The sequence below is a fragment of the Rhipicephalus microplus genome, chromosome 10 (genome assembly GCF_043290135.1).
Source record: "Rhipicephalus microplus isolate Deutch F79 chromosome 10, USDA_Rmic, whole genome shotgun sequence".
Taxonomy (NCBI): Eukaryota; Metazoa; Arthropoda; class Arachnida; order Ixodida; family Ixodidae; genus Rhipicephalus; species Rhipicephalus microplus.
In genome coordinates, this window is record NC_134709.1 from 49797212 (window position 1) to 49941390 (window position 144179).

General features: G+C 43.9%; 1 protein-coding gene across 2 annotated transcripts; it reads right to left on the minus strand.

Moving 5' to 3' along the window:
- Positions 1-3361: 3361 nt before the first annotated feature.
- LOC119181701 (allatostatin-A receptor-like) lies at positions 3362-90920 on the minus strand. Of its 2 annotated transcripts, XM_075875623.1 has the most exons (7): positions 90603-90920; positions 89285-89524; positions 11969-13295; positions 10029-10152; positions 9195-9415; positions 7319-7454; positions 3362-6577 (listed from the first exon to the last, which is right to left on the minus strand). In XM_075875623.1, the coding sequence occupies exons 3-7, from the start codon at positions 12499-12501 to the stop codon at positions 6176-6178; spliced, it is 1416 nt and encodes a 471-aa protein (XP_075731738.1). In that variant the 5' UTR covers positions 12502-13295; positions 89285-89524; positions 90603-90920; the 3' UTR covers positions 3362-6175. The 2 variants fall into 2 exon arrangements, with proteins under 2 accessions (XP_075731738.1, XP_075731739.1); XM_075875624.1 differs by lacking the exons at positions 89285-89524; positions 90603-90920 and adding an exon at positions 27891-28075.
- Between the last annotated feature and the right edge of the window lie 53259 nt (positions 90921-144179).

Genomic DNA, 144179 nt, shown 5'->3' on the forward strand with positions numbered 1-144179 from the left:
ACGAAAACTAAAAACTAAATATGTTTTTTTTTTCTTCAAATAGTCGTAGCTTTATATTTGTCAAAGTTTACTTTAAACTTACTTTACGGTGTATCTAACATTTGGCTAAATATTTGACTGTTCCAATTTTTCGTCGAGTGGCATAATTTGGGAGAGGTGGGGGCGTATACTGGCAATATGCTATCAGAGTTTTTGTTTAGTTCGGCGTGTTCTTTGATTTGACGCACTGCCAGGTCAAAGAGACGGTGCTCATTTTCACGTGGTGATTTCGTGCGTACCTTAAGTAGTTTACCTATTTTATATGTGCTGTTTACTGGTGTGACATTTCAGAGCTAGACTAGCTCACAGAATGTATAGATAGCCGCTCCTGTGACTGCCGACTTCTCTCGCTTGCGCACGGCCAGCGTGCCCTTGCCTTTGGTGATGGTGAACGCGACACGCTAAGCAACGATATGGCGTACTCCACGGCTGCCAAAGCGATATTTTAAAACTACTGTCTTGCTGCAGTGGTTGTCGACCATTGAGCAACGTGAGTTTTCAAACTATTTGGCTATTGCGTTCGTGAACAGTTGCCTCACAGTTACCTCTGCGAAGTTCCTGGTGCATATTGTAGGTATACGTCATTTGGCTAAAAAAACAACTTTGCTTCCTCGATCTTTGTTTTTTTTTGTTCCTTTTGTCTCCCGCAAGCAATTAGCGAATCAAAAGGTGCATTAGCTTTGTGTATTATTAGCAGCACGCAAAAGGTCAGCAATTAAGAAAATTTCGATTTAGTGCCAAGTATACGACAAATGCGCGTTGTAGCTACCACTTCCGGTTGTGACGTCATAATTTATTTTTATTTTTTGTTTTATGTTACCGGTCTCCTCCTCACGTAGATGGCGGCTGCGGCAATGAGCTGCTGAATACCTGCTCAATGGCCTTCCATAGAAGTTACGCTAGCAGTTTACATATACTTTTGATATTTGTCTTTACCCTTTAGTGTTCCCAATGGAATATTGTTTCTGCAGTCGTAAAATATTCCTGTGCATGAGCGTCTAGAAAGATGCGCAACGTCAAGCGCACCTTTGGAGACATTGACTTGTCGGCTATACAAAAACGTGCAGTGCTGAAACCCTGTGGCGTCAACACAACTGAGCACTCATGTTCTCTCCTGGACGCATCAATCGGGTGTGCGCCTTTTCTGTCCTTCCGGCACATCACTGTTCGGAAAATTCTTTGCGTATACAAGAGAACCAGGCAAGGTGTATACAAAAAGCCTACACAAAAATTCGCCTATACAAAAAGTCGTGAAACCTCGGGCGAATACTAATTTAGAAGCTATTGTCAGAGGCCCCAGCATGGGAAGTTATGGGTGTTCCGACTGAAGCATGGTTACGCTTAGAGGGAACGGATACGAATAGTGGGAAACTAAGTTTTATTCGAAGGCGAAGCAATCGTTTTTATTTCTAAATATACGTTTGTTTCCAAACAATACAATTTGGGTGGAATCAGGAATGAATATACGACAGTGTTTATTATTATGTAAGATCTTCTTCGTATACCGCCCTCTGCGCACGCCATCATTACTATGTACAGCCCTTGCACTACATTGAACGATGTGGTCGTAAAATTCGTCTGTGGTGACAAGCCCCCTGGCGTTTTTTTCTTTTTTTTTAGTATTCCGCACTTGCTTGCGCTTTCTCTATTCCTGTGGTGAAAGTTGAAGTTGTGCTGTGCGCAAAGTTGTGAGGTGCCTGTCATAATTGGTGAACGCCTTGAGCGCACTATTCAAGCAAGCAAGACAATACGGGTAAACTTTTGCGCCGACTGTTGACCCACGCACCATACCTGCAGAAGCGATGTGCTGCGCAAGGATGCCGTAACAACACACGCATTCCTGGAAAACCATGCCCTTTAGATGAGGAACAAGGGCAACGGTTTGGACTACTGTGCTTGCCGGACTTTGATGCAGCAGTGTTGTTATGGCCCGGTTTCTTTTTGACCACGCAGTTCCTACTATAATTCGTGTTATCGGTGAGTAGATCACATCGTTATCTATTGCGATAAAATTCCCAAGCCTGCACTCGCTTAAGCAACGGTAATTTATTACATCTTAAGACAAAATACGCCGAATGTGGCGTCCCCACATTTGCCATGCTTATTTTTCCACTTGAAGATCATTGTGCGCAGTCCAAAAAAAAATTGAGTTGTTTTAACAATCGAATCAGACTGAAATTTCATAGCTTTAACGTGACTATGTCACTTTTTCTTAAAACTGAAAAACACAAGTTGCGTGTTGGCTTCGCAAATACGCAAAGTTGCAAATGTGAAATATACACTGCTGCTTCTGCAGAAGATGCCACGAATCGAGTTTCGTAAACAAGTTTTCATGCTGAGCCGAGGCGAGTAGACTGGTACCACACTTAAACATCACAATCTGGTCATGAGGTCCCGCCGCGGTGGTCTAGTGGCTAAGGTACTCGGCTGCTGACTGGCAGGGCGCGGATTCGAATCCCGGCTGCGGTGGCTGCATTTCCGATGGAAGCGGAAATGTTGTAGGCCCGTGTGCTCAGATTTGGGTGCACGTTAAAGAACCCCAGGTGGTCTAAATTTCCGGAGCCCACCACTACGGCGTCTCTCATAATCATATAGTGGTTTTGGGACGTTAAACCCCACTTATAAATCAAATCAACAATCTGGTCATGAGTCGATATTAGCTTCGCTGGCGTTGACTAAAGCGTAATCGTAGATGACACGCCGGCGATTGCCTTAGCGCGAGCCCTTATAGCGATCAGGGGCCTTCGAAAACTAATATAGGATCAAATTTTGTGTTTGTACCAACAAACCGACGTAATTTATTTGCCAGCTATTGCGTCACACGAGATTTACTTTTTTTTTGTTCGGCCGCAAGTGTTCCCTCCTCAGACAAATATTGCTAAGCCTCATGAACAGCCCACGAGATGCCATTTTCTAAACGTATGGGGTTCTATGAATGCTTCACTACCAGTTACGTTTACCTTGTACCGGTGTGAACTGCACATGAATTAATGTATTCCCTTCTAAATTTTTGTCCGCGTGAAGTTCAAAAGGACACCACGAGAACGTCCAGAAATAGGCGGCCAGATGTAAGGTGAAATGAATAAAGTGTTTTGGTTTGCTGAGAACTGCTTCGCATTTAAAAATAAACAAGTACACGTGCACTTGTTCATAATAGGGGTACTCTGAGTTTTTCATAAAGAGTGAAGGATGACATCAGAGAAGCTTGAAAACGAACGCAATTGCTGAGCCTGCGCGTGACTATTGCGCACATGTGCATACCAAGTGCACGTGCACTAAGTTTGTGAAGTTGGAGGATGAAATTGAACATAGGCATGGAAAGTACTTTGCGGTGCTCTTTTATTGACGCCCATGAAGCTCAGAGAAAAGGAGAGAGTAGAAGAGTTTACAAGTATGTAACAACATAAAACACATGACATGCCGGAAATGGCACATGGCTACCATACAACCATGTGTGTGGTCCAATATGTATAACATTGCTTGAAAGGGCCCCTGAACAAATTCTGAGAATGCAAAAAAAAACGACAGCATTATTCCGTCCTTTTGTTTCCCCATATTTGGACAGCGCAAGACTACGAGTAGTTACGATGTAACTACAGAAAAAGAGACAAAAACAGAAAGAGCTCTTCCCGCCTTTTCGACTCGATCTGTGACAGCAGCTCTCTTTTCACGTTACGCGATAAGAAAATAAGCTAATTATTATTGTTCCATGAACAAAAAATATCAGTCGTGAATTGTCTGCTACCCTGCTTTTCCATGCAAACAAACGCCCATTTTGCCTTGTCGTTGTATGCCATCGAGTGTGATCAATGAATTTCAGTTCGTTCTTCGGTGTTTTTGAATCTGCAAATGGAGATACCAAGGTTTGGTCGAAGAGCGTGAAATCCCAACAGGCTGAAAGTTTTCTTGTTCATAATGCCCACGTGTTTTATGAATAAATAGACGGCAAGGGTGATGTAGCACCTTTTGAATGGGCACTGAAGACGAGGGAAGAAAAGCCCTCTCTTGTATGTGCATTTAGAGCGGTTCAGAAGCCCTTTGACAGTCTTTTCACCCGTTCTTTCAGAGTACAAAAATTATTTCAAAGTCACTTTGAGATATATCCTTCTAAATGGGGCTTAGGTGTAAAAAAAAATGTTATTCACACTGCGCCTGCTAACAATCTCATTTTTCGTTTTATTAATGCGTCGCTTGCGTCAAATTTCACACATAATGACAACATTTCATTAACAAATTTACGCTACAACAAGGGGCACCGAGAATACAAGCACCAGTGAAAACAGGACGTACATTGCACCGCCTGGCATCGCTTTAGAAAGCTATGCACGAAGAACCAGCACTGCGAGAGTGAGCGGGGCACGTGGTATAAAAACTTCTAAATGGCCTCAAAAAGTGCCCCGTTTATAGTCATGAATGCGACAACGTCACGGGAACTCTCGAAAGCACAACCGGTTGACGCGAATAAGAATTCTTTGACACAAAGGTTTCAAAGCAAAAAAAAAGTTTTTTTCTTCGAGTCTTAGAAAAAAAAACGTATATTGAACCCAACGCTATCATCACATAAAAACACAGACCTTATAATCAAGGCATGTCACCTGTTTTCTAGAGGCTTTAATCATAAGTAAGCGACGAAGAACGCATCTGAAGGTGAATAAGTCTTTGGTGGAAACAAAATATGGCCCTTAAACTCACTGAGTGAAAAAGAATGCTGACATCGACAATTGTGAACGACGTGAGAACATGACGCTAGAGGGTATAGAGCAATATAACAAGAACTTTCCTGAATCAACATCTTTATATATGCTAAAGCATCTCAATTATTTCACTGGGAATGGTGACTCACATTTACTCAAGGGCCACTAATATCTTTCACACGGTACAATTGACGACGAAATGACCATAAGAGAATTGGCACGTTTAGACAAACATTTTAAGTCGCAAAACTGGGATCTATGAGATTCATCCTCAACCGTGGTCATCTCCGTTCATTTTTCAAGAGAAGTAACAGCCTTGAGAAGGCACCCGCACTATCGAATACATACCAACGTCCAGTAGCTTGCCTTAAGAGGGGCGGAATATGAAATCATAAGCCGCAAACATGTTTACTTTCACAGTCGACGTACATTAGTTATTTGTTTTTTTTTTAATTTTAGTTGGAGCAATTGAAGATGATTTATCTATGTACATCTTCTTCAATGAATGCAGAGAAAATATTCAATTAACATTTGAGGTTCCCTAATGAGCGTCATATGCACAAACTATAGACATTGTGATTGAGCAATAAGTTAGTGTTTATTGCCCACTGGAGCCGCAGTACACTCGAAATATAACTTTTGGAGGCCTTCAGAAATGTAAGCCCGCCACGGAGAGAAAGACTGCTTGTCCCATGCAAGTGTTTCTGGAATATTACGACGTAGATACACGGTATGAATAGATGCTGCAGCTGCGTCCACGTAACGAATAAACTATGGTTTGGACAAGCATAAGCTTGAGAACAAACAAATCTGATAGCGTCACGACCAACGACCGTCAGTGAAAATTTAAAAAAAAAGAAAGTTCGCTGCTTCGTCAGCCCTACGAGACGACACGCACAACAGAAGTACGGTTAAAAAACTACAGGAGGAGTGCTCCGAACTCAACCTGGGTGGCACTGCGAAACATATTTTCTCATGTTTGCATGAACTTGTCCCTGAAGGATGGCTTTTTCTGCACATCATTTCCTGAATAATGTCCCTTGCCACACATACAATATATCCCGAACGCACGTCAAACATTAACTGGCCTTGTCAGTGTGTAACAACACTGTGCAAATGAGGGTCGAGTCTTGTTGAAGAGTATCCGGCCGGTGTCCTTGGACTGTTCATCTTAAGTTGAGACGTATGGTCTGGCACGATCACACTTGCGATTCAATGTCCAGCGCTTCTCAGTGGTCATGGAAAGCTTACTCACGCATCTACAACGTTCACAAGTGCATTACATTTCCGCGCAAACGCAAGAGGTCCTTGCGTGCTCACAAAAAGTCCTCAATGGTTGTGTCCCTGCAGCGATTGTGCTGCTTGGCACTCCTCTTTTTGGCTCCCTTGACGGCGTGCAGCTGCGTAGCGCCGCGCTGGTGCAGCGGCGGGCACGGCGACTGTCACAAGGCGAGCGAGTCGCCCGGTAGCTGCGTCATCGAGTGCGGTATGGCCACCGTCGATGTGGCGTACGACGTGAAGGTGTACGTGGAACCGAGCCGCGTCGTGCCGTTGCGGGACGAGCAGCGGTTGTTCGTGGTGGTGGACTTGACGCGGCAGCGTGGCTCGAAGCAGGTGCGGTGACAGCACCGCACCATGCGACGACGGAACTTGCTGGACATGAAGCAGTACACGATGGGGTTCAGGCAGCTGTGCACGAACGGCAGCAAGTAGAAGAGTACGCGCACGGCGTACACGCCGTGGTTGAACACGTTGAGGCAGCACTTGATGACGATCTCCATGACGAGCCGGGGACCCCAGCAGAGCAGGAAGAGGATCACCACAAGTATCAGCATCTTGATGACCTGCAGGCAAAGGAGGGAATACGTGAAGTGAAGGGCGTTTGCACTAGCGTGATGAAGAGAAGAGAAAACGTGCGTAAGAATGGAAGTGTGGGGACGTTGGGGACGTTAACTGGTCTTGCATAACCTATGGTCTCTCTTGGACAAGTGGAAGGGATGACGAGATTGAAGGCTCGAAAGCTGGGAGAGAAAACAAACTCAGAGGGAGGGGCAAGCCGGTACACATACACATGTGCGTACGCACGTATGAACACGCAACGCCACCATCAGCCAGTCATGTGCGGTATATGGCGTTACTGTTAGTCTTTACCGCGAACACTACCAGTTTACAGGTGCTCCTGTAAGTCTGCTGTTTTTAAATAATTGTAACAATGCCCTCACAGTCTTGTATTTGTGACCAGTTCTGATAAGGTCGTCGAGAAAATAAGATTTCTAATAAGGCTGTTCTTGGCTCGTAAAATGAGAAAAGATTTTTAGTGTTTACAGTTTGGCAACAAGGAGAGGTCAACTCATGAGATAACTTTGATTTCAACGTTAATTTCAACGTTACATCAACTTAGGATTAGATTTACTGTCTGCAGGATGTGCATAATTGCCAATAGCTGTCATTAGTTCGTTCATCCATATAACGTGATGTAACTTTCCCTATAAATGGACACGAAAACACAATATTGTCTTTGAATAAAAGTGGCAGCGTAAGTAAAATGAATCAAGACGGCGTATTTTTTTTTTCTAGGCGTGTACCTGTTGGCGCGCTCTCTTGACGTCCCTTATATCAGAGTTGGCGTGACCCCGAAGAATGAGTCTGCAGTTTGGCTGCTGTGGTCCTGGACTAGGGAGGGAGCCCAGTCTGGGCGTTGTGGGTGCCTGGCATTGGTAGCTGCAACGTGTCAAGTCACTAGCATTAGTGATGGTGTAGCACAGTTTTGAAAAAAAAAATGGTCCTTTCTAATTCTTCACAATATGCAAAATGAACATTTAATGGAAGCGTGCTTAAGCTGCAAAAGATAAGACCACTGAAGGCAACAACGAAATGTGTCAACGTGTATGTCATTACGACACGCAATACCACACCAGATGCCGATAAATAATGATTAAAGAGAGAGCCACCTCGTTACGATTATTAGAACACTGATGAAGAAGGCTGAAAACGACGCGGCTTCTATGAAAATCAGCTGCAAAAGAAGATTGATACGACTCCTTGCAATTTTTGTCGGTTGATATAGCCTACAGAAGCGCAGCCAATAGAAACTAGTACTGAGTATTCTGCAGTCTGCTTTCATTATTACGAAACAGGTCTTAGGTATTATAAAGTTTTCTTACCAGCCATACTAAAACACCGAAGTACTGCCTACACTGATTTTGTACGACGTGAAGTATACGTATGAGTGCCATGAATTTCCGTTTCAAGTCTCACTTTAAATACTTTCCCTTGAACCAGTTTTACAAATTCTTTTATACGCACCGAGCACTTAAAAAACTATCTTTTCCTTCCCGTAGACTATGTATCACTGTGGTTCCCTAATGCCGCACGAACACTTGACATTTATATTACTAATTTTTTTTGCCACAAACAAGCAGTGACTCACACCCACTTTTAGCCACGGTCACTGCACTCGAAGAATCTGGCACCTTCAAAATTGAAGTGATTACTATATTGTTGTTAACTACAACTGTCTGTAACGCCCTAGGGCCCTGAAAGTATAAAAATAAATTAAAACAAAATTTAAAATATACTACATTACCTACTTCATCTTTATATTAACAAAAGCTGTCAAATATATTAGCACCACAGAAAATCTCACTCGTAACTTAGTTCAACATGTTTTCTTTTCTGACACGAAACCCCAGTGATACTCTTCTTTCTTTTGAAACGCTTCCAGTTGAGAATTTTGGGGTTTTCCGAATATTCAGAATTTTTTCTGTGAAAAAAAGAACAGGTCTAAAATCGGTGGTTCTTGATCAAGTTTACAGTTATGTTGGATACGTATGAGACCGGGCATTGATTTACTGATAATATTAGTCAATGAACAGTTAGTAGAATTTATTGAAATAAATGAATTGGTTTGCTAGAAGTGCGTATAGTTTACTTGTGAGCAGCTGAGATTGTTGAGGCGGCACCTGACGGAGCAGATCTCAACTACGCGCTTCTTTCTAAATGGCTTCTGTGATGTACTTCAGCAGTGCCACGAAAAGCATACTTAGCCAAGGAATACACGAGGTCACGCGAACGCCCACGTGCAAGTGCCACTACCAGTTCCGGAAGTGTTCTGTTGGGGTCGTCTCCAGCATTTCGTCTAGCGTCTAGCTTACAACATTATTACAACGTAGCCTTTCCTTTCAACTTTGTTTTCCAGCCCTCTTCTCTTCACCACGTTTAGAGTAGCTAACATGATGTGTGCGGGAGCCTAGCTGACAATTTTTTCACTGTTCCACTTATGACGATGTATAGGACTATTCGTTGCATTGGCGAACACAACACAGTAGGCTGAGTCCACTGTGGTGGATAGATGGCAACGGTGCTCGGCTTCTGACCGGAAGGCCCATGCTATAAATGTCAGCGTAAATACAACGAGTCTAAACCTAGTATCATTTTTACGTAACGATATCAGATGTATACCTGAACTTTGCGGACTGCGTGAGCTGGTCCATGGTCTTGGTGCTGACCCAAAGTTCCAGGATGACCCATGAATAGCACACGATCATGACGACCGAGGGGAGAGCGAACAGCGTGACTAGGCGGTACCAGGACACCGACTGACCCTGCCAGTCGTGTTCGTCCTTGCAACTGTAGATTGTGACGTTCACCCGCAGGTTCGTGAAAGTTGTCTGGATCACGTTCTGCGAAAACGTCGTTGGTACATTTCACATATTGTGTGTTTGTTTAATTACTTTATTGTCATAATGACATCATAGGCAGTTAATACGGACATTCTTGAGCTCAATGTAGTCACATGGCTAACGTGAGCACTCAAGAATGTCTGAAGTATGCAGAACCGAAAAATACTTCATTGTCTAATCTGTGGCTTTCTCCGACGAAAGTGCTGCAATCGATCTCTGACTGATCACAGCATATACTGCCGCCAAACATAAGAGTGCAAACAGTCAGAGTGCAGAGCTCAGACTTGTACCATAGAGCAACCGAAACATGAATGGCGAAAACATCTGCATTGTGGCTGTTTCGTATTGTACGGAGGTTTGACTAGTCGCTTCTCTGTAGCCGGTGTCCACACACCCTAAACTTTAAGAGGGATAAAACGGTAAGCCATATTTTGAGAAAACTTGATATGGCTAGAAACAAAAACCTGTTTTAAAATTGTTGCCGTGTCTGAATATACATTTGCAGTGCCCAGTCAAAGAGTGATTGTTTAGGCACCTACACTAAAGCAAAAGTATTAGTGATTGCATGTACTAACGTACGCGCATTTGTTTATCTGCAATATCTACATCTCACCTTCACGAAGAGCATCGGCAGGGCAACGACAAGGGATACGAGCCAGACGCCCCACATCAGCCTCTTGCAGTTGCTCATGGTGCACACCGTGCGAGAGTGGATGGGGAACACAATCACCACGAACCTGGCATCACGAAAAGTGTAATACACAATGATCACAATCAGATGCCTTTCTTTCACTGGTTCGACATTTATTTGAATCATCGCATGTGTGGCTAATCGACATACCAGAACGGCACAATTAATAAGCATTTGTTGTGCTAGTTGTTGGTTTATTTTGAACTTTGTAACGGACTGCGTGACACAATGACCTTCTTTTTGCCCTTCATCTCGTTGATTCTTTCAGGGTCTTTTTCAAGCTGATTGCTTACACAAAGGCAGGATTAAGCGCACAGGTGGAAAACACATCACGTTGTATAACCCTAACTAAGCATAAACCACATATGAATATTGTAAGAATATATATATATATATATATATATATATATATATATATATATATATATATATATATATATATATATATATATATATATATATATATATATATATGTATGTATGTATGTATGTATGTATCGTCGCGTTGCATCGAACGCGTTGTTCGAAGGTCGCAGGTCTCGGTCTTGCCGGTGGTAAGTTTTCTTTTCAAGCACTTTCTTTCTCCTCATTTATATTAAATTACTTCTAACATCCCCTATACTTTTTCTGGCAATATTTTCTGCTTGTTCTCATGGAAGTTGTGACTAAAAAAGAAAAACGGGCCCTTTATTTTACAACTTCCTACATTTAATAAAGTGATAGAGTCGAGATAGTGTAACAATATTACCAAGGAGGGTGAACGGCGGAATTGGACGAGGGTGGCCAAATAACGTGCGCTTCCCGTTCATAAGTCCTCCACTTAGCTTCCACTTATTTATAGCCACGTTTAGTCAATGATGGGGTTACATATTTAAAAATAGCCTTGAGTATCTATTGGTATATCAGAATATCTATACAGTTTCTACATGGTATAGAGCAATCCCCATTATCAGGGAATTGTTAGTCAGGCACAATATCTTTGAGCCTCCTATGTAATAGTTTGCTTGGACAAAACTGGCCGTTCAAATTACAATACAGCGCATAAAAAAATCTAGCAAGCTCCGCTTCGCCAGAACTGAAGAAGCAGGAAATCTAATGTCCGTACTTCATCAGGCTACCGTGCTTCTATGTTTTGCAAATGTTTTTGTTGGCGCCTGATTTCCACCTCTTTTGAGCGAACATCGCTATTGTCTGGTGATGACACGCCAGTTGCCGCGTCAGCGCTCGCCGACGGTCACGTCGGGCATCTTCTTGCTCGGGATCCGTCTCGGCCATTAACGAAAGGGATAATTCGCAAGGAACCAAAACACTCTTTCACCTACTTCTCTTACGACAGCTAGATTCTTCCGCTTAGCCTCACTCTCGGCCATCTTGACGCTTACCTCACTGGTTCACTCTTTCTGCAAGATTTCACTCTTTTCTTTCCTAGCAAGCGTCTCAGGTTCACCCGCCCAATTCTGCCTATCCATACTCGACTCGATGCACTTTCCCTTCTTACGGACCTTCAATATCTCCACATTGTGTTGACTCATGAACAGTGCTACGTCATCTGATGGTGGGAACATCGCCTACGAAAAGCTTCACTGTTCAATATTCAGCCGGTTACTCAAGCTCTTAACCGTCGCTCAATGAAGCTTCAAGCATGATAGTTTATGGAGGGATAGGCTAAGCTTAGTCTCGTTTCAAACGCCGTCCTTCTCATTTAGCCTCATCATTATCAGCATCATATCATTTTATTGATAACTGGTGCCATGATATGGGTGACAATTATACCGTGACGAACACAAGGACCAAGAGTAAACTAAAGCTACTGTGACCTCTAAAAATATATAGAACACTTATGCTGGGACAGATTCGCATACCTTTCGAGTGTGACTGCGACCATGTTGAGCACTGAAGCGAAAGCAGACACCGTCTCAGCGTAAGCAGCCAGTTTACACACCGTGCCGCTCGCGTCCCACCGGACTACGAAGTAGTGAGCAACGTCCAGTGGTGCACAGATAGTCAGTAGGAGCAGATCTGACACAGCCAGGCTGACAAGGAAGACACTGGTGACGTTCCTCGAAGACTTGTCGCCAGCCATCACCGAAATCACCACCAAGTTGCCACTCACGCCTATGGCGAAAGTCACCAAGTACGTAACCACGATGAAGAAGAAGTACTCGTTCATCACCCACGGCACCAGCATCTCTTCGGGGTATTCGAAGTACACGTGATCGGGAGGCAACTGCAGTGGCGTCTGGTTCCAGTATGGTGCCCCTTCTGGAGAAGGCGTGCGCCAACTGGCATTCGCTCCCAGGCCATCGCAGTCGGTGACTATGGCCGTGTCGTTTAGCGTAAAGCAGTCATCGGTCGCGGGGGACTCCATGGTGGATGGTGGCCACGGAACGAACATTCAAAAATGTTTGCCGGGTGTGCGCGTCCGACCGATGAGTTAGCACTAGGCTAGTTGGTAACCTTGGCGGCCAGACTTCTTGCTAATCAACATGCGAACCGACCAGGATCAGACACGCTTTCAAGTGTCCACGCTTTTATTCGACCCCACAGTACGCTTCCAAGCTGTTCAGCATAGGCGAGCGGCAAGAATCACTGCAATTAACTTCCTACATACACCAATGAGAAAACTCTATACGCTTACATTCACTAGTTTTACATCTTGTTTTGGAAATTACGCAAGTCGTGAGTAGAAGTTCATGACAGTAGCAGTGCGGGGTTCAGTTCTTCGCCTAAGTTTTACGCAGCTCTTCACTAATGCGGTAGATTCTTTCAGCTATTTTCTCTATCTACTAACTTGAGATAGCTCAGGACAATCTTCACGTTCTTGTCTTGACTTGAGATCGTTGTTATTCATCTCAGCGCTGGTCTTATGATTGCGCTTAGTGCGTAAAGCTAGCAGGGCCTTTCTCACCTCGCTACGTTTATCTGCGCTGGCGTTATTCAGACCGTGCACCATAAACGCTGAAATATCTTGTCCGCGTTCTTACACTTACGAAAAACATTTGTCGTGCTGGTCCGGAAGTAATGATTGCTTGAACACCTGCATTGGCAACTTAGAACGAGGCAAACTCGCTTTTTTGCCTTGAACTTCAAAAGGCCTGCCGTTAATGTAGAACAGTCATACAGGTGAATGAGTTGCAACGAAATCAATGGCGCACAAAGTCTGGTCCCCACTTAGTCTCTGTGTAGCACCTGCAAAACAAAAACAGCAAAAAAAGCACAATGAGGATTCAGAAGTTTGTATCTTCTATTGTCTTAACTGGGCTGTAGGTATTGTCATCGCAAACATCCATAAACATGCTCTCTGTATACAGGAAACATTCATTGTTCGCGTCGTGCGTCAGTTCATGCAGCATGAAGGCTTGTTTGATATGGCATAAGGAACTAAGCTTTACTGTAACTGGTCCCCAATCAGGAGGGGGTTCGAACGTACACAATCATTAAAGGCGCAGGGCACTTTACTGCATACATGATGATGTTTGCTTCTTTTTTTATCAGTGTGCTTAAGTAAAGTTTATTACTAGTGAGCCATCGGCTACTAATCTTAAACTAAATTTTGAGTTTCTTCGCTATACATTGAAGAAAAAAAAGGTAGCACTTGATAAGCGAAAGCGTGGGCAGATGTTTCAGCGCTAGAGATTACAAAGGTTTGCATAAAATGAACTTTTTCAATGGAGAAACATTCATACAGCAAAAACACGGAATTTGAAAATGAAAACTTCTCTAAATGCCACAATATACTAAACGTCATGCACTCCGAGGCAAAAGAACGAAAACTCGTAAAAAATAAAAGCAATCGATTATTCACTTCTCATTGTCAAATACACAATATGGCCGTGGTTGTTCATTTAGATGTATTTGGAATTTTCTCGTAAACACGGCTAGTAAACACACCAAATGCACGAACATTATAGCCACAAAGTGCCAACTTGGCAACATTCAACGGCCTGTTTTGTTTATGGAATACTAGGCATTGGACACCTAATTAGTTTTCTTCCTCAATTCTGACTTTCAGGTGTGACAAAGCATTTATTTTTTGGAAGATCAGTTTAGATAATACCAGAGAAACTTTGTGTTGGTACTGATTTTGCTGCTGCGTCGCGAAGTTCTCTACCAATCTATTCACTTCTAGCTGAAGTGCAACTTGAGAAATGGTCTCCTAATAATTATTAATATAACCTTTTATTGTTTAATACGATGTGTTATCATGATTCAAGTTGTAGGCACTTACATATATGAGAAGTAGCGTCAATGATGCATTTCCGTAGCATGCTCATATCCATGTTCTCTAAATTTCTATCCAGCCACATCGGCATGCTCTTAGACTTTCATATTTCGCTAGGTACTGCTGTAACGCGCATAAATGACCAAGGGAAGTCTATTTGTGGTTATGTAGTAACACAGTAGTCACATAGGCTACATAGCACATAGGCTTCACAGGAGTAAACACATGGTAACTTGCGATTCCGAGAATTCGGTTGCTATGGAGACCCCAGCTTGCCCATAGTATGTCAGTTATTCATTATTGCACCCCAGAAACGGCTTTCGGACCTGTCAGGCAAGCTTGGCGTTACAGTGTGTCTCTGTTCTGGCTAACATTCTAGCCTTTATTAGACACATTCCGGCTTCGAGCCATGTCAATGGCTATATAGCAGTCACAGGTTGGTGCTAATGCCGTCCACATTCTCGGTGATACATACATACATACATACATACATACATACATACATACATACATACATACATACATACATACATACATACATACATACATACATACATACACACATACACACACACATACATACATACATACACACATACATACACACACACATACATACATACATACATACATACACACACATACATACATACATACATACATACATACATACATACATACATACATACATACATACATACATACATACATACATACATACATACATACATACATACATACATACATACATACATACATACATACATATACGTGTGTGTTTGTGTGATCGCGTGTGGAACGATGAAGACTATGCGAACTATGCGGGAGTGTAGCATTGTGACAGCAGATTCTATAAGTAGGATATAGATATACCAGGAACAAAGGAAGTGAAGAATAGCGTGATATTCTTGTTTTGTTTTGTTTTTCTTGCACCGCACAGCAACGTCCATGGAATGTTACTGTAGCTCTCTGAAGACACCCAGTAGGAAACAGACCCGTACTTCCGCATTTTTTTTTGTTGTTGTTGTTGGTGATGGACACTTCTGTGAAGTGTAGTGAGAAATCACCTAACGTTAACGAAACCTAACAACCAAATAAGCTGTGCGGTCTGTGGCAAGGTCAAAAGGAGTCCTCGACATTAATTTCTTTCGCTCCGCGTTCATTCACTCTTTTTCCCATGTCCCCTATGCATTTCACCTGTGCAGGATGGCGTACCGGTTGCGCAAACTGCAAGTAACATTCTTGCTTTTCCTCTCTGTCTCTCTCTCTCTCTCTCTCACACACACACACACACACACACACACACAAACTTTTGTTCCTTTCCTGCTTGGCCACTATGTATTAGCCTGACACATTCAACAAAAGAACCACGACAAAAATGAAAAGACGTGAAAGCGTTCATGTGTGACAGGGTCCTATTTTTGCATGTTCATCATCATCATCAGCCTGACTACGTACACTGCAGGACAAACGCCTCTCCCATGTTTCACCAGTCAACTCTGTCCTGTGTTTGCTGCTGCCATTTTATACCCACAAACTTCTTAATCTCATCTGCTCATCTAACTTTTTCTCTCCCCCTAACCTGATTTCGTTCTCTGGAAATCCAGTTAGATACCCTTAATGACCAGCAGATATCCTGTCTATGCGCTACATGCCCTGCCCATGTCCATTTCATCTTCTTGCATGTCACAGGCTAACACATGCTGTAATATGAAACACCAGCTCGCCCTAACTGCAACCCTTTCGAAGTTTCGGACGGCATAAGCATTCGCTCAGAATTTAGCTGTCGTAAAGTTGTTGTTGAGTTCAATACACAGTATTCTATCAACAGTATAAACGAAGCATGCTTTAAGTTTACCCCAATTTAGTTTAGCTACATACTGCATACGCAATTTAGTGGCACTGCATCCACAGTGATGGGAACAAAGAACATGTGCGATTACCGAAGAGTAATCTGCAATACGTATGACATGATAATGGACCGCTATTTTCACTCGCTAGAAGCAACCTGTTGAAGTAACCTTCTGTAGCGTAAAAGTTGTGACGTGACAATGTTAAAATGTAGCCAAAGCGGGAGTTGGCCAAATTGGAAGATGCGTCAACGTTCGCATTATGAAACACGAATTCTCATTGAGTCAAAACCGTACTCCCTTGCCACTCATTTTCACGAATGCGGTTGCGTACCTTTCTTCAACGACACAATGTTACGGTCGCATCAGGAAAATCAGCGAGAAAATTGATTGGAGCCTTCCCGACCCGAAGGAAAAAAGATAAGTGTGTCGGCATGCCATCCATTCCGCTGTGCGATGCACAATTGAGCTATCTTTCTAGCACTTGCAGAAGATGATATCACTGTATATATCCCCCCCCCCCTTGTTTTTCCCTTGATTTCAGCGTTCTAAATGCATTGCTGTTTTTTTTGCATTTTTCGTTGAGTGTAAGTTCACATATATATATATATATATATATATATATATATATATATATATATATATATATATATATATATATATATATCAGCTGTTCTTTCCCAAATAAGTTTTAGTTGCTTCTAAGCACCTGACTGTGTTCTTTTACTTCATCGTCATCTCGTGTGCGCTGTTAACCAAGTTGAACGCGCACCAACTCGTTCAAGCTTCCATTGTTATTCATTAAAATGTAGGATGAAAACAGGCAAGCACGTTCAAAAACTAATACATTAATCGTTCTGCTATCTGAAGATAAAACGTGTGTATTATGTTTATTAGCATCAAATACTTGAAAATTTAGCATCTAGATTTGGCGTGGTCTCTAAGGTTTATACAGGAGAACATCGCAGTGCAAGAGGGGGTGGGTTACGACAGTCTGACCTGTGTACCATGGATGCAGAAATATTAACTCGAGAGAGAGTTGAACATGCAGTGTACAACTGCACCACGGAAAACTTAGTGGCTATGGCGCGGCTTCGGTATTGATAATAGACCTTTCTCAGTACCCAGCTACTTAACGGCAGCGTTCGAATGAGAAGAAAAGCACAAACTCTCTTCAGGTCTTGCCTATCTGCATGTTCACTGAATGGCAAAGCTTTTCGAATGAAACTGAACTTGCTTACCAAAGCTTGCTTTATATTTACATCGTAGTTAAAATGCAAGAAGCTCGGCATTGTACTTGATTCATTACTGCTACGCTCAGCTATAAGCAAAACAGATTCATAGGCAGTAAAAAATGGTGCAATGCGTTAGAACTTGCTGCCAGATTATTACGTTTCTTAACATATCTTTCATTTTCACTTGAGTGAGTATTCTAATTGTTGTAGCACAATGACGGGTTTCCTATGCTAATGCGCCAAGCCCTTTTGAATTCCAAACACGCGGCTGTTATATTCGTTTATTCAATGTCTGTGAGCTTGGAATGAGCACGAAAACAAGAAAGTTTTACAAGACGGCATAGCTAGCATCAAAAAAGTCTTCGTGGTGTTCGACAACGGTGTAGCTTGTGAACATCGAATCATTCGGTACTGAAGTACAAAACATGTATTGGTGAAAGTTGCATGTCATTTGATGGTAAACGTAATCAATTTTCCCCGACTTGTGGTTTTACATACCGAAGAAACGTAAAATATACTACAGCTGTTTACTGTTGTTGATTTACTATAAGAGGAAACATATTTCCTCTTATAAGAGCCAACTTAAAGATTTATAATAAAACTTCGTTGAACACATACTGAATATTCCCACGCTGTTTCGTGCAGCTGTCAAACATTTAGCTTCAGTAATTGCATTTTCATCAGAAGTTTTATAGAAAATTACGACCTCCAAATTAGGATCACGCTTACATCGTAGGTGACTACTCGTACATGCCGGAGTCTCTATTAAAATGAACCAGTTTTTCATTTGGTCGACTCAGGAGGCACCATACAAAAAGGAAACCACTATAGTAATAGGTAATAATGACATCACGTTCGGAGACATAATTTGTTGGACTGTGCTGACACTGGATAAAAGTAAATAAGCAGTATGAGAAAGGGCCCACCTGCTTCAGCAAAGTTACTTGTCCATATAAATAATTGTTTGTTATTCAAGTGTGCCGAAACGCGTAAGTTAGGGTGCCTACGTAAAAGTGCACGACGAAGCAGAGTCAACGTTTCTGCACTTCATAGCGCTTCTGTCATTGTGCTTATGCAGTTAATATATGAGTGTTACAAGCTGCCACTCTAGCGTCGCCAGCGCGAAGTCGGCGACGGAAATGACAGCAGGTTGGTTCGTTCCATACGCAAGCAGAGACAGTGAAGAGATCAGAGACGTGAGAAAACAAAACAACTTTACTCTAGTGATATTGCAGCACACGGGATCTGATACAACACTTCAATACAACTAACAAAATACATGAACACTTGATACAACTAAAAAATACATAAACAAAACAATAAATCAGCTTACGAGCAAGAACTATTACAAACTACACAAACTAACAATTATAGACTACGGAGGAGAAAGTTCGAAGATATAAACAGGTGAAGGCATACGTGTGATGACCGGCAGCGTTGTGTCCCCGACGATCGGATGCGAGAAGTCGAAGAGAGTTCTGGCACGACTGCGATGTCGGCGGTGTTGCAACGCTGGTGGCTCCGGGAGGCTAGTGCTTGCAGGTGACCCCGGGCAGGTTGAGCTAACTCGAGGCGAAGTCCCGATGTCTACGTTGCAGACGTTAATATCGCGTCACAACTAGACGAACGGCTAGGTTTAGGTGGCCAGCCGATACAGAGCCACACTAAAAACTTCTAGAAGAGATGCTTGTTGATCTGTTTCTACACCATGTTGGTCAGCGACTAGTCTGCCTTGCAGGGCAAAATCCTGCGCTTAAATCCCCCTCGTGTCTCCTCGCTCTCTTCCTTGGGGACAAGAGACCTCTACCTGGGTCCAATCATGCGCGTTTAATGGATGCGAAACTCCGCCCCAAAAATATTTTGACCCCACCCCTTTTTAATTGGAAGAGGGCCCTCAACTAGTGAGAGTGACAACCTGTTGGGTTGTTGTCATACGGCTTGGCCACCAGAGCGTTTCCCACGCTTTTCCCCGTGGGAACGGTCAAACGTTTGGCTCTCAGCCGGGGCGTCTTGTAGTCTAATCCTTGTTCGGGGTATACCACGGCCTTCTACGACCTTGCAGACGTCGCCACAGTTACAAAAGGATTAACTGTCGGCGGCGACGTTCTAAGAAGAGCACCCCATTTTGCACTTCTCGGCTCCCTTTCATGCGCCGCCGTTTCTCACGGTCAGTCGGGGAGTACGGCGCCCGTTAATTGCCGTGACGCGGTGTCGCCAAAAATAGCCGTCCGTGACAATGAGTAAATAACGCAGTTCATGTAACTTAGCGTGTTTTTGATCCTTAATGTTATGTTTTGCTGATGATTTTGCGCAATAATGATTTAGTTTCCTAGAAATTCCTAGTTCTTATCTGTTCACCAAGCACTGTAGTCTAACATTGCTGTCACTATGACAGCTAGGCGGCAGTGTTCAAAGAAATCTCTATATTATAGGCATTTGTGACAAAACACAACAAAATGCAGCTTTCGGTCTTTTAATTTCTCAGCAATAATATCATCGTCGAATAATTGTAATGTTACAAAATGAAAGTGTGTTTCTCAAACAAGAAATCAGTGTTTCGAGTGCCTGGCCATCTCGCTTCGAGTGTTCTTATTCGACTTCCCATAAATACTGTCAACAGCGGCGAGTGAAATCAGAACTTTCATTTTCTATCTAACGCATTATTGTCTCCTTTTGAGCACTTGTACACGTTTATAATAGGCATACACGCTCATACAACGATCAACTCACACAATTTTTCATATCATGTATGCGAGAAAGGTACAGGTCTTCTAAGTTCACTACAAAGCATCACCGTGGTCTCTTTGCCCACGAACTCTCTAACAGTTTCTTGTTTTAATCTCACCGCAACCCTACCACTTGTTCATATTGTTGTTGACGAATTGTGAGGCTACAGAAACCTTACGTTCTTTTGTTATCGATAGTCCTTCACCCCCCCCCCCTCACTTACCATCCCAAAATTATTTAAACATAGAGACACAGAATAAAAAAATCATAGCATATCCATTAAGTGAATAATGGCAAGTGGGTGAAGCTCCGGGGAATCATTAACCCCCATACATTGGCCACTCGATCATGGAAACACGTGGCAACACGTTTGTACAGTATCTACAGAGCTGTTATTCACATTATTCGCAATGCGGCAAGGGGGTATGATATGGCTGGTGTTTTTCTTTCAATATGACCGTCTTATGATCGGTTAAATGCAAAGCTAAGGGTTCTTGAATGGAATCGAACCAGAAATTTGAGAAGACAGCGTTCCCGTGTCCCTGCAGCTTTGCGAGCCCTCAGCTGCGGGTCGGCTTACTGGCGCTGCCGTTTAACTGAAGCTTCGCGAGTCTGCAAGTGTGCACTGCCGTGCTGCATGCAGCCGCTCTGCGAGTCTGAAACTCTGGACTTCGTTCCGCGCTGCAAGCTGTAGTGTCTTCATTCATAACGAAGTGCACTCCACCATAAGAGAGAGAGATCCGGCAGTGGGCGCGTTTTATATCTCTTGGGGCGCCGCATCGAAAGAAACAGCGTGCCACGAGGGAACCGGCGATCAACGGTCTCCTCTTATACCTATGATCGGTGCGCTCCCAGCACGTGTAAGCCAGGAAATGGGACATCAGAGGCGCAAGCCAAGACCCCGAGGTTCTTCCCCTCAAAAGGACAGGCACAGAGACAGTCCTAGAGAGACTATATTGAAGGACACAATACATAAAAGAGTGAGCTTCCCCCACAATTCACGGTTTACTTAACGCGACCTTTATTACATCCCAACGAGACGGGGAGGCAACCACTTCCGAAGCACTGATAATAGTCAGAATCAGTCCCCAAAGTCAATGACGAAGAACTCTCAATGATGACGAACGTGTATGGAGATCGAAGAAGGCATCCTTAATAAGCGGTCACGTAGAAAGAGATAAAATATTCTTCAGCAGGTGATATCGATGTAGCCAACTTATCGACAGTTAGTACTGTCTCTTTCAGGGCAGCAACATTGAAGAGAAGAAACCGAGGTCGCTGTTTTTAAGATGACGACCAAACTGATTTCAGCTAACCCCCCCCCCCCCTCCCCTACCCAACTTTTTCGTTGAAGAGTTCTTTGTCTGTTCAAGGCTCCATCTATTGCTGAAATATTTCGACAAAGGGACACATGTCTTCAGGGCAGCAACCCTGATGAAATAAGATGACACCACTTCCTTGAAGGAGGCAAGTCGACTTGTCGTAACGTTAGCTTTAGTATCGCCCACGTTCACGGCATCTTCTTCTTCTACAGCCCTCCATCGTCTCCTTAACTTCAGCCCTTTTAATTTATAAACAGAAGATTTCACTGATTTCTTTCGTGCCAAGTTTTCAGTGGTTCCGTAATCGTGTTTCATACTCCTTGTGGATGCACTTTACTTGTCCCCCAACTTTCTTGTTGAAACAGCGGGGGCTCGTGTTACAGAGTTTGGATAAGAAGCGTAGGCGCAAGCTCTGAAGAAACCGGACCCACGGAGCGAGGCAGGGGCTTAGTGGCGCTAGGGTAGAAGATTTAGTCAAGGCGATAAGTTAGTTGTTTCTTCTCTTGCAGTTTTTTTTTGCCACTTCTTCTTTCTGCATTCCAGAAGTTTTAACTGCACTTGATATTTGGATCTTCAACGTGTGGTTCTCAGCAAAGCGTGCATGCAAGAAATCTCCGCTTTGCTTTAGGTCTGTCCACGGGTCATCTTTACGCCTGTGCGCTTGAAAACAGAGCAGTGCCACCACCACATCTGGCCCCTAATCCGGTGCCGCTAATCCAACTTTGATGGGAAAACGCACGTTTTATTTATCCTTATGGGTGGCCGTTTCCGGTTGTGAAGGAATAGTGCTGAACTGGTTCTACTTCCATAAAAGAGACAGGAGAAGAAAATACCGTACTTTTTCTTTCGTTTTCTAGCACGCCGGAATGGCTTGCTGCGAGGGTTTATTTGTAGAGCCGTCATGAGAGAAAAAAAAAAAAAACATTCTTTCCAGGCGTAAGCATAAGAAGTGTGATAGAACTGCAAGCACGTTTTTGCCAACGCTTGCGAAAGGAATCAGTCAGAGAGAAGAGTTTGCGCTGAGCGCTATTAAAGCCACCCAGACAGCTTTCCCTGTTCAATGTGAACACCCCCCCCCCTCCCCTTATCTTGACATTTTGAAGAATTCGCTCAGTCATACAGAAGTGGTTTTCTTATGAACGCTAAAGAAGGCTCCTTAAAAGGGAAAGAGTTGAGATCCACTCGCCGGCCAGCTTGCCAGGGTTTTAATTTTTTTAACATGTTTTTGAGAATATGCCGTTAATGGTGGCGTTCTTTTTTGTTTGTTTTTGGCCGCTGCGTTACGTTAGATAAAAAGCTGGACGTGTTGATGCAAGTGATTCAAGAACTTCTAAAGCGTTACCAGAGTATCCAAAAGTCAATTCACAATTAGCGAAGGTTACACTAAGCATAAGGGCAACATGTGCAATGTTTTTCATTAAATGTTTATCGAAGTCGAAGGAAAAGATTAGGAACACACCATTGTTACTTCTTTTATTGAATTCAGCGATCGTAGAGGCGAACATTATTCACGTGCGGAATCTAACTGAATGTTATCGTGATGGCCGTGTAGACTACATTAGTGTTAGTTGACGTTTACACTCTAAAAATCATGTTGTAGTCTAGCAGCATCGGTTAAGTTCACAAGATCAAACCCCCATTACGGCGCTCAGGCTCTTCAACAAACTCGAAACACCCTTGAGTCTTGTTTCAAGGACAGGCATCAGAAGAGGAAACGAACGAAACAAACAAGTGTTATACCTTCATATTCAGTTTCCCACTAACACACGCGTTACTATGTAATGGCACTCAAGTATACTTCCGATCTATTCTTATGATACGAACCAATTCGTTTAATAAGGCATGCTATGCAAAATGTATCGGGAAGCGCAAGCTTCACAGAAGTGCCGTTTAAAAAATTTTCTATCTATCTATCTATCTATCTATCTATCTATCTATCTATCTATCTATCTATCTATCTATCTATCTATCTATCTATCTATCTATCTATCTACACGCTTGGTCACTGCCTACGAAACTCACGTTCTGCGTGTCAGTTTTATCCCCCATGTGTTTCATTTTTCTGATTATTTCTTTCCTCCATGTATTGCAGACTACGTGCTATAGAGTTACCTTAAACATTCATGACCAAAATCCATACTTATGGAGCGTGCCTTTTTGCTTCCACTACCTCCTGAGTACCCGGCTTGAATTGCTAGACCTGTGGAGGCGGCCACCACTCAGTAGAAAGTTCAAAGTAATCATACTTTCCCAGCGCTTTTAAGCCAACTTCGCAGACGTATAGCACTAACGCGCTAACTCTGAAGCCGAGAAGGGGCTGAGTGCTTGCACTACACTTCAGCAAACCACGACCGAACGTGTCGACACTGTCACAAGAAAAGCACATGCACTGCTCTGCCGCTCACCGAAATATAACTTTAATCGTTTGTTTTTATTCATATATTAAAAACTGTAGGAATGAAGCATATACGTTGGAGCCCACTATGTTATTCGCATTATTATATTCTTGAAGAATTGTAGGGGAGAACAAATACAAAAAGAAGAAAAATAATGTTGAGAAGCACTACGTACATGCACGGTCTCTGGCGTGTTAAAGCTATGCAGCTTACAAACAGGGCACAATAATCTTCTCGCTGGTCGACGCCGAAAATCAAACATACCAAAAAAGAAAGAAGTAATTTCATTTTACTGTGAAATTTAAGAGTGCATGTATTCATTTGTCGATTCAGCACGATTAGTGAAGTTTAAGAAGGCAAGGACACGGTGGGCAGGCACTGCGAATTGAAAATTGCGCAAAGTTTTCGAAATTATTAGGAAGTTTCACTTAGTCTGATACCGAGGCATTTCTTGTTGCGCGCGCTGCTGTCATGGTTAAAAGTGATGACATATTGATGTTCTTGTTTAATCATATAGTATACTTATCCACTTCTTTCCCTTGGTAAGTTTCGATCGGATGAAACACACCATTGTTCTTTTCTACACACCTGAAGGGTTTGTTTCTGGTACTGCGTGCCTCATGCGTTGATTTTTTTTTTACTAAAACACTCCTATGTCATACGTTGGGACGCCCTACAAATTTTCTATATACACGTCGCCTCAATGTGTTAACCAACTTATGGTTTTGTTAACTATTCGTTGTAGTATATTTAAGCCCTCACAAAATACTCAGGCTTGAACGTTCAGCTCGTCTAAGAAAATGACCGTTGCCTCACTTTTATGTAGTATATAATTTGTGAATCAGCCTTGTTCAAAATACCCCTGAGATTATTATTTTATACATAAAAATCGTTTTTGGAGACATTACGATTCAACTCTAAATAAATCCACGTGTTGGTCTGCATAAGATGTCGCACCTAAAATGAGTTTAAACACGCTGGCTGTCGGTAATCTAAACCCTAGCCTGAACAATGACAACGATAAACGTTAAATTGGTTGAAAAGGTGCCGCTGATCTATAGAGTTCAATCCATCACTTTTTTTTCTAGGTCGAGGCTGCTTTGCAAAATGGCTGTCACTTTGAGTGCAGGCAGCAGGTTTCATCACGTACTGCACGAGACTGCACATTAAATTGGTTCCAGTGGTCATAGTTATTCAAACTCTCTCGATTTCAGCACTAACTGTAATGCCAAATAATCACAATGCTTAAACTTTTTTGTTTCTTTATTAGGCAGGTACAACACGTGAGGAGAAACAATTAAGGCGCACTAAAGCGACCGCTCGAAGCTGTCATTGAACGCTTTTTTTTTTTCTGAAGAGGTGAAACATTCAAGAAGTATAGCATAATTGATTACAAAATATATTTTGCATTCAACACAGATGGGCCAAGGTCTGTTTATCCCGCTTTTGCATGCTCATTCAAACCAACCAACTCACTAACAGCACAGGTTCGCATTACTTTTTTTTTAAGAACAGAGGCAATGAAAGCTCTCGGCTGCTGACCCGCAGGTCGCGGGTTCAAATCCCGGCTGCGGCGGCTACATTTCCGATGGAGGCGGAAATGTTGTAGGCCTGTGTGCTCAGATTTGGTTGCACGTTAAAGAACCACAGGTGGTCGAAATTTCCGGAGCCTTCCACTACGGCGTCTCTCATAATCATATGGTGGTTTTGGGACGTTAAACCCCACATATCAATCAATCAATCAGGCAATGAAAGCTCCTTCTGAGACAAGGGGGGGGAGGGTAAACAACAAGAGGGAAGGCAGGGAGGTTAACCAGGCACATGTGCGGTTTGCTACCCTACGCTGGGGGAATAGGATGGGGCATAAAGATGAGAGAGAGAGAGAAAAAAAAAGGAAAAAAAAGGAGGATTGTCAGTCAATCGGCTGGTGCGTATGCAGTGGTGGCACTACACAAAAGTTAAAGGTGGTCACATAGGCCTGTAGTCCTCAGAAAGCTCAAGACAGCTTTGACTGCTTTTTGAGTCGACAAAAGGCGATGACGGTGTTCCAGTAGCATCTGCACAGAGAGTGGCCGATCGTCCGATTGTCGCATTGCGTCCGAAAGCTTCTGTCTTTCAGAGGCAAATCGAGGGCAATGGCATATCAGATGGTCGCTGTCTTCTTTGGTGCAGCAGACGTCGCATTCCGCATTGTCGGTCAATCCGATGAGGGTTCTATATGCTTTTGTGAAGGCAACCCCCAACCGAAGGCGACAAAGAAGTGAAGCTTCACGCCGACGAAGTCCGGATGGAGGTCGAAGTTCGAGCCGAGGGTTTATTTGGTATAGTCTCGTATGTCTTATGCTTGGGGTGTTCCACTCCTGCAGACTCAGACTACGTGCCAGGTGACGAAGTTGCTGTGCAGCGTCAGTCCTTGACAAAGGAATCGGAAGGGTGTGTTCTTCTTGGTGCGATGTGCGAGCTGCGTTGTCTGCGGAATCATTGCCACTGATCCCACAATGGCCAGGAAGCCACAGAAACTTGACCTCGTGGCCTGTTTCTGTGACAAAAACCTACAACCTTTTAGGGGCTACATAGATAACGGTCTGTAATTAGTCACCTACGCAAGAAACCGTGTGTGCGAAATCCCATAATAAAAAAATGAATCGAGGGTTCTTTAGTATTGAAGTCCTTTGAAATACAATCAACAGGCATGACTTCCTTTATCGTTAACACACGGTGAAAAGAAGTATACCTTTTGTGAGTTTGTGTCTACTCTTTGAAATAAAGATAATGTATCTGGTTCATTGCTTCTTTTTTTCAAGCTTGTGAAATAGAGCACATTTTTATGGGTGTGTTATGAGAGCCATGTCTTTCAAGGCTTATGGTGCTTTTGTATGCCATTCACTAGCTGAAAAATGGCATTACCTCATCATGAATCATGAACTGTTGAAGACAAAGCAATCTTATCGAACCATGCTTTTTAAGGGTTTACCTTGTTGTGATGGCGCTCTTATTCTGTGCAAGGAGTTGCTGAATACATTCAGATACGCAGGTGAGAACTATGACAGCGTTTTTCGTCATTCGATGGAAGGCAGCAGCATAAATGTCGAGCTTGCGTGAAAGCAGCTGCGCGAGCCATAGTCAGCCACAATACTTTTCGAGCTATTTTGACATACCCATCCTTAGTGCAGGGTAGCAACCTCCCTGCCTTTCCTTGCATCTTCATCTCTCTCTCTCTCTCTTTCTCTTTCTTGACATACACGACCACAGTATTTGAATGAAGACATTACCATACTTGTGCGTGATGCCCAACTACATGTACGCTGAAACCTATACAAACAGCTCTCACGCCATGCATGGTTTTGTTGGACAGATTCATTTTGCGGGCTAAAATTCACCTCGAATGTAAAAAAGAGACCAGCTACAGTGCACGGATGACGACCGTGAGCTCTGTGCATGAGGAAATGAAACAACAAGTTTCAAATGCACAGACTAGAGTCAGCTTGGTCGGGAAATAATCCCTTTTATTCATCCATCCATCTTTTTCTTAAGATGCTAACGAATTGGAGTTAGTATTGGTTCGTGTACACTTTATTTACACAACGAACGAGAAAGTACTACGACTTCAAAAAAAGGCATATATTAGAGTTTTTTTCTGAACCGGAAGTAAAACAATATTGCAAATAGTATTGCTTCCTAAAAGCTTACAGATGAAAAACTTCATTGCACGCCCCCTTAACTGTACGCCATGGGAAGCGAGAAGCAATTAACAAAGAAAGTTCGTATATATCTTTGAAGTCTGTACGCCATTTAGTGCTACTTCTCCGTTCGTTAGTCTGTGTGATATTTAATAAAAGCGTACGAGAACGCCTAACTCTTTCCACTTGGATATACTCACAAAGATTCCGTGTGGTATATGTCCAGTCTTACCGTGACACACCTGACGATGACATTCGTTCAATTGAAGCCTTTCACACTTTAGTCGCAAGAACACGGCTTTGCGTTTTCTATGACGAGATCACGACTTTTTCGACTCTCTATGGTACTTACTTTGTTTTGTTTCATAGCTGAGGTATGCGGTTCCGGTTCGCCGCGGAGGTCACCGACTCCACAGGTGCACGAGCACGTCGAGCGCTAAGGCGTAGATTTCTTCGCATCGCCTAATACGTTTTCTCGACGTGGCGCGAAGCTCGGGCGTTTATTCCCTCGGACGTCAGGACACACGGCAAACATGGCACGACGCCTCGCGGTGTCGGAACAACAAAAACCAGGAGAGCTGCAATTGAGAGTGCGCAACGGTCTGTACATACGCCCTCCGGGGAGATTAGATTGCCGCGGATCTCGAGAGGCGTTGCGAGTTGTCGAACTTGTGAGTGACGGTAGGCGGGAGAACATAATAGGGGAGGCAAGGGGTGCGTGTCTTGGGTGAACAGGAAGGCAACCCCACGCGACGCATGCCCAAGATGGGCAGAGGGGTGTGCGGGTGTGTTAGAGTAGTTGCAGTATACTCTAATATTAGGCGCTTGTGCGCAAAAAACGCGCTGGCTAAAACAAACGCCTGACAGCTATCCAAACGGATAAACGTCCTGATTGCTTGCCACCACGGCCCCTCCCCATCTCTTCCCGCGGCATCTATCGAAAGTTCACAGTCAGCGTAAGGGTATACAGTCGTGGGAGTTCGAGCGCCTTTCACGAAAGTAAGACCCCCACGAAGTCAACCTCCCGTACCTTTCGCGAAGTACAATATGCAGATGCCGAGTCTGCACGCTTGGTGGCTCTTCGACACCGATGTTTTTCTTTACTGAAGGGTTGGGTGTTCTGCCGTAGATCAACGCTTGGGGCCTCATGCGGCATTATATGACTTCTCAAGAGTCTGAACTGCCGCGAATGAAAGGTTTTTCTTTCAGTGGTGCTCATTAGGTTAAAGTAAGAAATAAATTGTTGGTACCCCGTATTGATCTAATTAGATGAACACGGGACACATTAGCACAACTGGTGAACCGAGTTCATCAGATGAATGCTTGTCACTATAGTTGCATTACTCCCGTTTATGTTGCCAATACGTTACTTCTAATAAACAGCTGCCTCTTTATGATGCCATTTATAGTGATAATGAAATTCCTATTGCTTTCTTTCACTTCGAATAATGACGCTTGAGATAGCAAAAATCCGCTCATAACCTTTTTAGGCTCTCTGTACTAGACAGCGTGTTGACTGAAGATTGGTTTGCCAAACAATACACCTATACGTGTGAGTTCAAGTAGGCACGCACCCCCCCCCCCCAAAAAAAATATAAATAATTATTGTTAAACGCGCAAAACGTGAATGTTTTTCAATGGCGAACTAATTTACAACAGTCGTCTGAAACATGGTAAGCTAATAAACATCCTTCCCGTAGCGACTTCATGTCCACTATGGTAATCGAATTAGTCTGAAAAAGGTACTTTTTTATGTTTCGCATATTGAACCCGCTTAGCCTTCGTTCGCCTTACTGCAAGTTATCCCTCCCTGCCAACATTTGCATTTCCGTCTGGCTGAAAAAGCTATAAGGACAAAAGCTCATGCGGAGAAGAGAAAATTCATTAAGGCCAGTGGTTCGTGTCCAATCTAGCCCCATGATGAAACGACTGTTCGCGGGCTAGGGCACACCTCGTGATTATTTATCAAATTACGCTACAGCTGACTGTGCGAATTTCGTGCAGTATACAGTAAAACGTAGCTCCAGAATACGCAAAAGTGTGTCGCGTAATGTAATTCACATATTTGTCATACGTTGCAAACTGAAAGGGACCAGTAATAAGCGCGTCATATGTACGTAGGTTTCTTTTATGCAACTTGAATTGAAGTTTATTTGTCCTAAAATTCTTACAGGATCGGGAGCAGAGGCTAAAGGCTTAATAGCCTGGCATGGGGCCTCTGCTCCTAAATACAGCTTGGCACGCAGGCCGCTCAATCTGTCGCATATGTTTTCAGAAATAAATATATAACACAAGCAATAACACACAGAAATAAATAAATAACACAATAAATAAACCATAACACAACAAAATTTACCATGGTCTTGTCACACTATTTCAGGGAAAACATTAGAAAAATCACTTTCGAACTTCGAATGACGACACTCAAATAAAGATCACGAGTAAGCTGTCTTTCATCCGAATGTTTTAAATTTCATGCTTGGCCACTACTGCACCTAAATGGCTACACAAAGTGCGTCTGCTAATGTGTGCAGGCTGACTTCAGGTGAATAACTCGTGCGCACAGCGGGCTTTTCGTGCTTTACTTTTTGTTTTTGTGTAATGTTTCGTAACATTTCTTCGATGAGAAACAAAATATATGAGATCTAAACAGACACGAATATCAGATCAGACTCGTCATTACATGCGCACGACTTGGGTAATGTTTCAACGTTCAACCTGCTTTGAACCTGGTATCAATGTTTACCGATATGTGACGAACGAGCCCGTACTCAAGCTGAGGCGATCTCAGTGAATACTTCAAAATGAAAGCCTTTAATGCCTAAATAAACAAAAAAATGACGATCGGTGCTTGCGGCGTAGGAGTCAACATGAAGGATGCAAATCTACGCGTGCGGATGAGGGGCTCCCGTGGGAGGGCGACTGCTTCTCTCATAATCTATACAGTGAAACCCTGGTTACTCAAATGGACTATTCAGGTGACATTTCAATGCGCAGAGTTTCGCGTACATGTGTTCTTAGCCCGTAACCGCTACATAAAACCATCGATGTTGCATTCAGAAACGTGTTTAAAACTTCCCACACTTGCCCCGGAACGCCACGGCCATAGCATTCCTTTATGAGAAGCATGTCATCACTTGATTTTTTTAGGGGCAAAGCTCCTCTTAGCCTAACCTTGTCATGCGTTACGCGTAACCGAGAGAAGAAGGGACCAGACATAAAAGAAGGCAGTATCTCCCAAACAGTATAATAAACGGCGCTGCCTCATAGAGGTACACACTAACTGCAGTTGAATGAGGATATTCAAAATGGCGCTGTACCGCTACTCTCCGATTGACTGCTTTGTGGGCTGTGCCTGGGTACGTGGAGAACGAATGCCTCTCTCAGTCTCCTGGATAGTCGCCACACGTGGTGAATCGTTGGTGGGGCATGGACGAAGCAGAGTGGTGGGCGCGTTGAAAATGCTTGCGCTCGGCTTCCTTGGCTCCCGTCTCGTCGGTGTTACACGTGCACCGTCTGCATTCACAAACGCGATTAGACGCATGGACGCATGCACGGACGCACGGACGCTTCGCCTAACTCATTATCATTCACTCTGTTAATATGCCGTGATTTTATTGCTAAAGTTGCGAAGTTCAATTTTTTGCTGACTTGGGCAGGACATGCAGGGTAGCGAAGCGCTGCAATGCAACTTGAGTCGTCTTTCTCCGCCTCTAATGGAGAACACTGCCAGTGCCTATGGGCACAGTATTTTTATGACGACATCATCTGGTACAAACCAGTATTCACCAGAGCAAGTTGGTTCACAGCTAACATTGGTTCCAGCAGCGGAATCAATAACAACGAAAGAAAAAAACTCGGACAAGTACGTCGCTGCGGTTGTCTTTGCCTACCTTCACACTGCCTCATTTTCCCAGTTCCACTGCCACCCAGTGTTAGTCATGGATGACTTTATCGTGACTTCACAGACTCCACATGCTCACGTCGTCAGATGACATTGTCACGGGGTCGAAGATTGCCCTTTCCAGGAGGCGAGGCTGAAGCATAAGAAGTACAAAACTTCATTTTGAAGGTGGGTATTCAAAATTAAGAGCGGTCCTCAGGAGCACGTTTGTTGGGCCACAAGTCCAGGGCTCCACTGGTTTGCACCACTCCCTTAACTTGACTTAAAAGCGCTAATTGCATCTTTGGTTCCAGCTGGAAATTTGTGCCTTCTACTATTGCCAACTTTCGACAATAGTGTAGCTTGAACCAGAGTTCAAATTTTCTGCCTTTCGGTCGCACTCCCAAGAGATTTGATATAGAGTGGGCTAACCTCTGCACCATACAACAGCACCACGGTAAAACGTAGGACATATTTTGCTGAGCAACGCACAAGTGTGCAAAATTTTAGATAAGAGAGGATGGGGCTGGGGGATTATTATTATTCACGAAAAATAAAACGAAGATGAAGAATATTGCCTTCGCTTTTTGGTCATCATAACGCTTTGGTGGCATCCCGCTTATTTAACTTGACTCTGACCTTACTTCCTTGTGATAATATATCATATTGGTCAATCGAGGCGAAAGATCACTCTCTTTTTGCTCAGCTTCTTTACGAGAACAAACTTTTTACCACTGCCTAAAAAAACTGTGTCTGAAGCTCCAGGCTTAGCATGACTACCCGTAAAACACGCATTTATGTAGAAAAAGACCCGAACAAAGTAAAAATAATTATTCAGCAGTCTATGTTATTAGTTGGCGCCTAATGGAGCCCTCCTTGAGAGACGGTGCGTCAGCATCTTGTGCGTCGGTGAGATGGTGGAAGGGCATGGACAATTAACTCGGGTAATGACAAAGGTCGGCCGACTTCTTGACGAGCAATATGCTGAGTTCACGCTTTCCTTGTGTTCTGTATTAAATGTCTGTGATGAATAACGATATTACGGCAAATGTGATGACGTAAGGTTCCCATTTCCGCAAACTGAGTTTCGAAAACTTATCCGAGAGTTATCGTGATTCTGTTCTCTTTTTTTTCTAATCTAATTGTATTACGACGGGACGATGTTGAGGTTTGTATCGTCCCAGCTGTTCTATTTCTTGCCATCCAAAAACAAAAAAATATTACCGAGTAAAAAATATGAACGAGTTAGCAAAGACGAATAGCAAGGTGAAACAAATAATAAATAACATGCCAGCGGACGACTCGAATGCTTTATTTCACTTCGTAATGAGTCGTTAACTCACAAAGAACATTCCTAGAGCATTATGGGTTTATGCGTCCTTGCAATAAACATAACGTCCAGTGGATATCAAAGTGCGACAGAGAAAAATTAGTGGTGGAATGGTGCCCGATATTTTAGATTCTGATTTCTGGTGGCACAAAGCGTTGCGAATATCGGTGGTCAGTACATTGATTAGGCCTTAAACAAAGAACTCCACTGTGTAGCTACACATTCAAAAAACAAAAAAGCGCTTCAAAAGTGCAAAAACCTTTTTGAGGCTATAAAGTTACCATATATACATATATTTTTTTCATCGCTATTTTGATTATTACTGAGAGTTTCTTTTTGTGAACATATCAGTGCCCACATTGTCGCGTAACAAAATGACAAAAAAGGCTCATGCCAACAAGCTTGCTCTTCTCGTTATTACTTTTTAGCTCGTGAGATACCAAGGTATACCTAAAGCATTGTACATGTCTTCGTGGTATTTTGATAATCATCAATGAACCAGCCAGTTATTTAACGAGATTGAACACAAATATAAAGCATTAGTGATGGTGCACGCCACAAACTAAAGCAATAAAAATGAAGAATAGAAAAATGCAACATTGAGACGATAATAAAAACAAAAAGTACAATAGCGCACAGACAAAGTAATTAACACAGTAGGGATGTGTACACTAGCACAACACAAGAAGTAAGGAAGAATAATGAAGGGTAATTAACCGCAGGATCGCGCACATACCACCTTACGCATGGCATGCTGAACGACGAAATGAATGAATATTTTGTACACGGGGTGAAGCGTCATGAGCCTATAAATCGGGATAGCTCAATGCTCTCCCATAGCGGAGTTCAAGGTACTCACAATCGTAAAACACTCTTTCTAAACACAGAGTGCGTTAAAACAGACCAAAGAACCTACAGAGACAATGACTCTGGAGTGTTAGATATCTCAGGATAAACTAGTTGAGCTTTACAGAGATTATCTTCTGTGCACGACAGTGTTGCAATTAAGAAGCAGGTGGGTAATATGAAACGGCGCACTCTCTCAGATAACCCAATGTGGTAGAAGTACAGGAAATGATATAATACCGTGAGCTAGCTTGAAAGTAAATAAAAAAAACATTTCGAAAAATAGTCCAGTTAGGAAGTAGAGAGCAAGATATGATGCCACGAATGCGCGTGCAAAGGAATAAAATGATCTTCTGGGCAGAGAGGTGATGGCAATAACAGTGCAGCCTTTTTACAGCGATCCTGTTGGACTCACATCCAGAATCATTTCAATTTACGCAAGGATGATATATCCTTAGGACTTTTTCCTGGACTCGTACAGATTTGTTACTGCTTGAATGAGCGAAGATACCTCTAATTACAGACGTATAATAAAGTTGAAGAAGACACATCCAGCTGTGCGATATAAAAATATAATAATAATAATAATAATAATAATAATAATAATAAAACGTCGCTGATACCTCCTTCTAGATATCGGTATAAAACGAAAGTGAAAATTGCCTTCACAAAGGTAGTTGAGCGTAATACTGCGTAGTTCCGGCGCCTACGAGGACGAATGAATTCTACAGCAACAAATTTCGAAGCCACGTGAAGAACGTCAAGCAGCTCAAAACAGCTGTCATAGGTCGACACTTAAAGCACGCTGCTCAAGCAGAAAGAGAGACGCACGAACGAACGAACAAATATATACAAGACAGGCACGAGGAAGCACCACTATTCGGACTTCTTCGTGTGTTTGCAGCGTTCTCCTTTACGAAAAGAGAACGCCGCGTTTACGTTTTCGTTGACGCGGCTGAGGCAGCGAGCGAAGTGACCTTTGTGCTCTCGCGAAAGAAGGGAGTCGCTCCTGCGATAAAGGCGATTCGAACCCGGATCTCCTGCGTGCCAGTTATGAACGGAAGCTCGGCGTACAGAAAAAATGGCCCCAGCACCATTCTCCGTTCAAAGTTTCTCGTATGAATCAAGTAATGTCACTGTCGCGTATTTAGCCATTTTTTACGTGAACTTTTGAATTACTATTTCAGATTCATCGTGACCGGCTTTTTTTCTTTTCTTTTTTTTTACAATTTGATGCACTAATTCGTTCGCGAAAGCTGTGAGGTTTCCTTGCTACTGAATCTCTTATGTATTGTAAGAGAGCTGCCTTCAGGTTTTGATACTGATCTTTCTTCCGCGAGGGAACAAAAATGCCGAAACTTGCACTAGGCTTTTCAAGCAATGAAACAGGTAAATCGGGCCATTCTATATAGTAATCTCGTTGCTTCTAGCTTTTTTTAGGGTCTTAGCTATAGTTAAAGCAGGTTTCAGATTCTTTCTAGGTCATTGCTTTGCTTTAGCGAGATGATGCCAGGTTGCATCTGCGTTAATTCTGAGCGCAGGGTGGTTCGAACTAATCCACAGAGGGTCACAGACATGACGCCACTGTTCAAACTCCTGAGACGGGAACTGCCTCTGAAACCAAGCGCTGACATCTCATGGATCTTCCGGCACGCCGTCATTTGCGTACGCCTTCTCGCACCCGCCATTGACTCTCATATATATTCTCTCATTGCAAGTGTTCGGGCTCTTCGATTCGCCAAAGTCACTTGGCAGCCATTCGTTGTCCTAACTGTTGCCGTTTTTTTTTTTGAGGATCAATGGCGAGTAGTTAGATTGAGCTAACTTCTGTGGCACATACCCGCTTATGGTGATTACGGTTTTCCAGGTGAACTCACGCGGAACATCTTACCTGACAGCTGGGCCGTTCAGATAAAATACGTGAAATACGTGGAGTATAACACGATGGTAGTACACGCAAAGCTGATGACCCTCGTACGTGTGAAAGCAGTGAGATAAACAATGCGCAGTACAGGCAGAAACGTTGTGGTCTGGATAGGCGGTGTAGTCTGTCCGCAAGGTTTATTCGTGCATAGCGTATTTTGTATCATTTAATAACTTCACAATGATGTACCAATTGGCCAGACAATCATTACTAACCCTTCAGATTTTCGTACGCAGACGCACCACTGACACACCCTCCTCCCCATCACAATTTCCTTCCCTAAGAAAAAACATAAAGATGCCTCAAGAATCTCACTTGGTTAAAGGTGCTGCGCCGCTTCGCACTCGCAATTGTCTGAGCTAAGTAACGGCGGTTATCGAAGTGTTGTCGGGTGACTGGTTTGCCACATCTGCGAAAGCAATAGGAAGATGTCAGTATGGCTATCACGTACGTGTTTGAAGCTACTGTGATCACCTGAGTCGTTTGGGATCAAAATAGAAGCACAACCACACTTCTATTAGCGTTCGTGGCAGGTAAGAAATAGCTGCTAAATCCTTTCATTCACTTACACTGTTGCTTGCAAGCGTACATACAAAGCTTTGCTAAACATTTCCTTTGCATTATATTGAATGCTAGCGCCCCGCAATTCACACTTGGACGTCGACAGAGGGGGGGGGGGGGGAGAAGGCGTTGCAAAGGGGGTCGTTACTCCTGCTCCAAACAACTCCAGCACTTCCCCCTACCCAAACAACAGCGCTCGACCTCCCACTACGCTACCCCAAGACAACACTGGCACATTTCAAGACAAATGTCTGCCGCCATTCATGTCTCCACATGCATAACTTTAGAACATTGAGTGAGCATTGATCGTCTACGCTCCTCATGTATGTTACGAAATATGTGAAGATGGTCAACATGAGTTTCTAAGTCGTCTTTAAAAAGCAGTTTGTTATTATATAGGTGAAAAATATGTGTGCATTTTTTTTTCTCTCGTAGGAGAAAGGTTTAAAGCAAGTAGGTTATGATTTTATGCAGGCAACATGCCGCTCTCATACAACTGCACGAAAAACCCTAATGTCCAATGCAGTTGTGACCATCTGGATTTAAAAAAAAACTATATAATAAGAATGAGCGGATTATCACAAAAAATGAAATTTGTTTTTCGGCTATTCAATCTGTATGTTCTGTTTTTCTTTTTCAGCTGGCTTGCGTAAAGAGATTCTGGTTTCTGTCACTTCGGCTATTCAGTTTATGTAAGTTTGAGAGCGTAAGAACAAACATTCCCAAAAAACGAACAAAATTGAACCAGTATAAAGAAGTTCAGCCAACTGTTGCAGGTAAAGAAACGAAAATCATAAGAGAGAGTTTCTGGAATTGGTAAAGAAAACGGAAATGTTAGACTTACTCAATCAATGTTGCTAATGTGGTACAGATTGCTGACTCGAACACTGCAGACAAAGTAAAAAATACTGGCAAAGTAAACTTGCTGATGAGTCAAACCTGTAAGCGATGACACGCAGTTAACACAATCGCTAACCCCAGAACAGGGCGTCAATTTTTTCTGCCCCCGTCTCCCCCCCCCCCCCCTTTTTTTTTGCTTTCAAAGGAGCCGTCGTTCATGACAATGGGTCGTCGGTGCTCCTATTTCCGGCGTTCACGGAGCTCCGAAAAACATGTCTCTTGATCGTGTTCTGCTGGGAAGCCACACGGGGCAATATAATCGGCCTGCTAAAGCGATGACAGCCCATCGATCAGTTAGAAAAAAAGAGCAAATACATGCTACATCGGCGTTTGAAAACAAAATGCAATACTTTGTGGCTTTTCTACTGACGCTGAATATACGTTTAGTTTTTTTGTGGATATAATTTTTATCAATAAATACATATTGGTTTCGTTTTTATATACCATTATTAATGGAACGTAGTAATATAGGATATCAAGGCTGACAGCACGTCACAAAGACAAAGTGACAGCGAGTAAGATAGAAAGGGCGAAGTTGAAGGGGATGAGGGAGTCAGCTGAGAAATGGTATAGGTCATTTCAGCCACGGGATTACTTGCAGGGAGAACGTCTCCGCTGCTGACACGTCTCGATGGAGGAGAGGTGGCAACTGGCGCTGAAGTTTTCTTTAGATATTCGATTTCTCCCCAGGATTTCGAAGGTCTTCATGCGGAAGTGTGATTACTTCTCTTCTGACGACGTTGCAAGGTTGGGTATCATTTGTTTCTTGGTGCAACCAATTGCCCCTAGGTGGCGCTTCAGCATTCTTGGCAAGCTTTTTGAATTTTTTTTAGGATTAAGGCGCTAAAAATATGCCGCAAATGTAGAGTATACGTGATATATTTTTTATTCTCTAACTTAACTCTTACTCTCTAACGTTTACTCTCTAACTTTTACTCTCTAACTTTACTCTCTAACTTTTCTAGACAGAATCAACACTTAACTTTAGGAGAACGAAATCTACCCAGATTCCATGTTGGGGTTCCGCACACGGCTCTCCACGCAAGACGCCATGCTGCAAATTAAGCAGCAGATTCTAGACAACAAAACAAGAGCTACCCGGGTGATCTTAGGGTTAGACCTCAAAAAAGCCTTCGACAAAGCATCGCATACGGCTATCTTACATCAGATCTGCCAATTAAGCTTAGGATCAAGAACGTATAACTATGTCAAGGACTTCCTAACAGACAGAACGGCATCTATCGTAATGGGAGAACTGAGATCTGAGGAAAGGGTAATGGGCAGTGCTGGTACCCCGCAGGGTTCGGTCATATCGCCAATGCTGTTTAATCTCATAATGATAGGACTCCCGGCGCGGCTGAACTCAATATACGGAATACATTATTCTATATATGCAGATGATATCACCATATGGGCGTGTGAAGGTAGTGACGGAGAGATAGAGCAGAGACTACAGGAGGCCGTCACCACTATTGAGGAGTATCTTGATGGTACTGGCCTCGAGTGCTCGCCAGATAAATCCGACTCCTCCTCTATCGCCCCACGCTTAAAGGCAGACCACCCAAGGGATACAACCGGGACCGTGCTTACGAAGAGATCCAAATTCACACCAAAAACGGCAGGGCTATTCCTAAAGTGCAACAAATCAGAGTCCTTGGACTCATCATCGAGTCTAAGGGTACAAACGGTGAAACCGTCAAGAGGTTAGTAACCAAAGTCACCAACGCAATACGGCTAATCAAGAGAGTCACCAACAAACACCAAGGCATGAAAGAGGCTAACGTCATTAGGCTTATTTATTCATTCGCCATAAGTCACTTATATACGTAGCGGCATATCTAAACTGGTATACAGTCGAAAAACTCAAAATCAACGCACTCATACGAAAGGCGTACAAACAAGCTTTGGGCCTTCCAGATAGCACCAGCAACGAAAAACTGTTTCAACTGGGCTTACATAACACTTTAGAGGAGCTGATAGAAGCGCAACAGATTGCCCAGTTGGAGAGGCTAGCCAGCACGCTCACAGGACGCAGTATCCTTGACAAGTTGGGGATAAATTACCATAGCCAACAAGGAAGTAAAGTGTCGGTTTTAAAGGTGATCAGGGAAAAGATCCAGGTCCCCAATCTGCCCAAAAACATGCACCCCGAATTCAATCAGGGCAGAAGAGAAAGCCGCGCTAGAACTCTGCTTAAGGCCTACGGCAGACAAAGAAGCGTTGTTCGTAGACGCAGCGGAGTACCCTAGTCACAAATCCTACGTTGCGGCAGTAATAAACACCAACCGCAAATGCGTAAACGCGAGCTCCATACGCTCGGATAATTCATAAATCGCGGAAGAGGTGGCTATTGCGTCGGCCATAATTTCCCCAAAGTGTATGTATGTCATCAGCGACTCGCAGTCAGCAATCCGTAACTATGCACGAGGAAGAATGTCTCCCGAGGCAGCCAACATACTCCTCCGCAAGGCAAATCTCATATCATCCGAGGAATTCGAAGAAAGGTATATTATATGGTTCCCAGCCCACACCCCGTGCGCGTCGCTCATTCCCAACCTCAACGAGGAGGCTCACCGCGTAGCGCGAGGTCTCACTTACCGCACTTGCAATGGAGCTTCACATGAGGTACTGGGAGGAGATGAGTGGTGGGAGAGAAACAGAATGTTTAGGTTCTGCGACATTATCCAATTCTACCAAAAGTCGAGGCACAGATTTCCACCACCTAGCTCCACATTAGACAGATCTCAGGAGGTTGACTGGAGGCGACTTCAAACTAGAACATTTCCCAACCCGAAGCATCTAAATCGCATCTACCCCGAACTATACCCAGATGACTCGTGTAAACTATGTAGCATGAGACGCGCCTTCCTAGAGCATATGTTATGGGAATGCACACAGATACAGGACGCCAATGCAGTCTCCCCAGAACAGCTTGGGGCACGGTGGAGAGCCGCGCTGATCAGCTCAGATCGGACAGATCAAATATGGGCCATCCAGCGAGCACGGGAGGCGGCTGAGAGACAGGGTCTCTCCACCACCCCTGGTGCGGCATAGGCCCACGCCTCAATCCGCTGGTTAAATCAAGTTTGCTCACTCACTCACTCTAACTTAATCTGGTGATGTAGCTCAAGTTGGTTCTGAATAACCACCAAGGATGCCTTACCTTTGACATAATGTTTCCTAACGTGCTTTGCAGTGAATCGCGCAGCTACGCTGCTAATTATTTTCAGATCAAGAATTTTCATGAGCTGGTTGATATTGCGACCCCGTAGAGCAAATATACAACCATCGTGAGCTTATTCGCTCTTTACGTTGTCTGTTTTTTTTTCGTTTTAGGGGCGAAACTCTTGAGGGAGTGGGTCTGTACATCCCATGGGGTTCGTTGTTGGTGATGCACGCAGTGACTTGTGGCACATACCCACTCTAGAGCGGTTATGTGCCACCGATGGCGTTACTTGTATGTGAAACTAGATGGCGGTACTTAGAGTTGATAACGCTCGTATATGATAAAATATAAACAAAATACAAGAATGCACTATTCATACTCGTTGGTGATTTCAACGTTGATATCGCCGACACGACTATTAATTGGCTTATCGAACATGTGGCTTCTAAAGATGCACTAAGATGTATATCGTATGAACGAATGAAAGCCACCCCGATCCGAGGTACGTGCATTGCCTAGTATTTGCAAATTTTTCACTGCAACTCATACAAGAACCGCTCACCCTTCATTTCGCAGATCATAAAGCTGTCATAATGAAGAGATATCGCAAGCCATCCATCCTCTCTAAGAACAAATAAAAGTTGATTTCTATATAAACACATCCAGTCTTTATGATGATGTCTTTAGATCATGATCGACTGGGCGAATTACACATGGAAGATTCATGGTTTTACCGATGATTCTTTCTGGAGCTTCGCCCATTTGTCATCATTCACCCCGTGGATATGCTGGGATTTTTTTAACTGAATTCACTTAACCAGATTTGTATTGGTAGGTGAACAATTCATCAAATCATTTATTCAGTCAATATGTAAACTCAAAATGCAGCCAAGTGAACAGCTAGCATGCGTAAGTACTCTTGTACGCTGTATTTATGCATATGCACGTATAAATGACAAGACAGAAGTCATAATCGCGCATAGTCATATAATGAAATGGCTGTAAGAGACAGGTTTTTCATTCACTTAATTAATCGAGCTCATGCTACGAAGTTCAGTTTGTTTATTTTATTTCCTTGTTTGAATTTCAGATTCATGGTGGAAAACGTAATTTTGTTTTATCGGTGACATCGAACATTTTATCTGACTTTGCCTGCGTTTTGAGGGGGAAAGAGCAGCAATGGTACGCAGGCTTGCAAGAAGGTTGTCACAGGCACGGGGGGATCGACAGTCGAAGATGTCATTGTTCCTGAAAAAACCACGGGCGCAAGGTGAAGTGTGAGACGTATTTTGATGCCTTTTCTGCTAGAATCTGCACTGTGTGACATTTGGCGACGAACCGCTGTTATTCAGAAGATGCTCAGGCAGATCGATTACCAGCCACTTAGGCTAGACTAACCACGCCTGTGGCAACCCCACCACCACCACCACCGCCTTAGTGCAGTTTTGTTGTATCTCAAATATCTTGAGCCGTAAATCTGAATGTGCAAAGAATGGAAATGAATACACAGCCATCCTCCTTTACTCTCTTTAGCATGATATATTTCTGGAGATACAATCTTATCCGTGACAGCTAGGTTTGAACCGTGTCAACGTGTATGAAGATACATGCGACTACATGTTTTGAAATGAAAAGCACGGGACAAGGCTGTGTTTCTTATTTGAGCTGCAGAAAAGAAAACGAGACAGGGAGAGATGGGGAAAAAATGACCGAGGCTTGGCAGCAGAATTCTATAAACTATAGGATAGTTTTTTTATGAAAGGGTGTGCAAAACGTCGCGCAGAGGATAACGTGCTCGGCATATGTTGTCGTGGACCGACAGGTAACGGTTTCAACGCCCGCTGACAGAACTTTTTTCTTTCTGATCACGTGTATTTTTGTGACGTCATTTCCGTGACGGAAAATGTGTCAGTGATATCTTCGTGGAATGCGGCATAAAACAGTTTCGTGTGGAAAGGAAACATAAAGTAAACGCACGGAGGTTAACAAGTGTTGGCTGCCCTGTACTTGGGTAGGCGAAGAGGGGGGAGTAAAAATCAAACAGAACTAGCGTCTGTGATGACCTAGCTAAATCATTACTATGGGATCGACCAAGTAAGACACACTAATGTTATCTGTGAACAGTCAAAACTTATTAGTCCATACAGCATCTCAAAGGGATAACAACGACGCTCTCAGAGCGGCTCACTTTGAAGACTGCGTAATCAAGTACCGTAGAGTTTTGTTTTTTTAGGTGATGTTGGAGGGAAGGGGAGGTTGTCTAACTAGTATCGTACGTGGCTGATGGGGCCGTCTTTACGGAATTAAAGTGGATGCGCACACTTATAAGCGATATGGCGAGAAATAGACTAATACACGCGTATTTACAAACAACCATCGTTGCGTTTACTTACAGCGCACAGCAGCGAAAGAATGACGCTGTGTGTCCGATAACCAATCGACGACTCGTCGTGTTTCGTTCAATCAGAAAACACAATGCGGCACCCACCACGATATTGCCATTTCGTTGAAGCACAGTTCAAACACGCCAAGCCCACGCTCACTGAAGCAATTCTCGCGAAGATGTGTGCGTTAGCACTTCGTCGTCCCGGGCGTACGTGGTTTGTAGTTGTAATCTTCGTTTTCAAGTACGAGGGTCGTAGTAGGTGCGGTGTGGATTTAATTACCATTGCCTCGAAGCAATAGGCAATCTCGGGCTGTGCTCACACTAAGGGTAATGGATTTTTCAATCTTGTATGCTGTCACGGCTCCCACTCGTCTCCTTTCCTTTAGTTCTTGGACAATTGAGTTGACATATTTCCTGGAACTGCCCTCATGGTTCACATAGCGACGTGTGGGCACCAATTCGCTTCTGCTTGAGTACTTGACGCGAGCACGATTCTCAATCTTTATTCAACTTTTCCGCGCACCAAAATAAAGCAATTACAGGTCGTGCGAAATACATAGCTGAATAGAAAATTAATATCTCCAGTCAGCACTAGCTTTTAGGAAAATTGGTACACTGTTGGCTAGACCCTTTTAGCATATTGTTATTAGTCTAGTGAAACCTGTTTGTGTTCATCATTATAATAAAATTCAGAAAGCTCGCTGGTCCAAGTTTGAGGTACCGATGACGCAAGACTTCGCATTTTTGTTGGATAAAGGATAAAACTAAATTGCATGAATGAAGGGTGTGAAACATAAATATGATATCTCACAGCGTTCAATTTTTTCATGGTTATACGAAGATGTCGAATTTCGGAGCTATACAATGCAATCGACTACTAATATCAAGTTTAAACAGTTCTTCGTGCGTGCATACTCTTGATCATCTGCTTTACATAGCAGCATTCACAGGTGTTGTCTATTTTCGCATAGACGCTCTAGATGGCGGGACGAAAGCAGAGTTTGTGCAGTCTGTTTGTGCGAAAATTTCTATGATGTGCACAGTCACGATTGACATGATTCATATGTGCGGTTTAACGTCTCAAAACTGCCATATGATTGCCAGAGACGCCGTAGTGGAGGGCTCCGGAGATTTCGACCACCTGAGGTTCTTTAACGTGCACCCAAATCTGAGCACACGGGCCTACAACATTTCCGCCTCCATCAGAAATGCAGCCGGCGCAGCCGCGATTCGATTCCGCGAGCTGCGGGTCAGCAGCCGAGTACCTTAGCCACTACACCACCGCGGTGGGGCTGTCAACTCCATGTGAACTGCAACACACTGTCGGTACTGAAAATCGCGCAAACACTTCAAAATGGTACCACCACTGAAAAATTGGGCGACTTAAGTTCTCCTAATTAGTGGCACTTTCTTGTCCGATTTATTGTTTGCTGGGGTCATTTTTCAAGTGTGTGGTATCAATTAAACCAGAGCCAGCACGTTCCTACTCATAGTGAGCGCGACTGTACGCGTCCTTCAAGTTAAGCCATTGCAAGCACTCGCGACAAGTCCACTAAAAGTAATAAGTCGTCGACGCGCACAAACGCGTGTTCCTTTGAAACCGAAAAAAATTCTACTAATCTCACAACAGCTGGCGCGGATACATCCAGGAGACATTGGAAATGAGTAGGCGTGGCAGTGTAGCTTTGAGCTGGCCTTCAAATGCTTTTTCGTACAAGGACATTGTTCACTATTATATGTCTGGTCAAGTAATGTACGCGTTATGCGGTGGTTTTGCTACAAACGAACTGGTGGGCTAGCTGGTATGTCATTAGGGCATATGACAGCGCATACCAAGTTAGACAAAAAACACGTACACAAACAATTGCCATCAGCGCTTGTGTCGCCCCTTTGTGCGTGTGTTTCTTGTGTAACCTGGTACGTGCTGCATTACGCCCTGCTGATGCTGAAGTATTGCTTATAATATCGTTTATGTGTTCCTTCTGTTCTTTTGTTTTCGACTACGCACCTACTACGTCGTTTTCATGAACAAACCTTCATTGTAAGCCAGCGATGTTGTTTGTGCTCTCTTTTCTGAGTGGTTTCGTTCTTCACGCCATTCGCTTTCCTACTATTCCCTACCGGTCCTAAATATAAGGACGGGAAGACTTGGGAGCAAAAGCGGTTGGCGACGTCTGGAGAGGCGTAACCGCTAAAGGAAAAATACCTTGATGAACAGTAGAGACTTTTCTAGATATAGACGCTGTATTAGCACATTTCAGCTTTTCTGGTATTTCTGTGGCCATGGTTTTGACTGCCGATCTGACACAGGTCTAGATAAGCATGATCACTCGTCCAGAAAAAGCAGAACTGACACAGAAACTTGAGTCTTTGAAGAACAACTTATTACTGGCTTATTCGACAGTGCTAAAGATAACCACAATACACACATGAATTTCTGAGGGTGATTAGCAAAACAAAAAGCAAGAAAGCATCAAAATAACATAGTCTTGTCACCAGTTTCTCTAGCAAAATCTGGTTTATGTTTGGACGTTACTTGCGGATAAGGCACCATAGCAATACTGTAATCGCATTGTTACAAACAAATCACAGCGAAAATTACCTCGCAGTTTTAGTTTGTCCGTATGGGCTGCATGTCCGGTTTCCGGGACCTAGTCTGTTCATGTATATTGCACTTACTTTTATCTCGAACTTTTTATTCTCGTGTCACTGCTGTCGCTGCCCTTTCACGTAAACAAGGTTCAAGAATGCAGATGCGCGGAAGCATTTGTGTTGTTCTTAGCGGAACGGGTAAATTTATTTCCGATCCTTTAGTCTCTGTACTCGACCTTCTGCTAGCCAGCCAGTATTCTGTATGCTAACGCTAATTGTCTTGCGCTACGTCGCGCAGCTGTTGCACCCAATCTATTTTTTGTTGTTCTTCACTCACGTTTCGTCTTAGAAGTTTATGCCTCGCTGATTTCCACTAACAATGGCATCAGTGTGTCAGTCCGATTTATCTTGAAACGCATCGTCACCTCCAGTCCTTCTTCACTGCAGTCCCATTAGCGTAAAACACACACGTGTGTGTGTCAGTGTGTGTTTGCGCGTGTGTTTTTTGTGTTCATGTGCACGTATATATGTCGGTTGGTGTTGGTGTAAATGTACGTGTGTGTGTAAAGTGCGTGCATGCGTGCGTGTGTTTGTGTGATACCCCTTACCCACGTTTTCAAGTCCTGCCCTTCCTCGGTAGCCATGGCAACAAGGGGGCACCATTGTGACACACATCTTATAAACAGTGCGAACGAGAAAAACGCGAAGTGTGAAGGACACACAGAACGGCATAAAGAGCTTTCAATTGTGCCCCCATTTCCGCTCCCCGTATGTCCATCCTATATTTTATACAGCTCGCCCATAAAGATTATCCCTCACAGGCGCGCCACCTCTTTTACGGATTTATTTTCGTGGCCTGCCCTATGTGATGCGGAAGAAGCGTATAGCTGAGGAAAACAAAACAACGTGGATGCATTACTTGAAAAGAGCGATACGGGAAAGTAGTGTTGTGGGAAAGTGCGGTCAGAATCTTAAAGGATATTCAGTGGCTGTTTTGGAAAGATCTGTGTCCTAGTTTGTACCAGTGTGCATTCAACGCACGTTCTTAGATGCCGCTATATTAGGGAGGTGGAAAGGAGAACGCGGAAACGGGAATCATGACAAGAAAACGGAGCGCCGCAATCTAAGGATTTACTGGCCCGGAGAACCGGTCACATATATATAGGAGAGCAAAGGGCAAAAAAAGCATGTCTTCTCTGTATATGCTCAGAAACAAACTATCCGATACATTCTGTTGATGTTAACGCCACAGTGAAATTCGTTAACGGCAATGCTGGAGCCGGCGCTGCGAGTTTCATTGAAATGGGCTTGTGGGATTGCAAGAACGAAAATGTATACAGTTTGCAGGAGTTCTGCCGTTCTCTTGGATGCCACCCGTGGTGAATGGGAGATGTATGTTTTTTGACGGGACTTTCCGTGCGTGGACGTTATAGCGATGCACTACTGGCGCGAACGTCGCAGAATGGTGTTAAAAAAGAAATAACGTGAAAAGATGACACTCTTCTGTCGGCCTTCTTTCGTGCATAGCGTCGCATTTTCAGAGCAGCCACAGAAACACTAAGGTCTCGTATATATGTATCTTTTAGTGAAGGAACACACTACTTTTTGCTTGCGTATTGAGGTTGAGTCTCATATACGCGTAATACTTGCTTTTTGGTCGACTATGTTCACACGTCAGAACCCATCTACCAGTTCAAGATGGCTGGGCGTTCAGCAAGGGCTTTGAATTTGGCTGGGAGGCTGAATAGCTTTGCGTGACACACACACACACAAACACACACACACACAAACACACACACACACACGCACACGCACACGCACACGCACACTCGCACACGCACACGCACACACACACAGTAGATTGTACCAGCGCGCACGCGCGAATTATACATGGTGGTTTTAAAGACGATAGGCTTTCTTGCCGTACTTCTACACAAAAAGTTTCGTCAGACTGACTGACTGACTGTCTGTCAGTACGTCTGTCTGTCTGTACGTTTGTCTGTTTGTCCACCATAACAATACTTCAAACGGCATTAAGTGATACCCGAAAGGGCCAACCCTATTTGGCCCCTAGTGCGCCTTTCAACCACTAAGTGCATACTTATTAATGAGTTTTGTTACACACTTACACACACACACACAGACCAAAATGTCTGTGTTCTAGTATCCCGATAAATGCTGTCGTATGAAATTAGAACTTTAACTAAGTTGAACAAAGCTTGAATCTTGATGCTGGTTTATCATCAGCTTGTGCCGCAGAGCGAAACGATGGAAACACTCGCCTTTACGTGCAAGCGTTGCATGGTCAGAGCAGCGTGCTAAACGTTACGGTCCTAATAATTACTTATGTGTGCCTTTTCTAGTAAAAGAAGCACATAGAGAATATATACGTGTTTATATGATGTCTCATATATGCGCAATAATTGCTTTTCAATTGACAATTGCACAAAAACGAACGCTGAAGCTTGAGCAACATTGGTGGGCACTGCGAATGAGGTCGGCCGTTAAGGCTATCGTCTGGTGCCGTTCAGAGTACCCGGTACTGTTAAGAGTGAAAAAACAGACAAATGTGCAGACCGACAGACAGACACACTAAAATGTTTGCGGCGAAGGTCCCCAAGAAAGACTTCAGTGCTTGAAATCGGTGACTGCTGTTATGACGGCTCGGTGGCGGCTCGGATATATTTAGCACAGGTGGCGCGCGGCTTTGTAGGTTGATATGGCAACGGAGCAGCAGCAGTTTCCTGTTAACGCACGTTTTACTGACAGCTTTAACAGTGTCGCTATTAAAAAGATTCATTAAAACAGCAATGGGTGTCAGGCTGAGAAAAATGGAGATTATCGTAACCCTTGCCGTCTGTCGTGATTCGGAAGAAGGAACTGCCTCTTTTTAGACCGTTTCCGATCTCTAGCCCGAAAGCTCTTCTCTGTTTTGATTGCGGTGGTATTGATTGTCGGTATAGGCAATGAAGAACCCAAACGTTACGACACGGGACATGCAATTGAGGTTAAAATAAAAACAGGCTTAGAATAAACTGTATAAAACAAGAAAGAACTGCGAATGTAAGCAAAACCATAAACAATAGGCTGCATTATGAAAACGCATTCTGCTACGTTATTCCTTAGAAACTTGAGTGCCATGCAAATATCGCCTGTGCTGTAACGCTGCGGTTTGTTTGGTATTCGTTCTAAAGTATCGCCACATATAAAGTATGCAACATTTTCGCAGTTACTGACACAAGCGTAATAAGTTTAGCAAATCAATCTTATTCGTACCCAAACTAAACTTCATACTATACTTTGTCCGAAATGTCGCTTCCCGCAATACAGGAAGGTTATTACACCTCACCACGCACCACGGTAGCTCAACTCGAACACACGCGTCAACTCCAAGCACAACGTAATCAGAAGTGATCAAGAGCTTCGCTGCCCCACATGCTTCATAAGTATAGTTGTTATACCGCGTCAAACTGCAAAATCGTGTTAATTAATCGTTTTTTTTTCGAAAACAGCATTAACAGAATACGAACTTTGTTCGATGCTTCCCTTGTTTACCAAGCCGCAGCTCGAAAAGCGTAGTACATAAGTTACTAATGCGAGAAAACTCATAAGCTCTTTGTGCGGGTGCGAGCTTAACAAAATCAGTGTAAAAATCGGCTCACTGTTTTGTCATGTCCTGCAAATATAGAAAAAAATGGGTGATTTTTATCTGTGTGCCGACAACGTGACCATACCTGTGCTTGTGGGTCTTTTTCCCTGCTGCCGTTAATAAGGGTATGGTTTCGTTCGATTATAATGAGCCGGCTCAGCCAGAAACCAGTATTGTGGCAGTTTCATATAGCCGCTGCTTTAGAGACACTGGCATTGTGGGTATTCCAATTTCTTTTTCTTCCTGTGTGTTGCACCGAAATTTCGAAGCTCGCTTCTTGAAAATAATAAGAGATAAGCTCGATTACATGTTTCAGCATGTTGCCGAAAAAAAAAACTAGATTCGAAAAGATTGAAACTTTGGTAAGCCATCGCAGGCCCCTGGTGTTCATTACACGCCCAGACCACTACTTTTATTAAACTTTATATCCACCAAACTAATGGGCTCCGCTTACATGTAGGCATGTCTCATGCGCCAATTAAAAAAGCTTATGCGTAATTTGATGAAGCGTGTAGCATTGAAGACACCAGTATGAAAATTAACCAAAAATAATATAAAGAAGAGTAGGCACATAGCGTCAACATTGTAGCTAACGTTAGTAAGGCAAGAGCAAACGGTGTTTACACTATTAAACTGTGTCGATTTTCATCATTGACACGAAAACCAAAGCTTAGTCGGATCACTGCATACCTAAAAGTTGTAGAAACAAAAATGGGTTTCGCTTTAAATTCTATAAACATCGTTATAATATTCTATAAATGCAGGAATAGCATTCAGGTTTAGTTTTGCAAAGACTGAGCACGCAATATTTTGTTGAATGTGAAGCATATCTGAGTGAGCCAAAGTAGCTTTGACTGTTTTATTTTATTTAGACAGATCAATAATCTATCTATCTATCTATCTATCTATCTATCTATCTATCTATCTATCTATCTATCTATCTATCTATCTATCTATCTATCTATCTATCTATCTATCTATCTATCTATCTATCTATCTATCTATCTATCTATCTATCGATACAGAGATAAACTTGCTGGCTGCTCTTAATGAAAATGACTCTCACATTGAATGAGGTCTGCTTGATTTTTTTAAAAAGCCCATCTGGTTCTGGCGGTTGTTCTTGATGCTCAATGGTGGCGGTGGCTGATAGAGGTTTGATCTCAGCCTATACACTTCTGCGCTTGGTAAGCCTTTATTTAACGCACATATTTCGCATCCCTCTGCTTCATTTCAATTCATCTTTTATTCCATTTTTCTTGACATACACGCAGCCTGTGGTCTAGTTACATCTAATGAGTGACTGAAATCAGCATGTCGCCTGTGCAGCAACGAACGCACAGATGGCGCAGCCGGTGCGCTTCCCATGGCGAATCTTAGGAATCAGTCTCAGGCGAATCAACTGTTAAGCCTTTGCCTTATCACGCGGTACCGCCGCGGTGAGCCTCTGAGTGAGTGCAGCTGCAGTGCCTTTAACAGCGAATCGCGTGGCGTGACGTCACGCTTGCCACATTTGATCTTCGCTGGCCCACACTCTAGAGGCTCAAGATCATGGTGGCCCGATGAATGACCTTCGTAGGCATGACGCAATTTAGCTTTAGCCGAAAGGTGATTTTGATTGGGTTATGGCTTAGTTCCGTATCATTAAAAATGGAATGGCCTGACGAGATTGAAAGCCTCACTCTAACACGACAAAACTGTGGACAGGGCTACTCTTTCATTTTTGTCAGTGAGTGCGAATGGTTTTTCTTCTTCGTAAAAGTATACAGACTATTCTTGGAAAGTTTGTTCATGATAACAGCAATAAAAACATTGTAAGTGGTCTTTGAGAAGTGCGAGAAGATGGGGGCGAATATTTTAGTGCTCTCACTATTTTTCAATGGATTCAACTCGCCGAGCAACTCTCTAGGCCCGATTCAAAATAGGTCATGCATGCATTCTGGCTAGGAGTTCAGAAGCAGTTATGCTCGAGAAGACATGAACTGCCACTCAGAAGAACGGTTTTTTTTTTCGCACCCAAACCTTGTCCCGTACAGGACGTCTTCTAGCGGACAAAAGAAGACACGGCAGCTTCACGGTTCCGAATGAGAAATGCATCGCACATGTGCGACAGACCTAGAAAGTGCATTTTTATTAGATGTTGCGTTTTCGCGCTTTCACTGCTGATGTGTGCCGTGTTGGAGAACTTCTACTTTTTTTTTCACCACTTCATGGGTGGCGTCAGAATCTTCACTTTTAGCTTTAAAGATCTGCACTCTGTGCGCAGAAATGTGGTGTGGGAACTTATCTGGCCGTAAAGGCAAACTATGGATGTTCAATGGAGAACTTTTTCACGGGAGAAGAGATAAAATTGATGTTAGTAGGTTTTCCCAGCATGTACACCCGTCACTTCTGAAATAAAAGTACTGATGTATAGGTTTGAGCCATTTTTTTCTTCCGGTACGAACGTCAGCAAACTGTGCTGCTGTTTTCCATAGTTGAGACCTCTTTGCATAGGCGTTTGCTGTTCGACTTTGAATAATCATTGACGTGCATCCTCACGGCTTTCTATAGGTGTCACGCACTATCATTACAGTATAGTAGAGTATTTCTGACGACTATCGTGCAAATAAAACTTGAAATCCAGTTATAGTACACTAAGAAGATATATATATATAAACAGAGCAGTATTTCAACTATCGCGAGGACGGAAGCTGGCGGCCGTGACTGCAGACTTTTCGGCAGTGGCTTGGTTTTTTTTTTTTTCGTGCCCATTCGCACATGTGTGCACGATGTCATTCGTCCACTTCACGATCTTCTTCCGAATTAAACACCTCCATTTCATAACGAGTCGAGAGCGCAACTGCTAACATCAATAGCCTGATCTCTACGTCACTTAGAAGTGTGGCAGCTTGGGCTAGTTGGTATGGCATGACGATAGTTATGGCGCAAGAACAAAACGACGACACAGAGACAAGAAGGACACAAAACGTCACGACACAAAGAGGCACTTCGAACGTGGGAAGCGCCACAGCCCAACTATTGCGACACTTGGTGAAAAAAGGGATTGGTAGAGGTGAGGGGTACATGCGCTGAGGAAGCAAGAACCGCCAAAAATTGCACTGCGCCTCATATTGTCCGTGGACGCAATGCGCTAGAACCAAGCCGCATTCAGCTTTGCTGAAAAAACAATTCATTGGACGAGTAAAATGCAGACGCTGTAGGTTTTAGTCAACACTTGATAAACCTCGCTTAAGTGGCTTACTTGTTTTCTAAACAATGAAAGGCTCCGAAAATGATAAATAATGCGGTGAGTGACTCTGGCGGTGGTACCTGGCATGATGCCACGACAGTGTCGCTCACCACATTGTTTATCATCATCGTTAGTATTTTTATTTATCACTTCATGATAAATATTACCCTACCAACCTTCAGTTTACCCCATCTTCTGTGAGCTCGTTTCTTTCCGTGCCAGCAAACATGTTAATCGAGGAGGCCCTTCAGCTTCCCTAGATCTTATTTTCTCAGGACTCAAAGTTCCTCTCATATCAGGTGACGTTTGTTTCATCATCTAACACAATTTGCTGCTATTTTGGGCTATGTTTTCCGTCTTTTGGTACTCATTCTTTTGTTATAACTAACTATCCCTCAACAGCGGCTGCTTGTCCTTGACGTCAAGTGCACTACCCAGGTCTATATTTCTTTTTTGCTTATTGTCCGCTAAAACATAGGCTATCCTTCCTTGTTCTCTGACCTTTTCTGCTATTTTCCAATCTCTTAACATGAGGCTTACCTTTTTATAACTTCCAAAGCACACTGCCTGGTCTTTCACTGTATTCTCGAATTTCTTGGTCATGCTGCTAGACAGTAGCCAGTGTATTTAGATCCCTGTGACGACAGTTTGTACTGAACTTGATAGCAAACATGGAGCAAACATAGCAAACATAGTAGAAACTTCACGCGCAGCTTGTGCCTCATGTGTCATACCAGCAACGAAAGCTAAATTCTGCCCTCTTACGAAAAAAGTGTGCTTATCAGAAGTACTGCAGCATCTGTTGGACCAAGTAGTCTGGCACTTCTGTGAAGCCGTCTTGCGCAAAATTATATATGTGAAACAAGGCTATGATACGGCAATGATGCTATACCTTTTGAATCACAACTAAAAGTACCATATATAATATAAAATATTTTCAGTGCTATCGCAATTTGAATGCCCGTAATCCGAAATTTTACGCCTGGTGTAGTCAGTATAACCAATTGCATGATCTGAAGAGAGTTCGTTACGTTTACTTTGTCTCCATATGTAACCCATGCCCTGTCGGCGTATATAGTAACCCTGCTGTGCGATACCCCTTGAATAAAGATAGCTACGAGTCATTGCGGACGTTTTACGATCGAGTGGCGAAAGGTTTACTGATTTTCGAATGCACATGTTGAACAGGGCCTCATTTAGTTGATCTAAAATAAAAATTTATATGAACAGCTTTTGACGTCACATTTGCTGGCACCACCCACACCTTGTGAGCATAGGCTTTGGAGAAGCTAACAAAGCTCTGAAGTGGTCCAGACAGGAAAAAAAGACCTTTAATTTCAACTGATAGCGATTTTGATTGGTGCCACCCTTTGCGACGAGATGTTCTTAAACTATCAGCCGTTCATAGTAAGCGCATTTTATTACATTGACAAAAAAAATGTTCTTTATGGTGTAGTTCGAGTGAATCGACAATAGATAGAATGTCGCACGTTTGCCTAATACTACAATTTATTGAAGTCAAAACGTTGCTTCAGCGGAAACGAATAATATAACCAATTTATGCGTGCACCTGAAATAAAGAAACTTGCAGAAAATGGTACAAGACTTAAAAAAAACAACCTCTGCAGGAGATCATTCTGTATACAATTGGCAGCAAGTATAATACATTGTAAGTGAATGGGAAGCAGGGGGCAAACACTTCTGGAAAATAATGAATTCCGTACGGATAGGTTGGAGACAAGTCTTTACTTTCGATGATCTCGCACTGCTGAAACAACATCAATTACAAAACTGTCACCTTGTTCGATGTCCCCATGCGGGAAGGAGTACAAGAAATTGGAATCGGCTCGTCCTCCACGTCAACAGATGCTGTCTTCTGCGGCATTCTTCGAGCGCGGCGCTGTACTTCGATGGTGAAGCTGAAATAGGATCCTGTCTGTTCGCTCCGACAGTACGTTGACAGCTGAACACACTATAGTGTCGGAGAGATCCCGTTTGCGCTTTCGGACAAGTTGTCACTCACGGGGATGGTTCGTTGGTTGTGATACACCACACTTATTTTACAGCGAATAGTTATATAGCTATAGGTTCTGGTGGATTTAGTCTGTGGACAAAACGACGCCTGGAATAACAATTTTTGCAAGGAGCCTTGAATGATCACCACATTACGAGACAGTTGAGTATTATATTTGGTGGTAAGCGACCCCTCTTAGTATCACTACACCGGCGAAGGACTCCGTGATGTCTATGGATTGAGATGCTCAGGCTCTTTGGACTTCGACACCCCTGTTGGGTCTTTCACAAGTGTTGTAATGCGCAGCAGCACTTGCCCCATCCCACCCTCTGTACCACCAATGCTCCCTTAATCAGTGTAATTATACTCGGTAGCGGCCCCCTTCATTGATCGCTATACGCATTAGCCTCGTGACGTCGATATCCCGCTGGCGCTTTTATAAGCACGTGACTTTTAGACTCGCTATAGAGCGAATGCGCGTTTTTCGCTTGAAGGAAGAAGAGTGAAAATTCAAAACGCATCAACGCGCAGAGATGCGTTAGTGGGCACAAAAATTCCTTGAAGTCGCCACCACGAAACGTGCAGCCACAATCTCTGCCTTCACTGGCTTCTATCTTTGCAGTAGTGGAAAGGCATTCGATATTTGGACCCAACCAACTTCTTGCAGAACTCACTCAACGTATGTTTATCCCTAGCCTCCCTTATGAGTGACTTCGGAGTTTGAGTCCTCCTCCTGCGCTCAAGGTTGCGCGTTTCAAGCTTGAAAAAGGATGACTGCATGGCGTATAAGCACTTGAGTTTAAAACTGCCCCACGACATTGTTTCGAGTGCACGTTGAATGATTTCAACAGGACGAATAAATTGAATTTATACGCCTTATGAAATATACACAGTGATAAAATGGTGGCGCAGCCCCGAAATGGTGCGGCAGGAGGTGGCGCAGCCCCGAAATAGACATTCACGTTCTTTTTTTTTTCTTTTTTTTTCGTGTTCCCATTTTGACTGAAGACATACATATTTGAAGGACAACGAAGGAAATTCTGAAACTTGTCATTGCTTTCCATACGAATTAACTCACTTCTCGGGGATTTTTATTAAATATAGGTTTCTCGCAGTGTCATGCCGTTTACCGCATGGGAGATGTTTCGTGTAATTCATGATATAACCATTACTATTTAAACACTTGTGCATCCGGATACAACGTAAAAAAAGATGTCGAGGCTTTGCGCGTATATTTTCAGATATGAGAATACATTTTCAAGCTATGTACAGTTATACACACGAATAAAAGTCTTGCCATTACTTATACATGCTGCTAGTCTAACCTCAATTGTTCGAGCGAGAAATAGGCAGAATTTAACCCCTTTAGCCACATCTGTTTTAAATATTAAAAAAAAACATTCCTGTTATTCATTCTTACTTGGCTTTTTCTTCATGGGCTCGGGCACAGTCCTCATTTTTATCAAGTTTTCCTATTTAAAAAGGAAAACAGAGCTCACTGAGATGAGTGCTTTATTTGAGCGGACCTTTACCAAGCGGACATTATCTTCACTGCAGTACAATATCTTCACGACAATATCTGCACGACAATATCTTCATACTGCGGATTCCTCGATTTAGATCATAGCGTTGGTTATCATTGAAAATATTTGAGTACCAACTTGTCCTAATTGGGTCCGAAAGTTTCGAGCTCAATAAATGGCTCGTGTTGTTCACGCCTAAAGAAATTGGTGGAAACTTAAGTTCGCGGCTCATACAGGGTCTTCAAACCTTCCCAGAGTTATGCTCACTAATAGGCGTAATTGAATTCAGGAAGAGGAGATTCCTGATCGGCTTAGCGTGCAGCCTGTCGTATCAGGAAACACGGTCATCCCTGGAATTGGTAAACTCTTCGGAAAGACTTCGGCGTAACACCAGCATGCACGCTAATCCATGTAAGGCCGCAGTGGAGACTGCGTGTGCCCGCATCAAAGGAGGTGTTTGTGTAGTTTAAATATTCGGTGTGATTTAAGGTGTTTGCCCAACCTAATTGTATATATCGGGATTATGTTCTTACTAGGTTAGCACAGCACGGTGCGATCGCTTCTATCTCTTTATGTAGAATCCAGGCTAGAGCGAATATCTTCGCAACAGTCAATCATCCGTGTTAATTATGATCATTAACCACTAATACATGCTACAATGTAAAAAAAAACTTCTCACGTACAAGGACGTTCATTATTCGCAGAGAACGGGGAACTATATGAACAGTACAGTAGATAAAGATTACTAACTTCCCAATTATGATGATGATAAAAAAGTCTAGCTTTCAAGATAACTTTCATTTTTTCAATACGTGGGGTTTAACATCCCAAAACTACCATTTGATTATGAGAGACACCGTAGTGGAGGGCTTTGGAAATTTCGACCACCTGGCGTTCTTTAGCGTAAAGCACACATGCCTACAGCATTCCCGCTTCCATCGAAAGTGTAGCCGCCGCAGCCAGGATACAATCCGGCGACCTGCGGGTCAGAAGCTGAGTACCTTAGCCACTAGAGCACCGCGGCGGAACGTTCAGTACTTTTTGTGTTGTACTTTTTCCTTTTCTAGCTTTATTATTGAGGCACTGCTATATCACGTAATATTATGACTAAACGTTATTGGAAGTACATCGGCAATAATGTGTGTTGTAAATGGATGCCGCTTTTAGGATATCCTACTCTTGTATGTTAGCGTAAGTGGACATGCCTTATAAGTTTAATACCAATACATATTTTAGTTATTGGAAACGTCAATTCGATTACATAGTCTCAAAACTTTGTGTGGGCTTGCAAATATTGCCTCGTTTGAATAACTGAATATTCATTCTAAAATTGGTTTCTCAGATTTTTATGTGCGCATTGCATGGTGCATTATGTGTGATAACTGATCAGACAATAGTCACGTGAATAATGCTTACAGAAATAGGATGTGCCGCTTTAATGGCTGCACTATGAGGTTCGAATAATGGAAAGCAGGTAAGCCACACTTTACGCACATTAGCAACTGATTATGGCGCAATGCACAAGAGTTGTACTGGGGACAAAAGACGAAAAATTTGCTTAGCCAGCTTAGATCTGCAGAAAGTTAAACTGGCTTGCAAGATTGTATCATACAATAAAAATATAAGAATCACACATAAGAAAATGAGAAGTGATATTGGGACGACATGACAATCGTTTTATCATTTCACTGATCATGTATTGGGGCGTTGTACGCCGAAGTTCTGCAATAACATATCCCATTACCGTACATACTACATTCGTGAACGAGAGAAGCATTTCAGGGCCCCTATGTAACTGCAAGCTGCATGGTAATATTTCAGTTACACAATAATGATTTTTTTAGATTAGTCTTTGTTTCTACTGTGTTTTAATCTAATCACGCACATCTTGAACTTTGACTAGGCTTTGCAAAACAGTAAATTGTGCCTCTTAAAACTACACGTCTTCTTGAGGTGCTTATGGCGGTGGGTGCGATGACATATCCGCGTTGTAGTAAAGCCAACAGCCTGAGAGTTTGATTTGAATATATAGGTACTTTTCTGCTATATACACTAAGAATTCAACTTCCTGTATATCAAAGAAGGCTATACACAGTGCACTACGCTACCACTTGACGAATAAACACTCTTGACGCTCTTAACGTGAGGAAAATACAAGAAAAGACTAAAATGAGTAAATAACAGCACATGCTGTTTTCCCCTCTTGGTATTCTTTTCGCTTTCAGTTTACATTTAGGATGCAGCCTCGTTAACTAATCAACACTGACCAGTTCTGGCAGCGTTTTCTTTCACTTTGCGTTTTATTGCGATATCAGTTAAATGGACATTCTCGGCTGAATATTGCCACCGGCGTCGGCATCGCAGTCACTCACCGTATCTGTATACATATCTATATATATGAAAACGCAAAAAGAAAACTAACTCGGAAAAAGACTCCGCCGCACGGAATCGAACTTGCGACCTTTGAATTGTGAGCACGAGGCGTTGACTACTGAGCCTCGAAGGAGCACCTGTTTCAACGTTCAAACGGCAAGCTATTTCTATTTACCACTTAGCGCTGGTGACGGGCATCTTGGGGGCGCCATCGTGTTTTTAGCGTTACCAGCAAGACAGCGCAATGAGCGCGTGTCACCACATTGTCACGAAGCTGTAAGGCGCGCTCTCATCTCCCACGCGTATTTTGCCCCGCGGAAAGAGAGCAGGGTGGACGCTAAAGTGCGGGCTTATCTCGCGGTGGGGACAATCGTACTTCTTGACTCGCCTTGGCCTTTCACTGGAATGATTCTGTTGCAGTTACCGGGAGCACAAAGGACACTACTACTATTGTTTCACAGTCTCCGTTTGCGAAAAGGGCGCGCTTTTTAGACACGTTGGAGGAACAACTGAGACGCTTATTCGCGTTGATCGGTACCTGTAAATACATTTCATGCGTCATTAGTGCGTTAGATACGTGGGGCACGTTTCGATCTGCTTGCCATTCTGGGCCTGACCTTCCAATTTGTTGCTATCGCGTTCATTGCTCAACCTTCACGGCAAAGCTGTGACATTTAATTACGCTACCACCAGGCTTCATGCAATACCAAACAGACTATCCATACAATGTGCGGACATAACAGGCGATGGCACCACCTGTTCTTGTAACGTTTTTGGAGCAGCGTCAGAAAACACTGGGCGCGTACGTGGCAGCATCCTGCGCAACTCTCCCTACCGCAGGATGCTCCCACATGGCTGTGAGCGCCCACATGGACACATTGATAGTATGGCTGCGGGTTTGAAGAGAGCAAAAGAAAAGGAATCGATCAAGGTCATAACACGCGTTGACGAACGGTCGTAGCTTCTTGCCCTCTTGTCATTTACCTTCCTGCATAGCTTTGTCTTTGGTGATTGATCTTCGTGCATAGCTTCGCCTCTTGTCCCTCAACTTCCTGCATAACTTTGCCTCCCTTCATTCACCTTCCTGCGAAGCTTTGCCTCTTGCCATTCACGTTGCTGCAAAATTTTGCCTCTTGTCGCTGAAATTTCCGCATAGCTTAGCCTCTCGTGAATCACCTTCCTGCACAGCTTTGCCTCTTGTAATTCATCTTCCTCCATAGCTTTTCATCTTGTCATTCACCTTCTTGCACAGCATGCCTCTTGTCATTACTCTTCCTGCTTAACTTCGCCTCCCTTCGTTCACCTTCCGGCATACCTTTGCCTTTTGTCATTCACCTGCCTGCATACTTTTGCCTCTTGTCATTCAACGTCTTTCATAGCTTTGCCTCTTGTCAATCACCATCCTGCATAGCTTTGTTTCAGGGTGCTCATAGTGGTACGAAAGGAGAAAGAATGCGCATCAAGCTTGCGGAAAATCACTGTAGTTTCCGAAGAACTGTTTAGTGGCTCTCAGAGGCCCAATACATGACCGTACATACCCCGTACAATATTATCAGTGTCACCGTCCGTAAAAGTGAACCAATATCGCCGACACCTTTCAACGCACACTACACGCCACAATCAACATTGCACACTTTCGAAGACGTTGCCACTGTTCCACGCACTGGCTGCGACGTGTGTTCACTTCTGGGAGATAAACAGACAGCCAGCGTGAGAACTATTAGATCACGCAGTTAAAAACACACCTATACATGTTTTTTGACACATACCACAGCATATGCTGCCATTGTAAGATGAAGTTTAAGCTTTGAAGAAAAAAAAAACTTGCCCCGAATACCGCGTAAAGGTACCCCAACTCAGCTAGCAGCGGGTGTGTTTTGCCAACCACCACCTTTTGCGTGCGCCGGCGAGGTCATGCTGTGACGTACCCCTAGTAGAGTGTCATTCATGACGCAGCTGTCCGATTCTGTGACGACAGGATGTAACATCTCTCGATTGGTCGATATACGACACACACCCGTTTTGAATTTTTCCCTAATCTGTTTTGCAATGCAGCCACACACCGTGTCTCGCATGACTATTGTGCAAGGGGAGATGACAGCGTGTGGTCAAAAAGCACCAAATATATCTTTACCTGAGTGGCTCTACGCCTTAGTGCTCACATTCCTCGTGCTTTGTAAAGAAATAAGTGGCCACGATATGATAGCGCTTGTGAGAGGGATAATAAAGGCGAGAAAAAGAACTACTGTCTTGCCCTTAAGCTCGGTTTGCTATAAGGGCCTTTTAAACTCATGAGTCAGCGCCTGTGCCTTCGTCATGCGTGTCTTTCTTTGGAATCGTCCTTAAGCTCTGAAAAAACGTCTATACCTGTAACTTCACTCATACTCAACGTGTTCTAAAATTTTTCGCAGCCCCGAATAAACTAATTTAACGAAGCATTTTAATGATAACTTGGACAAGTATTGCACAACCTCTTCAAGCTCCATAAAAAAAAATTGTAGGAACTAACTTAAGCAAAGCGATAACGATCAATTGTGGCCTGAGCCACGAGGAGTGGGCCCGAAGTTATGCTTCCCTAATTTTTCACAGAAACCATATTATTATACACACACATTCAAGAAATGTTTCCGCTCCATTGACCGATTGGTATGAAGTGCTTGCGCGAAAAAAAAAAGAAACGTACGTGGCCTGTAAAGGCGGATACCAACAAAAGCGATAATCATCGCCTTGGGAGCAACATACGTCCCTTCGACACACAAATAGAGGAGCTAGAATGTGCCCCACTCTCGCTGTATGGGCACTTCAACGAGGTGTGCGCTTGTTCTCAAACGCAAAACCACTCACGATAGTCGCTTTCCGTGATTAATTGCACCAATTATCACCGCAACCGCGTCGGAAATGGCTCGCCAAATGCTCGCTGGGCAATTTTCATCAGGTATGTCATAAACATACCCGAAACAGAGTTTTTGTAAAGGTGCTTTTCTGGCGGAGAGGGGGGGGGGCGATAGATATTGCAATGCAGTTCCTTCGCTCGACCATTAAGCGCGTATATCTCGGAGGTTCCACGCGTAGCTGCCGGCACTTCTCGACTGTCGAACGTACCAGTCTCCGATTAAGGATGCGCATGTTTACTGAATATGACGCAAGTAGGTGTGTTCTGCAGTGCAATATTCTTTATTCCATTTTTTTACCCGCTAGCTATTATTGAAAAATCCCACAGTCCTGGAAAGTCTTCGTGCGGGTCATTCTGCTTTTTTCTCTTCTATGTGCTACCACCCTTTCAACAAGAATTCACCTGTTAGAACGTTTTTGTATTTTCTACACTGTTCTTACTCTGTGTTGAGTTTGAGCACACATGCTCAACTGGAGGCAGGGCATGAGCGCGCGTAGCTGCCGGCACTTCCCATGTGGAAGTTCGCTACCACACTCATGCAAAGCCCCAACAACAAAGCAAGTGAACAGTTGTTGCCGCATTGCCGCAGCAAAATTTCCATATAATAAGAGTTCTAGGTAGCAAAAAGACACCAAACGAGAGGCATAATGCTCAAACTAGTGGAGCAAAGTAGCCGTACATTGTTTTCGGGAGGTAAACACGACCATTTGCTCCTCACGCAAACTGAGCACCGTGGAGTGTAAGGGGCCATCACGACCGCATATGCTGCTCGGCGGCTCTGAAAAGTGCTCTGATGCATCGTGGCAACGATTGGGTGCAATGGTGCTCGAACATAACTGAAAAAAAAATAAAGCTGAGAGTGGGCCAAAGACATTCGGAAAAGCGGTGAGACATAGGTTTGGTGGTTTTATTTTACTACAGCAATGCGCTAGCGAAGATGTTGGGGCACCTAAGAGGCTAAAGCACAGAAACTATACGCACACAAATCAGAGAAACTAAGATTTTTTGTCTTGTCTCATTTATTGTTTGTAGTTTGTATACCCTCCCGCGTTGTGCTGGTGTTCAAGTCCGGCAGCCCCACATGATGATGCAGACGTCTTTCTTTGGGAAAATAGCGAGACAGAAACAATGCTTGGAAAGTCCCGTTTATCAAAACATTCTTTCTTCGGCAAACAACTCAGGACTGTGTGTTGGGGTTCGCATTAGCCTTCAAAAAAAGCTCCGTGTGCAGAGAAGAAGAAAAAATGATTTGTAACGAACTAAACCTGAGCTTTTTTTTCTAAAAAACAAAAATTGAGGGTGAAAGCATTCATTCGTGCGATATAGTTTATCACTGGAAGATAACTGCGAAACTATAGCAAAACAATCATATATCTGAAGCCTAATGTTAGATTTTTAAAGCAGGTGTTTCAATCGCTGTTATCATAAAATGGATTGACAGTGCTCAACTTTATTTCATTGATTAGTGGATACATGGGATTTAACATACCAAAACCACCATATGATTATGAGAGATGCCATAGTGGAGGGCTCCGGAAATTTCGACCACCTGGTGCTCTTTAACGCGCCCCCAAAGCTGAGTACACTAGCCTACAGCATTTCCGCCTCCATCGAAAATCTTATTTCAAGCCATCCACTTCGGTGGCACGTCACATTTATTCTATGCTCGGTAGAGAAGTTCATAAACTATCTTTAATGAATGAGTCACGCCTGCAGAGCATGATTCGAGTATCGCTTGCAAAATACATATAAGATTCTCTGTAATTCTGGGGAGCTCAGTCTTCTTGTAACAATTGTTTTGACCACTCTAGAACGCAAACTGATTTGAAAAACGTGGCTCATTCCTCTTTTTGGGAATCGCGATAGCACGAAAGTGAAACGTTTTTTCACAGACATAGTTGAGCGTTTTTTTTTTGCATTATTTTCCGAATAAATGATAAGTGCAGCGAATAATTCCAATGTCTGGCGAAAAACGGCGACCTGCTTGAAACTTGCAGGACGCACCTCAAGCACAAAGAACGCATAAAACGAGCATACACAGCACTAGCGCCAACAATCTTCACAATTTTTACGTCTTCGTTTGTGAGCAGCGTGCTCCCGTCGTTAACGCGGCTGCGAGCGAAGTGACATTTGCACTCTCTTTAGGCGCTGCAACTGCAAAGCAAGCTTGTGGTGGAAGCACAAGAGTCCGAACCCTGAAATAAGCGCATGCACGGGTAAGCGAACACGCCATTGGCCACTTCACCTGGGGGCGCTCGCGCAAGTGCGTAGCCAGAATTTTTTTTACGAAGGGAGGGAGTACCTCTTTGCTAAGACGACACGGTGGTGGCACCTACCCATCGCTTTGTGTTCTACACCTTATCACTTCTCAGACGGGCGCGCACGCCCATCTCATAGGTGCACGCTTCGTTTTTGAAGAAAACCGCCAGATGGCGCTCGTGTATCACGTGTGGCGTGACTTGATGCGCTCGTTTGCCTCCGCTGCACGCTCAAGGCACTCTAACACAGCGCCTCCAGAATACAATTCACCAATTTTCTTGCGCAGAAGATCAAAGAAATGTTTTCTTCACTCTCTCCACACGCAACACTATCGTCTTTCGATGACATTTGCAGATTAACATGCAGATACGGGGCCAACTTTTTTGTTCCCTGTATCATGGTAGGAAAAAATTTGGGAGGGGGGAGGCACTGGCCGGGTGTGCCACTGTCTGACCACGACCCGGCGTGCGCGCATGTAAGAGTTCGTGGTGTGACGCGAGGCGACGACCATAATAGCGCGAAGCACGTGCTTCTCACGTCATCTCGCTACCGATGACAATAATCGGCTGAAGTTGCTGAGCTATACGGGTCGCCAATGGCACATGGCGTATATAAATTGCTTGGGGTTAACAAGCTGGCCAACGTATGCTTTATAGCCTAGTAGTTTGCGTGGTGCGCTGCGGAGCGAGTGGTCGCTAGTTCGACGCTCCGCTACAAAACTTTCAAGGACGATAGTCCTTGGAATAAATAAGCGCACAAATGTTGATCTGTCTATCTATTGATGCTTTCACTCGGCGGAAGCTGGACCCCCTTACTGATGACCATCCTTCTTTTTATGGGTGACTGCGTTCATAATTGTGAGCATTGTCGAATAGAAACAAGTATTACGTATATCAGAGGTGCAACCTCAACACGTGAGCATGAGATAGTGGGTTCCTTCATTTAGAAAATACACAGGTACGTAATTTTAAAGACCGCAGTGCTGGCAATACACTGCACTGACAATTCGGTGCTATGAACAAAAAGAGAGTGGTGCCTACACTTCGCTAAAACGAAAAGTTACTGCCACCTGCAGAGTCCTGAAGCACTTTCGTCTCTTCTTTGTCATGCGATAGTACGTATTTCACAACGTCATGCACATGACAAAAATACGTCATCGGAGCCGTAGGGGACCCCCCTACAAAAAACTTTTGTGTTGAACACTTTGAGGAAACCGGAGCTGCGCCTTCAAGAGTAGAACATGATAGCGTAATTCTAACTCATGCACAACGTCTTCTTAACCAGAAGCCTCTCTTCTGTGCTCGGTGCATACCTCGAACTCTCTGGAAAATAAAGCGCCGCATATAGTTCTTTTTAGTAAGTTATGCCTCGTATTTTTCCACGTTCCTTCGATATGTCACTGCGACCTCCAATAAGGGTCACAACTAACACGTCTAAATCATACCTTCTTTCAAGTTACTTCCATTTCACCGGCTGGTGCTATACCCGTCACTTTGTCAGTGGTGCGCACTTTTTGAGAGGCGGGGCGTGTAATACATCTAGGTGATTCAAACCAGCACCAGAGGTGGATGCGCTTCCTAATAAGACATTTAGGCATCTTGCACATTGATATGGAGACTGGAACTGCTTCCCTAGGCATAAATCGAATGGTCAGCGGCGCTTTCGACCCCCACCTACTAGGACGCTGCCTACAGCTTCTGCTTTTGCTTTTCCGAGGCTTCACCATCAAGATTGCTTCGTCTTTCAGAACCGAGAAGCTGAGCCAGCAACTGCATAGAAAGTGGCGCGGAAGGTTTGTGTCCCTGATCGAGTGCCAAAGATGCTGAGGCCAGAAAGAGGCGTGGGCTGGCAGTTTACTCATGGCCGAGATCGTTCCGCTTTCGAGACTCGGTCTGTCTGTATATAGCTGTGCAGTTGGCTATGCCTCTTCTCTAGCCTCGGGAAATGAGACGGCCCAAGCGTAAGGTCGGTACCCCCCCCCCCCCCCTCGCTGGCATTCGTAGCAGTGTGATAGCGCCTCCTCCTTTTCCGAACAGACGAAGAAATACACACTGAGGTGAATCGAGCACCCCTTTCGGATTTGAGGCCCGCTAATTAGCTTTCTGTTCGTGCTGCCCAGTAGACGTGATGACCGAGTGGGCCTTATTTGTTTTCGCTCCATTTTAAGCCATCTTAGGCACACCTATAAGCAAACTCTTCACGTGGAGGTAATAACTGGCAAACGGCGAGCGCTCTGAGACCTTTACGAAGGCACGATGATGTGCGTAATGTACGCAATTAATTAGTTATCTCAAGGAGAATTTGCTATCTATTCACGCGAGTTGTTTCAGTCATTTTGCAGAAATCAGATCCGCTGAGCAGCGCAACACTAACCGTAGCATACGTGGCTATACAGCGCCAAGATCTAGTCTCGAATATTGGCTCTGGCATAAGCGTCACGCGTGGATTGCTTCCAGAGCCCGCTGCGGCAGCCATATCCAAGAGAGCCGCCATGCCCTTGTATGCGTCGCTCATCGCTATTGCATAGAATCAGGCCGTGAAGAAACTGTGTTTTCAGAGACGAGATGAATGTTTGATAACGCTTGGTAAACGTTATCCTGACGTTTACCAAGCGTACTCACTCGTCTTAAGCTAACATGGAGGACGTCAGTATAGTGAGGAAGTGGGCACAATATGGCTTTTTGGCACACTGTGATGCAGTCCTCAGGCAAACGTATATCGCTCATTAAAAACCAAAAACAGGGAGAAATCTGGGGCTGACAGCGCTTAGTCACGTTTAGCGTCGGAGCTGTTTTTGTCTCTTGTGGACATTTACCAACTAGCACAGATAAGTCTTTCAGTTCTTACACGGGACCCTACCCCGGGTGAAAAAAGCCTAAACAGCGTACGTACAGCAAACGTGTTTCAATACTAGGTGAGCAGGTAGATATTTGTCACTAATGCAGTGCAGAACGTACAAAACACGAGGTATAAGCGCACACGGCAACTTGCGGGTGGCTCGAAAGGTGGTGACCAAAAGATTGTTTATAGACTATTTAGTCCCAGTTAAAGTCCCAGTAAAGAAAACTATTTAGTCCCAGTAAGGAAAACATTAGAATTAAATCAACCAAAGGAACAAGCAGGATTTCGAACAGGCTACTCAACAATTGACCACATTCATACTATCAATCAGGTAATAGATAAATGCTCAGAGTATAACCAACTACTATACATAGCCTTTAGATTACGAGAAGGCGTTTGATTCAGTAGAAATATCAGCCGTCATACAGACACTGCGGAATCAGGGCGTAGATGAAGTATATATAAACATCCTGGAAGAAATCTACAGGGGATCAACTGCTACCATAGTGCTTCATAAAGACAGCAACAGAATACCAATCAAGAAGAGTGTAAGGCAGAGGGACACAATCTCCCCAATGCTATTTACCGCGTGCTTACAGGAGGTTTTCAGAAGCCTAGGATGGGAACAGCTAGGGATTAGAGTTAATGGAGAGTACCTTAGTAACCTGCGCTTCCCCGATGACATTGCATTGCTTAGTAACTCAGGGGACGAATTGCAACTCATGATTACGGAGTTAGACAAGGAGAGCAGAAAGATGGGTCTTAAAATGAATCTGCAGAAAACGAAAGTAATATACAACAACCTCGGAAAAGAGCAGCGCTTCGAGATAGGTAATAGTGCACTTCAAGTTGTAAAAGACTGTCTACTTAGGGCAGGTCATAACCGCGGAGCCGAACCACGAGATTGAAGTAACTAGAAGAATAAGAATGGGGTGGAGCACATTTGGCAAGCACTCTCAAATTATGACAGGTGAATTGCCACAATCCCTCCAGAGAAAGGTATATAACAGCTGTATCTTGCCGGTACTTAGCTACGGAGCAGAAACCTGGAGTCTTACAAAAAGGGTTCTGCTTAAATTGAGGACGACGCAGCGAGCAATGGGAAGAAAAGTGGTAGGTGTAAACTTAAGAGACAAGAAGAGAGCAGAGTGGATTAGGAAACAAACGGGGGTTAAGGATATCATAGCTGAACTCAACAAGAAGAAATGGACATGGGCTGGGCATGTAGCGCGTAGACAGGATAACCGCTGGTCGTTAAGGGTAACTAACTGAATTCCCAGAGAAGGCAAGTGGGTTAGGGGGAGACAGAAGGTTAGGTGGGCAGATGAGATTAAGAAGTTTGCTGGTATAAATTGGAAGCAGCAAGCACAGGACCGGGTTGACTGGCAGAGCATGGAGAGGCCTTTGTCCTGCAGTGGAGGTAGTCAGGCTGATGATGATGATGATGATGACACGGCCGATGAGGCCTCGGAAAAGAATTTGTTTCCATTTCCCTCCAGATTGTATAGCATGTTTCCTTGTGAGGTCTGTATGTGGGGTCGCATATGTTTTTGCGGCTCTCTCTGTAATAGGCTGTAATTTCATTATGCGTGGTGATCCCTTCTTTTGAGTAGTTCACCAACCCTAGAACCATCGACAAGCCGAAATCAATGACCTTGTTGTTTCGTTAATTGAGGTATTTGATCTTTGCACAGAACAGTCGTCCAACTATGACGCGTTTTATTTTTCTCTCTCGTCGTTTTTCATTCAGGGCGAAACAACTGCACCATCCATCTCATTCTACTGGCGAGCGGTTCACAGCGGTGATTCATTTGTAAGAGCAAAGCTGTTTAAGGAGGCGTTAAATGCTTTGACGCGTAGAATATATATAAAACTATCTTTATTATGAAAATTCACGTCCTATCTTCATTGCAGTTACAGTGAAGTTGTTTAAGCTATTGGTAAGTTGCGATCCACTTTTCAGAACTTCTCAGGTGGATATGCGCCACGGGAATTCGGTAATTTCAACTACCGAGTACAAGCTGGTTCTAACTTTAAACAATATCTTTGCTCGGCGAAATGCGTCACGTGAAGCACGCTAAACAGAGAAAAAAAAATGAAGAGGTAAAAAGGAAAAAAGCGAAAAACAAAATACGAGTGGCTTAGCTTCACTGTGTCAGGATATGAAGCTAAATAGAAGGACGGACGAATGGAGCGACGAATGAATTAACCGTTGCCAGATGAACGAACCAGTGAACCACGTATGAAAAAACCACAAACGAATGGACGAACTATCGATGGACGGACAAATCACGGACAGATGGATGGACGGATGAACCATAGACGAATGGATGGACAAGTGGACTAGCGAGCAAGCGATCTCACGCGAGTGAAGTGCCAGTCCACAGTGACCAGTCACTGCAGGAGTTTGTACGCCTTCTCTAGCGCGCATGCTGTGCGCCGTGTGGCTGGCGTCGCACAGCTTGCGACGCCACATGGCATCGTCATAACTACTCACCGTAAGCCACGCGAACTGCTCAACCTCAGTCAGTGGAGAGTTTTAGCAGAGCGGGCCAGCGGCCAGCGAAACGGAGCGGACCAGCGGAAACGCCACTGCGCATGCGCCAGTACGCTGAGGCGGCGAGTGGCTTTACGGCGCTGCGCGCTCGCCCGCTCGTTTCGTCATCCCAGCGCAGCGCGCAGCGGCGGCCGGGCGAGCGAGCGTAGTTATTCAAGCTGTGGTGGTTCAAGGCCGAAGTACTTCGATACCTGGGCACCATACAAGCAAGTGTGACAGTTTGCGAGGAGTGCGCTCGCTTTGTATATGCGTGGAAGGTTCTGAAGGTAGAGTTTCTGGTTTTTTTTTTTTTTGAAGTCCACGAAGGCAAACAGTCCGAAAATTTTTCCAAAACCCCACTCCACAGCCTGCCTCACACTACTCATGGCTTTGTTGAAAGCTAATTGTTCAGGAGTCAGGAGAGCTCCGCCATAGGGCTTGAGCAGAAGGGGCCGCAACGGGTAGGCAGGGTCCCCGTAGATGCAGTAGTCGTGACCTTGAACGAGGTTTTGTAGCTTCGTATACGCGGCGCTGTTTCCTAAGTTACCTGAAAGAATAAATTACGATTAGCTGGAGCTGCGCCCGTTCCTAGCAGGGAAGGAGGAGGCGAGTGACGTTCAGCAGCGGTTTGATCCACCAGCTGTGCTTGTCATTTACTCGCCTGAATCGTGTTTGCTGCCGGGGTATGATGCGTCCAACTGGCAGATTATGCCATTTGGGCACATTATAGCTTGGTACTTCAGGGCGTGGACTCTCTTGTGGCCGCTGAAGTACACTTTCTGGTTCCTTCTTGGTCGGCATATTGGCCGCGCCGTGCCATCGATGAAGGCCCAGCAATTTGTCAGCGGGGCACCTTTCGCGTGAACGGCCTGAAAAAATAACGAACGAATATGTCAGAAAGTTGTAATTGCAAATGTACAACTCTAATTATTCTCGCTTGCCTGTAAGAACTCTTCCAGGGTGTCCAGGTTCAGCCACGTGTGGTTATTAACGTCGTCCAGAAGGTGGAAGAAGTCGTCCTCGATGTGCCTGAGCACTTCGTTCGTCAATGACGATATGGTCGAGCTGGGTCGGGCGAAAAGGTGTTCCAGATCGCGCAGCCGGTTTGGGTAGGCTAGTCTTCTTAGCGTGATGCAAAGGGCCTCGTCGCCGGGAACTGACACCCTCTGCGGAGTTGTTACCTTGTCAGGTATGCACAAGGCTCTCTGTAGCCTGGGTACATCGTCCTTTTCAAACCAAAAGTACGTTCTGAACACGCCACTGTCGATCGCATCAATGTCCAAAAGACCTCGCATGGAGAGTGGGTCACGCCGTGTCTCGCCCAGAACTTCTAAGCGCAAGACGTCGACTATTTCGGACCATTTCAACCGAGTCAGGAGCAGGGGGTCCTGCAGTATGCTCTGGGGCATTGTTCAAAGCAGTTATCAGCGGCAATTTGCAGCGGCAAGCCACACACTGTCTGTTAAAAAGCGCGGCAACAAACAGCTGGCTTGGAGCTTCGACTTCAGTTGGCGTTGGTGACGTACTTTCCTCAGTTTAACGACTTCGCTAAAAGATACAAATCACCGTTAAAGTAAAAGAATATGTACTGAAACATGAAATTCGGGTTTGTATTGTGGTTTTAGCATCTAAAAATAAACTTTTACTTTTTTTTTCTTTCAGGGTAGTTCAAATTTGAATGGACAGATGGCGCAGTACAACGCTTCGCTGGGGGCAGCAGCCGATCGGTCAGCTAAAACTCTTTTTTTCGCGCGTCGTTCCGCTGGCGCTGCGCTCGTCCGCTCCGGTTCGCTGGCCGCTGGCCCGCTCTGCTAAAACTCTTTATTGTAGCTTACGCTACAAAATAGTGAGGCGTGCATCAAGTGGCGCAAGGCTTGAAACAGAGAATCAGAGCGAGTAGGAAGCCTAACGTAACAGTCAATAGCTTGTAAATAATCTAACATCACTTAGCTAAACCAAGGAACAGCCTTAAAGCAGACTAGAAACAACCTGCTACCATCTCCTTAAATACTAGGAAACGTATGCAAGTAATCAAGAAACAGTCCAGCATCATTTGGCTAAAGCCATCAAGAACCTGGAAGCTACCTCAACACAGGAGCATCAGCTACAGCTAAAGCCTAGTAGCAATCTGAAAGTAACGAGGTTAGACTTCGGGATAGTTCAGCTTCGATGTTTGAAACCTCGCGCGACTCAGTGGAAGTTTCGCAGTTCTTTTATGGTCTTGTTTCTTATTTCCGTGCGTATTTATATGAACAGCACCTTGCAGGAGATATTTGCTCAGCTGTGCCAAGATGGCACAAAAAGAAATACTTGCCTGACAATGAATAGCAAGAGATACACCGGCGTGTTTACGAAGCACACGAACGGGACAGAGTTTCGCTCGTGAACGTGGACAGCCGGAAGAAGGAGGACATGTAGCGATAGTGTGCACCCGCGTCTGAAGCAGCTCACGCATAAAACCCCGGCACAACAATGAAAGTTCCCTCAGCACTGCGGCCAAGGCAGGGCTGGCGGCAGAGTGGGGTATAGCACAGTATACATACATATATGCACATGCCGGAAATGCTTGGGTCCAATGATACGTGACCGTTGTACGTCGAGCAACACTCGCCATTTCCTACGCGTGTACTCCAAGGACGAAGCATGGTTTCATTTGTTTGTTGGTTACTTCTTTTACGTTGATGTCTCACATACTTGTCGAAAAGGAAACGACATTCTACCGAGGAAGCGAGTTCTGCCATTCCTAAGGCATTTTCGAGCTCTCTCTCTCTCTCTCTCTCTCTCTCTCTCTCTCTCTCTCTCTCTCTCTCTCTCTCTCTCTCCCTCTCTGGCTGCTTCATCTGTCTGCGTGTTTGATGTAGGCACACGTTCTGGTTCGCTAGTCTGTCGTGTGTTTAAGGACAAGCAGTCTCTCCGCTCAAGTTTACCGCTATGTTTTGCTCTTCTTCGCCGTGGAGTTTGCGCGCCTACACATTTTGTCCGCTGTAGGAAGTCCCACTGGTGATTTGGCTTGACATACAGAGTAAAAGTTTCTCGGTCGAGTGAGTATTCGAGCTCATGTCTTCGCCACTCGTGGCATTTATGACGTCCCAAAGTCCGACGCGCAAGCTCGTCTACAAAGGGCCAACAGCGGAAGAAAGTAGGAAACAAGTAACCGCAATGCGTAAACTGCGAATATGTCGTATAGCCTTGTTGCCTATAAACTACAAGATATTGCTGCATCAAAGAGGATGATGGGAGTGGCAGGAACTAAAAGAAAAGAAAGACACTTGACGTTTCCTGAGTGTCCTTTGTTGTGATGAGGCGGCTATTTTTAATACCTACACACACAAACAATTGACACTGAGGGACTCAAAGTTCATCATTATTTCTCTGTCTCTCCAGATATGTTCAGTGCACCGAATTCTTGATGCAGCGGGTACTATTTATTAGGAAATGCGGTCTTATTGTACTTAAGTGCACAATATTTGATGATGGCCTGTTTCCGGGAGCATGTGCTGCTTGCTCTGACCAGGGTAATCGAGGCCCGCTAACTTTTATCTATATACAAAACCAATTAGGCCTTCTATTTATTTATAATTTTTCTATATCGCTACTTAATATTAGAAATAATAATAATAATAATAATAATAATAATAATAATAATAATAATAAGAAGAAGAAGAAGAAGAAGAAGAAGAAGAAAGAGAAGAGTGAAATGTTTCTGTGCTGATCGACTACATGAAGTAAATCTTTATCACTCTATATCCCTGGCGAGTTGCTCATTATTGTCATTTTTTATTTTATTTTCTTGGGCTTAATAGCTGCTGTGCATGCGTGCTTAAGTTAACCTGCTTCCGAACACAAGATGGGATCTTTGAAATGCCATCACGACCAGTTTGAAGCACTACAATTACTTGAATATACCTTATGTCAGCCTGAACTGAAGTTTTCTTGTTCATACAGAGAATTCCGACGCCGTTGCTCATTAGTCAGTGAAAACCGATAAAGCGAAGAGGTATTGTTCCCTAAATCACACAAGCTGCAGTGAGTAGCACGAGTCACGATATTTCAAGAATAACAGTTTCCGCTTGCAGTAGTTAATGTTGTGCTCGAATAGTACAAAGTATTACGGTGATTATTTATTGAGATCTGTCATCAAACAGCTGCTTCGCCAAACGTGGCGTAACATGAGTTATTTGCCCCACAGCACGCTATGTAACATGATTTACACCAAGGTGGCAGTTTATACAAGCTGCAAACGAGGAAATACCGAAGCGTGCCGGTTCCTTACCTTCCATCTTTGCGGAAAATGGATGTTCACGAACTCTTACTGAACGTCAAGATTCACTGCTTCGCGTGCCGAAATGACATTACGATTCTGCGCCAAGATGTAACAGCAGACTACATATGGACTTTAATCATGCGGGGTTTCTTGTACGCATGTGCCCAAAATAAAGCAGAAGGGCGTTGTTCTTTCCTTACCTTTTTTTCCTCCATTTGACCCATGACCGTAATGGCTGTTAAAATAACACACACCCTCAAGCTGAACAGCGTTATTGTTTAACAGCTAAACTGTTGCCACACTTGACAGTATGTGTCGATAAGCTTACTTTTATTAGATTCGAACCTGACCCGTTCGAAGATTCGAGCAAGAAGACCAGTTTTTTTTTTTTTAAACGTCCGTCCGCATCAAATGATCCGTATTCTTTAATGTGTCGTAGAAATAACCGGTACATTTTGTGGCATAAGTAAGTACTGGAGTCTAAAATGCTGCATCTCTGCCGTTATTCGTGATCTTGAGGTCACAATGACTCACAGTTCTCGTAAGAACGTCGTCGAATGTCATCAGTGGTCCAAGTTTCTCAGCTCCAACCTCACAGGATTTTGATTGATTGATATGTGGGGTTTAACGTCCCAAAACCTCCATATGATTATGAGAGACGCCGGAGTTGAGGGATCCGGAAATTTAGACCACCTCGGGTTTTTTAACGTGCACTCAAGTCTGAACACACGGGTCTACAACATTTTCGCCTCCATCGGAAATACAGTCGCCGAATCTGGGATTCGATGCCACGACGTGCGGGTCAGCAGCCGAGTGAGTACCTTAGCCACTAGACCACCGCGGCGGGGCAACCTCACAGGAGGCAAGCTGTTCTTTTCTCAATTTCCATTATCGTTCTTCTGATGATTACCATAATTGAACGTAACCTGCAAAACGAGCTTTCCTCCTCTCTCCATTATTTGTTGATTTCACATATTTGCATCTGACAAAAATGCATGGGTCCATGGTTTGGGAGGAGATACATCCCCTAATTTTTTTTTATTAGCAGCTGTTCAGTCATGGCTTGCTTTCAAGACAGGCTCTGGTTATCATGTTCAGATCCCATTGTACAATCTATGCACGTATTTCTGGTGCCACGATGTGATCTGTGTTCAGCGTTGCTTAGGTAGCCTGGTCGTGTTTCGGTTTTGGCGGAAAATAGATTGTTGTTCCTGGTGGTCCTCTTTATACGTGCCTTCTTTGAGACTTTTCTCGTGGCCATATCGAGTATGCGCTGCAACCACAGTGTTACGATAATTTAGGTGATGGCACTCCGCCCCCTGGCGCATCTAAATACTGTTCGGTGCTTCCGGCCTCTCTAGACCCCTACGTCGCAGCGCCTCCCAAGCAACTGCGGCCGGAGCTTGTACGATAGACGACGAGGCATAGAGCACAGGTAAGAAACCTGCTTGCCAGAAATCTCGTATAGGCTATGGACGAAGGCTCCTACCCGCTACACGAAGTCGTGGTGGATCCTTCAATGTCGTGTCGTGTATTGCGTGCATCCGTTCCTTCACTAAAGGTAGCACGCATCTTTCGGTGGGACGACGCACTTCAAAAAAAAAAAAAAAAGATGTTTCTGAACCAATGTCACAACAACGTATACGTTGTCCGAGGCAACTGTGGCGTTCACCGGACATCGCGTTCTTCGTTCGCGCTTGAAAATTCCCATTTTCTACGTACCACTTCTTGACACGGCAACGTTTTTTTTTCGTTTTTGAATTGCCAGGTATTCGCCACTAAGCACGTTTTTTCACACTAGATTATCTACTGTCATCATCTGAGCAACGGGCGCGCACTGTTGTTGCTTTATCTGGTCGATCACGTCTCACAGGAGTCCTCATCTAAAGTGTTTGTATAGAAAACGGCGTAAGAAAACAAACATTTTTTTCTTACACCATGGTGGAGTACAAGGCGCCTCCGGCGCCGACCTGAACCTGTCCACAAGGTGCGCATAAAGTCGGGACTTTACGAGTGACTATCGCTTGTAGGACGTGATACTGTACAAGACGGACCCGAGTTTATAATCGTTGTAACACTTTTTCAGAGTGAGGCTCATGCCTCGATCGCTCTGTGCAGGCAACGAAGATGATGCACGCTTTCACGGTCTGCGTGGAACAAGAAGTCTTAGAAAAAGAATACGTGGGTATTTCTTTTTTTTTTTTTGCTGATGGTAATGTGTAAAGTAGACCAGTCGCTCTTGTGCTAAACATTCCTGCTTTTTGTGGCAAATCTGTGTACTACTAGTCATTCCTATGGTGGCTGAGCGGTCGCGGCACCAGAGTCTTCTCTAGTTAATATTAGGAAACTCTCTACCTGTAGGCCTTTGTAGGCCTTCACATCCCAGAACGCCCCTCGCAACTGTGGACGACGGATGTATTATATCTGCGAAATATATGGACGCGCTGTTCGCCATGGTCATCAGCGAGTGTGAACACCTAATTTCAGGGGAGAAGCTCCTTAAGGTGTGGGTAGTTGGGCTTCTATATGTAGTATCCACCTCTAGTTTTAGTCGTTGAAATGTCCGCTCGATGGCGGTACTTGTATATGATGGATATATGACGAAAAGATGCGAGGCGGTGGTACTTGGAGTGTTCGCTAGATGGACGTATAGACAGAAAGACATGACATACAGACAGGCACAGATGGGCGGATGGACCCATGAACAGACAGACAGACACAGACAGAGAAACAGACAGGCGGACGAATAGACGGATGGATGGACAGATGAATGAATGGATGAACGGATGGACAAATGGATGAACGGACGTGGCCAGCAGATGATTTACGGTTTGCCGATGAAACGCTTGGAAGCCTCGACCCCCTGACCATCATTCACTCAGTGGATATGCTGTGACTTTTTTTATACCATGGCTGCAACTAGGTGCTCGTCTGGCTGTGAACGAATTTTGCTCAGCCTCATGGACCTTACAATTGGCGTGTTTTTGAATTTTAGTTTAGGACACAAAACGCAAATGTACGAATTATAATTCAAAAGTGTTTGTAATGCCCGTATGATGTGCCCAAGTTTTCTAATGTAGCGATCAAGAATACGGTGAATATATTTACAGTTACAACCATGTTTACCGCGTGTAAACGAGGTAAGAAACGACGCTTTTAACGTAGCTGTCAACGTAATTGTCAGTGCATTTGTATTCACTCGTACTTGGTGTATTTGCAATTGACACACTGAAAAAAGATGCGTGCTTTGGCCGTCTCTTTTGACTCACCGTATAACATCTCACTTTGTCACTCACTTATTGAAAAAAAAAACTTTCTTTTTTTACGGTTTGCGCTGATGCGCTCTCTCTCTTTGTCACGTTTGGGTAATAAAAAACCATTGGGGAGCAACTATTCACCAGGTGTGTCATCATGGCGGTTCACCCACAGAGATCACTGCAACGCTTCCATGTCCCAAGAAAACGTTCGGTGGATCCAGATTTCCTTTCAGAAACGATCAAAAAAAAAAAAACGCTTTTCTGCGTCCTATCAGTATGTCTCCTTTTTACTTGCGCGGAACAAACAACTACCCCCTTGAGCAAGCAGCTGCCAAAAAAGACATTTTCCCGGTTAAATCGTTGTCGTTGGCCCCGCAGCAAACATGTTTACTCCAACGAAGCAATAGGAACCAGATCAAATCGATTGCCTCAAACTGCAAAATCTCGACGTTCTCGTTTTTTTTTTGGTATCTCATAGAGAGCGAACGCCTATAGTGTAAATAAGTACAAACACGTGGTGTTCGACTTGATATACTATACGAGAAAACACTCTACGGCTTTCTTCAACGTTGCTCGCCCTGGACTTTATTTAATGCTCTTTGATGCACTCCAGAAAAAAGGGAGCGCTGACGTATTCGTCATGCTCAAGGCAACACTTAATGCTGGACGCTTTTTTGTTGTTGTTGTATTTGCATGTGCTTTGATTAGCACGCCGTTCTATTTAAAGGCACCACGCGTTGTAAATATGTTTGCTGTCTCGAAGTGCCATGACCGGCATCTAAACATAGCCAGACCGAGAACGGAAGTCCCATACTCCTCATTGGGAGGCAAACGGGACAGGCTATAAAAAGAAAGCAATGGAAAAAAGTGTCAGCGATTCATTCGTCAGCTTCATTCGCGAAGAGACGTCCACGACAATGTGTCGCTAGGCTCTGCATACAAACCTCATGTTATTTTCATGCTCTCTACTCTGGATCTTGAATAAAAGAAAAGCGGGCCGACGCATTTTTTAAAGCAGTTCTTCTCTAAAAGCACTGGCGACGCTTCTTCCTATCCGATTACGCAATTCGGAGAAACAGCGTTTGCGAGCGCCCACGCATCTTTGCCGCTTGAGTTAAGTTTATGTTGATAGTTAAAGAAAGCACGAAATTTACAACATTGCATAGAAATGATCAGGACGACGCACGACTACCAACTGAATATTTATTTGAAAGCTCAGAAGCATATCACTATATGGTGCAATATAAATACAGGAATAAAGGCTCGCGCAAATTCAGAATTTGGAGATCTTAGCGAAAAAGCCAAAACGTCTTAAGCCGTCGGTTAAGTGACATGAAGGCAATCCACCTCCGTGCTGGATATAGCGCTACTGAAGCATAGCTGATGCATGCACAAAACGCCCATCTTCGTGATGTGATCGTCCTGTGTGCATACAGTTCTGTGGTTTTGAGTAAAAATCGATTTCCTAGCGTGTCTTCCTGTCGCCTTTGTACCTCTGGGTCATTGATATTTCACGCCTTTTTCCAGCTATTCACGAGCAGTGGTGCAGTGTACTCCCACAGTATAGTGAAAACAATTTGATTCAAATTTACCTTACATGCCAAAACCATGAAAGTACTCTAGAGGGTCACCGCAGAGGGGTCACATCGAATATTTTTTGGGCATGCCGAGTTTTTTTTAATGTTGGATTCACTTTAAGCTCACTTCCATTATTGCATTTCACCTCTGGGTCTAAGTATCTACCTTGCCCTAGAATCTGACTCACACGCTAAAGCTTAGAGGCATGGCACCAAGCTACCTGAAGCACTACTGAAGATTCATGATGTACTGGAATCATCTCATAAGTGACTTTTGAAGAATCAATCGCTATACCAGCCCTCTTTAAAGGTACACAAAGCTACAGTAGCATGACGTAGTTTGCTGGTGAAATTCAAAAGCCCTAACCGTATGTTTAGCTTTAAGCTTAGTGGTCATCGTATATACATGGCATCTCGGTAGAAACGCCGTGGTATAAGCGTGATTCATTGAAATCATGCATTATTTTTTTTTCGCTGGAGAGTTACCACTTTATAGCAGCCCTCTTCGCCCAACATACATTCACGTTGCATTTATTTTATTGATGTTTTATTACGCAATTGCATCTTAAGCAGAAGGAGTGATTTTATATTGGCAAATGAGAGTGCAGAGGCGTGTTGCAGAATAATAATGATCAAGGGCATATCCAAAAATTTTTTTTAGGGGGGTTGGGAGCAGATAATTCAAACATACTTCAGATATATGATCGTGGTTGCGTTTGTATGTGGTCGTGCATACATATGCGAGAAAAATAAAAAAAAATCGGGGAAGGTGGAACCCCCACTTCTTGGCTGCTCCACTGTTCACGACATCTGTCAGTACTGTAGATGATGAGAAAGCTCAAACGCAACATATCAGACATGTGTATGAAATGACGCTAACCGACTAAATGATCGGTCAAGCATCCGTGACTTCGGGCGTGTGCCCCATGTAGTCCGTGCCACGTATACAATTCCGTAAAGAAGTAAATGAGCCGGAATAATGTTCCTTTCCGAAACGCAGTGTGTTTCACCGAAAACCTAGGTCTAATGAACTAACTTCTTTTTCGTTTTCAGTTGACTGCGATCACCATAGTTTTGTTTATTGCTTGTTTTCCTTTTTACTGAATGTCGAAGAAGCCAATGGCGGTACAAATAGAGGGCCAGGATTTTTTTTAAAGCTCTATCGCGTGCGCCTAACTGTGAGCGAGATCGTACGGCTCAATTCACACAGAAACAATTAAAAGTTCCATTTCTGTTTTTTTTTATCCCACCTCACGCTCCATATCACTCTCGAAACACTTTTGTTCATTTTTTCGCAACCGTGGGAATAAAATGAATCTTTAGCTGAAACTGAAAAGCAATTTCACGACACCAATGGTTCTCTCTGGAAGCGCGTCTAGCGGACCGTCTGCAGCAAGTGAGGAGGAGATTTGTTTCGCGGGGACAGATTCATGTCTTCATCCATCTGTACTCACTCACCCAAACGAAATGGCCTCTCGTCGCCTCTCGTATATACGCGGGTCGCGCTATAGATCTTTGAGCCGTAAGCGTCCTCAAACTTATTTTCTTCGCAGCATCTGTTTTGAACGTCCGCTACCAAAAAGCGTATCTTGCGGGCAGGTATTGTGCATTGTATTTTTAGTTCGACGAGCAATGGTGGAAAATTAATTTTCGCCCAGTGAGTTAGAAAATTGATCGGGAGAGGAGTAGCGTCGTATGCGGCTTCGGTGAAGTTGCGCCAGAGTACGATCGTTGGCGTTAAGAGGAACTGCTAGTGCACGGCGAAAGAAAGGGAGGATTGGAAATGTTAGCAGGTGGAAACGCAAGGTGAAGTTCATCGCGAGTTGTTATCCAAGGTCCTAAGCGGTAGGCGCTAGCGCTGAAGCTGGCCAAGCCGCGTAGCTTCGGCAAACTGTGTTTAAGCTCTCCAATAACGTGTATAATGATAGAAGAAAAAATGTTAAAATAAAAGGCGCATGCTACGAACGGGTAGGAGTGACGAAGTATTATGTATAGAAATTGTTAACTAACGTTGTTGCCTTCTTATGAAAGTATATGACCTTGCCTTGGCAAAAACTATTATTGTGACTTCGCCTCTGTCAACGTGCAGGGGCATGCTACCAGCCTTCACGGTCGAAAGGTTCAACTACAATCAGGGAATAACAAGACTGACACATATGTCATTTACAGAAGAACCGTGGATATAGCCGGCCAGTATTGAAGTGAGAGCCGGGAAGGGGAATTGGAAGGTGGTGTCACATTGGGAAGCAATGCCCCACAAATTGATTGAGAGCACAGTTCTGGAAAAAATAGTTAATGATTGTTTCCAGGAGGATTTGAAAATGCGTTCAAAAACACTAAAAGCCTCTCATAAAGTAACCTGTCGGGAGCAGCATGCATTCTTTATTATCAATGTTTTAAATTATTACAAAAGAGAGTTATTTTCACCAAATAGGTGTAGCAAAGGAGATAGGAATCTGTATTGGAGCTTGGTATGGGAACGCAAACCTTAAAGTGTGCTCCACGAAACGTTAGGCGAAATTGCGCACTGGCTATCCTTAGTATTATTAGGAAAAGTTACTATGCACATTCATTTAAGAAACTAATTAAAGAAATACCCCTTGTTTTGAGAAATTTTGATCACTGCAACTATTTCATACTACAGCCTTGGAATTGACTTCTGAAAATCAGATTCAACCGACAAACTTTTTCAAAGTTGACGTGCCTCGAAACCTCACCCGCTCCGTTTTGCCGGGCAAAGCGTGTGCCGGAAAGTAAAATCAATTAATCGATTAATTCAAGAAGCTGGTGAATCCCCTACAAGGGCACTAGATTACAGTTTTCATTGGTGTCGTTTGACGGATGAAGCGTGTGTCGGAAAGTAAAATAAATTGAAAGTTTAATTCAAGTAGATAGTGAATCCCCAACAAGGGCACTAGATTACAGCTTTCATAGATGTCCGACGCGTGGGTTATTCTTGAATTTAATACTTTTTACTTTCCTGAAACCTACTTCTTAAGTATTACTTCACCTCGTCCTTGAAACATTTTGTATAATGATGCCACAGTATCAAGAAGAGAGAGAGAGAAATAAATAAAAGGAATATCAAGAAAAAAGCTATTTCACCTACTCCTTGAAAAAAATATCGCGTTTATGCGCTCACATTATTCTGTGAGAGGCTCTATCAGGTCCCTGAATAAAATCGGGGCAGATAAACTCACAAATTCTTGTATTTTAACTACTACTACACAGAGTAAAATAATAGCTGTAGTGCCTGTGTTTGAAGAAAAATATTTTTTTTAACTTTCGTACTAACAATAGCTAAACACCTATTATAAAATCACTAATGTTTCAGCTAGCGGTCATGCATAACAAAGCAGAATGGACGAGAAACGCCGTGAGTTTTAAAATTATTCGAACATAGAGCAGAGTTTATTTGTCGGCGACCTAGGCCTGCTTTCAATAAAAGCTGTCGCTGTACTCTCCTCAAAAAGTACCATCTCAAAAGACACCCATCTCATGACCCCAGGCATTTAGTTTGGTGATAAGGATCAGCTCCTCACTTTCCACGGCATATCGGATCACTACAAAAAACAAAGGGAGATACATCTACAACCCCACCCTAAACTAGATAGGTCCCAAGAAGTAGACTGGAGACGCTTACAAACAAGAACATATCAAAACCCAGTGCACCACAACCGCATATACCTCAGGCAATTCCGCCACGCTGGCTGTATCCTATGTAAACACGATGGCGCAGACATGGAGCACAATCTTCGGAAATGCCCACACATTACACGGCTCTTCGAATACCAAAACCAGGACCTCCTTGAGACGCGTTGGCTCGACGCTCTGGCTAGCTCATTCGAAGACGAAATCTCGGCCATCCAGCAGGCCCGGGAAGCGGCGGAAAGGCCATACTTTACCGCGACCACCCGGGTGTCCTAGGTCCGGTAGCTAATCTGCCAGTTTTAAATAAAGTTTTGTCCATTTCATTCCATTGAGGGCATTGCGAGGTGAAGTCACGCGAGATTCAGATCAGAATAAGATTGTAGCATCTGAAGGGTTATCGCCTGGGGCGTCTTCAACTTTTTGTGTGGTAGAAGAAGTACTTTTTTTTCTAGATAGAAGTGCTTTGTGAATTCACCATTATAGAAACACTTGATCACTGAGAATGTTCCTTCATGACTATGAATCTACCCTCTAAACTCAGTTTTTGTTTCAGGAAGCGCGTTTTTTTTTAATCGTAAGCTCTCATGGCATAACTCAACCTTTATTTACTTCTCTAAGCCAGCTTTCATGATGTTTACGCCCTACCTTGATTCTCTTGCATCTACTTTACGCTAATTTTATAATTTTTCATTATTGTGACTCACAAAATTTTACATTTTCTCGCTTAACTACCCGGGGTCAGTACCTCCGAAGGTATATTCAACACCGGTATATCGCCCGTGACGTACCGTGTTCTTTTTTATTTTTTGTTCATCTACACAGTAAAGTATGGAAATTTTATTTTTATTTATTTATTTTGTTTATTTAGTTATTTCATACTACCAGCCACCCTTTTGCAGCCAGAGCAGGAATGGTGCAGTGCAGAGTTTGAATGCAAAGTTTACACGCGACCAGTAACACGGTCCACAGTGCAAAGGGAAGCAGTAATGCAGTAAGGTTTCAGATTGTCACGACACACACACAAGCGCGTTTACGTTTATTTTTATTTCTTTGTCGTTCACAGGGCGCCTAGCTCTCTTTGGGTGGCTGTCGTCAAATGAACAGCGCGCTAATTGACTCGCTTGTGCAACACCTCCCCCCCCCCCCCCTCCTTCATTATCATGTCAGCCTCCTACTTCTTCTCACTACGAGAAACGGCCGTATTTCCTGACTGAACAAGCTCGCAGATGAAGCAGTACAAGACCTCCATCTGTATTCTCGATGTCTTCATCGGAGTCGACAAGGGAGCACGTAAGTCCCACAAGCGCTGGCACTGTGCCTAAGCACACTGAAGCCGAACGACATCTTTTCATTCAAATTATAAAATTTCGCTTTTTAGTTTCAATTGCTCTGCGGTATTATGAGGCCTGACCGCAGTTAGGCGTCACTGCAGAATGTCTTTATCACAAGCTGAGCTCAATTGATTGCCTTGTGCATACATTTCTTCTTTATTTTTTATAAGAACTAACAGACAACGCCAAGAAAGTATAAGGAACGTTATTAGTGAAGTAAACGTAAAGAAGAAATATTGGACGGGAAGATCGCGGGCAGGAACCAAATTTGCGACCCTCAAATGATGCGTCTGGTGTACAGAGCATCGGACGCATTATTTCAAAGTCACAGGTTGAGTCCCTGCGGCGGCATGTTGTCTTTTCATGCAATGTCGTATCTTCACATTTACAGTCTATTTACTATTATTAACATGCCCTATACTTCCCTTGAGCTTATTATCTACCAGTTATTATTATTATTTTGTCTAACAAAGAAAAAGGAGTCCTTAAATCTTCCATTTCTTTCCTTCCTTTGTTAGGATCCCTTGTATTTTTTTCTTATTCAGTTCATTTCATTTTTTTTCGGATCATATTATTTTTCAAAGTAGCCGCTGAGTGTAGTGACGGTAAGTACTGGTAAATAAAAAATAAGATGTATAAGGTATCTCCGTTGTTCATTATAATCGGGTTTCAGTAGAGATATTGATGTCTGAGATTTTACGAACCAAGTATACAGTATGTTAATAAGGAAGGTCCCAGTGGAGGGCTCCGGAAATTTCGACTACCTGTTATTCTCTAATGTACCCTAGTGTCGCACTATACACGGGCCTATCCAATCAAAAGCGACCGCCGGATCGGTATCGAACCGGTGAATTTCGGGTCAGCAAGGCCTTGAAGTAAATTCATTCGAATGTGATGCGTTTGTTAGCAGTCTGCTGTACGTCGTGGTATACAATAGACTGTAGGTGAACATCGTTCATCAACATAAAACTTGTCCGCTAGTTATCCACTCCATAGGAACAGTGAGAAAATAGATGCGTTTGACAATTTAAGCTTCCTTAAACGATTCGAAAATGCTCTCGTGAAGACAGAGTGTTATAAACTCGGTAATTTATTCTCTATACCTCAACATGTAGAAAACTGCACATAGACACTTTCTATTTAGTGGTACTCGTTTCATGTAATATACGGAAATCACTGCGGATGTAGGTTTTTATTTTATTCTGTGACCGATTAAGTGCATTGTTGCATCATGGTCACAAGACTTCTTTTTCATTTGTAAGGTTATTCGAGGATTTACGACTGACAGCCAAAATACGGAGATTTGAATGTAGTTTATCCAATGTTAAATACGGTGAAAAAAACAAAAACTGTGTGGGTGAAAAGTCGGGTCGTAAAATCTCAGCTATGCGGCCTAGATTGGTGTAAATAATTGTAATTTGTCAAGGTTGCTATCACAGCACCTTTCTCATGAACCAGCACGATGTACAAGTGGCCTTTTGCAACGCCGAGTGATTGTGAACTCCCAGGGAAAAAAAATGAGCGCTTTATACATTCTTGCAGAAACTCCCGCTGTTTGAAGTAAAAAAAAATTGTACTATCACTGAGAGCTGAATTTAGGGTCTTACTAAAGCGAAGTGCTCAAGTATAATCGTTTTTTTGTTGTTCAATGCTTAGTTTATGTGTTTACTAAAAACAGTATGTACTTGTATTTAACGCAATTACTGTTAAGTTGTCTGTACAGCCTTGAAGGTGCGTTGAAGGAGTGAAAGTGTGGGCGCATTATTAGTAGAAACGCGAACACGCGAGTGTTAAATTTCAATTTCACTTCTTCAATAGGAGAGCAAAAGGTTTACAAAATCAGTGAAGGTGATTTTTTCGATTGCGGGAGGCGAAGATGGTTCGTCGGCCGAGAGCCTCTGGTCAGGCCGGCTCGTAAGGGTGATGGACTTTTTCATGGTTCGCAAGTGCACCACCTCTCTGCACTGCATATTCGAACAAGTAATGGCGGCACCTGTAGTGCTTCAAGCAAAGACGTGGTCCTAGTCGAACGTGCCTAGTCGAACATTTTCCTCGTCTGTTAGTGAGCAAAGCACGTTTGAAGAGGCTATTCGCACTAAGCGACAAGCTGCCATTACCTGTTGCAACTTCATAGCAGAAAAGCTAACTTTACAATTTCAAAAAGGGTCTATTTGTGAGCCTTCTAGACTACCAGTGGTACGTAAACAATGATGAGAAAGAGGTCGGTGAGGGGGGCTCAGCACAGCCTGCACCGGGGCATGAATCTAGTGAGATTGATTCGAGAGTATAGAATTGGTATTGGACGACACGAGCTTCCACAGTAAGAGTAGAGATTCCTGCCCGGAAGGGTAATGATGTGTGTGCAATCTCTAATGTTGCTTAAATTCGTGATACGTCACCATACGATCATGTGTCGACCACATGATTTCCTGTTATTCATTCTGCGTTCCAAACTAGGTGGAGCTGTGGGCTCGGGAGGCAAAATTTCGAGCCTGATGGTGGGTGGCCTCGTTACCAGTGAATCAAGACGGGGTTAGTGCCCAAATAAATTGAACAGTGGAAGGTTTTGGGCTCTTATACGGAATTTCATTAGCTATTGAGGTAATGCTCCCTTGGGTATTAAAGGGAATAGTGGTTTTAGAACCACTAAATTTTTTTTAATAAATGCATATAAGGAGAGGTTGGTGTCAAGGAGTGGCTCCCGCTACTCCTATTTTCTTGTACAACAGCGAACATCGCATATTAGATAACAAACTCAGGGCTATAGATAGGTACATAGCATAACAGTTTCGCACAGAGTCCAAGTTTTTTAGTACAGAAATCTGTCTACACCACACTGTGTATGTTGTGGTAGTGTTGGCTATGGCTAAGGCGATGGTCACCTCCTTGGTCTCCTCTGAATTTGTTATTGTGACTGAAGCTGTCGATACGTGTCGTCGTGCATATTTTACCACGGTGGCTGAAAAATCAATACGTCTCTGCATCTCCGCCATGCGCTGTTTTTTGGGGTAGTTTTAAAGCCGGTGTGCAAGTCCTTGGACCATGGTGATACGTGGGGTTGATATTCCGATGAATTTTAAGATGTGCTTATTGAATGGAGGGTAAATTGGTTCAGGGAAGTAAGAAAGCGCTCTAACTAAGTATAGCGACCAGTCGTAGTGTGTGATAGTTAGGCATAGTCATAGCCATATACAATCTCAAGTAACCTTCGTCATGCGGTGTAGATGGAGTCAATACTAAGGTGCTAAAGAATACAGTAAAGGTCTCAACCAAAATTCCACTCTATATTTTCCAGCAGTCTCTAGAAACTAGCATAATACCGTCTGACTGGAAGTTGGCAAAAGCAATACCAATATTCAAAAGTGGAAATAAAACCTCGTGTGAAAATAGCCATCCTATTTCGCTTACATGCATTTGTTGTAAAATGCTGGAAAACATCATTGCTTCGCATATTTACAGATATCAGGAATCCAATTATTTATTTTTCAAAAATCAACACGGTTTCCGAAAGGGTTTTTTGTGTCAGACTCAGCTGTTCGAACTAATAACAGATCTTCACGCTAATATGGACAATAATTATCAAACTGACTGCATGTTCCTGGACTATTCGAAGGATTTTGACTGGCTTGCACACTGTCGTCTGATATCGGAACTATTCACCTTGAAGTTAGACTCCCGTACACTATCATGGCTTCGCAATTTCCAATCTAATCGGCAGCAGCACACAACAGTCAACAATTTTTCTTCTCTATCTGATGTTTCTTCAGGTGTACCACAAGGCAGCGTTCTCGCACCATTACTTTTCCTCATATTCATAAATGATCTTCCGCAACATGTCTCTTCTTGCATCTGGGTATTCGCCGATGACTGCATTATTTGCTATCCGATCAATAACTTTAATGATCACCGGTCGCTTTAAAATGACCTCGATGTAATAAATGGTTGGTGTAGTACATGGCTCATGACTCTAAATGTCTTAGAATGCAAAGTAATGTAATTCACACGTAAATCTAGCAGATCCGAATTTTCATACAGCATTAATTAGTTCATTATATCAATTGTAACGCAATATCGGTACTTGGGCATTATACTTACAACTACTCTATTGTGGTTCGACCACATTAAAGCAATCTCTGCCAACGCTTCCAGGTCACTTTGTTTCTTAAGACGTAATTTGAAAGCTGCACCTTCAAGCATTCGCAAATTATCATACTTAATCCTGGTTCGCCCTCAACTAGAATATGCCAGTTCGATCTGGTCTCCCCATCGAAAATACTTAATGGACACATTGGAAAAAATTCAGAATAGGGCAAGCCACTTCATCGCCCATAACTACAGTCCCCAATCCAGTATATCGTATATAAAACGACAACTTTCACTTCCACTCTTGAACATCCGTCGTGACATTGCCTTGATTTCATTCTTTCATAAAATCAGCCGCTCCTCCCTAATCACCATTACTGGTATGCACAAACCACATCTCACCTCACGTAGATTACACTATCATCTCAGCTATTCCCGTATATATGGCTCTACAAACGCGTCCAACAAGTCGGCACTCCCACGTGCCATTATTCTCTGGAATAGTTTGCCTGATTACATTGCTGCCGAGACAAATAATGAAACATTCCGCCATATCTTATCGATCCGCCTCACAAACTTCACCGAGTAGATGCATTTTCGCAGCGCAAGGACGAATTTTGGGAACTTTTTCACCCTACACCATCATCAAAGCAAATCTCTCGTATGCTACGTCAGATGAGGTATTTCTTACTGGCAGTTATCCCGCCTATCGCCTTTTTTTTTCTTCCCGCAGTAAATTCACACCGCTGTATTGCTTCTATAAAATGTATCGTTTTTTTATCTTCATCGCGCATGGTATTAGTTTTTATTTCGTAAAACATGAACTCGTTTTAAGATTGTTGCAGTTGTGACGTCTAACCGCTCCCTTCTTGTGCTCAAGAAGCGCACACTTTCGCTAACTGTTTGCGTGCGTGAGTCATCTTTACATGTAAATACTTATCTGTAATGCTTTCCGTTTATTACATTGCAATTGCATCTTTTCTCACGTATTTTGCCAACTCTATATGCATATGTACATGTATCTAGTGTATCGCCCGCCTTACTCAATGCCCCAGCCTGGGGCCTGTAAGGTACCTTGAAACAAATAACCTCTCGTAGTGCGCGAAAAGGTGGGCTGCCACCATCGGCTCTAACGTATGATATATATATATATATATATATATATATATATATATATATATATATATATATATATATATATATATATATATATATATATATATATATATATATATATATATTGACCTTGAGTTCGCAGATAGAAAACTTCATAGTGCTAGTGTGCGAGATAAGCCTGGTGCACGTGAAAGCTTCTTTACAAGTACAGGTTATATTTTTCCCAGTTGACAAAAAATTTTGAAGTTCAATTTGAAAAAAAAGTTGTGTGAGAACAGGAAGTTGCCATAAATTCTGTAGTGAAGATTTTCGAACAATTTCAAGACTGAACAATTTCATGTGCTCGGCAGTGAATACGAATTAAATGTTTTCGCGCATTGTGTCAAAAGCTCAATTCACACCCAACACACGCTCACGGTAATGTGCCATTCTTATGTTTGTGTTCACATTACTCGAAACACTTTGTTTCATTTCAAAGACAAACATTAGTGTTTTGCAATAAGTTCTCAGGATATATGCGATTGCTCAAAAAAAGATTTACAAAACCAATTTTTCCGGCTGCTCATATTCTACTTTGTGATGTTGTTGAATTCTTGCTTCCCGGTACTGTGCCTTTTAAGAACACCTCAGATACAGTCAGTACTTCATGTGCTATATTAATTGCGCAGGAATATGCTCGCGCGAAAGGCAATAAGTTTGGCGAGATATTTACGTAATTGGCCTCTCCTAAATGATATCATTCATTGTAGTAAAAGCTATGCGATAATATCTACATTAAGTTCTTTGAGTATCTGGGGCCCCTATATTTTCTATTGCGGCTACGCCGAAAATTTACTGAGTCATTATGGTAGCATCACTTGCTTTTCAAAAGAGACCGGTTCTTAGGCATGTCGAAAAAATACAGCAAATAATTTACCATTGCCATTAGGCATAAAGCGGATATTATAAATCACAATAATGAAGTGTGATCAGCAGAGTTTTCGCCTTTTGAAAAAAACAAAAAAGCAATGTTGCACCCTAAATGTCTTCGCATTTGTTGATCCTATGCAGGTTGCAACCGTTTATAAAGCGTTACTCGTTGACATTTTCTCAGCGGTTCAATGCAGACGCAGTCTATAATTTAAGAATTCTCGGAGCAGTGTGTGCCGCACCAAACTGTCATCTCGTCGCTGTTCAAAGCTTCTGTCAAGTGCGTTTCTCTTGTATATCTTGTTTCTCTTGCATGTCTTGTTTCTCTTGCACATTTCACAGTATATCTCGATAACTTTGAGTGTGTTAAGGAGGCAAATTCATGTTATACAAACTTTTTACTTATAAAAAAACGTCTTGCGCTAAGAATTCTTTTAACAAAATATATCAGTCAAGATGCAGAAGCTATCATTAGAGAAGCCACCTGACCGACGGGAAAACAAACGAACGACAAGTTCGATGCATTCTGTCCCGAATTTTAATAATTATAGTGCTCTAAAGAAATTTCGAACACCAACATTATTTTAGAGGTAGTCACTGAGCTCTTAAAAACTGTTTACAAACAAAACACAATCCTCAAATCCACTTACCGAGAAAGTCCCTTGCTCGTTGAGTGGGCGGTCTTCGGAATACCGTGTTCTCTTGGGCACTCTTTACGGTCCTACTGACCTTGATCCAAAATGTTCTTCGCACGCGCTCGCTTCTTGATATATTTGTTTTTTTTTCTTTCACTGAATCACCACTGTTTCTGAACGTCTGCTGTTCGTCACTTGAGCAGCCACACACTGCCAATGCGTCTATTGTTCACCGTGGCGGTATGGCGTAATTTTCTGCAAAAAATAAAAGAAAGAAAAAAAGTCACCACCTATACTAGAAAAAAAAAACAAGCTTACAGTGCGAAAACCCTGCACTCGCACTCGGACAGAAAATAGCAGGGTCAGTCATCACGAAAGAATGAAAAACAGGTGAACATCCCGAAATTTAAGGGCAAGATATTGCAATGAGTACGTGGTAGGTGTCCTGCACTACTGTATCAGCGATCAAACAGTTACCCTAATTTATTGGACTGAATTTTCGTACCTCGAGATCGCTAAGCATTTTTCTTTCTTTTTGTGCTGAGCGATTTCTTGCTTCCTGCAAAATACGCAGCATTGTTTCATCTCTAAATGTTTCACACTTGAAACAATTTATTCTTGATATTAGTGCCACTTAGATATATTGTGGTTGAATTGTACATTTTTTGGCTATCCTGCGTGGACCAGATTAATCCATTATGACTTTTAGTTGGACACTACCTTGTCCCGCAGTTACAGCTAAAAAAATATTCTGAAACGAATAAAAAATAAACAGGTGCACCGCAAACATCCCAGCCCTAAACTAGCTTTCGTGTTTCTCTCTCGGATGGGAGAAGCAAGAATCAAGCCAATTATGTTGTGAAACGAATCGAAAGATATCCGGGGCATCAAAACAGCGACAGATTTTTTTTTACTGCACGTGATCTAATTCATCCACGGGCTCGGCAATACGAACTCCTCGCTTAATCTGTAAAACAAGATTCTCCATTTATTACCATTTTATTTTTGCTGCTAGCAACAGGGTTAAGTCGAAGTTTCGCATCTCAAAGATTAGCACCAAGGGTAAAAAAAAAAAACTAGCATAAGAATATAAGAGGCGGTTTCTATTACAAGTACATAACTAATGAATTGTCTGGCAACACTTGCTTTCTTTTGCATATTGTATCACCCAGAGAAAATTAAGGCGATGCCTTAATCTGCCAGTGACAACCATTTCAAGTGATCTCTAACCAATTTGCAATAATCTCTTTCCGATACCAGCCGAGATCCCAGGTTCAAAATACCGAACAAAATTGTATCACGTTAATGAAATCACGCAGGAATATCTACTTACGTCTTGTTACTCCACAAATCCTTCTTTCCCTCCACAAAACGCCGAGTGGGCGCAAAACTTTCAGATTCGCGCCAACTTTCTTCGTTCGGGCCAGAGAGTCAAAAACAGTAAGTCAATAAGAGTTTGAAACAAGTTGACCGACAATCCCGTGCATCCAAACAGCGGCAGATCTTTTCGACTGCAGACAAATCCACTTTTTCCACCGAAAAAAAAAATGCTTCGTCGTTAACCGCAGGGTTGAGGTGGGGCACCGACTCTGACAACGACGGGACGCTCTGTTTCCAGCGAGCAATCAGCGCATCCGTCCGACGCGGGGTTCGCGCTCCAACTCCCGCCACGGGATGCCGACGCACTCAGGGTTCGAGATGCGAGCGGCGCGCTCTTCTGCGGCGCGCGCATGCGCCGTTGCATTCCTGAACTCGAAGGAGGATGAGGAGGAGACGAGGGGACGGGGAGGGTGTTGTAGCGGTGGGTGATGTCTGCAACAGCTTTTTCTGTTTTGTCAATACGTAGCGAAAAGGGACAGTGTCTCCCGACCAAAAGGGTACAGAGCACTCTCTCGTGCATAGTTTCGAGGACCGCTGCTTTTGATATTGCCGGGAGCATGAGAAAATAAAAAAAAAAAACAAGTTTAGGAAAGTGTCCGCCGAGAAATTTACATTTCCTATAAGTGGTCGACCCGTCCCGTCTTTACAAGCCCATCTTTTGTTCTCTTTTTTTTTTTTTGACGAGAACGAACAAAACTCTCCCAGCGAAGCGTTATGTTACAATAGAAAGAAGGCGATGGTGACGGTCAGTGGCATACCGTAAAAGATCGTTCGCTGGTTTGAGCTCTTGATCGATTCGGCGCTTTTTTTTTTTTGGTGAGAAATGCGGCGGAATGTTTCTGCGGGAGTCAGGAGAAAGTGTCGAACAAAAGAGCGTCACGGGTGAGTCTGTGTCGATTCACTTCCGGCGAAGAAGCAGCACCAAAAAAAAGAAAAGACCAATTAGGATCTGGTCGAGCATGCAACGCGCAGCGAAACCGAGCCTGTATAAAGGTAAAAAATAACACAAATTGGGAAATGAAGCAAAATAAAACTGCAAGGGAAATCCAAGGCCTGCACTACATAAAAAATGGCTTTGGAAACTTATACTCGGTGTATCGTCCTTGAAAGCTAATGCAAATTAGGGGTGGGGTCTTGAGGAGGGTGGAACTTTTTTATAGAGGCGAGAGCGTTTCGTTTCTCTCTAAGCTGTCTTTGAAAAAAAAAAAACATCTCAGTTGAATTAAGCGGCGCAAAAAGCAACATGATCAATGCCATCGATTACTTTGCATTATGACGCCATCTTGATACACGCCATTTGAAGTGATAACTACGTATCAGTGAGTCTCAATGCGCAGATCGTAACGGCTTCTCAGCCGCGCATGCTGGTTTTAGAATTCCTCGTGCACCCAAAGGCGATGTAAAAGTGCGGCATAGGGATGGGAAAGACGTCCTGTTGTAGCTCCAAGGAAGGACCAAGGTCATGTAGATGACAGGTTTGATCATTTTGAGACGAACGAGACCTGAATGTAAGGTTCCGACCCAGCAAATGCAGTTCTTTTTGCGGCATCAGTCTTAGAACAGTAATTGGAAGCATGGAACTTGTTGCGTGGTGGCCTAATTGCCAGTAATACAGGTATGTCATGGTAGTGACTCGTATATTGTAACTTGTTCTTTTGCCTTTTTTCGCTCGTTCTTGGAGTTGATAATATCTCCTTTGATGCACCAATGGCTCGTGTGTACCGTTCCGCAGGGCCATTGCAATTTTGCAGTGCTGCGTTCGACTAACAGCATATGACCCATTCGTGTGGTCGCTCTTGCACAATGTTTTGAAGGACTCTCATATAAGTGGAGAGTAGTATAGACCGGAGGTGTCTCTAGTTGCCCTACTGGAAGTTTTATCCCTGTTTTCCTGGCGCTGCTCCTCCACATCATCATAACCTAAAAAAAAATCGTTAATACGCTACATTGGCGTGGATACGCTCATGCTAGACCATGGTGATGACGTTCATAGCATTACCGAAGGCGGCTAGCGAATGACAAGTATAAATATTGCAAACGAACAGCTACGCGAGTTCTATTCTTCAGCCGTAGTCTGAATATGCCATTATGTCTTCCAAATGATCACGTTCAGTTGTTTGCTTTGGTGACGTTCTTCAGTAGGCAAGATATTTTATTGGTACGAGGCATACTTTTTTTTTCGCAGTCATTGTGCAATCTTTCAACGTTATTCGTGGGTCTACAAGGGAGTTGACAATTGTTGCCTGCCTAAAAGTTCTCTAGAATACTGTCACTCTAACTTACCTTCAAACCCACACGCTTGTCTTCAGCGTATGTGATGCGCGGCTTGGTGCGTTAAAATATTTTCTATCGTTATTCATTTGTCTTCAAAACGATGTGAATTGCCCTCGCAAGTTTCATAACATTGTTTCCGGTATATTACAGCTATTCAACCTTGAGTTACCCTTATCAGTCGTTTAATAATATTGTCTGTCAATAATGATTTGGTCAAAACAATCGTCTGTGACATAATCGACAACGCATATTATTCACGACTTGACATTAAGTAAAGAATTGCTCGGTATATTTATATGAGAAGTATTCTGTTCGCCAGGCAGTTTGTTTCACATATTGAATAAAACTATTCGTTAAGGAATTTTTTAGGTGAATATGCAGATCTTTATAAAATACAGAACTGATTGATTGATTGATTTATTTATTGATTGATTGATTGATATGTGAGGTTTAACGTCCCAAAACCACCATATGATTATGAGAGACGCTAAGGGACAGAACTTGTCTCAGAGTGGGGAATATATTTTGCCGAAACTTCTAACGGACCTTAAGGTAACTCAAGATCACCTTTCATATGTAATTACGAATACGAAGTTGAACACTTCGAACATTTACGTGCACTCGCTTCATATATATATATATATATATATATATATATATATATATATATATATATATATATATATATATATATATATTGTTTGTCGTACCACAAACAGCATGGATAGAAATGGAAATCGTAATGTTGTTCAACAAGTTTGAGAATCTAATCCAATTTTTTTTCAGTTCGTGAACAACATATTTCAACGTTTCGGATGACAATTATTCAATATCTAACCGGTAGCAATTAAATCTCCCTAAGGCTGCCAATAATTAACTTGCAAGCTGTGCACTCTCGTCAGCAACTTTCGTTTTGTAACGCTGATAAGCTGTGGCAGATTAGGATATAATTTAGCCGGGTAATACGAATCGGGGATTGAAATCTTGTGCTTCGTATACTTCTTGGTGATATATTTTTGACCTAATACTGAGTTAATATATTACTTTCAAGCACGAGTAGAAATAACGGGGGGGGGGGGGCAATAGCAAATTACTCATTTTAACACAGAAACTTGAGATTCAAAAAACTTTGCCATGGGTTACTGCCACGAGTGGTATTGAGCACACGACTAATTGAAACGAGTACATGCACATAATTCGTTCGAATATTATAAAGTTCATAATTATTGACAACATTGGATTATTTCTCTAAGTTTTCTTGTTTTTTTTTCCTCGTGACACACTCTTGACTTCTCTATTCTATCATTTTTGCTCTACAACAGCAATATTTTCGTCCCCAGTTGTGTGCAAGCAGACATTCCTTTCGAAAAGTTTGAGACTTACTACCATCGCATTTCCTAAAACCTACTTTGCTCACTAAAATAAAGAGAAATTCAAAGATAAAAGACTGCAGTAGTAGTAGTTCTAAAATACGGGCTATAATAAAGCTTTTTGTTGAATAACTTGGTGCAGGCTTACTACAATACAAGTAGGCGCGGGCCATCAAGGAAAAAAAAAAGAAGGAGAGAACAGAACGGGCGTCCTTCCTGTTCTGTCGTTACTTTTTTTACTTCATGTTACCCGTGCTTTTGTAGTAAATGCGGGCTATCCAAGGCATGCTTCCTGCCCACACATCAGAAATAACAGTAGCGTCCCATTCCGGCGTAAATAAACATCGCGCAACAACTCAGGCGAGCAATCGACGAAAAAAAAAATGGTAGCATATCCACTGAATGAATGATGGAGAATGGGGTGAAGCATCCGTCCGTCCATTCGTTCTTGCTTCCGTCCGTCCATGCGTCCGTCTGTATGACCATCCGTGCGTCCATTCGTCCATCTGTGCGTGCGTCCGTTCGTGCGTCCGCACGTCCATCTGTGCGCCCGTGCCTACGTTCGTCCATGCATCCGCCCCTGCGTTCGTCCATGCATCCATCCGTCGGTGCAGCCATCCGTAAGTCCGTCCATGCATCTGTCGGTGTGTCCATTCGTCCATCTATTCAACACTCCAAGTAACACCATCTCGTATCTTTTCATCATATATTCCTCATATAAAAGCACCGCCATCTAGCGGACATTCCAAGGACTAAACGAGAGGTGGCACGCGCACACTTTCTTACGGCTTGCGCTTCGGGTCTACTTCCCACCTTTAACCACCTCGCGCTCATGGTATATACTAGTTCACTGTGTTCATGGCACTGCGATCCAACGCTCGCTAAACCTTTCTAAAACTAAGGAGGTTATGCCCAGCGAGTATAACGTAGCAACCCTTTTTTGTCAGATAGTGCTCAATGTACATGCCAATGGCTGCTAACGGGGAATGAGAGACAGGAGAGTTTGGCTTCTAGTGAACGTGCACACAGCGACTTTTTTTATTGTTCAACAACGCACAGAAAGAATCTCTCACCGGCACCACCTTGGACACAAACGGATGCCGCTATAACAAACGGATGCCGCTATAAGGAGCTTCGCCCCTAAAAAATATGTTAAGTCTCCCCGCCCACCAACGCTAATGCAGTTGTGGTGGTATCTCAGGTGTAAGTCATCGCAACTATCTCCGCCCACTCGGCCCGTGTTTCTGCAGCAGTTAGAGCTACATGAAGAAAGCCGATGTTTTAGAGCATCCCAGTGGCGTAAGGGTTACATAAAAATAGTGTCTGCGTTTTTGTACTACATCCTGAAGAAACCACTCCGAGGCAAGACTGATGGTCTTTTAAAATATTCATGATGTTTTTATCGGTTTTGCAACGTGCACCCGTGCACTCACGTTAGAAGCGCAATATACTGCACATAACACGTGAAGAGGTAAGCGCCCCCGCACGAAAACGCAATCACTGTGCCAGACTATGATATATCATCTAAGCACAGGACCTGCTCCAGTTCACCCGAGAAAATGCAGAACCAGTGAACGAGAACGAACTTAACCACGCGAATGCATAGCGCTGCATATGGCAAATAAGAAAAGGATGACGCAATGCCAAACACGAGGTGTACACAACGAACGGCGAAAGTGCAATGCCACCCACTAACCAGGTCTTCGCAAATGACATGTAACAGCCATAACCACCGAATGGCACAGGCAGTAAGCGCAGTGGAGGGCCCAGAAGTAATGAGTTTCGGCCAGTCCACGCAAAGTACCGAAGCGAAAACATGTAGGACATTAGAGAAGGCCGTCCGTAAACAGACGCACTGAGCCTAACCCCAGAACATGTGTACCGACTCTCAACAGACATGCAAGCGCGTTTGGCACAATCTAATTCGTCCCGCAGGCGCGCAGGCTTGGGCTGCACTGGAAAAAGTGGCGATGCCGTGATGCAACAATACGAAAGAGCAACATGGCCCTGCCCCGATAGGGAAGTATGCGCGCTTTGTAACCACGACCGGACACGCAGATATTGACCCCGTCAAAACCGATCCCACTAAATTACCTGAGGCACTTGCTCCATGCCACACGCACACATATACTAAACAGCAGCTGTTCTTCTGAGCGTTTAGAAATCGTTCTAGCATCTGAATTTATTTCCCTCTGTTACTGACTGCATTCTTTATGGTCATTAACCGAGCGGTACTCTTCGAGACCAATCAATTCTACGAGTTTTAGCAGACGTCGAGAATGAGCCATGAACACAACACAGTACCAAACGATGACATTTATCGAACTTTTGAAGCTTTAATGGCAAGCGGACGTCAAGTAAACCTATTTATTTTGACTGCTTGTAGCTGCATGTATCAGATTCGCGAAGTACGTAAGCACTTGAATAAAAAAAGTTTTCATGGTGGACTCTGGCTTCAATAATGTAGGAACGCCCAGTGTGATGACTAGAGAGCAGATTGTAGGCAAATGCCTATTTTTTTTTTGCCTTCCTATCACGCCACTTTGATATATGAGCATGAATTAGAGGTTTCGAAGAGCTTCTATATTGTTTTTATAGTGCCTATAAATGTCTATTTTTGACGTTTGTGCCAAAAATCTTGCAAGTGCTTCTAAAGGCATATTTTCAAAATTGGTGCTTATATGAACAATCTTAACCTCGAATTTCGCTTTCTTGCATAGCTGAAGACCGGTATTCATGTTACCCGGGCAAAACTGAGCTTTCGGAACTCTACTGAGTGCCAGCTATGCCCCATTCTTTTCAGCGATAGTGTCAAGGCTACAAGGCAATCCAGCCAATAGGGAGGCCGATTAGCTTCTATAAATGCATTCATATCCCCGGCGTCTGCTCGCATGCGTAGGGAACAGGAGATGCATCTGTGCGGCCACAGGACGACGGGAAACAAATGCGAAATCATGGAGTGTCATCAGGGGAAAGTAAAGTGTAGATAAATGAAAGATGTCCACGCGGTTTTTGTTTTGTTCGATTTTCGCTTTTTCAACGGCACATAACTAGGTCACATGAGAACTTTTACACTGGCACTGGAAGTTGTTGCGTGCTCAATGGATAGCTTTGCAGCACTATAATTTTTAATTTGTTCATTACGAGCTTGAAAACCATGACTATGAGAAGGTGAGCTTGAAACATTTGCTACTCGCCTGCTGTAGACGTCGTAATTCAAATTTCTTCCGTGCCCTCTTCGGTATTGGAGCAATTTGAAACCGGAAGTTCACTCGAGGCATACCCATACGCACATCATGCGCCCGCAAGGTTACATTCGCATGACATGCACATACCAGGTCGTGCACGCAAGCAGTGTTGGGTCGTTTTGGCATTCTCTGTATTGTAATATGTGGGATGAATTCCTCTATAAGCGCATGTTTGGAAGGGCAGGCGTGGATCATGTATCCTTACCATTATACACAGTGTCGCACCGCTGGAACTTCTATAAGGGACGATGTTAAAAAAAGTCAAGTGTTGTGAATGCTAGCACCACACGATGCGAGAACGGCGAGAACAAAAAGGCAAACTAAATGGTGGCGCCTGAGCCTCGCATCTTGCCTGATACGAAGCTTCGAAAAATAATAAAAAAATTGGCCCCGTATCTGCATGCTAATCTGCAACTGTTATCGAAAGACAATAGTCTTGCGTGTGGAGAGAATAAACAAAACATTTATTTAATGTTCTGCGCAAGACACGTGGTGAATGGTATTCTGGAGGCGCTGAGTTAGAGTGCATCGAGCATGCAGCGGAGGCGAACAAGCGCATCAAGTCACGCCCCACGTGAGACATGAGCACCATCTGGCAGTTTTTTTTTTTTTGAAAACGAAGTGCGTGGTTCTGAGACGGGTGTGTGCGCCCGTCTCAGAGGTGATAAGGTGTAGAAGGCAAGGCGATGGGTAGGTGTCACCACCGTCTCGTTTTAGCAAAGCATTAGAAACACTCACCTTTTCGTGGAAGCGTTGCATAGTCAGCGCAGCGTGATAAGCGCCATGGTCCTTAAAATTACCTATGTATGCCTTTTCTAGTAAAAGACTCACGTGCATAATATATGTGTTGTTATGGTGCCCCAGACATGCGCAAAATTTGCTTTTCAATTGACAATTGCACAAGTATGAACGCTAAATCTTGAGCAACATTAGTGGGCGCTGCCGATGGGGTTGGCCGTTTCAAATACTTGATACAGTTAAGAGTGGACAAACAGACAAAGGTACAGAAAGACAGAAGGGCATACCAAAACGTTTGCGTCGAAGGTCCCCAAGAAAGACTATCGCCTTTAAAAACGTGCATAGCTCCGTTCACATGTTTTATTATTTTTATCATCTATTCAGGCAATAGATAGCACAAATGAAATATTTCGCCTCAAAATACTCTCGCAGTGTCACGTACTACTTTGACGTACGACGATTCATTTCTTGTAGATGTCTCTTCCAACATGCTGGGCGCACGCCTTGAGATGGAGGTCACGTGGTGTTTAGTCTGACATTTCACCTCCTTCTGGTCCGCGTAGCATTGCAAATCTTGGCAGATCAGATCGTGAGCGCCCAGTGCATGCATTCCTTTTGCCTGCGCAAAATTCTCCTTTCTGGTAAAGGGCTTTTTAAGGTGTCCACATCCCGAAGAGAAAGGGACCCTGTGCGGTTATACAAAGTCAATACAAAGCAAAAAACCCTTCTGGCCTATTGGCGTTCTATTTGCTTCTGTGTGGCCTTTCTCAGCCATACCGATAACAAAGAGACACAGGAGCATGCTAATTTGACGGTGGACGCTTAACTCAACATGCTGGGTTAGAAAAGGAGAGACCGTATTCTGCAATCCCTGCGGGGAAAAATGCATGGCTACGCTGAACTGTTAACACGTTTACCACAGCATAAATTAAAATATTCCTGTTTGCTTTCCTGAGGTAGACACAGATCCCAGACGTACTTTTTCAAACATTTGAATTTTGTGTAAGTTTATTGGGCCTATTTTCAGAGACTAAAGCAGTAATTTGCTTGCCTATAATTTTGGCGCCCCAAAACCAGGTTTTTTACTGCCTATATTTCCGGCTTCTAGTAAGGAGCGCTGCAACACTTGACTGTAGGTTCGTTTCTTGACGTTAGCCAGCAACTAACAGGACAGAAGCGCTGGAGAAGCGACATGTTCTTCTCCTGAATAGCTTGAACATATATACCGTGAAAAAGTGTTAGTTTTGAGAAATATGACCATGCCATTGACGACTTTTTTTACACAGTAAAATATAGCACCAACTGCGATACCCCATGTGAAATCATGTCAATGAACAGCCCTGTGTAACTGTATATTCGTTTTTTTCTTGGTTTGTTTGCGCTACACTCTCAGTCATGCTCAACCAGCAAGCTCACTCTTAGACTTTGCTAGCGCAAGCAGACTCGCACTGGCATTCTCAATGACTTTTGTGAAAACCCAAGCGGTTATGGGTAATTAGTGCCTTTATTCGCGGTGATCTCTAATTTACGTCTTCCCTGTGAAACGTGTACCTTCGGTTGTGGACCAGTGCTTATCGATCATGACAGTTGACCTGCCCATCGTGCGATAAAAGTCCGGCCGAAGCGTCAGCATTTAGATATAATCGAATGCTGAAGGCACATGTGCTTTGATTTCGGTTCACGTTTTTCGCGGAGCTCTCCGTTACGCCATTTCTTCGTCTCATAGCATGGTTTTGGAACGTAAAACTACTATAATTATTACAACTATACTCATTTGGTATACACGCATTTAATCAGCTCCTGATGTTTGCAACTTTTACGCATGTTCGACGAAATCAGAAATAAAAAAAATTATTTACCACCTTCCAGTATCCGGTTTATTTATATTTAGTAAAATATACAAACAGAGCGTTACTAGGATAATTACGGAAGTCCACATTTGGGCATTATTTCTGGAACAGGATTTATCCAGTTAATAAAAGGTCCACCGATTACTCATACGCTGAAATGGGCGGGAGTAAAAACACGTGCGCCAAATCGTTCTCTCACATATTTTCTTCGAGCATAGATTCTTGCTTTTTTGGCTTGCACGTGGTGTCAATTAATTGCTAAAGATTACTGCAGTCACTGCCTCTGCTGTAACCTGTAAAGGTCCCACGAGACTCCAAGGTCATGCAGGGACATCGTGTTCAATGCCAGAGCAGCCGAAGGAATTTCACCCTTTCCCCAAAAGGGAGCCATGCCTCCTTCGAGGGAAATGTCCTTTTTTTCTTTCCACAGCTCGTGGACGTTGTCACGCTGCCTTTATATAGAACGGCGCCGTGACGTCGCCTTGTCAAGGCAGTTGCCCCTACTTTTTTGCGCTGCATGCTTCGAGGTGGATTGCTTCGCGTGAGCGAATACCCGATGCAGTTACGAGATCGATTGCTTCGGGAAAAGGTTTGCTACCTGTACTGTGGTGCCATCTGGTGGGCACCAGGTTAACCACGTGCCAGGAATTTATACGTGGTCATGGAAGACAAAGTGAGAGGTCTTTGAAATGGGGCAACATTGTCTTATTTACTCACTGATATATTATCGGCGCAAACAGGCGTTCAGACTAGTGGGTATGCAAAACCAGACTAGAGATGATACTGTGTTAGCCATACGACTAAACAGTCAATCACAGGCACTGATTTAGCCGTCATAATCATTAATTTAAATATACGTTTCGGCGATGGGTATATACAGGTATGGATGTATTTATATATGTGTGTATGAGTTTGTGTGTGTTCTTGTGGTCGTGTAGGAGTGAATTGGTCATTTACCTAAATGCTTATTCATAAGCATCGGGATAAAATGCCGGCCGCAGCTGACGCATTTCAATGAAGTAGAAGTGCTAGAGGAATGGCCCTTGTCTCTTAATTTAGGCAAGGTTTTGTTGCTGATAAGTACCGCAGCCCTCCTCCGTGGTATCTTTCATAATCATATCGTGATTTTGGGACGTTAAACCCCAATAGTTATTATGACTGCCTCCGCAGAAAAACCTCGTTTCTTACACTGGGGACATTTATATTATCTTCGTGTGTAACCTCATGAACTGTAGTGTATTTAGTCTAAGACAGTAGAAGTCGACCCGTGATCGGTGTCAGTTAACACTTTTATGACTTTCTCGGTCAGCTTGTTACACGCAGCTATACGTGCTAGCGCATCAATCGACCTCACTTTCGTTCTCTGTTATTTTGCTCCCTTTTCCCCTTCCGACGTGTGGGGTAGCAAGCCACATTCAACCTGAGCAACCTTCCTGCCTTTTTTTTTGGTTTTTTTTCCTCCCTCTTTCCCGTGTCAGTGCTTGATCACGCATGCGTTAAAGAACGGTCCTTATCGTTTGGTGTGTAATGGCGATTTTGTGTGTCCTCTTCATTTCGAGAACCTATATTTCTTTCTGAGAACTGTTACCGCCATTTGAGGACTTACCTTGTCTTCGAAGACTAGCCATGATCAATCTTGCGCATGTTTTTTTTTTTAACTCTGCGTGCCCCGTGTTCGATCGGTCCACCCCACGTTACGCACTTAACTGTGTGAGATAGTATTTGCTATCGTTGCGAACAAAGCATGAGCAGCGGTCTCTAAACTTCTATCGCGCGCGTTCTCTAACGTGTACGTATTCGAGAGCGCTCGTTTCGTTTTGCCGATCAGGATGCCGTAGATTGGCTCGGTTAGTTATCAGTACAACCGGTCTGGCACTCGGCAAATAAGTAAGGAGGAAAACGGAACTTGTTTAGATTGGAGCAAAGAAGTTTGCTTGGGCCAGCTTGATTTAGTTTAACGCACTTCGTACGACAAAAAAAATAAAGTTATATGAGGATGGCAAAAATAATAAATCCGTGATAAAGTTGGTAAATATTTGTGTCTGTAAACACATCGCCGAATCCAAAATAAATGAAAGATAGGGAAAAATTAACTATCCGAACAGCTGGAACTTATTGCGGTGGTCGTGTACGACAAACTTGGTTTTATGCAGCATTCATCACTCAAGAATGCCTTTACTGAAACTGAACAAGAGATAGATAGATAGATAGATAGATAGATAGATAGATAGATAGATAGATAGATAGATAGATAGATAGATAGATAGATAGATAGATAGATAGATAGACAGATAGATAGATAGATAGATATACCGACAGACATACAGATAGATAGATAGATAGATAGATAGATAGATAGATAGATAGATAGATAGATAGACAGACAGACAGACAGACAGACAGACAGACAGACAGACAGACAGACAGACAGACAGACAGACAGACAGACAGATAGATAGATAGATAGATAGATAGATAGATAGATAGATAGATAGATAGATAGATAGATAGATAGATAGATAGATAGATAGATAGATAGATAGATCACCGAGGGAAGAGAGCTGGTTGTTATCCAGCCCCCATGCGGGCCGTTCTCACGTTGGAAAAAGCCAGGAAGTTCGTGCCCATGGCATAATAGGCCCCTTGGATTGCGTGAGGCTAACGGTGACGCTTTGTTCTGGAAACAACACAGATTTTCGAGAAAATATGAATGATTAATAAACCCTGCTGGTTTATTGCAGCCTGTTGCACCCCCATCACAACCGTTTGAACGAATCGGCATGGACTTGCTTGGGCCCTTCCTGAAGTCACATGATGGCAACCGCTGGATCGTAGTCACTACTGGCTATTTACAAGGTACTGCGACACGAAAGCTCTACAACTAGGCACCGCCGATGAGAGTGCGTATTTTTTCATGAACAACATCGTCCTCCGCCATGGAGCGCCAACAGTTCTTATCACTGACCGTGTAACCGCCTTTACAGCCTAATTGATACAGGACGTCATGAGACTCAGCGGAACAGCTCATCGCAAATCGACCGCATACCATCCGCAAGCCAATGGTCTGACGGAGATATTAAACAAGACGCTCGCTGAAATGCTATCCACGTACGTCAACCGCGATCACAAAATCTGGGATGAAATTTTGCCATACGTAACGTTCGCTTACAACAGTGCGGTTCAAGAGACTACAGGTTTCACTCCTTTCCGGTTGCTTCACGGCCGAGAAGCAATTCAGATGCTTGATGCCATGCTCTTGCCTGACATGACCTATATTCTTCCTGATGCGAACAACTTTATCCGGCTCGCCGACGCGGCCCGCCAACTTGCTATCGAGCAGATCCGAAAACAACAACGCATTGACTCGCAGAGGTAAAATTCCCGTCATCGCCAAGTTATTTACCAACCCAGTGATCTGGTGTGGCTGTGAATTCCCGTTCGCCAAAGGGGCCGCTCGGAAAAGTTACTTCACCGCTACTTCATTCCTTGTAGAGTACTACGGTGCCTCACAGATGTCAACTACGAAGTCCTGCTTGAAGACACAGCTCGGAAATCTCAATGTTACCAGCTGGTGGACATTGTTCATGTGTCATGGATGAAGCCACACTACCCTCGAGTCACCTGACACTGCTTCATCATGCGTCTTTGTGCGTGTACGCGATTATTTTAACTTTTATTCGGCATTGAGCGTCAGGGCGGTACTTTTTTTTGGGAAGGGGGTAATGCCACGTGCATGGAACGAGATTGAGCCATGCTAATGCGAGATGTGCCATTTTGTGAAAAAGAGGAAGACTGGTTGTTGTGCTCGTGGCCTAACGTTCGGTTCAGCTCGATGTCCAGTGTTGCTGCTCCTGTGAACAGACGTTATGGTCTTTCCGTAATCACGTGACAATATTATCGATCTCTGCTCTAACATGTGATGCTTACTAGGTAATGGGCTGATAAACGACGCTGCCTTCGTGGCCTCTAGTGGAACATGCCGAGGTGCAGCGTACGCGTGCGTAGTGCACCCATGTGCGGCAAGCCTGCGGGCATGTGCAAGAATTAAGCGCTGCAGCGCTCACCTCTCACCATTAGCATCATCTCTCATGCATAGCCAACGCAAGTCCAACAATTGTTTAAGTGCAGTTAACGTGCGGTTATACTACGCCTTAAATGCTTAGCCCTCCGTCTAAGAACTGTTGTCTCAAGTGCTGAAACAAGACAATACAGAAGTGAGCGGGTGCACATGCGTGAGAGAGTCATCGATCTGGAGTTATTCCCTTGTTTCTGGGATGCAGTGCTGAAGAAAGCACATCGCGTGCTCGCCTGCTTCGATCGCTGTGTCCACGGTTGTATTGCTGGTAATACCCTTGGCAGTATCATGAACCCGACAGCACCCTTGTCGAAGCGAAGAGTGTGCACTGTAATTTGTCCGTACGCAACGAAAATCGATGTCTAGTGAGATTGCTTGCTCGAAGTATCCGGCTTATTCTGCACGGAAAAGCGTCAAACGCTGCTGATGTAACAAATAATGACTCTTGACGAAATACTCAGTGTCTGATTGCATCTTTTGAGTTTTCCAGAAGAATTTTCTCCTCGGATATGTGTGCAAATCTTTGCAGGTGCTTTTTTAGTGTATATAGGAGATGAATTATAGCACCACACACAAAAAAATTACGACATCGCCCGCAAAAGAGAACCATGTGTAGATGCGAAGCAGCGGGCGCTAACTCATACACTGACGATGACGCTGACGGTGGCGCTCACTGCGGCGGAGAGAGACCTGGGGAGGCCCAAAGCAAGGAGCGTGGGGCCAGTGTTTTCTACTGGAACATGGCGATCACTGCTAATAGGCACTGAGAAATAGATTACTGCAATTAGAGAGAGACCCACCGTGTTTTCACTATAGTAACGGTTTTATATATATCTTGACAGCGGACAGTGCAAGACAACAACAAACCTAGGTCGCAAGGCCCATTATGGGCTATGTTGAAGTCGTCTACTTCTGTAAAGGGTTTGTCTTTTAGGTGTTTCATTTTGTTCTGTCACAATAATGATGGACGCTAGTCTACTATGCAACCCTTTTTAATTTGTCATATGCTATCTGTGTGCACGGGATTGACGCCAAACGAAAGGACGAGTCTCGCCCATATTGTGCTTCGCACCTAAAGCTTATCATTAGGGGACGGCGTCAACAGATGTCTCATAACGTGGCCTGGCTGAAGCGTAGTACAATCACAAAGGGCGTACAAAACCATGTTAGCTGTCGGATTCTTGACTACGAACTACGTGTGCAAGAAGCAAACCTACATGTGTATTTTTCAATAAAACAATTTTCCCCGAGTGCCGACTCTAGAAATGAAAAAAAAAATGGGATTACGAAGGCACACGCACAAGCTTAGACTAGCAACTGAAAATTCATTGAAGGCAACTTAGATATGAAGGGGAAAAAAACGAAGAACAAAAGAATTACGCCTTTTCCCGCTGAAGGGAACCTTGTGTAGATGCGAAGCAGCTGGCGCTAACGCTTACACTGGCGGTGACGTTGACGCTGGCGCAGCAACGGGTGACATTTACTACCATCACAATTCAAGCATGAATTCAACGAAGACTGCGCTTTTCAGTCATGCCTGTGGTCAACTAATCGATTATTTAGTAGCACAAATTTTGCAGTGCCTCCGTTCCCAGAAGCAGTGAAAGACCCATGTGCGGCAGAGAGAGAAATGCTAGAAAAAGACAAGGAGGTTAACGAAGCTAGGCTTCGTTTCATGGAGTGAGGATTCATCGAGTGAGAAAAAAGAGAGACGACAGCTTTTGCATTCGATTCATCTTAGTTGAATTCACGAGGTACACCGAGACTGTTTATATTTGACCGCGCTAAGCGACCTCTGGTATATGCTATCGACGGCAACTTTCTGATAGCACCCCTTCTTCCCTCCTCTGCTTTTATATAAATATCTTATCCCTTTCCCTGCGTAGGTGTGTAGACCTCCCCGTCCCTCTTCCTCTTACTCCTGCTCCTTCTATTTCTGGCAATGGCCGCATTGGTTTGCTGGCCTGAGACGCGAAGTACTTTTTCTTCTGAAATCGTCTATGATACATAGGAGAATTGTGATCTTCGATTCGGATCACTGGCTGAAGCGGGGATCACTTGTGCGAACACTTAAAACATGATTTAGTACTGCAGCGTCATAGCGTGAAGATCTGTTTGGCTATTTCTTATGTGGCCCATACTACATTTCACAAATGTTAGCCGAATTTAGTCAGAATGCTTTTCCTCAGTGTGTGTTTGTGTTTGCTTTGTTTTCTCCTGTGTGCACATGCAATTTTTATTTTTGCTTTTCTTTCTTTGTTCCTATACCCTTCTTCTTGCCCCTATTTCCCCACCTCTATTGCTGCCAAGAAAACCGAATGCTAATATCTGGTTAACGTCCCTGCCTTCTTCATTTGTATGTCTCTTTTTCTCTCTCTCTCTCTCATAGCCAATTACTTACGTGGAGCTCATAAATTGGGCCGGAATGCTGTTATTGAGACCAGCTTTGAAAAATTCACACAACGTTATTTCTTACATTTAGGTGCACCAGTGTATTTGCTCATGTATTTTTTTAATAAATATAACAGAACAAAGGGTGTCCTCGGGATTATTCGGACGTTTTTATAAATCAGTGGCAGCGATTTATACGCTCCAGTGAATGGTTTCAAGGCAATCTTGGCTGAAATCACAACTTTATTGACAGTTTTTTTTCCTCAAATAATATTCCAATTTCAAAGAAAACCTGCTTTTGTTCTTAATTTTGCTTCTCTCCTAAATAAAGGTGCCCTGGAACAGGGGTCGGTCACAAGCGGCCCATAGGCCACATAAGGCCCACATGGCAGTATCAAGAGGCTCATGGCACGGGGTGAAATCCACCTGCCCCATATCTCTTGCTACATCCTATGCTGATTGGTTCATTAATTGCTTTATTTGATTCATAACAGTACAGTGTGACAGGAGGTGGAGGGAAAAGCCGTAATGACGGCTTCAGGGATCCTTTGCCCTCTTTGTGAACAATAACAGCAGCTGAAGGGCAGCACAGCATTTTTATGCGGTTGTTAAAGGGAAAAGAAGAGAAAAGTGAGCCCCGTAACTGTCTGCATCAGAGTGCGACACCTCAAGAGTAGCTCACAAGGGATGTGGGAAAGCAGAGATTAAAAGGATAGGATTAAAAGGTATATAGAGAGAGAGGAAAGAGAGAGTGAGTCGCAAGGGCAGCGAGCGACGGATGTAAACAGGAGATGGAAAGATGGAGACGGTCGGAGGTGTCCGAGGACGGGGCACCACTGAGCGAGAGCTCATGTTGGCGGCAGGAGATGGTGTAGGGCGAGTCCAGTTGGCCAGAGCTGAGCTGCCGTCCGAGTTCGGTGTTAGGAGATGGCGTAGGGCGAGCCCAGTCAGCTAGAGCTGCGCTGTCGTTGGAGGTCGCGAGGGCTCAACCAATCGGCACGAAATCCCGCGAGCGAGTCAACATCACAACATTACCACAATATCGTGTACCTTGAAAAGGGCATCAAATACGATATATTTTTTTTTCCTTTAAAGCTGTCACATTGTTTTGCGCAAAGATCACGTCGTAAAAAAAACGGAAACATGGTTTATACAAAACACACACAAGAAAAAGACCCGATGCAATCTTCTGCACCTAAAGAAATTACTACACAATTTACACAACAAAAAGAGCCACTAATTCTGCGACACTTAAGTGAGACACATCTATACCTTTGCTAATATAATTATTAACAATTCTTGGAAAAATACGTCGAACAGTCTGAAAACCATGAATAGTGCGGAAGTAAGTACCGTTCTACATTTCTGTATTTCTTTTTTGTACGCCTTTTCCATAAGGTCAGCATGAAACTTCCGTAAGGTTAAGGCCGGCATGGAATTTCTGGCCTAAAATGAGAGCTTTGCTCGTAGCCTATGTCTCATTTCAACTTTGTGACATTCGTGCTAAACATAAACATGGTTTATAACACAGTTTTAACACCTTGTGTCAATTCACTGAAATTAAGCGTTTTGCCCGCGAAGCCTCCTTCCTCCCCCTTCCCCCAAATTTTATGTGTGGCCGCCCGCTGCGAAGGCTTAATGCAATTTGGCAACAGCAATGCAACAGTATTAGGACGTGTTTTTTGGTTTCCCAGGCACCGTCTTGGCCTCTGAGGGACGATGCGTTATAGTAACGACGACGTCGACGATATTAGTGAGATCATTGTGGTACCGACAGGCGGTGATGCCTCGCAGTGGCTTCTCTTCGATTGTCTGTGTTGCTGCGTGGATTTGTCTCAAATACGGCGTCTTTGCCATGCTGCTTCGAATGATTTATTCTGTGTTCGCCACCGTCACCATACGGATGGACGGATGGACTGACGGACGGACGGACGGACGGATGGACGGACGGACGGACGGACGGACGGATGGATGGATGGATGGATGGATGGATGGATGGATGGATGGATGGATGGATGGATGGATGGACGGACGGACGAACGGACGAACGGACGGACGGATTGATTGATGGATGGATGGATGGAATATGGATGGATGGATGGATGGATGGATGGATGGATGGATGGATGGATGGATGGATGGATGGATGGATGGACGGATGGACGGACGGACGGACGGACGGACGGATAGATCAATGGGTGGGTGGATGGATGGATGGATGGATGGATGGATGGATGGATGAACGGACGGACGGATGGATGGATGGATGGATGGATGGATGGACGGACGGACGGATGGATGGATGGATGAATGGATGGATGGATGGATGGATGGATGGACGGACGGACGGACGGACGGATTAATGGATGAATGGATGGATGGATAGATGGACGGACGGACGGACGGACGGATGGATGGATGGATGAACGGACGGACGGACGGATGGACGGACGGACTGACGAACGGATGGATGAATGGATGGACGCACACATGCTGAGTATCACTTCCCCCATTTTTCGAATAAGCGAGGGGCCCTCAATTTCTTTCCAGTGGTCGTTCAGGAAAACAGAGTACTTCACGCGAAGAGACGTTTACCTCACCGCATACGGACGTATACGATGCCCGAGGTGAAGCTTGAAGGCAAGTTCATTATCTTTTCCCATGAAATTTCGTACTCTTCGACAACAAACTCAACAAGCCGTTACGTTACGACCGGTCACTCAGCCATCCACCAGGCGGTGTGTGTCTGCGAAACAGCGGCGTTCCTCGATGCCTCCTCGACAAGTTTTGAATGGGGCTATCTTTCACAACGGTAGAGACGCACTGTTTAGTATGCTTTTTCGAGAACATCGACTTTTCCAAGCCCAATAAAAGGAACCTATCAAAGGAACCTATTCAAACACTGCAGTGTTTGCTCACTCGGGGGTTCTTTTTGCAATGTGCACCACATGCACTGCAGTCTATCTGACAAAAGCAACCTAAATCGGAAGAAAGTCAAACAGGACCATGGTAGTGTTGTAGAAATGGATGAAACCGCATCTTTGGCTGAACTTTTGGTACACCTCGAAGTTCGTTGCTAAGTGCTGTTTCACGCTGTACACACAGTCACCCTGTAAGGTCTTCGCTCGATTCAATTTTATAGTAGTCCGAGTGTTTTCAATGCATTACTCCCTGAAGCGTAGGCGTAGAGAGAAGTAGGTAAATAACACAGCGCCCTCAAACAAACCTGCATATATACGCAGTCGTTCCGAATGTTTTTGCTAGGCTTCTCCGGGAACCGAAAAATTCACCTATCTTGGCTGCTTGATATATCTTTTAGAGTGTGTAGGAAAATTATGAATTGATTTTGAGAAAAAAATTATTCTATGCTTTCATTTCACACTACTTCTTCCTGATTTTTTAGTGAATTCTGCAGGTGGAGCAGGTCCTTACTGTGGCGCAAAACGTTCTATTGTACAGGGTTGGGAGTTGTCCAGGCCTTCCAGGCCACACTTTGCGCCCACTTTGCACTAAGAGAATGCTGTAAAAAACTTAACGCGTTTAATGCCACTCTGGCTATATAGAAAAACAGAGTTTGGCACTAATCGTTGTGTAGATTGTGATTTGACTTCGGTTGACTCGTCTAAAAGACAAAGTCTGATGGGCAAACATGGCATAATTTCAAAGCAAACTGTTGTGCGCAAGTAAAAACAAGGAAACAGGAAGAACGGACAGGAACAGGTGCGAAATTTCAACTGTCTTCACTATTTTTCTTCACCCTTCAAGTATATACTTATAAAACAAACATGATCAAGTAGTTACATGTTCCTTGAGTGTATATTTGAAGGCTAGCAAAAAATACGTCATTTGAAAGTTTGCGCAAGTAATTGCCCCGTCTTTCTATGTCCTTGTCTTCATTTGCGCACACCAGTTCAGCTTGAAGTATGAACGAAATCGCCCAGTTGTAAGCTTTAGTGAGCCACAGTGGCATAATTTCCATATTGCTATGGTAGTGAAGGTATTGCTCAATTTTTCAGTAACATTAAAGCACTCGCGCTACAGCTATGGCTTGGTATCTTCTCATTGTAGACACGATTTAAGTTGAGTTTGAAGGAAACAGCACCATGACATGAGACGGTAATTAGGACGAGTTAAATGCAGCGGCATGTTTGTTAGTGCAATTAATGTCCATGGGAAGCTGATTTGTGGGAACCTCACTGACTTGTTTTCGTGCGTCATATGCACAGACCAGAAGTGGCTGATACTCTCATCTGTGTCTTCATTACCTTGAAGGTTCCGCTGCGCGCATTGTAACGTTAAGATGGCTAGTCTCGACGGTGGAGCCACAATCACGTGCAAGCGCGGACCTTGCAGGGGAGCTATTTTCGTGGTGTTCACTTAGTGAACATGTCCAATTCAGCATCCACTGATCGATTGGAGCTAACGTGCAGAGATCCACCTATTTGAGGTCTTTCTTCCGCAATGTATTTTCGAAATCACGCAACTTTGACCACTCTGGATACAAGTGGAAAAGATGCAGTGCATTTCGCCACAACAAATGCTGCCCCTGGAGCTCCGCTTTTGAACGGACATCTCTGAGGCCATGAATAAACTCTGATCACGTTAGTCCTTGTGTTATGACGCACCTAAAGATTGGTATGCATTCCCTGCATTCCCCAAACATCTCGACACGTTCATAAGCAGGTTGATACTTGTCATGTTAGTTTAAGAGTCCTGTCCCTGTACATTTCATCCACATAGTTTTTTTTTTTCAAGCTGGGAATTCTGTGACAGGTTTGGTGCGCTGACGTAGTCGAGAGCGCCATGATGTCACGACGCACCATTTTTATATTTATTTTTTGCGTAACTGAACGCGCTTCACCTTGGTCGACAGCGGGCGAATCGTGCCCTTGGACTCACACAAACTTACCTCCAATGCATTTCTAATCTACATGGTGATGCTGGTTCCAGATATCATAGCTAACAATATTTGTTTGCTTATGGTGCACACTTTGCAAAGTTGCACTGTCGAAAGTTTAGTGAGCTTGTGGACGCCACGATGGTTACTCTTTTAGATCAGATGCACACAATTTTGAATCAGGTTTGGACATACATAAATACCTATTCCATGTTTGTCAGCAGGGATAGTGCCGCCATCGACATACTGAGGTGGTTGTAGCAATATTGCGGCGTGTAGGCACCACCCGAAACCTGCTACCGTCCTCTATGACCTCGTGACCGCTGCCATAGCAGCTGCAACGCTGCCTTTGAGCACAGCTGGTCGGGAAGCCTCCCACACGCAAACCTATGGCCTTATCAACTCATGTACAGCATCACTATGATCCTCATTGGGGTTCGCCTTTATACTAGCGTGTATTCACACGTGTTCCAAAGCAGTAACAGTCCAGCACACATTGCACTTAATCACGCTACTTTACCCTACACACTTTTTTACTGCCCTCCATTTTACCCAACGCTTATGCATATCGCAGTTATGCAATAAAAATATACACACTACACTTCATTATATCACATACAGACGCTAGGGTGCGTTAGTCGGTAGCTACTTTCACAATTGGTGTGAAAAAAAAGTCTCAAGAGAGAGAGAAATAATTAACAGTAAGAGATAGGGAGGTTAACCTAGACGAACTGGTTTGCTACCCTGTACGGGGGTGGGGAAAAGGGTCGGAAAGAGGATAGATATAGAGAAATGAAATAAATTAAAAAAAGAACACACATGCGCACACATGGTGTGCGCATGTGTGTTGAGAAAAATATCAAAAACTTCAAAAAAGATTATGGGAATAGAAAGAGCTCTCGTATGTGTATGCCAATAGAAAAAAAAACACCTAAAAGACATATAATCAAATACACGTCTGGGAGCATCAGCGATATGATGAGAAAGAGCAGTAAGCGAAATTTCAAGCAGCGGAAAGGCTGTAGCGTATAGCAGTGATCGAAATAAAGCTGAGTCTGTGTGACCACTGAAGGTGTAAAGGGAAACTATAAGTGAGTGAACACTTTACTGTCATTCAAATAGATGTGTTCCCTCTTTGAAGTGACGTTGGGTAACTTGGGTTGCCGTATGCGCATAATTTTAAAGAGAGATTAAGTTACGAAAATAAATGCACGTACACGGGGAAGGTTAGGAAAGGACAGATTTGTGAAGACATTCACTTGGGTACGTATGAGGACACTATGCTACAAGAGCGCCTTGTTTGAGGAACAATATTGGAAAGTTAAACAAGGCAGTGATATAGATAGGGAAAAAAATATGACTGGGGAATCGGTAGCCGTATAGTAGGCATATCATAGGGAAAAAGAATAAGAAAACAGGTAAGCCAACGTTACTGCCTGCTAAGGCTCAGAAAGTTTTGTTGCGAATTCAAAATCTTGTTTAGGGGATGATAGCCTAAATTCAACGGAACTGATTATGCCATAACGTAATAAAAAAAACAGCTATAATAATAATAATAATAATAATAATAATAATATAAAGGAGACGTGTTTTCATGCACCCACCGACTGTAGTGGAAAAAACTCGTGGTTTTTTGCACATTCAGTTCAGATCACAGAAAGCCGAAAACCGTATTGTTTTTTCATAGTTTCAACCGATTGTATTGATCGCCCCGCCCTCCAGAGACTAACTTGTTAGCATTCGTGTATGTCTTATGCTGCTGATATGTGGATTATATAGAATTGTTTCAGTTTCATTCAAAGAAAAGTTCAGCTTCCTGATGGGATTTTTTTTTAATTTATTTAACCCTTCGGTTATGTCTCGTCGATCATTCACAGTTTTCGCTGATCGATGACGAGCGAAAGCAGGAAATTACCATACACCTGATAAGAGAGAGAAAAAAATTAAATGAAGAGACAGTGAGGTAAAGCTGATAATAGAACCGGTACCCGAGAAGAAAATTGCATTACCATACTATTACCCCACACTCACGGAAACATTGCGGCATTATTCTGCCAGTAAGGTAATCAGGCTACCCTGTGTGTTAGCGGCCCGGCGTTGGATATAGAGAAGGTGTTTTTTTTCCAATGGCAAACGATAATAAGGTGATACTCTCTTTGAAATTTATCCCCTGACACCCCCCCCCCCTTCCACCGCCACCCCCTGCTTTCACGATCTTCAATGGTCCCAATCCTTGTGAACCCAAGTTTTTGAACCATTGCCCTCTGGTTGAGGAGTGCCATGCCACGTGGAGCGGGGAAGTTTTCAGAACTTAAAAAAAAATTGAAACACCGTAGAAGCTCTTGCACGTATCTAAATATAACTTAACCAGTGCTTTCGCTTTTCTGCTTGAGATATGCAGGCGCGATGTTAGCGAGTTCACATGCTGACTTTGGTCACCGCGATCGATCACAAACTGCCGAGTGTGATCAAATACGTCGGGGATCTATGATGCTGTGGTGGAAGGGCGACGCAAATGAAACGGCCTAGAATAACTCCTAACCCTATACATGTACATAATGGCTTTGGCTTATAGCGTGCATTTGAACGCGCACGTAAATAACTGCTGATCTCTTCAAACTGCACTCTGGTCACGCACAGTGACGCATACTGCCCGAACCAAGGACGTGGGAGGCGTTGCCGTGGGCTTTAAATACGTGACGCACAGCGCAGCTGACTTGCGGGTTGTATTTTTAGGGCCGCTCCTGAAGCCGCACTTTACGACTCTCTTTAGGCACTTCGTAGCGTTCGTTTTTCTAACATGTCTTTCTCTGTCAATTTGTGTTTAATTTTTAGCCTTTACAAAGTTTTCAAGGTAGCTGAAGCTAAATACGGGTTCGTTGTCGAGTATACCGGTACTTCGCTATTTGCGTGTGGCCCTACCACTGCGACCTTTTTGTTTTCTTGCGAACAAGTTCCACTCTGAACTAAAGTAGTTGGCCTGGCCAAAAAAGGTACACTGTCGCAGCCTCCTTGTTTTTTAAGGCACTGGTACGATTGCGAGCCTTGGCTCATTATTTAAGAGAAAGCAATTGAGCACCTCCGTCATGTAGGTAGATTTCACGTGGATTTATTTACTGCTATATGGGTACTATGTCGCAGAGTGTCACTTCTCATCTGGATGACATGGCAAAAGCTCTGTTGCACTGAAAATCAATATATATGTGAAATCATTAGCGCGTTCAAGTTTATCTCTTTTTTATGACGTATAATTTGCTTGTTAACTTATTCTGCATAATACATTTAAAGTAGAAAGCTATTTTTACTACAACAAATCACAGCATATTCATGTAAAGAATGATGATGAGTGAGGTGAAACTTTGGAGGGTATTGTCGGTAAACAGTGAATTATCCGTTCGTCCACCCGTCCGTCCGTTCACACCTGCTGAGTGAGTCATAGAACTAGGTGCATGGTCAGGTACCGAGAGAGAAAAGCATGTACAGACCCACGGCTCTAGGAGCTTCGCCCCTAAATATCTTTTCTAATTATTCTATTTTTCGGTGAAGCTTGAAGTATAATAAAGTCCTAATGAACCAGCTCTGTAAACGCTAATTTACTTCAGTTTTCACATCAGTGCCCTGGCCTGGCGGACAAATTCAACGTATATAAATAAAAAAGAGTGCGAAAAAAAACGCCAGGCCTGTGCGTAAGGTGCAGCATAGGAGCAGCGAAAGCTATAAGAGCGGTTTTTCAGAACCTTTTCTGAACACTCATTAGGTAACTGCTGAAAGCACACTTGCTGGGTTCGCACTACGGCAATAATAATAATAATTTCTGAGTAGTAGGCTGGCATTCGCTATGCTAATATTGGTTATTGTTCTCAGAAGTGTGGAATCCGCTAAACATTTGCAAGGAATCCTGTGCCGATTGTTCATGCAGTGGCTGACGACAATAAGGAATTATGCCTGAAGTGAGTATGTGCCGCGGGTAATGTGTGATCAAGAACAAGCTTTTGTAATGGGTTGTAGTATTGGATGACCCACTTGTTATGATATTCACATTGTGTGACGCCTGGTTGTTCTTTTGCTGTTATAAAACGCTTTATTACTCATATTAACGCGATTCCTTTCGTGACATCAAGCCTGTCTAAGTCAAGTTTGCGAATGAGTCCCAAGCACCAGCGTAGCTCAGTGGTAGAATACCGGGCTGGCAGGCAGCGGATCCGGGTTTGAGCCCCACTGTGTCCTTAGTACTAGGTTTTTTATTTTCTTGATTCATGCGAAGTGGTAAAGGGCACCAACTGCGGCGGCGGACAACTATGGCACCGTGCATGACCCGAGTCGCGATCTCACAACAGCTTTCCCTGTAAAAGAGCCTTACACCTGTTGCGACAAAATTTCTCGCGCAGCGTACATTTATATCTTGTTTTTGTGAAAGGAATGCATACACCATGACATACCTTGTTGGCAGTCCTGGTAACCCTCCTAGCGTGTCTCCAAGTTTCATTGTGGTTGAAAAGCTAAATAGCGTATCGCCTATACACATGAGTGTAGTGGAGTCCTGCACAAATTTAACACTCGTTTCGCGCAAAAGTGGTACCCATCGTGAAGAACGTAAGTACATTTCTACATATTACAGTACGCCAGGCGATAGCAGCATCACTGATGGGAGACCACTGATTCTTCATGCGGAAGGCTCGCAGGGTGGCTTTATGAGATCCCGTCTCCATTTTATTTCCCCTGAACGTTTTCTATCCTGGCAAACTTTACACGTCCCGTCTTTTGGCGAAGCAGTAAAATTGCGGCTGATCCAGGAAAGGTCCATCGGCAACACTCCAGCTTGAACATTATGTGCAGAGCTCTTTCTCGAGACTTTTCTCTCCTCTTGTGCACTACAAATACAGGGTCCATATAAAAAGTAGCGGGAATAATATTGCGATGTGGGGGAAGGAGGATGTCTTAATTCAGATTTTTTATTGTTCACGCGCTTTCTCTTTTATCAAGCGTCGTTACACGGCATGGGTTAAGTATTAGGATTTGTTGAATTCTACTTCCGGAATCCACGAAAAATTGTTTTTGCCTTAAAAGGACACTAAATCAAAATAACGATTTACGTCCGAGTGAAAGCCTAATCTATAGCAACATCTAAAATGACAATATTATCAATAACAGCGCCCTACTTACAGAGAAACTAAGGTTAATGCACAAGAACACATGCGCTGCGCTAGGACATTCTCAAAATGATCCCGATGGCATCAGACGGACCACCTACATATAATGACTAGTAATCTGGCTACACTAAATAAAGAACCTTCCGTGCATCACGAGACGCAATAAAATGCTGCTTGTTCGTTTCTGTTTGATTCGTGGAAAAAAAAAAAACACCAGAGGTTACTATGGGGAATGGCGCGAGTAGTCCAAAACTTCAATTTCCGCGTAGTTACACTGGACGGATGGTGCCGTCTAGCGGGGCGCACTTGAACCAAGAAAAAAAAACGACTGCGATCTCGGAGTCAATGGTGGGAAATCGATCAATGGCCATTGTTGCTTCTGTGGCTCCCGCTGCTTTTGGTATGCTGCTACTAGCGCAGTAAAGCCAGTCAACATCGTGCACGGCAACAGTGACGTGAGTCGGTCCGATCGGTCCGCGTCTTGAGGCGTGTAATTTGAAGTTCACTGACCCGATGTGAACCACTAAAAGGTGATTTATTCATTTGATGGATATGTTCGGTTGAACGTCCCAAAACCACCATATGATTATGAAAGACGCCGTAGCGGAGGGCTCTGGAAATTTTGACCACCTGGAGTTCTTTAACGTGCACCCAAATCCCTTATTTCAAAATAGACCCTTCCTTGGCACAAAAGCAACACTACGAGGTTTCTGAACCGCTATTTCAACAATCAACGTCGACCTAATAGTTGCTTTTAGTGTTTCTCAAAGTGTCCCTTTAAGGGCTAGGTACAGCTGATTGCACATCTCTTTTCTACCCGTATGTGCTTGAAGTTGGTCTCCCCCCCTTCACTCCCACGAGTGCCTGCGCTGCGTGGTACCACCAGTGCGTATCACAAATTGATCTCGCCCTTTGCGAAGGCCTGAGTTGAAGACTCACTTTCGTAGAGGCGCCGCGCGTTCATCCGCGCGAATCGCATCTCGCGCACAGCCGGCTGGCCAGTGCATAAAGCGCAGCCGGGCGAGAAATGCCAGAGTAACGTCAGCTATCTTTTCGGAAGCGCGGTCCGATAGCTTCCAGCAAAGCGATCTCCCCCCCCCCCCCCTCTAGCTAGCGCCAATGGTGTGCAAAGGCTGCCAGACGCCATTATGCTGGCAGCGCTTGGTTGTTTTTTTTTTTCAGCCGAGTTGTTTTGTTCTACCGGGACGGTACGGACAGGAAGAGAATTGTGCGCCGTCAGCGGATCAAATATTTTGGCGGCGCTATTAATAGGTCGGCGGTATCGCCCGAATGACGAGTCGCTCGGAGTCAGACTCATTTCTAACTCGGAGTTTGCGGGAGCCGGGTGGAGTGCAACTTGTCTGTGTTTACAAAAACATTCCGTATGACATTCCAATAGTTAGGCTCGTTTTTATTCGCGATTCATATGCAGTCAATTTGTGTTTTATATATTCATCATATATTTCCCGCAAGCTTACTACAGAACATATGAACTATTTGAAATTACAGATGGAGAGAGAGATAGAGTGAGAGCAAAAATATAATAAAGGTGATGGTGGTGGCGGCGGTAGTAGTCAGAAAAGGAAGAAGGGGCCTAATTTCTGCAGTACGGTTGGGAGCACGGTGCAGCGCTTAGAGAAAGGTAGGGAGGTTCACTTGACTACGTTCTGTTTTACTGCCCTACCCGTGGAAAGAAGGCATTAAGAGAGTGAAATGGAGAAAGATAAATAGACAACAGGAGGCTGCATTGCACACCCGAAACACAGTGCAGGATGTCCTAGGTGGTCGCTCAGTGAATTAAATACAGATGAAAACTGCCGGTCCAAGTCTAATGCCTTCAAGAAGCTGGCGGCTGCTTTTATCACTTTCACTCGCCATGTCCTCTTTAGACTACATTCTAGAAAAACGTCGGCCACCATCTGTCCGTGATTTATGCGAGCTAGCGCAGCTGCAATTGGTGGAACTTTCTAGTAGGGTTATGAGGTCAGGTAAGCCCAGCTGAATGAAATTACAATGAATTGGTAGACTGAGCGATTTAGGCTGAGAACAATGTTGGCAAGTTATCAAGCCAGGCTATCGCTGCTCAGTATCAGTTTTAGTAAGACCACAAAAAGAGCAAGCACGGGGGAGCACGACAGGCCCATTCCATAACCTGCAAGTGCGCTGTTATGATTCAAGGGGGCACCAGTTATCAGGCACCAGTTATGCTTCAAGAGGAAAGCAAGCCGTAGTTGCACGTACCGGGGCTTGTCTGTTATGCGTCTTTGTATCAAGATATTTGTCGCTAAATTTTCCGCGTTACAAGGTATGCACGCACGCAAAATTTGTCGGACCTACTGTTTGCGAAATCGAGAAGCCGTCATTAGTTCGGCGAACATCATCGACCAAAAACTGACTTCAAAATAGTGAAAAGGTCTATTACATCTAGCTTGACTTTACATGAGCCCGGTGAACTCGGATACTGGTGCGTTTAAGTCCAATAATGATGAGGTGGGCAAGCTCTAGCGAAGTGTTTATAATGCATTCCAGGGAGAGACAACTGAAATAATAGTTCAGTGAGTTCGAGCGTCGTAAGCCTCAGGCGAAAATCGTAACTGGTAAGCGAGTATGTTTAAAACAGTTGGCGACCAATATGGCTCTGAGTTTGAAGCACGTTTGCCGTGGTGCGTGTCGCACTGATGAACTACCTATTATCCCATCTCAATGTGTACGATTGGCGTACATGTTGAGTAGCTTCAAGAAAAGAAGGACCGTGAAAGAACGGAAAGAAGGAATGTTAACTAGTCCGGAATGGCCGGTATTCAACCCTACTCTGTGGCTAGGAATGATGCACTTTAAAAGACGGATAGAGGAGAAAAAGATAACAATGTACATTGCGCTAAGTACACACTCCAACTGTTCATTATGTTCTATGCCATGAGAAATTGTAATTCAGAGAATATTTCATGCACTTCTGTATTCATTCTAACTTTATAATGAAGTGTGGGGATGTCACCTTTCCAAACCTCCATGCAGAATTACTGTATGTGCAACTTGTCTGCAGTTTGCGTTCTTTGCTGTTGCTAAGGTAATATCTTTTCGTACTGGGCACTAGCCTAGTCTTGTTGGTGAGAGCTGGCATAAACGTTTTCTACCACGGTGTTTGGGCAAACTAACCTCAAAGTATCGTCCATGTTCTGAAATAAGTATCACCATACCGCTGCCAATCACAAAAATTGTGTAACCGGGTCCCTTTAATTCGTATGTCTGGTGCCTGCATCGATGTAGGAGCCTGGAGTAAGACTTTCCTTTATTTTTTTTTGTCTAACCGAGTAAAAAGGTTTTTAAGGTTTACGTATATCAGTGCTGGGCGTTCTTTTAGTTGCATATGTAGAGCCACATTATATTTTTTATATATAAGCTCAATGTTCTAAATATGACTTAAGCATCAGACGACTAAGGCCATAGAACGAAGACCTATCGGATACACACTCAATAATCCCTGCAGAATAGGTAACCCAGAAGCAAGATATGAATGCAAATGTTGTAATTCCATACCTGCAGTTTCTCTTTCATACCTTAACAGCAGACTTATTCATTTTTTTAATTTATTTATGACATTGCAAGATATATTTAGATTCTACCTAAACAGAAAGCTTGCCTTGGCTAGTCGTCGGCTCATTGCATATATGCGCTGGTATATATTTGCTCAATTTATTGACTTGTAGGTCAGTGGTAAACGTTTTCTTGCGTATTAATTTGCGTGCCTGAGTATATCTCCTGATGGTTGTCAACTAGCACCTTATGTCTAGTTTACACTTCCGCTTGCGTCAACGTTCACAGCAATCGACATCAAAATATTTTACGTTCTTCTTCTTTTTCGTTTTTTAGCGGTCTTTAATTGTTTCATTAGATAAAGTAAGTTAGTGTTATTAGGTTAGCGGATGGTGCTGGGGCATGAACTAGAAAGTTAAAATCAATTCCGAGGGGAGCTTGCGAAGCGCAGGTTTAGCGAGATAATTAGATTGTTGATTCAATAATAAGCATAAAGTTACGGCGCTGGTTTTTTTTTTTGCACAGCAGTATAATTAAATCGCTTGAGACAAAAAAAACATGTCGAGGTTAAAAAAATAAAAACTTGAAAAAATGATATTATGCTCGACTAATCAATATTTTCCGCACAAGTGCGATATCCTCGTTTGATTGGCACCCGCGGTGCATTTCGGTATGTAGTGGGGTGCCGGGTGAAAATTTTCAATTTACCCTAAGTCAGTCAAGCCGGCATAAAAGGAAGACGCTGTTCAGGCAATTCGCCTTAGCAGCAGGCCGAATGTGCGGTAACTTTTTCATGATAATCCCCGTCTTCCAATCCAATTTCTCCTTTTCCCACGCAGTTCATTCAGTGCAGTCTTACTCAAAATGCGTTTTCTATCTCCATCTGCAACGTGATTACCAATTTCCTTCGTAACTCTTCGACCTGTCAGCGCTGCTTTGTCGAGGTTGCTTTAATGAAGTCCCATTCCTCTTGTATTTCTCAAAGTACTGGCTAAGTTGCTTTTCTCTCAAGCAGTACTTTCACAGAAGCGTCACCATCGATTGAGAAAAAAAAGCAAACTTAACAATTTTACGAGGCTAGGTGAACGTATTCTCCATTCGGCACACATACCGTATTCGCAGAGATGAAATTTTCATTAAGTAAATTGCTTTCTTTTCCCAAACGATTATTTTTTGAATAGCGGTACTGTTCTATATTATCGGCGAAACAAGGGTGAATCAATTTTCGTTTTTGACACCCCTGATTGGCCGCAGAGTTGTAGGGGCCGCTCCGACTGGCTGAAAGCACCGCCTTTCGCTGCCGCTGCCACGGCGGTGGAGGGTGGCTATATTCCGTTCTGTGTTCCGTTCTAGTGGGACCCTTCGCACCATCATAGCACGGGCACGTATTGCTGGGTGACACGCGCTATCGCGGTTAGTGCATCCTGTATTCCAATATAAGGGCCTCTAGTGGCCTGGATTGTTATATGATATGCATATAGCGTGTATCAGACTGCCGGTATGCCAGTAAATGACTTTATCTGGGGTTTTACGTCCCAAAACTACCATTTGATTGTGAGAGACGACGTAGAGGAGGACTCCGGACGTTTTGACTATCTGGCGTTCTTTAACGTGCTCCAACATCACACAGTGCTCTCTGCGTCAAATTAAACCCGAACAGAGGCAAACCTTCGTGATGATATAGTGCGCGCCGTGCCGTTATCTTGACTCACAGGCTCACGCATCCCAATGGGCAGCTCTGCACATATATGCGTGCCTGTGCAAGGTGATAACTGGACGGTACGCACTATACTATTACGAAGGCTTCGTGTTTCATGGACGTTGATAGTACACCAGCCTCGACAATTTGCCTCGATCAAAATGCGACCGCCGTGACCTGAATTGAACCCGTGGCCTAAGGTTCAGCAGCTGAGCACTGTCGCCACTGTTCCGCCAAGGCGGCTGTGGTATGCCATCTCGTAGTGGTTATAGTGTATGCTCACAGTTCACTGCTGTTGTACAGTGGCTGCTGTGCTTGGCAGTGAGAGTGGAGGTCACGGATTCAATCCTGGGCATGGTGATCTCAATTATATTGAGTCAAAATACTGGAGTCTTGTGTAGTAATGTGCAATAATAAACATTTCTGGAGCCATGCAGAATGACACGCCTGGTAATCATACCACAATTCAGGTACGTCAATATATACACAGGTATGCAGTGTTATTGGGGGAATGCGACACTCCAAAAATAGTAAACTAGTGTTCTCAAACGGGGTTAGAATAGACGAAATGTGATGCGTGCGTCTCCCTTCTTGCATGAGTAAATACGCCATGCACAGCGACACTGCGCTAGAGAAACGCGAGTCCGACGCGGAGCGCGACCGATGCGACCGACGACCTTTGCGGGGTGCTTGCGACTTCCGGTCAAATCCACCACTTTGCGTGGAGCAGAAAAACACCCCCCCCCCCCCCCCCACCTCCTCAAAGATATTCATGAACAAATGCGAATTCTATTCTTGTGCCCAGAGTACTCGGCGTAGTAAGTTTAATGGTAATGACGAGACTATAATTTGTAGCATAACCACTTATTAACACATTCATCAGCCATCAAACGGTCGAGATTGAGGCGCACGCTTCACCCATTTATATATACGTACAAGTGAGCAGAGGGAAGAGTGTGGCCATATTGTAGTTCAGTATAAGTTTGGCGCAGGGAGAAGAGAGAGCGATTGGTGGGAGAAGGAGCGGCGAAGCACTGCACCTTTCCTCTCCTACACTCTCTCGACATACGCGACATCTCTGCCGAGCTCCAGCAATGCGAGCGCCCTCACAGGCTAGAGCACGCTCCTCCTCTCCGCTACTCCACCCGCAGCTGTTTCTTGGGAGAGGGAGTGAGAGCGTAGAGATAACACTTGCGGGCTTGCGGACACCGTCAGGCGCCTGACATGCCCCGTCTAATGGTGTCATTCATTGGCAGATTCGGAGCACTTCCTGTAATGTTTCCTTCTGCTACATGCGGGGCAGGTCTGTTCCATCGGCAGATTGAGAGTGCTCCCTGTATGCTTCAATGGCCGATCTGGAGCAGCTCCGTCACGAGATGCTTTCTGCATAGCAACTATTCTACTCCGCGAAAATTGGAGGATTCGACCGGAAGTCACAAGCGCCCCCTTTCTTAAAACGGTGCCAAATTTGGGCGCGCCAACGAACGCCGTCAAATGCGCCTGGCATCGGAGCCATGGTGTAAGATACAAACACTTTGTATCTTACACCGTGGTCGGAGCTCACGTTTCGCTAGCGTAGCGTCTTTGTGCTCAGCGTGCCCACTACTGCAACAAGAGAGACACGTGCCTAGCGTTCCATTCTGACCTTGTCATTTGCTTCATAAGGAGTGCATGTGTTCCATTGGTGTATTCTCTTCTGTTACCCTCCGCCAGAGTGGAGTGCTCCGGCGCCGAGTTCATTTGCCACTCCGTGGAGCGGATATTCGCGACGGAGCTGCTCCTGATCTGCCAATGGAACATCTGCGGAGCTCTCTCATTCTTCTACTGAAAGAGACTTGCTCCGCATGGAGTAGAGAAAGTGCAAACGAAAGCGTTCCGAATCTGCCAATGGATAATACCATAAGCTTGAAAAGAATTGCATTAGTGGTGCTCAACAAATGAGTTTAGGATAAATTGTGAACAATTTTGAGCACCATGCGCGCTTTACTATGTGATCGCCAGGAGCTGTCCCGGGAAGACTTCTGTTTAGAAACGCTTTATTAACACCGCCTGGTTTTGACAAAAGTAAAAGTAACCTGTGTATAGAAAAGTGGCTAACGACTTAGAGTACTCAGTCCTCGACTATGGAGAACTTAGAGCAGTCTCTTGGGCCCCACACTTGGTGAGGCCGACATCGACGGTGCGTTTCGTGTGTTTAAAGAAATTTTATTTCTGAAAGAATCATACATACACCTAATACATTTATCGGTTACACTTTTCGCTCTCAAGACACTTCTAAGATATCCTAATGTACATTCAAATATACAATGGGAAATGTTTGTACCTGCAAACGAAAATTTCAAGGTGCACAATGAAAACTACGTGCAGGGGTACATACACTTTACGAAGAGAAACAAAAAAAAAACAATAATAAAATTCAATCGGCATATAAACAAATACATATACCATAGATTATGCAATTTCCAGTCATATTAAAACACTAGCCTACCTTCTCAGTATTAAGGCAAGGACACTTGGTGTGTGTTTAAAAAATGTTTAACAATTTAGAGTACTTGGTAATGTACGGTGGGGGAAGAAAGCCATGCCAGTCTATAAAGAAGTCTTCGAAATTAAGAATACGCAATTGTGTGTTTAGAATAAGTGAGTAACGATTCAGAGTACTAGGTACTCTATTAAGGGAGAACGTCAAGCCGTCCCGCAGGCTACAGAGTCCAGCGAAAAGAGACGCAGAAGAAGCAGCGATTGGGTATTTGCTTCGTTTAGAAAAAAATTATTGCCACAAACATCAATAACACTGAACAGAACATTTCCTTCTTGAACATACTCTAACGATGATGACAAAACAGACGTCATTTACATGAACATGGATATAATATACGTTGAAAGAACATGTACATTCGATGGTTCACACAAAAGAACCACAAAAAATACTTCAAGGTAAACAAGAGACACAAATAAAACATAAATATGTACATTTAAGATGCGAGCGAGCCAGACCGCCAACGTTTAAAGAAGCAATGTGACAGTACTCTGCGGAATAACTCTTTCATTTCATCAACAACAGTAGCTCTTAGTTATGCTGGAGCTTCTTCGCTAATGCTAACCTGATTTATTATTTCTTGTGATTTACTTCAAGTCATTGGTTTAGCTGTCACTGGTTTCGCTAGGTCCTTATTTAAAGCTGTTGAATTCGGGGCACCAATTTATATTTACCGCTTAAAATACTTCAGGCACATGTACGGGTACCGCTACCTATCCTTCGATGACGCAGCCCAATCAAGTGGCCTTCAACAAAAACTACCAAATCATGCACGAATATGGGCATAGCCGAACGGCCTCTATGTTATGAGAGAGGTAACAAAATGTTTATTAAATGCGAATCATTTATTAGCGAACTTCCGCAACTTTGAGCGTATCTATCTATCTATCTATCTATCTATCTATCTATCTATCTATCTATCTATCTATCTATCTATCTATCTATCTATCTATCTATCTATCTATCTATCTATCTATCTATCTATCTATCTATCTATCTAGCCACCTACAACTTTTAGCTGTTACCAAACTTGGTATGGCATAACATGACAGTATGAAGAACATATTCGGCTAGTCATAACATGAAAATCATGACATGTATGTCATAAATGTCATAATTTAGATTTCATGGTCCTGCAGCTCTTGTGGTGGTTTCGTTCACATGGCATGTTGCAAAACTGGTATGGTATGGCATGATTGCATGGCGAACACAAGCGACAGACGCTAACATGAAAATCATGACAAGCATGTCATCCAACAACATGACTACATGCCACGCTCATGATGCGCTCGCGGCAGTTTCGATAGCGTCACATATACTAAATTTGGTATTTCAGTACGTGAATGATGCCATAGGCAAATGTCTCATCAGTGCCGACGGAGGTTCGAGCTCTTCAGGCAGCGATCGCGAGAAACCAGACGCCGTTTTTTCTGGCCTCCTTCTGTTGAATCTCAATCCGAATGCGCAGAAAATTGAGCAATTTGGCAGCCTGCTAATCTATCGGTTCAGGTGTCGCGATGCCAGACGTTTCGTGTGGCGCCTTCTGCACCTTATGGCGGTAGAGAATTGTAAACTCGACCGGCAGACACTTCATCAAGAAGCGGTTGAAGACCGCGTTGTACTGGTCAGATGAAATGTCCAAACCAGTCTTTGCGGAGACTCGGAAGTTGACCTTGTCGTAGAGCAGGCGAAGCTTCTCCACGTCTGCCGACATCTTGACCGGTGCTAAGGTGAGCAGGAGGTCAACGTGCTCATTGACAAGGAAGTCACGTCGACCAAATCTCTCCGCAAGATACTGATAGCGATGTTGTAATTGTCTTCGGTTAGTCGGATGCCCTCAATTGCTCTTTGCTGCACCGCTCAAATACGACTGAAAGTACTTGAACTTCTCAACTTGTAAAAGCTCTTCATTCAGGTGAATCGTGGCATTGAAATGGTCCCAGAAGGACTGCTAATCGCGAAGTGCGCCAGAAAATGTCGGAATCTGTAGTTTTGGCTGGACCACCGTGCGATGACGCGGCATCGTTCCTTGACTGGGAATCGCATCGGCTACTCGAGACAAGTCACTGATCTGGTTTTGGGCTGCGGTGCTGGGACTACTATCATCGGCGTACGGTCATATAGTCACCGGCCTCACAGCACTCGTTACTGTCGCCTTGTCTGTGACCTATCGAAGGAAGAAACGCGCTTGTGACACGGCGTAAGAGACCATTCGGTCGTACTATTTCGCGACCTCGAGCTCTTCCTCGCAGTCTTCATCATCAGTCGCATCGAAGATTTCTTTGTTTAAGGTGACGAGTTCGGCGTTCTTCTGAGTGAGGTAGGCAACGTGGGAGTCGACCTGACTGGCATCGGGAACCGAGGCTTTCTGCTCATCCGTCAGGAGCGTGATAGTTCGTGCGACGCTGGCCCTGACAACGCCACGGTTCTTGCGCAGCTGCTCCAACAACGCCATCGGAAGTAGAAGTCTTGGAATGGCGTTACCGGTGGGTTTCAGCACCAGAAAGATATCATGCATTCAAGACCCGAACCCTACACCAAGAACGCCCCTTTATTCTCTTGCTCGTGCCTAATTTCTACCTTGTCTTCTACGACGTTCTGCTTCTTGTTGCCGCCCGTCCGCAATCATCAGCAACATGCGTCACTCGGTCCATCGTCTTCATCCGCATCATCATGGCGAACGTTCCAGAGCGTGGAATTAGGCACTCGTACGCTGTACCCAGCGGCAAGTGTGTGTCTGTATTCTGGATGCACGCCAAAGCAGTTCACTCCAGAAATAGTCAAGGATTTCTTCGCAACCTACAACCTGGTACCAGAACAATTCTACTGTCCGTGTAACCTGCCTCCGGAGGTTGGCATGACTCCCAGTCTGTCAGACATCGAAGGCATGCAAGCGCCGTACGCGATGGCGGAGCTCCAGGCAGCAATTGTCCTGGCAAAAGTACGCAAGGCGTCAAGACCAAGGAGGTCTTTTATAATGTGTTCAAAAATATCGATGGCCCTGCACTGCAGTGGCTGCTGGACACGCTTAACGCCGTCTGGACGACCGGAGAGCTGCCTGAATTGTGGAAGTATGCCGAAGTTGTGCCGATACCGAAGCCGGAGAAGCACCTGACCGACCTCTCTAATCTTCGGCCTATTGCTCCAAAGAGTACGTTGTGCAAGCTTCTTGAACACATATTGGCGTCGCGCATCTCCTGGTGGCTGGAAAAACACGCCTGATATCATCCGGCCCAGATTGGTTTTCTATCCCATCTGGGCACGGAAGATGGACTGGATCATTTTACGTCCATGGTGCTTGTCGGAAGAAGATCAAGCAGCATTCGAACCCTTCTCGCCATGTAAGTTCATAAGGCTTACGACAACGTCATCCACTCTGCGATCATTCGCATAGTGCAATGGCTTCAACTTCCGCCTCACGTCTGCGACTTTGTGGTGTGTTTTCTGGCACATCGCACCTTCTGCATCCGAGTTGGCAAGGAACGAACCGGAAACTTTGTAATGAAGCGGGGTGTACCACAGGGCTCGGTTCTGGCCCCAACACTCTTTTTATCTTGCCCTGTTGCCCCTCGCGTGGCAACTAGCACGCATTCCAGATGCCTTCTTTCTACTGTATGCAAATAATTTGACTGTGTGGACACTGCATTGAGACCTGCAACGCCAGCAGGAGGCCATTTAGAGTGCTCTGTACAAGGCGTCGCACTGGTGTGCGCGCATTGGACTGACACTATCTGCCACGGAGACTGCATTCATGTCTATCTCCAACAGACGAGGTCGCCGTCACCTCCTGCAGACGCCGATTCGTTTGAGCCTAGATGGCTAAACCCTCACTCCTGTTTTCACAATCCGTGTGCTCGGGGTCGAACTGGACGCATCTGGCTCTGCAAATGCGTAGGTTTCCTCTGCTTGCCAGAAGAGCGATAATACCCTCCATCTCAATCGTCGCATCTCTCAAAAGACCGGAGGTGCCTGTTCTCGAATGGTTCGTGCGTTGGTGCGATCAATCGTGCGACCTCGCCTTGTTTATCAAGCTCAGTTTCAACGAATGACATTGAGAGATTGGGACTTGCTCGAAACCACCAACCAAGATTTCATGAGGGCAATTACATGCCTTCCTCGTATAGCACCTATCGCGAACCTCCAGGCGGCAGTGCACCTAACAACATCGACTAAATTCTACACCAGCGTCGAGTCGTTTGCTACCTAAAGAGTCAAGCTGTTCCTGCTGCGGTGGCTCTAGATCAAGACTATACTTCAACGCTGCCACCGCCTGACGCACCCCTGGCAGAAGTTCCACCATGGCTCAAGCACCAGCCAGCGATTACCGACCTGCCTGTGACAATCCACCCGGCAAGTGACGCAGGAGGGCATCATCACGACCGTCGTCAACTCACTAGCGGTATACGTAGATGCAGCTATCGATAACGGCGTTCTGCACACCGGTGTCGTATGCCCCACGCTGTCTGAAACTCAACATGCACCTTCTTACGTAACAGACACCGTTCCCATCAGTATTAGTGGAACTCACAGCAATATGGGACGGGTTAACAATAATGATATCCAAAATGAATTCCTCCTCACACGATAAATTGCTTGTATATACGGACTTCACGCAGGCTGTTCGAGAGCTGCGAAAAGTGACCAGCTCCCTCAAAATAGCCTATGATATTCACCGACTGATTTACTCATGCGCCGGTCTTGCCCGCGTATTGTGGAGCCGCCGGTCTGCACCAGCTCAATTGGAAGCAGATGCCGCTTGCCTTCCAGCGTCTGTTCAACATCCGTTGCATATACATCGTTTTTCTCGAAGGGCAGCTTGCTTGTGCCCAAAAAAACCCTCCGGCGCTCCACGCGTGCACTCATTCCTCCTCGTAGATCAGACCTTTCCGGTGGCTTTACTCGCCGAAAGGAGGTTACGCTCAGGACGATTCGTGTGAGTGCCGCATTGACTCCTGCAACGTGGACTTAAGGATATCCGGTGTACAGCCTCCCCCAACGACATGCCCATTCTGCTTTGTCCCAGCTACCGAGGCAAAGCTCGATCACCTATTGGGAACCTGTCCGGGCCTTCACCAGGCTCGCACTCGCCACCTACGCGGCCTTCACCACTACCTAGGCCAACCACCTGACTTGACGTGCTGGACGCATAGCCCACTACATCGACCACTCCTGGCCTTCATACAGGAAACATTACTTTTCCTTTTTATATGCCGTAGCTAGTGGTGCCAATAAAAAATCTACACAAGATGTATTAGTTTGCAACTTTCAATGCGAGGTGTAGGAAAGTTTGCAGCTCCTTTAATCCATGAATGCCGTTGAAGCGACGCTTGTATTGCCTGATATGTGGCGTTCCAAAAAACACTGCTCGCCCACAGCTGGCTAACACCAAAGCAGTAATGAATAAAAGCAACTAAAAGTTCATGTGGCATCTTGGGTTTGATCCTGGATAGGCCCTGTCTCACCGGGACTACCGTGACCTCCATGTCACTCGCAGTCGCTCGCCCGTGTTTGGCCGATTAGAACTGAACTGGAGGATACCAACGTGTTCTACCGACAATGTAAAAAAACATTTGGGAAGCTTTACTCGTACTGCTGGCTCTTCATTGAAACTTATCTTGCTGACGAAACAAACAGAATCCTCTGGACAGCACAAAAGATTGATTGCGGGAAATTCCGATTTAAGGAAAATACTTAGCCCGAATAGGTTCATTCTGTAGTCCTAGTTTCTATCATCGCATGGTGGTCCTTTCGTTAGGAAGATCTAAAATCTCGAGATTTTTTTTCTCTTGTTTCTTAACTACCGGCAACTATAGATGCGCCACCTACGTATCTTATTGACTAACGCTAGTCGTTGGTAGCCGTGTTCTTCCTAACGTTATCCCGCACGTAGTGAGACGCATCCCCGATCCACAAACGACGGCGGACTGACGGGAGAAGAAAGGTGATTGCCTACTGAAAGATACGTGGCTAGTTAGAAGTATGCGTCTCTTGTTGAACCTTCCATGTTCGGAGAGAAATTTCGTCAAACGCCGGCTGTGGGTGAGAGAGGGCAGGAAGAGAAGGCACTTGTTACTACTTATGCAAAAGGGGGAAAATCTACGCGTTTTGGGCCTTCAGAAAGTCTGACGAACGCTCGAAAGAGCATGACTGGTGCATGTCAACCCAGCCTAAAATTGGTGTTTTTGGGATGGCCGCTATCTATAATAAAGCTTAACCTTAGCTTGGAGTATCGTGCAATGTCAAGAAAAGGGAGCATTGTGTAATGAGAAAGAAAGAAAGAAAAGAAAGAAAGAAAGAAGGAAAGAAAAGAAAAGAAAGAAAAAAGAAGGAAAGAAAGAATGATTGATTGATTGATTGATTGATTGATTGATATGTGGGGTTTAACGTCCCAAAACCACCATATGATTATGAGAGACGCCGTAGTGGAGGGCTCCGGAAATTTCGACCGCCTGGGGTCCTTTAACGTGCACCCAAATCTGAGCACACGGGCCTACAACATTTCCGCCTCCATCGGAAATGCAGCCGCCGCAGCCGGGATTCAAACCCGCGACCTGCGGGTCAGCAGCCGAGTACCTTAGCCACTAGACCACCGCGGCGGGGCGAAAGAAAGAAAGAAAGAAAGAAAGAAAGAAAGAAAGAAAGAAAGAAAGAAAGAAAGAAAGAAAGAGTAGCTAAAGTATGCCCTCGCCAAGCTTCCTTTCTCCCCGTTTTCCTGGTTGAACAAAACCTAATATTTTTTATGGGTACGTGTGTAAGCCCCATTTTCCTGCAACCTTCACTTTGTGAGGCCCGAGCAGTGATTCAAGAGAGTAGCAGCATCTCCATGAACCTTGCAGTCACTCATTATGAACTTACAACTTGCGTTTTCAAAAAAAATTTGCAGATCCCACGTACAGTGGGAACGGATGATATGCGAAGCATGAATGAGAAATGTTGATATGTCACTTTAAAATCAGCACAACGTTACGAGGTGGAAGAAAATGATGCCGTACATGACTTCCATGTCATGATTATCATGCTTGGATGTGCAGTTTACCTACGCCATCTAAGCACGTCACGTGATACCAAATTTAGTATGTGAAGCTAGCGAAACGGTTGCGAGCACGCTATGAGCGTGGTATGTCGTCATGTTCTTACATGAAACTCGTGTCAGGATTATCATGTTTGCACCAGTCACATGCTTTCTTCATCCATTGACGTCACGCAATACCGAATTTGGTATACGTGGAGCTAGCAAAACGGCTGCGAGCGCATCATAAAGGGCCCAATATACTGCAATGTAGCGTTGACGAGCGTGCACGCTGGGCACAGCGACGCTATACGTTAGCAAAACACGAGCACTCTATAGTAAGACGTGCGCCACGACCATGCAGCGTCCGTCGGCGTGGCCCAAGGGCAACCAGCGCGAAATTCCACATGCTGCATTTCGCACCGATTTGTTACACAGACAACATTGCGTCTTCCTCTTTTCGTGACGGAGGAACGCCGGACGCGCTGAAACGCGCATGCGTCGAAGCAATACAGGGTGGCGTGCACCTGCCAGTATATGGCAGGACCGGCGCCTGGCGTGGCAACGCCGGTGTGACGCGACGAAATGAACGCTAGCGAGCACGTGTACCACGTCACGTTGAAATCCATTGGCGCCTTGACCGGGGCATGTAGTCATGTTCTCACATGACACGCATCTCGATTATCATGTTTGCAGCTGTCACATACCTTCGTCATCCATTGGCATCACGTAATACCGAATTTGAGAAATGTGACGCTAATGAAACTGCCGCGAGCGCATCATCAGAGTGGCATGTAGTCATGTTGTTACATATCACGCATGTCATGATTATCATGTTTGGATGTGTCATTTTCCTATGTCGTCCGTTCGCGTCACGTAACACCGTGTTCGGTACATGTGATGCAAGTGAACGGCTGCGTGCGCATCATGAGCGTGGCATGTAGACACGTTGTTACATGACACGCATCTCATGATCATCAGGTTTGCACCAGTAACATACTTTCGTCATCCATTCACGTCCCGTAATACCAAATTGAGTATAAGTGAAGTTAGCGAAACGGTCACAAGTGTATCATAAGCGTGGCATGTGCTCATGTTGTTACATGACACGCATTCATGATTATCATGTTTACAACAGTCCCATACTTTCGCCATCGATTCGCGTACTGTAATACCAAATTTGGTATATGTGACGCTAGCGAAACAGCCGCGAGCGCATCACAAGCGTGACATGTAGTCATGTTACATGACACGCATGTCATGATTTTTGCTGATTTCCACGTCGCTTGTGTTTGCCATGCAAACATGTCATACCATACCAGTTTTGCAACATATCATGTGAACAAGACCCCCGCAAGAGCAGCAAGACCATTAAATGTAAATCATGACATTCATGACGTACATATCAAGATTTTCATGTTATGACTAGTCAAATGTGTTCTTCGTACAATCATGTTATTCCATGCCAAGTTTGGTATCGATACCATTTTCGAAACGGCCAAGAGAGCTAAAAGTCGTAGGTGGCTAGATAGATAGATAGATAGATAGATAGATAGATAGATAGATAGATAGATAGATAGATAGATAGATAGATAGATAGATAGATATATAGATAGATAGATAGACAGATAGATAGATAGATAGATAGATAGATAGATAGATAGATAGATAGATAGATAGATAGATAGATAGATAGATAGATTGATAGATAGATAGATAGATAGATAGATAGATAGATACGCTCAAAGTCTCCGAAGTTCGCTAAGAAATGCTTCGCATTAATTATAGTTGAACCGACTCGCTGATGTTTACTCCACTTTTTTTTTCACCCTTAAAATGGGATACCAATGCAGCTATCATTGTTGCCACCTTGATGCGGGATTTCAAGCAGGGCCTAACTACACTACTCGCCGCCTTTCTCTTGGACGTAATTCGCCCGGACAAGGGCTCGCAATTATACAGTAAAGTGTCTTTCTGTTTTCCTTATTGATTCATTTGCTTCAGTGGTCTTATGGCGGTGCGACACAGCCATAACTGAAAATACCCTTTGCGCAAGTTGAATGAGTACACATAATACAGAAGAACACAATAGGCGCCAAGCGTACAACAAAATAAATTCCACAGTGGATAGAAGATATTGCACAAGCACACCACATAATGAGTACATGTTCTTCTATATTTTTTTCTAGCAACGAAGGAACCACAGTGCTTCTGAGTAAACTAGTATATTTATCTTCAAGGGATTGTGAAACTTTGCTGATGCAGTCTTTGCCCCTTTGCCTTATGTAATACGTCTCTCTTAGTTCCCTCTCAGTCTTTTCTTTTGATCTGCCTATCAACTTTTCTTCCTAGAACTTTTGGTAGTATTCACTCACTTTGCAAATCGATGCTATCAGGCTTCAAAAACCATCTTCTACGGTGACGCGGTGTTGCCTGGCCCTATCGTTGAAACACCGCGGGTCGACCCCATATTTCTACATGAGCCAGTGCCAACGAGCTCAAACCAGAATTCTGCTATGACACGGTCACTTTTGATCACGATCGGGCCCGATCTGAACAGAATTTCTTGACTGTGATTGGCTCCTGCAAGCCAAGCTGCGGACAGAAACCAATCACGGTTGATAAATTTCAACCCGATGAGGCTTAATCGCCAGCAGCCATACACTGGGTAGCTACACCGCTTTGTAAACGGTATCTAATATATGAATAGCGACAGCGTTTCGACATCCGCCGAAATCATGACCGGTGGTATTCAACTCAAAAGCCACTACGGTTTGTTCTAGGGAAATGATAAAAGTAACAAAAAATTAAAAACAAAGAATGAGGTGACGTGCACTCACCTGCCCATACGTTCGGCGTTTGGATAAACGCCCCGCAGTAATGCGTCGTACAGGTAGCAAGACCCTGCGTGAAAGGGAGGGACACCGGCGCGTCAATAATTCCAGGGGCTGCTGGTTTCGCCGCACCTCTTACACGGTAAACACGGCACAACGTGCTTCTGCAACCGCGTTCCCAGCCGCGGCGACGTGATTTCTCCGCCAGTACACACTGTTGCCCCAGTACACTGGCGGAGGCAGGTTTGGCCGCGCGGTCGAAGCTATCTACGTGACGTGCGACGAAAGCACGCCCGTAGTCCTGGCTACGTACAGCAGGCCGTACTGCAGCAGCAGGCACCACAGCTATCCAACAAATAGCGCGCATACGACGCGCAAGTGAGTAGCAGTCGTCTCAGTCCTGAAGCTCGTCAGAGTTCGTTCTTCACACAACGGCAAACAGAGAGCGCGAAAACTCAAAGAAAAAACGAAGAAGGCCAAGCCTAGGCAGGCGTGCTTAGGAGATACGGGGGAGAAAGGGAGGTGGCGGGCCTTGATGCAAGTATATAGGGAACTTAAATTGGCTCGACTGTCGGGTGGACGCATGGCGAAAGAAGGCAAAACATCCGGCGAGTCTGACTCGTTGGAGCCTCCGTCGAGAGCTTCACACTAAGCCTTGACTCCATTTGCTTTAGCGTGTGGCAGCAATTTACGAAACAGTTTCAGCTCCGAGGGGGGTAGGCGTGATTGGCTAAACAACCGTATGTTCTTGGGCGTAGTATACGCATTGCCAGTTGATGTCGGTGAGTGGTTTCTAGTCACACATAGGGCCACCCGGTGGCTCCTATGACACAATGTTTATTCCTTTTTTAGGGGCGAAGCACCTTAAACCCGCACAATGCCCATGCGTCGATAAACCACCGCCAGGCGTCTACAGCAGATGTAGAAACCAAAACATCTGTGAACTACAAAAAAAGATTACCAAAATGCTGTTAACCAGAACAAACAAAAGAAAAGGCTGCAACACCACACAAACACCATTTAACCATCCATAAATCAAAGCATATGACAGAACAAAAGATTAATGAGAATAAAATAGAAGGCAACGATTCGCGATCCAACGCACACTGCTTCGCCCCTTCATCAGCATTCACGTTGTTTATATGAGCGTTTTTTTTCTTCCGCTGGAAGAAAGTTAACTAACACTAGTTTTTCGAAGAGACAGAGCCACGTGGCAAGGCGAGCTGTGCGTCCACTCGGGAAAAGCTGACACTTGTTAATTTACATTAAGAAGAAAAATAGGCATCACAAACCTGCCACGTGTGCGTGCTTTGTAAAATGCGGCAACTTGAGGTGTTTATATTTGTTTCATCGCACGCCCCTTTCACCGCTGCGGTGTTTATGAAGATCACTTCCACTGTTAGTGATATTTTGGTTTTGTGCTAGCGAACAAGATCAACATGTAACTTAATGTCATAATACAATTAGTTGAATGGCTAGTGGACTGCTACGAATGCCACACGCAGTGAAACACCTTTCAGTTTTCGATGTGATGATGTCATTGGTCTTCCATTTATTAAACATAGAATGAATGAAGGTATACGCGACTGTGATTCTGCATATGAGTTAAAAATGTTTAGACTCATTCAGCCACCATGATCGCATGCTTGTGCAGTTTTATTTTGAGATCCTCGTTCGAAAATGTGTGTAACGTTTCGCTTGCATTCTAACTTTTTAGGCTTTTGCGATGCGTCAAGAAACATAAAATAAGAATTGCGGGCCTGCTGCTCCATGTCTACAGCCAATTTTAAATGCGTGTACAAAATGAAATCCCTGCAGTAATACGATGAATAGGTTGATGACTCAAATCTTCTAAATTAGAAAACGTGGGTAGATAGAACTTAACTCTTTAAAAGGTACAGCAACAATACAAACCTATGCGAGTGGCAATTCTCAGGTAGTGGTCACGTATACATGCGCATTAATATGCGCGTAGAGAAATATCAAAAAGGAGTAGTTACCATACAACTAGAGGGTGAGTGTCTACGCAATGTTTTCTTGAAATGCTTGCACGAACATTAGTTCTATTTTTTGTTCTCTTCAAAGCTTAGTAGGCTCAGTGGTGTACGTGCATATTAAACAACCGCAGTCAGAACAAAACAAAAACGAAAGGTTATGACATACCTTGTGTTTAACGCGACGTACTGTCAATCAATCAACCCATCAATAAATCTATCTATCTATCTATCTATCTATCTATCTATCTATCTATCTATCTATCTATCTATCTATCTATCTATCTATCTATCTATCTATCTATATATCTATCTATCTATCTATCTATTTATTTATCTATCTGTTGCATTTTGACAACATAAGATGATGTTACAGGGCATGAAATATGCAGACGAGGGTGCCAAATTACAAGACTACAGTAGGACCCTCGACAAGAGCGCAACGAGACCCTGGATCATCGCAGAGCAGCCCTGCCCTGTTTGCCATGGTTAACTGGCCCGGAATGACTCGTTGCTATAATTCACGGACTGCCTTCAGTGTGTTGTTTTTGAAGCCTGACTGCACGTACGTGTGTCGGCGCGTAGCTTTCTAACGCGGCACGCCATTTCTGTTCATGGGGAGAGGTCGCCGAACCGCGTCAGAAAGCCGCACACTGGCACGCTGAAACGCGTACGTGAGGTGATGCCTTTAGACACGGCTGCCGTCGTGACTTTGTAGAATTGTTGTACACTCTCTTCTCCCCTTTCATTTTCCCGCCCCTCCCCTTCCCATGCACAGGGTAACAATTTGAATATTGAACCCTGATTAATCCCTAGCTTCTATTTTTACCCCTTGGCCTCTTCGTCTCACTAAGCTTAGTTCAAAAGTCGGTGCCTGATTCTGGTGCATGCGTGGTTGGAAACAGAAAAAATGAATTCTGCAATCCTAATTATTTGACCATAGAGCAGCTAAGCAAGCGGTTCTCAGCCGTTGATGCTTTGAGGACACCCTTGGGGACCAGCGCAAGAGATCAGGAACCTCTGGCGATGAGAGAGAGAGAGAGAAAAAAAAAGAAAGGCGAAAGGGGTGTGTTACATGCAGCCGGAAACGACACTCAAGAAACTCTGCATATCTTCTAACTGTATGGTATTCGGTATAAATTTTCTTAAACACTTTCTTGGTGTGATGTATAGGGGCTAGACAGACATCGATATCGCTTTAAACTCAGACAGAAAAAATAATAATGTTTAAATACCTAAAAATGCCGTTTTCTCTAGCTCGAACTCGGCAGTTTTTTCTGTTAATATATATCAGTTTTACATATGACTATTTTCCGGACAACGATGTTTAAAACACTCTGGAAACTTTTACTGAATTTGACTTAGCTCCAGTATTTTTCATGGTTTTAAAATCTACTTTCTGCTGAGTTGACTGAAGAAAACTTGTTTGGAAGTTTACAAGTTCCCATTTAGGGACACCAAGTCCATTCTTTTGTGCCAAATTTACGTTAATAACATTTTCTGCATTTTTGTCTACTTCTTTACACTATTTTCAAGTTAGTGTTAGCCATATTCATGAGCTCTCTTTATCTTTTCTCTTCAGCCGCGCATTCGATTGCTTCTAAAAAGGAAGCCGCCATGCAACGCGAAAGCCCCGTTCACTTTTTTGCAAATAAATAAATAAATGAATAAATAAGCAAAGACGGCACTTACGAGCAACAACGAAACTTGGCCCTGGAAGCGAACCCAGGAGGTCAACTCGCGTCAAGCAGATAACACAGAAGCGCGACTTTCGTCCTTGAATACAATCCGGCTTTATGAGACAAAGAGAGCCCAGTCGGGAGACGTCAGTGGGCGTTGTTTTTTGCGTCTTCTACGTCCGCGACTGATCTCACTTTCTCAGTCTCCTTCGTTTCGTGTGCGCGCCGCCGCCTTGTCTAACGCAAGGTTGGCAAGGCGTCTGACATTCAACAGGATCTATTTTGGGGGCTTTTCTTACGTGCATGAAGCTTCGCTCACGCGGCGAGCTTCTGTAGAAAAGTTCGAAATAAATTGAAAAACTGCGCGTCAGAAGTTCAGCGGAAATAGAAGCATTCCGCACCATCAAATCGGCCTAATGGGACGCGAAAGTGAAATGACTTGGTTTATATTGATAAACTGTACTTTGGGTACTTTAGTGTCCTTCCTTCACCATCGTGTGTTCATCACTAACGAAAAAAAAAACAAGGCTGAAGTTTCATTTTAAGTTCATCTCTGCGCGTGAAGTCATGAATTTCACATTGTATGCTTCGTATTTCAGTGACATGAGCTGGATTCAAGTATCTGAAACTCGTATGATACGTCTAAGGCACCCCGCAGATGACCATGTACTTCATTTTTACCAACTAAAGACTACGTAGGAGCCAGCAGAGGCCGTCAAAGTCTATGACGACCTGATGTTATCCGTTTGGTGCGGGAATCACAAACTTCCCCTCTCCACACACATTTTTTCTTCGCACATTTGCTCGCCTACCAAGTGCCCTCTCGTGGTAAAAATGGTGTTTTCGGGATTTTGAGATTGTACTTTACTAATACGCAAAAAAGGTTTCTTCTTTGTGTCCCCTTAAAGAGAGATTATGCATTATTGGGGTAAGGAGCCCCACGTAACATCGTTATGGTGTGACAATAACATGTTTTTTTTTGCTGATTACGCTATATTCTTGATTTGCTTTGTCATTATTTGTTTGATTACTATTTTTCAGAACTTCATTTATTATTTGAGAATACCTGTTCGCGACAAGTGCTTGCAGTATGTTGAGCTGCTGTCTGGATATTAACATGCATTTACACCATCAGCAAATTTCATTGCTATCGTACGATGTTGAGTATATGCTCACGACGATAATACTCATGGTGGCAATGATGACACTATATATTATGGTAACAAAAATAGTTGAGATTAGGATGATAATGTGATCTTTTGAACAAGCATACATCTAGCCCAGACGGGTTTTTTTATTTTTTTCTGTACTGCAAAGACAAGAACATTGGATCCCCTCTCATACACAAGGCCCCTGACTACACAGTGACAAAGAACAAAAGGATTCTTTAAAAACACTACTGTAGCCTGAGTATGTGGCTCTATGAACACTGTCATGAAATACTTTTTTCTGCAAAATATCTCCAATAAGAATTCAGAAGCATATAAAAGCCAGAATCGCAGGCCACTATAAAAAAGAGGCATCAGAGTGCTGTACAGTACAAGGAACTCGGGAAGGAGTTATACGGTTTCGGAAACCGTGATATTCAAAATGTGGAGGAAGGTAGACCTCCATTCCGTTTATGAGCAGCGCACTCTGCGGCGCTCCTCTGTATGCACCCATGCATTTCCTGGCGTGGTCCACCCCGACACACAATATGCCTTTCTTCCTGACGCGTGCATCATCGGGAAAAGCCAGACTTTGTGCAGGCATAACGCGCCGAGATCCCACTGAATTATGCAACAACTGCATCTTCGCAGCCCAGATTCCACGAAGCTATTATAGCTGTTGCTTTTGCTTTGTTTTTGCTGCTGTTGAAGCGTTTGCTTCTTAGGGGCAGTCAGTTCTTTGACATCGCTATGTTCCAAGCTGCTCTACTGCATAGTACTGCAAGTACTATGCAGTAGTGCTTGCTAGTCTAGTTGCTAGTAGAGTGCTTTCGTAAGAGACGTCTCACTTACTAGAAAGATTCGGTGGCATGCAGTTCTACAAAAAAAAAAACCGTGAGTATGTATCAGAATTTTCATGTGAATACACCGCTCCCAAGGAGCACAGTTATGCATTATGCGAGTTTCTACAGTCCCGGTTGAAAAGGAGTTGCGACATTGAACTTGCTTTAAAGGCACCACTTTACAGCATCACTTGGAAAGTACAGGGACGATATTAATGAGTTTTGCAACAGTGCAAGTCCATCTGACCAACACTTTTCCTTCATAAATAGGCAACGACAGTTTGGGACAATAATTTAGAACGCACCGTTGAGCGCATGCTGAACGCTCTCTTTAGGTGCGACGCTGCTGGATCGATAGCAGTCAGCTGTCGTAGAAAATATCGGATGCAGCTTGCATCACAAAACTTGAGGGTTAAAAAAAAAAAATTGGCAGCATATCCACGGAGTGAATTATGGAGAGTGGGCCGAAGCATTCGTCCGTCCATTCGTTCTTGCTTCCGTCCGTCCATGCGTCCGTCTGTGTGACCACCCATGCGTCCATCCGCGCGTCCGTGCGTGTGTCTGTTCGTGCGTCCGTCCCTCCGTTAGTCCATGCATCCACCCCCTCGTCCGTCCATGCATCTGTCTGTGTGTTCGTCCGTCCATCTATTCAACACTCCAAGTACCACAATCTCGCATCTTTTCACCATATATTCCCTATATGGAAGCACCGCCATCCAGCGGAAATTCCAAGGACTGAACGAGAGGTGGCACAGCCACACTTTCTTACGGCTTGCGCTTCGGGTCATTTCCCACCTTTAAACACTTCGAGTTCATGGTATATACAAGTTCACTGTATTCATGGCACTGCGTCCCAACACTCACTAAACCTTTCTAAAACCAAGGAGATTACGACCAGCGAGTATAACGTAGCAACCTTTTCCTGCCAGATAGGGTTAATAGGGTGGTACCTTTACATAAGTCCGGAACAACCCACGATCCAGGTAACTTTCGTCCCATCTCTCTCACATCAGTACCATGTAAAATTTTAGAACATGTCATTTACTCTCACCTTATCAAATTTCTTCAAGACAATGATTTCTTTACACCTGCTCAGCATGGCTTCCGAAAACAGTATTCGTGTGAAACACAGCTTCTACTTTTTACTATTGACTTACACATATCCCTTGACTCTGGAACAATAACTGACTGCATCTTTCTAGATTTCAGCAAAGCCTTTGATAAAGTAACACACTCCCTACTACTACATAATTAAGCCTATTAAACATTGACTCATATGTGCTCGCTTGGATCCGTAGCTTTCTTACTAACCGCTCCCAATACGTATCGGCTAATAATTTCGACTCGTCTACTACACCAGTTTGCTCCGGAGTGCCACAGGGGTCTGTCCTTGGGCCATTGCTGTTCCTAATTTACATTAACGACTTGCCTAACAATATTTCTTCAACAATGCGCCTATTCCGGATGATTGTGTAGTTTATCGCCAAATATCTAATAATAATGACATCACTACCCTCGAAACAGTTTGACCAACGTGCTTAACTGGTGTAAATTATGGCAAATGGAATTCAATGTTTCGAAGTGCAAGTCTATGCGCATATCGCGTAATACTACCGCATGCCCAAATTATTTCCTTAACAGCGCCGTACTGGATCCCGTCCCCTTTTATAAATACCTTGGTGTCCATATTACTACCAACCTATCTTGGAAACATCATATCAACTCTGTCACATGTAAGGCAAACCGGGTTCTAGGATTCATGCGAAGAAACTTTTACATGGCCCCTGTTGATTTAAAAAAGCTTCTTTACATTACGTACGTTCGTCCGCATTTGGAATACGCGTCATCGATATGGGACCCTGGTAATATCACTTTAGTTAACGAACTTGAGAGCATTCAGAATCGCGCTGTTAGATTTATATTATCAGATTATCGCCGTACCGCTAGCGTAACAAACATGAAATCAATTATTAACATTCCTTTACTCGCTACACGCCGTAAGATATCCCGTCTCGTACTCTTCCACAAAATTTACAACAACCCCCTTCTGCATTCAGTTTTAATAACCCCACTGTCATACACTTCAACTCGTACTGACCATGCGCAGAAAGTTGCTGTTCCTCGCTTCAAGACATCAACATATTCCCACTCATTCCTGCCTAAAACTTGCAACGATTGGAACCACCTCCCACAATCAGTTGCATCCTTCACTTCACCTTGCAGTTTTAAAACATCGCTCGATAACATACTTGGTGTTGGAAATGTAAACGTTTGATTTTGTTGTTAGTTTTCTTGTATAATCTACTGGCTGTATAACATAGTTGCAGTTGATAATAGTTGCTTTCCAGTGTTTAATAATGTTCTAGTGTCTCGTCTATGTATTCTTTTCTTTAACAATGTTCATCAGTGCCTGCTCCCCTCTGCAATGCTGTAAAGCCCTGAGGGTACAATACATGAATGAATGAATGAATGAATGAATGAATGAATGAATGAAAGATAGCGCTCAATGTACATGCCAATGGCTGCTAATGGGAAATGAGAGACAGGAGAATTCGGCTTTTACTCTCTTACGGGTTGCGCTTCGTATCTACTTCCCACCTTTAACCACCTCGAGTTCATGGTATATACTTGTTCATTGTATTCATGCCACTGCAGCTCAACGCTCGCTAAACCTCTCTAAAACTAAGGAGGTTACACCCAGCGAGTATAACGCAGCAACCCTTTCTTGTGAGATAGTGCTCAATGTACATGCCAATGGCAGCTAATGGGGATCGCAGCATGCACGTTAACTAAAATCCGAATGATCCTGTTTCTCATTCCCCATTAGCACTCATTGGCACGTACACTGAGCACTATTTTTTATTGTTCACCAACGCACAGAATAAATCTCTCACCGGCGCCACCTTGGAGGTCAAAATGTTATACTTGTTACACACTACAATGGCTACGAGGGATGAATGGGGGCCGCTATAAGGAGCTTTGCCCCTTAAAATGTGCACGATTCCCCCGAGTGGAATCGCGACGAAGTGCGCTTGCATGGCCTAGCATTCATAACCGCGTTGCGCACGTGAGAACGCAGCGTATGAAGAATAAGGTTTTCTTTTTTTTCTTACACCGTGAAGAAATGGTGGCGCTAGCTGCAGCAGTGTTTTCTGTCGCGAGAAACACGGTTTGATTTTACAGCTCTAGTAGCTAGCGTGCACGGTTAAAAATGCAGCACAAACGCGTTTAGAACGCGCTATTTGCAGGCTGTGCCTAGGCAGCACAAACGTCTTTCAAACGCACTGCAGTGAGGTGGTGGCAAGTGACGTTCAAGTCAAGGAGGTGAGGGTTCCGGTTGCTAGCAGCGACGATAAGCGTGCGCACCCGCAGATGTTGCTGACAGCTGCTGATGCCGAAGCGTGACAGGGGGGGGGGGGGGGGCTCTAGTTGTAGGGACGCACGTGCCCGGAGCTGTTGCTATGGCAGAGGGCGTGGACAGATCCCGACGGACGCCTGACGTAGCCCGACTAAGAAATGCATCCGCATTTAAAACAAGTGAAGGACACCCTGCCGAAGCACATGACAATATCTTATGGCATTTGCGCTGAAGTACAAGCTGCCGCATGACTGTGGCCATAGTTCTGCATTTAGTTAGTGTGATCACATAAAATGATAGACCCAAACAAACACACACACACACACACACGCACACACACACACACACACACACACACACATATATATATATATATATATATATATATATATATATATATATATATATATATATATAATGTTACGAGTAACTTATTTAATGAGCTATTTACAGCGCAGAGAACCCGACGAGCAAGATGGCGTCAGACCAGCATCCAACGGAAAAACCCACTTCGTCCTCCTCTTTCATGCAGCCGTGTTTAGCGGCTGTTTTGTATCATAACCCCCGGTGGTTGAAGCACCGTCCCGGTGCTAAATTTACGCAGATGATGTCGAAGGGGGGTAATAGAGCTTTAGCCGAGCAACGTGAATGGTGTCGCTCGGAGCTGACGATGACTTTGTTGGATCGGTTGGAACAATCTCGTACGTGACGTCTGTCACTTGGCGAACGATACGGAACGGTCCAGTGTAGGGCGACAACAGTTTTTCCGACAGTCCCACACGCCGAGTAGGTGACCACAGGAGCACGAGAGAACCCGGAGAAAAGTGCACGTCCCTATGGTGAGAATTGTAGAGCTGTTGTTGGCGCGCCTGTGAAGCCTGTATATGGTTACAGGCGACTT

Excerpts from the sequence above, each read along its gene's own strand:
- LOC119181701 (XM_075875623.1), bottom strand. The coding sequence starts at position 12,501 with ATGTTCGTTCCGTGGCCACCATCCACCATGGAGTCCCCCGCGACCGAT. Across the intron at positions 10,153-11,968 it reads GTCGCAGTCACACTCGAAAG|GTTCGTGGTGATTGTGTTCC; the intron begins GTATGCGAATCT and ends TCGTGATGCCAG. Across the intron at positions 7,455-9,194 it reads ACGCAGTCCGCAAAGTTCAG|CTACCAATGCCAGGCACCCA; the intron begins GTATACATCTGA and ends GACACGTTGCAG.